This window comes from Capsicum annuum, chromosome 5 (genome assembly GCF_002878395.1).
Source record: "Capsicum annuum cultivar UCD-10X-F1 chromosome 5, UCD10Xv1.1, whole genome shotgun sequence".
Classification (NCBI taxonomy): domain Eukaryota; kingdom Viridiplantae; phylum Streptophyta; class Magnoliopsida; order Solanales; family Solanaceae; genus Capsicum; species Capsicum annuum.
Window position 1 is genome coordinate 42,548,259 of NC_061115.1, and position 144,179 is coordinate 42,692,437.

The 144,179-nt window shown below is 34.6% G+C and overlaps 1 pseudogene; it reads left to right on the plus strand.

Moving 5' to 3' along the window:
* Nucleotides 1-22,201: 22,201 nt before the first annotated feature.
* LOC124898478 lies at nt 22,202-77,669 on the plus strand (annotated as a pseudogene).
* Nucleotides 77,670-144,179: the final 66,510 nt, after the last annotated feature.

Below are 144,179 nucleotides of genomic sequence, written 5' to 3' on the forward strand. Positions count from 1 at the left end.
TGCATTGAACAATGTTTTCCCATGGTTTACCTATGATTGTTCATGCTTTCACTATGGTTTTGAACTTATGGGTGCATGGGTATTATGAATGAACTTGGGAATTGTGATTTTCCCAAATCTTTTGACTTTTGAAGTGGTTATCACCCCAACACCATATTGTGAAATTGGTTTTTAGTTATGAGAAATAAGGGAATTTGACTTAGCCTTAAACTATTGCATTATGATTTTTAATTGAACCTTTTGGGGTTATGTAATTCCCCAATGTATAATTGAACCAAGAAGGTTGTGAATTCTTTCAAGTACTCTAATTGTTTGGAATGTTGTTGTTACAATACAAATATAGTTTGTATGATAATACAAATAATATATACCTTGATATGTAATGTGGTTCAATGAATTAGAATGTGTGATACTTGTTTAATTGGGATTTAATGAGGATTGTGTAGCTAAGTCGTGAAAGTGAGTTCTTGAAGGACCAATGTTGGAAACCGCAGTTGTCGATGTGGGGTCTATATGATCGGGTGGTTTGAGTTTCTCTTATTATTATAAATTTACTGGGAGGTTTGATTCTCCCACATCTTATTACATGATTTGGTTATCGTGTCACCTTAATATGATGGGAGGTTCGAGTACCCCATAGTGCATATGTATATACTCTGGTTCATGCGGCCACATTCGCTTGGGCCCTACCAGCTAGGGAAGAGACGGGCCCATATAGACCTTGGGTGCCTTCATATATTATGATGGTTAAGCTACACAATCCAAGCTAAAGTTATAAAGAGCATGTTAAACCTTGTTCACTCTCCAGGCATGTGATATATATATATATGTATGGATATTCATTTGATTATGTGCATTGGTTTTGAATGATTTTGAACCATTGATCATGGCATTATATTATCCTTGTTTTTGAGTTAAATGCTAGTGTTCACTCCTCTAACCATCTCCAAACATTTTATCCCTATGCAATGCAGGCATTGGAGCTACTTCTACTTTTCCTATGCAGAGATAGGTTGGTGACTAGGTTTGTTGTGTTGTGGTGAAGTGGTGAGATTGCATCACCTGGAAGGATTAGGCATTTCACCATCTTTCATTCTTATATTTAAGTTTATAGATACTTTCATTATCATTAACACTATCATTTTCATTCTCATTATCATCAGTCAGAGTCGGTGATATATCTTGACCAAGATTGGTTTTGGTTCTTTGTTTAGAAGGCTTTGTTCGGATTACTATGGATATTGGGTGATGTTGGTCAGTTATTTTGGTAGTCATCGATCATTTGTTTTAGATATGTTTTGACTTTCCTTAAGTTTGTTGCATGCTTTCTTGTTATATGTTCAAAATTCATCCAACATTGAGGGATGTTATGTTTTGTTAATTAAGGTGCAAATGTTGATCTCTTGTCTAAGTGGGACTTGAGATACCCATTATGGCCAGGGGTGGTTTGGGTCAAGAAAGAATGTTAGTAAAGGATCGTAGGACTTTTTTGAAATAAGTCCACTAAAAGCCTAACAAGCTTACTAGGACATTTTTGAAATAAGTCCACTAAAAAACTAATAATCTTACAAAATGAACAAAATAACCGTTGAAACTAATTTTGAGCCAAGTTACACCTTTTCATTGAAATACCCTATTTACCTTCTTGATTTTCACAATGAACCTATTTTGTCCCTCGTCCTTCATACAGTATGTACCTCAACTCAAGAAAATTTCCTAATTTGAGGGTGGCTACTGTAGAGGTGCGTAAAAAGTTGGGTATGAAGAATATGTAGTAAGAATAAAAGGGGATGAAAGTGAGGTGTTAAAAGAAAATAAAAATATAGAAAAAAATATTAATAAAAGAAAAAAAAGAGACAGGAGTTGAGAAGGAGAATAAAAAGAAAATATGAATAAAATTAAATAGCACTCATGGTCTTAAAGTGAAGAATTGGAAACTGGAATGAAATTAATAAAGGCAGATAAAGTGGAAGCCAGAAATTATATGATGTCAAGGAAGTTAGTAACTATACCCATAGACAATACCTTTCCCCGAACCTACATTACAATCCAATAAATCTTAATTTGACTATCCAAAAGCTATGGTTTGGGAAATAGGGTCATGTCTATCGTATGAAATACACCCAACCATACTTTCTTATAAGAGTGAGAGATATGATTCCGTTCAATTTATACTTTACGTTTCATATACTAAGTGTTAGGACATCCTTTATATAAGAATATGTGGTCTATATTTTAGTTGCTTCTTGTTTAAATAATCTCATATATCTAATGTGTTGGGTTGCCTATTTATTATGTAATTCCATGTCTTGATCACGTTGTATTACGATGTTGTAACACCCCCAAAATTCAAATAAGATTAGAATCATGATACAAATATATATATATAACCAAAAGTATTTTCTAATATTATGAGAAGCGATTTAGACAATTATTAAGTACACAAGCAACTCCAAGCTAATAGCCAAATTAAAACCTTCCTTGTTGATTGATTTCTTGAGAATAATCTTGTTATAGTCAACTTCAATAGAGGATAAATCCTATACTTTGATGTATTTTTATCATAAACCCCACTAAATGAAAGGCCAATGATTTTTCTCTCTAACACATCAAGTTGCACCTTAATTTGATATTCGAGTAAAAAGTTATACACAGTTTACCAGAGGGTGTCTGTCTGCAAGAGTATCACCGCTGTGGTGCTGGAATAGACTAGACCATCCTACAAAAAAAAATGGTCCCTCCATACTCAGTCATCCATAACATCAAAAAAATCACTTACCTATTATGACCCGTCTGGACCAACAATCAGACTTAAGAATTAAGACCAAACTTTTTTGCCATTTTGTGATGGTTCGAGTGATGGTTAGTAAAGGGATTGACATTTTTTCACCTGAATTATCTGTCGTAACTGTTCTGCACTATTATAACATTTTCAAAGGGGTTTCTTGGTTATTTTGCATTTTTTAACACAAACAATATGTTATTTAAACTATCCTGAGGTTAAAATAAAAGTCCAAAATTCCCTAAATTCCCCTCATCAAATAAAATTTAGACAACATATAGAGAAAAAAAAAAGAAAAAGGTAATTTGGTTCTCCCAAGGCAAAATAGGTTTCTTCAACTTTAAACTCCAAATTCAGAGATTTCACAAATATTTCCATCTCTAGGTATATGAGATTTCATTAGTGGGTCTCACTTCACCCATTGAGTTGCAAAGATAAACTCAATTCTTAATTTAATTCCTTTCTCAAAGCTTAGAGTTCAAGAATGTTGTGAATTTCTTGATATTCAAATTCCATAATCTCATTTAGTTTTAAACTTATGTTGACATAAATTTCAGTACCATAATGTATTAAAAATTATAAACCCTAATTATTTTGTGTATCCATGATCGTTTAACTTGAGTTATTAAAATTCGAAATTCAAAACATTCTTTAGAGATGGTAGATTATGAACGCCTGATGACTTTGGATTTATGCATATATTCATGAGTAAATATATCATCTAGTTTACATATCCTTAAAACTTTAATGGGAAGTTTGAGTCCCTATAGTGCATATGTATACCCTTTGGTTCATGCAGCCACATGCACTGAGCCCTACCAGCTCAGGGAGATTTAGGCTTATATAGCCTTTGGGTGTCATCATATGTTATGACAGTTGAGTTACACAATCCATGATAATGAATTAAAGAGCATTTTAAGCCTTGTTCCCTATCGCGGAATGTGATATATATATATATATATGTATAGATATGTATTTAATTATGTGCATTGATTTTGAATGATTTTGAATTATTGATCATGGCATTATGTTATCCTTATCCCTGATTTACATTCTGGTATTCACCCTACTAACTATCTATAAATGTTGTATCCCTACGTATTGCAGGCATATAAGGTACTTCTACTTTTCCTACGTAGAGTTAGGTCGGTCGACTTAGTTCATTGCATTTTGGTAAAGTGGTGATCTTCTATCCCTCAAAGGCTTAGGAATTTCACCGACTTTAATTCTTAGATTTGAGTTGATAGATACTTTCATTATCATTTTTATTCTCATTGTCATCTATTAGAGTTAGGATTATATCCCGACCAAGACTCATTTTGGTTCTTTGTTTAGAAGGCTTTGCTTGGATTAGTATGGATATTGGGAGATGTTGGTCAGTTGTTTGGCTTATCATAGACCATCTATTATATACATGTTTTGACTTTTTGTAAGTTTGTTTCATATTGCCTTGTTATATATTAATAATTCATCTAATATTAGGATTTTAGATGGGTATCATTGGGTATCCAACAAATCCGTCTAAAGTAGATTCTCATTTATGGGTGTGTAGCGTACCATACTTATAGGGGAAAGGCTATGAGGCATTTAGAAATTTTTCCCATTCCTATTGTTCTAAGGTTTTGAAGCTCCTCTAGTTCTCATATGTTTGTGTTTTAGATTATGCCTCCCAGAAGATCTGATGCTCGTGGAAACCCATCTTTCCCGTCTAATGATGTTATGGATGGAGCTCATCCAACTCTAAAAGTTCAGACATGTTCTAGGGTCACTGCTTTTAATTTCCCTAAGGGAGCTCCACTATTTCCCCTATCCGTCCTTAGGCACCCCAAGCTGGCGTATCTAATGTTATATTTGGCTAGTCATTCATTTGCTTGCCTAGTTGGTGGCCTCTCAGACTGACCATGTTCCTTCTGTTGTTCCATCATTTAAGACTATTAGAGTTGTCTAATTAATTAATTTGAGTCCTTCTATTTTTATTGGTTCTAAGTTTGAGAAAGATTTTTAAAATTTCATTAATGAAATAGAAAAGATATTCCATGTGATACATACTACTGATGTGGAAGAGGTAGAGTTTGCAGCCTACTAGATAAAGGATGTGGTATACCAATAGTATGAAGAGTGGGAACAGTCGAGGGGTGACAATGCTGAGTCCACCTTATGGGATTATTTCTCTAGTGTTTTTCTTAGTTTCTTCTTTCCTTGGGAGTTAATGAAGGCAAAGGGAAAGGAGTTCATAAATTTAAAATAAGGCAGGATATTAGTAAAAGAGTATGCCTTGAAGTTTCATTAGTTGTTCCGTTATGCTCCTGAGTTGGTGTCTATTATGAGGGATAGAATAAGGAAATTTTCTCTAGTGTTGTCCAGTGAGTTGATCTTAGAGAGTAAGGCAGTGTAGTTGAATAAGCATATGGACATCTCTAGACTTATGGTGTATATGCAACTAGTGAAAGAGGAAAAGAAGAAACAAGCATAGCTGAGTAAAAGGTAGAGTAAGAAGTTTTGCTATTCAGATTAGAGTAGAGGTTAGTAGCAAAGAGGTAGAGATAGTGGAAAGTTTTCTAAGAAGAAGTGGGGAAATTTTGGTTCCTAATCTACGGCTAGTGCTCTTTATTTAAAGCCTTTGTGTGATTGTCGCTCTCAGCATAGTAGTGGATTTAGAGCTCTAGGAGCCCAGTTATAGGCTAGTAGGTCTAAGTTCGCTATATCGTATCCTCCTTGATGATTATATGGTTATGTTCACCTTGGTGTTTGTTAAGAGGGGAGGAACATGTGCTTTAATTGTGGTCAGATAGGTCATCTGCAAAGGGATTGTCTTTCTAAGGTTTCTTTTGGGGAAAATAAGATTATTGTTGCTACTTTAAAAGCTCCTGCACAAAAGGATGATGCTTCTAGCTTCGACATTGGTTGGAATGGTCTGTATGCTTTTGCTACTCGCTAGGATTCTGAAGCATCCCCTAATATTGTTATAGTATGCTCAAACACTTTTCTCATTATGTATATTGTTTACTTAATATGAGGTCCGCTCTCTTTTATATTACCCCTTATTTGATGTTATTTTGATTTAGATCCTGAATGTATTTCAGACTCTTTCTCTATGTCCACCCCATTGGGTAACTCCATTGTGGCTAGAAGAGTCTATAGGTGTTTTATGATGTCTGTACAGGGTAGGAAGACCTTGGTGGATCCAATAGAGTTGGACATGTTAAAATTTGACATTATTTTAGCGATGGATTAGTTGTATTCGTACTATGTATCTCTCAATTGTCATACCCAAAGGGTAAGTTTCTACTTCCCTAATGAGCCAGTGATCGAGTGGGATGGTAGTTCCCTATTTCCTAAGGTAAGGTTCATCTCATATCTTAGAGCCTAAAAATTTATTTCTAAAGGGTGCCTTATTCACTTAGTACATGTTAAGGATTCTATATCAGAAAGTCCTTCTTTGAAGACTATCCCTGTAGTCTATGAATTTCCTGAGATGTTTCCTAATAATCTTCCTGGTATTTCTCCTAATAGGGAAATCAAATTTGGGATTAATCTTTTTCCGTACACTCATCCTATCTCTATTCCTCCTTATTGGATGGCTCTATTTAAATTTAAAGAACTCAAGAAGCAGTTGAAAGATCTTCTTGATAAGGGTTTTATCTACCCTAGTATGTCTTCATGGGGTGCTCCTATTTTTTCATGCGTAGGAAGGATGGTTCCCTTTGAATATGTATTGATTAACGCTAATTTAATAACGTGGTTGTGACGAATAAGTACCCATTTTTGAGGATTGATGATCTGTTTGATCGGCTTCATATTACTAAGTTCTAATCTAATATTGATCTTCGGTAGGGTTACCATCAGTTGAAGATTAGGGAGATGGATATCCCTAAGACTGCCTTCCAAACTCGATATGGTCATTTTGATTTTTTGGTGATGTCCTTTAGTTTTACCAATGCCCCGGTAGCATTTATGGACCTTATGAATTGGGTTCCATTAGTTCTTGGACTTGTTTGTCATTGTCTTTATTGATAATATTTTGGTGTACTCCAAGAGCAAGGAAGATCATACTGATCACCTCCACTTTGTGTTGCTACCCTTGAAAAAGCAGTGGTTGTATGTGAAATTTTCTAAGTGTGAGTTTTGGCTAACTGTTGTGACTTATCTGGGTAATATTATTTCTAGTAAATGGGTCATGGTGGATCCACAAAATGTTGTGGTGGTTAATAAGTGGCCTAGGCGCCCAACTCCAATCGACATTAGGAGCTTCTTGGGCTTAGCTGGTTATTACAGAAGGTTTATGGAGAGTTTCTTTTCTATTGTGCCCCATTGACTAAGTTAACTCAAAAGAAGGTAATGTTATTGTGATCTTTTGAAAAGCTGAAGGATAAGTTGACTTCGGCTCTAGTTCTTCCTCTGCCTGAGTGCACTGATAGTTTTGTTATCTATTGTGATACATCTGGAGTAGGGCTAGCTTGTGTGTTGATGCAGCATGGTAAGGTGGCTGCATATTCTTCTAGACAGTTGAAAGTTCATAAGAAGAATCATCCATCTTACAATCTGGAATTATTAGCTATGGTGTTTACACTAAAGATCTGGCATTTTTTTGTATGGGGTCCATGTTTATTTTATTCTAATTATAAGAGCGTGCAAAACGTGCTCACTCACAAAGAGTTGAATCTCAAGCAAAGAAAGTGGCTTGAGTTTCTAAAGGACTATGACATGAGTCTTCACTATCATCCAAGCAAAGCTAACATGGTTGTTGATTCTCTTTGCCGGTTGTCCATAGAAATCTTATCTCACATGGACAAACAAAAACTGGAATTGGTGAAGGACACTCACCGTTTGACTAGTCTTGGAGTCTGTCTCTTGGATTTCGAGGATGGTGGTGTGATTTTTCAAGATGTGGTGAATAATCTCTTGGTGCTGGGTAATGGTGAAGAAGATGTTAGATCCTATTTTGATACAAATCAAGAAGGATGTAGGTGGGCAGAAAGTGATGATTCTTTAGATTGGTGGTGAAGGTATCTTGAGGTACCAAGGAAGATGATGTGTTCCTGATGTTAATGGGTTGGGAAGAATAATTTTGGATGAATCTCATGACTCATTATAGTATTTATCCTAGTTTAACGAAAACATATCATTATCTTAAGGAAATTTATTAGTGGAATAATATGAAGAAGGATGTGGCCAATTTTATAGATAAGTGGATGGTATGTCAGCAAGTGAAGGTGGGGAACTTAAGGCCTAGAGGGTTAACTTTAGAGATTTTACTCTGATATGGAATAGGAGAAAATTAATATAGATTTTGTTATCAGCCTTCCATGGTATCGCCAACAATTTGATTCAATTAGGGTAATCGTGGATAGGATGACTAAGTCTTCTTACTTCTTGTTAGTGAGGACTAATTTCTCTTCTAGGAATTATGCCAAGTTGTTCATTAAGGAGATCATGAAGTTTCATAGTACTACAGTCTCCATCATACCTGATTGGATTACCCAGTTCTTATCTCACTTTAGGAGGTCGTTTCGGTGAGGCTTGGAGACTAAGGTGACCCTTAGTACAGCTTTCAACCTACAGATGTATGAGCAAGTGGAAAGGATAATACAGGCCTTGGAAAATATGCTTTGGTCTTGTGTTTTTTTATTTTGGTGGTAGTTGGGTTGACACTTGCTTCTCATAGAATTAGCCTACAACAACAGTTACCAATCTAGCATTAGTATGGGTCTATTTGAGGCCTTATATGGTATTAGGTGTAGATCTTCTATTGGGTGGTTTGAGGTTGGTGATAATAATTTTTTGGCCCTGATTTTGTTTACCAAGCCATGGATAAGTTCAAGGTAATTCAAGATAGACTTAAGGCCACCCAATATCGCCAAAAGTCCTATATTGATGTGAGTCAAAGAGAGTTGGAGTTCAGTGTTGGTGATTGGGTATTCTTAAAGGTGTTTCGTATGAAGGGAGTGATGTAGTTTAGCAAGAAGGGGAAGCTCAGTCCCTTTTATTTCAGTTCATAGTTTTGAAAATGGCTATTAATATTGCATATGAATTATAGTTTCCTTTCATCTTGAGCACCATTCACCTGATGTTTCATGTTTTGATGTTGAGGAAGTCTGTGGGTGATCCTTCGATAGGTGTTCCCTTAGAGAAGGTTGGTATTTCGGATTCCTTGTCCTACGAGGAGGTCCTATTGAGATTTCTAATTGGTAAGTCCTTCGATTTCAAAATAAGGATGTGGCTTCCTTAAAGGTTATTTAGAGGAACCAAATGGTTGAGGAAGATACTTGGGAAGCCAAAAAGGACATAAAGTCTGAGTATTTGTTCTTGTATTTCGGATAATTGTGCTTGAGGTATGTGTATTCCTTAGTATCATTGTTTTCTATCTTTTTTAATGGTAAGAGTAGTGGTATGTGGAGTCAAATCATGTTAAAAAATGCCTTGTCCTACCATTAAAGGACGAATGATCCTAAAAGAGGGAGTAAGTAATTCCTCAGGTTTTTGGCCCTTGAAAATTTTCTAAAATTTTGTCCACACTGTCCTGACTACAACTCCCCTGGTATGTGGTAGGGAGTCATGATGGGTCATAGGGACTCGATCTTGACTTAGACATAACAAGTAGCTTATTATTCTGTTCTGAATATGAGTGGCTCTCAACTAGCCATCAAGACTTCTAACAGGTAGTAAGGACCATATCGTAAGGTGTCCAGAAAGTTTGGCCCAACGCACATCCTTCATTATGACTTGAGGCCACGATTTGTATAGACTCATGATGAGTAGTCATGTCCCAATCATAGGTTCTCCAGTGTGTCATCTAAAATTTTTGTTGTCTTGAGTATGAGAAGTGGGTACGATTCGTTAAGAGGGGTAAAAATTCGGTGGTATGAAATATAGCCAGACTAGTATGAGGCCTTGGTGGTTTTGTCTAAACTACGACTTCTTGTGATGAGTTGTAATGTATCCTTACAAGTCGTATAGTAACTTGTAGTCACTGACGACTAAAATTTAGCTTTTATTTTAAGGGTACTTTAGACAATTCATCATTACTGAATTAAAACTCACATCCATAAAGCACTTCAGGGGGTTAAATTTCATCCTTAACATACTCAAACACTTCAGAAGCCTCTCTCAAATTCGCTTAAGTATCCATATTTAGGGTTTATAAGAAGTAGGTCATCCAAGAAATCAATGGTTTAATTCCTTTCGTGAAACTTAGTATCTCGGGCATGCTACTCTTGCCTCATTGTTAATTTTTAAAAAGCATATATTTTATAGTATTGTTTAGGAGATATTTATGATTTTTGAAATCAAGGGTTGAGGTTTTAAATGTTTTATATTGAACAATGTTTTCCCATGGTTTACATAGGATTATTCATGCTTTAATTATGGTATTTTGTGGGTGCATGGGTATGGTGAATGAACTAGGGAATTATCATTTTCCTAAAACTTATGTCTTTTGAAGTGGTTATGACCCCACCCCCATATTTTCAAATTGGTTTTTAGTTATGAGAAATGTGGGATTTTAAATTATCCTCGACCTATTGCACTATGATTTTGAATAGAACTTTATGGGGTTGTGTAATTCTCCAATCTGATGATTGAACTAAGGAGGTTGTAAATTCCCCCAAGTAATGTAATTGTTTTGCATTTTGTTGTTACCTTGCAAGTATAGTTTGTAGGAAGATATCAACAATGTATGCCTTGATGTATAATGTGGTTTAATGAATGGGAATGTGTGTTACTTGTTTTAAGGCATTAATAAGGATTGTATTGCTGAATTATGAAAGTAGAGGTTTTGAAGGACCAATACTGGAAACTGGGGTTGCCCACGCATAGGTCTATATAACCGGGTTGTTCGAGTCCCCCTTATTATTATCCATTGATTAGGAGGTTCAAGTTCCCTATATCTTATTACATGATTTGGTGCTCTTGTCACCTTAATATGTCGGGAGGTTCGAGTCCCCTATGATGCATATGGATACACTCTGGTTTGTACGGCCATATGCATTGGTCCATACGAGCTGGGCCAAGTCCTATATAGCCCTAGGCTGTCTTCGTATGTTATGACGATTGAGCTACAAAATCTAAACTAAAGTTTTAAATAGCATGTTAATCCTTGTTACCTATCCCGGCATAAGATATATATATATATATGGATGGATATACATTTGATTATGAGCATTGGTTTTGAATGATTTTGAACTGTTATTATGGCATTATGTTATCCTTATCCCTGAGTTACATGCTAGTGCTCACCTCACTAAGTGTCTCTGGATGTTGTATCCCCACGCAATGCACGCACCAGAGCTACTTCTACTTTTCCTGCATAGAGTTAGGTTGGTCTTCTAGGTTTATTGCATTGTGGTAAAGTGGTGAGCTTTTATCGCCCAAAAAGCTTAGGCATTTCACCAGCTTTCATTCTTAGATTTGAGCTGATAGATACTTTTATTATCATTAAAATTATCATTTTCATGCTCATTATCATCTGTTAGAGTCGGGGACATGTCCTGACTAAAACTAGCTTTGGTTCTTTGTTTAGATGGCTTTCTTTGGATTACTATGGTTATTGTGTGATGTTGTAATTGTTTGGACGGTCATCGAACGTTGGATATAAACATGTTTTGACTTTCCTTAAGCTTGTTGTAGTACATCTTGTTATATGTTTGGCATTCATCCGACATTAGGGGATGTTGTGTTTGGTTCTCTTAGGTGCAGGGGGTGATCTCTGGTCCACGTGGGACTTGAGATATATGTCACGGCCAAGACCTTGTTCGGGTTATGATAGAAGGTTAGGAAAGGATCATACGACATTTTTGAAATAAGTCAACTAAAATCATAATAAGCTTACTAGGACATTTTTAAAATAAGTCCACTAAAATCCTAATAAGCTTATGCAATGAACAAAATATCCCTTGAACCTAATTTGGAGCCTAGTTAGAATTTTTCATTGAAATACCCTATTTACCTTCCTGATTTTCACAATGAACCTTTTTTGGCTCTAGTCCCTCCATATACGTTGTGTACCTCAACTCAAGCAAATTGCCTAATTTGGGGGGGGGGGGGGGGCTACTGCAGAGGAGAGTAGAAAGTTGGGTATGAAGAATACGTAGTAAAAATAAACAAGGATGCAAGTGTATAATAAGGAAAGAAAAATAGAGAAAAAATATTAGTAAAAAGAGAGAGAAGTTAAGAAGAAGAATAAAAAGAAAATTTGAATAAAATAAAATAGCACTCGAGGTCCAAAAGTTGAACAATTGAAAAGTGGAAAGAAATTAAAGAAGGAAGTTAAGTGGAAGCCATTAATAGTGTGGTGTCAAGGAAGTTAGTCACTATACCCATCCCCGATCCTACATTACAATCCAATAAATCTTAATTCGACTGTCCAAAAGCTAAGGTGTAGGTAATAAGGTCATGCCTATGTTACTAAATACATCCAACCAGACTTTCTTATGAGAGTAAGATATTTGATTCCATTCAATTTTTACTTTACCTTGCATATACTGAGTGTTAGTACATCCTTGTTCTAAGCACATATGGTCTATATTCTTGTTCCTTCTTGTCTAAATAGTTCTATTTATCTAACAAGTTGGGTTGTCTATTGATAATTTTATGCCATGTCAACACCCCACAAAATCTAGATAAGATTAGAATCATAATTCAAATATAGGTAAAACCAACCATCATTTTTTGATATTATGACAAGTGATTTAGAAAATTATTAAGTCCCACAAGAAACTTCAAACTAACAGCTAAGTTGAAACCTTCCTTACCAATTGATTTCTTGAGAATAATCTTGCTATAGTCAACTTCAACCGAGAATAATTCCTATGCACTGAAGAATTTTTTATCGTAAAACCCACTAAATGAATGTTCATTGAGTCATCTCTCCAACACATCAAGTTTTACCTTAATTTGATATTAGAGTAAAAAGTAATCCACAGTTTACTAAAGGATCGTAGCTCGGTGATGCAATAGACTGGACTAGCCTACAAAAATAAAATGGTCCCTCCATACCTAGTCATCTATAATATCAAATAAATCACTTACTTTTTATGACCCATCTGGACCAGCAGTTAGACATAAGAACTAAGACAACAACTTGGTCATTTTGTGATGGTTCAAGTGATGGTGAGTCAAGGGATTGACAGTCCACCACCTGAATCGTTAGTCGTAATTGTTTTGCACTTTTATAATATTTTCAAGGGGGTTGTTAGGTTATTTCCCATTTTTAACACAAAAACTATGTTATTTTAGCTATCCTAAGGCTAAAATATAAGACTAAAACACCCCAATTCCCCATTAAATCAAATTTAGTCAATTTATAAAGAGAAAACAAAGAAAGAGGTAATTTGGTTCTCCCATGGAAAAAAAAGTTTCCTCAAATTCAAACTCCAAATTGAAATATTTCACCAATATATTCATCTCTAGGTATGTTGGATTTTGTCAATGGATATCGTTCCACCCATTGAGTCGCAAAGTTAATTTCTCAGTTTAATTCCTTCCTTAGAGCTTAGGTTTTATGATTGTTGTTAATTTCTTGATATTCCAATTCCCTAATCTCTTTGAGTTATAAACTCATGTTGACATAAATTTCAGTACCATAACATATTCATAATTATAAACTGTAATTATTTTCTGTATCCATGATTGTTGGACTTGAGTAATTAAGTTCCTAAATCCACAACATTTTTTAGAGATGGTGGATTATTAACACCTGATGGCCTAGAATTTTATGCATATAGTTATGAGTATTACATCCTCTAGTTTACATATTTTGAATGCTCTTAGATAATGTATTTACTTTTACTCTTCAAAATAATAATATTATTGAACATTTTAGTTATCAGTGTCATTCGGTAGGGAGTAGTACTTAGCACCTAGTGGGCATAGGGATGAAGGCTCACCTGTAGTTAGGCTGAGACCTTTAGGAGAATTTCTTAAGTCTCAAAACTATGGTGCCACTAAAGGTTTTAAAGGGTCACCCATTAGACTAGTCTTAACACTCTAGTCCTTTTGAACATCAGTTTAGTAGATCCACGCCAATCAGTATTCATACCCATACAAAGGTACAAAACACCCTTCCAGTAATATATTGAACCTCGGACAGGTCATATTCAGGTACGTAACTGCCATATTTCAAACTTAGACCTTGCATGACCTTGTGTTCAATTTATTTAGTATATTATATAGTTATATTGTAATACCCCGTATTTTCATCCTAGAATTCTAACCGTCAATTCTGCGCATCTAAGCTCTAATCCAAGTGATTCTCACATGAATACAAGTTGCATGATCATTATCCTAGTCTATGGAGTAGTTTATATGTGGAAAATGTTTATAGCAATGACATAGAACAAGGCTGAGCTAAGACCAATTGATTCATCCAAAGTTTGACATTTGATTCTACACAGGTCAATTTCAAACGTGAATATCTCTTAATATACATGGAATTTTTCATCCCAATACCTATCAAATTGTAGATAATTGAATTATCTATCCAACGATACCAATTTTACAAAAATCCAATACCCGAGCGAAGAGTTATGCCCATTTTTGTGAGAGGCAATAAGGGTGTGCGATGGACAATGCGCCGCCCAATCAAATGTGTGTGATTGGGGGTGCGATGCACACTTAAATGTCTGCCATAAGGTGTGCGACGCACACCTTAAGGTCTTCCATGGGTTGTGATCCGTATACCTCACTTCCAAATGCCAAAAACACCCTTATATATGTCTATAACATGGGATTAAACTCCTACAACATCAAAATAAGTTTACTTTCTCTCAAAATCACCAAGAACAACCTTTAGTGTTTCAACATAAAAACCCCAATAGCTAGAGATTCAACCATGAGAATTCTATAATTTTTACATATTCGGAACCCCCGTTACGAAGGCTACGAGGGACATCCAAAAGTTCGTGAATAGCATTACGCCATTTGGAAAGTCATTCAAAGCTTCAAGTTTAAGGTATGTGGGGTTTTTCAACAAGAACACCCTTTTGTTCTTGTTGCCAAAAATACATTCTTTTATGAAGTTATGGATTTTATATGTTTTACTAAGATTTTGAAGCATGAATTTATATCCTATATTGATTATCATTAGATTATGATGTTTTTGATATTTTAGAAGTGAAATTATATGAGAATGATGATATTTTGTGCCTTATGGCTAAATTTCCAGATTTTGAAAGAATTTATATATGTTTATGATGTAATGCTTGAACTTTGATAAATTTTCATATGATGTTGAGACATGAGTTTTGAACTCTAATTGAGATTATATTTTTTTTTAGAAATCATATGTTACAAACACTTTGTGTTTGAATGAATTGAGATGATAATGAAGTTTTGCCCTTTTGGTCGTAAAAAGGGGTTGATTTGAACCCGAGATGAGAAAAGAAATCCACTTTTATTGATTATTATAAAAAGGGTATCATGATGGCTCCCGTAGTATGTTGTTGAATTGTTTATTTATGGATTTTCTTTTAAAAAAATCTGAGCTAAGTCTGGGAGTAGTCATTAGCACCAACCATATCTAAGGGTACGACTAGCACCCTGAACCTATGCCTATAACAGAGCCAAGAGGAGTTGACACTTTGTGACATACGAATGGAATGATATAACTTGTACCTTATCTCACAACCCATTGTAAGACACTCATCCTCTTATCCAAGTTACTTTACTATATCTCAGGTTAAGTGAAAGAAAACCCAACCATATGACTTATCAACCACCATAAAACTCATACCAACCCAATCTGTAACTATTTCAGAAACAAATCCAACCCACCAACCATCACTGGTTAGTGTACGACCCAACCTTACCAATCGTACCAAACATATAATCTATACCCCCTAGTCGTATTTTTTCAAAAACCAGAAATCTAAGAAATTTTCTAAGGTTCTCAAACCTAGGGTATTTCATTTAAGGTTCAAAAGTAAGATCAAATGCAAAAGTCCAACACCTTACACATTTTTTTTATCCTTAAAATTTCAACTTTTAAGCTTATTACTCAACTTACCGTGTTAGAATTGTGACCTTGATGGGTTGATCACATAGCCACCTCTTCTAGAAATTTATGAATGTAGATTCTTTTTACCATATTGTCGGTAAGTCTAAGAGGTAAACACCTACAAAAAGAAAAATAACAAAAATGTGAACACTAACTCAGGGCTTGATTTAACATTGTGACCCGACGTGGCTATGTTAGTTACTCAGACTTCACCAACAAGACCATATGTTCCTTCCCATACATCACATGACTTAATATTGTGGCATGATACGGGTATCATGACTACTCAAAATTCATTAAGATACCCATAGGAATATCCTCCAGGCTCATCAATACAATTAATTATCAAAACTAATATCATGTTGGTTGTCTTCTTTATTAACTTTTGAATGTTAAATGTTGCATCTTTACCGCTATCTTGGAATTTCAGTTAGCCTTTCTCCATATCATCTATAGCTTTGCCTGTGGCCATAAATGGTCTTTCTAGTATAATGGGCATATATGTATCAACTTCAAGTCCAGGATGACATAGACAACAGAAAAGATAAAGTTATCCACCTTCACAATAACATCAAAAGAGATTCCCACGGGCTTCTTCATTGCGGTCATCCATCAATAGCTGTATCAAAATCAATCCCGTAGGATTTAAGCCTAACTATTTGATACAACCAGTGACATCAAATTAATGTTGGCCCTTAAATCCCATAAGGATTTGGCAAATCAAGATGATCTTTTAGTTTATGGTATAGTGAATGCACCTAGATCACACTTTTTCTATGCCAAAGACCTAGTCTTGTTCATACTATTAACATTATCAAATGTCGCTGCTTTCTTCCTTGTAACCAACTATTTTTGGAACCTAGAGTAACTAGGAATACTTTATAATACCTCTAGGAGGGGTATGATCAGGCTCAATTCTTTTAGCATATTAATGAATTGCTTAAAATTACCTTCCTTTTTCTTTTGTTTTAATCTCTACGAAAAAAGTGGGGGTGGTCTTAGAATTTTTCTAATTTCTAGATTAATGACTAGACCCTTATCTTTTTCTTCAATAGCTTTAACTTTATCACTTGTTACCTTTTTAGACTCAGCAACATATATCTCATCATCATTAGCTCCTACAGTAGGTCATAGGGGATCCATAGTAGTGATATTCCATGTGATAATAGCAAGTACATGACTATCATTTTTTTTATTTTGCATCTTGTTTCTTAGAAGGGTACTTGGTTACCTCTTATTCAGTGTTGCTAATATCTGCCCGAACTAGTGCTCCAACTACTTGATAGTAGTGGCATGTGACTCTAACTTTTAGGTCAATCCTCAGTGGTTGACGTTAATTTCCTTAAGGTTAATCACTTGATTTTTCTTACCGTTCAACAACTACATCAATATATCTTCCATACTAAATTTTGTATATCATTTGCTAGGTGGAATCTATCTATCTCCCTTCTCTCTATAATAATTTATCTTTCTCCAATCACTATCTCACTCTCTGCTACAATCTATGTATATGTATAAAAGCTTTGACCTTGAATCCTTTGTTCTTGGATTGAAAACCCATCAACTGATAATCTATATAATTCACTTCCTCCTCCAATTCTGACTCGTAAGCTTTAGAAGCTGATCCTTGTATTACTACTATATTTACCTACTCTAAAGTCGCTCCTGCTAACTGCTTTGTAAGTCTCATAAAATCACTTCTTAGCAATGTAATCTCTTGTGCTACCGTGTCACCAACTACTTTATAGATTGAGGAGGCACTAATAGCATAAGTTCCATATCCCCTCTAAGCCTCTCGAGTTTGCCAACCTTAATTCTTAAGCAAGATCTGATCTAATAGCTCTAAATCTACCTCCAATATAGTCTTATAAAAGCTCTTCTAGTTATGTCTCTTCCATGGCTCTGGAGCTGATGGTCAAGGCCCGGTAACATTATCTAATAAGCTCATCCCTGACAACCGATGATTGGGAACCATAATCATCTCTTTCATAAATGTGAACCATGCCTCGTACATAGATTCTGACTAAAGCTGCCTGAAATTATATATCTCATCCTTAAGCTCTAACATCCAAGATAGAGGAAAGAACCTACTCAAAAATTTCTTGTGCAACTCTTTCCATATAGTAATAGACCCTTTTATCTATTTCTTTAACCATAAAGACGCTTCTCTCTTAAAGGAGAAGAGGAATATCCTCAATCTGACTTCTTTCTAATGCACCCATAGATTTGTATATGAACTGTAGATCCTGAGGAAATTGGCAAGGTGCAAGTTTGAATCATCTATAGGTAGACCTGCAAATACACCCTTTAGATTTAAGATTTGGATCATTACGCTCGTGATGTAAAATTTGATGTTTGGGGGTATAACAGGAGGGACTATAGTTCCAATCTGCCAAATCAACATATCAAAATTCTTATTTGTCATATATATATGGATACACATGCTGATATGCTGGGATTGATTTAACATTGATACATTAAACTCTATTCTAGTTTCCATTGAGTGCTATTCATTTGGTTACTGCTTGTCTTTGCTCAATAAGCTCTTCTTCCCTAGATACCCGCTAAGCTTCTTTTGTTGCCCTTCTCTCAGCCTTAGCTTAAGAAATTTTCTCACTAGTCTATCAATCAATAATATACTATACTCCTTTGGGAGAAGATGGAGGTATGACATCATGAATCCTTTTAGGAGGTTCATCTTTTTTTGCTCTAAAATGCTATTAGGTGTTTGTAGGATACTCTCTAGATTCAGATTTATTGGGAGTAAGGGATTGCCTCTACTCTGTGTGTTAGTCTTACACCAGTATATTCCCAACTAATTACAAAATTTAAAAAACCCAAAAAACTGCAACAACTTTAAATTATAAATCAACATCATGTTTCACGGCAACGATGCCAAAATTTTGATAATGTCCAAAACATACCTCATATCAGATGATGATATAGTTTGTTGTTAAAATATAGCAACCTAATATAGGTTGGGTTTGAATCCCAAGGGAACACGTGGAAGTGTGGATCTTAGTAGTTGTAGTCTACAGAAAGAACAAGAAAAGTAAATGGTGGGGTTTTGTAGTAACGTCAAGCAATTAATAATACTAACATTGATTGTAATCAGTTCTAGGTGAACACTAGGATTGTGTTCCCCTTGTCTTCGAAAATCCATAGTCTTATCAAGCTTTGTTGAACCAACTCTATACTTTGATTGATAAGTTATATATCTTCTGTAGTCTTTTGGATGATTAGAAGGATTTAACCTTATACCTTTTGAGCCTCAGGATGTTGCCTTACTAACCTTTATCTTGATCCCAATTGACTATTAAATTTTGAGTCTCCAGTTATTAGATAAAACCTAAACATCTTACAAAGATAGAACCTAGAAGCATGGATCAATAGTTAAATTCCAAATTACTAGTGTCTTAATTATTTCCTAGTTACTGCTCTTTTTTAGAGTAAGCAGCAAATCTAGATGGTTTCCTAATGTGTGCACCCATTATGAAAACTATTATAATGAAGATAAATCAATGCATGCATAGGTATCTATTTAGAACAACGAAAGCACTTCCCCTACTTCATCAATATGCTAGATTTTCCGCAATCCTAGCTATGGGTTCAGATACTCATGCTTGTGAAGAAATCAATAACATTCATATTTGAAAGCATAGATGCAATCATAGTTATATAAAATGTAAAAATCTTCAACCGTAACTGAATCAATGAACCAAAGTAAACACAAGAAAATCCCAAGATCAAAATTGGATCTTGGAATCAAAATATATTTGTAAATATCAAAAGTGAGTAACTCCTAATAAAAAACACATTAAAGGTATTTATAGTACATGAGAAAACCCTAAAACCAAATCCCAAAAGAAATAGGAGATAACAAGGTCTATGGCCATATATGGTCCATTCCCGTAGTCTAGCACTAGGAGAAAGTAGTACCTACGGTCCTGTCCCTGGGCGTAGGTACAGGGTGTAGGTAGGGGCTGAAAAATTCATGCAAGTTCAGCTCTTGGGATTTTGTACTTCTAGTACTTTCTTTTCCTACCTGTGGTCCGTAGGTCCTACGTGTGGTGCGAAGGTTGACTTAGTAGGTGTAGGGATTCATCTTTTTAGCTATTTTTTTATTCTCAAACATTCTTTGATCTCGACAAGTCAAAAAATATCCCAAACATACATAATTGCTCAAAAATAGCCAAAACACATTTTTGACCTTTTTCATGAACTTATCATCCAACACATGATTTCTTGCAAACATACACAAAACACGTCATAACTAAAGAAATAGCCTTAGAAACCTACATACTTTCCATGTTTTAAGCATCGAAAGGGCTATATTTCTATAGAACATCAATATACTCGGTGAACCAATAACCAAGATAAAAAATCTAACTAATGAAATTCAATAACGAAGTATGATTATTCACAGTGCCTTGACCCTGGGACCTTCCCATTGATTGTTCAAACCATTATTTAATCACATTGTTTAGTTTACAATTACTTATAAATTAAAAACAATTTTGATTATGTGGCACTTCATTAATCTTATTAGTTAAAAAAGTTGGGATAGTTTGTAACACAAGTCTCTAAAGGATCGATATTAGACTGTTTGTACGGCTAATGAATTACTTGGTGAGACCACTATAATACCCCACAAAGTCCTCTTCCAGTCTGAGACTTAGACCGTATTTAGTAAAGCGAAAATCTGAGTCTAAAAGTTTTAGAAACATCTTCCCAAGTGTAAAATACTTTTAATAAGCTTTCCATCGATACCAAATTCACTCAAATTGGATACTCAGGTGAAGAGTTAGAGCCATTTTAGTGAGACAGTGTGCCACCTGGCACCTTAGTGCATCGCGGATCTAGCCAAAATAGTAATTGTCAAAATCCAGTGAGCCTCCACAATTCCACCACATCGCGGTATAGTTCCAGTTCCCAACCAAGATAGTAATGCGATTTCCACCGCGTCGCGTCGTCGTGCAATTTCCCAATTGTCCATTTTCCAATGAATTGGTACGATTATGGCGCGTCATGCAAGCATGAAAAATTGAGATTTTTAATTTAATTCCAAGGACGAAAAGGGGTTTTTCCCAACCCCTATATATATACCCCTTTTACATTAGAATTGACCTCATTTTCTCTCTTTCCACTCTAAAAATTAGGGTTTCCAAAAAATTAAAAATCTCCTCTCTTCTTCAAGAAAAAATAAAAAAACATCTAGAGAAATCAAGAATCTCTCCAAAGGCCTTCAAGAAAAGAGTTTCTCCAAGGTATCTAGATGTTGATTCTTGGGTCCCTTTCATTCAAGAAGCTTAAGAACCCTTTTTAAAACTTCAAGATTTTTATGTTTATGAGATTCCATGATTTGTATGAGTTGAAATTGATGTTCCTTGTGATGTTGAGTTTTGATTCATGTTTGTGTACAAGATGTATGAGCTTTGACCCTAGTATGTGGAATTTATGTGACGTGTTCGTGGCATTTGGTTGTAGAAATGGTTGAATAAGTGAAGCATGTCCCCCATGGTTAACATATATGACGGTAGTAAATTCTCCATTTATGTGCTCTTTGATATATGCTAAGCTTTTAATACATGCCAAGTGGTTAGCAAGTAAGTTGAGACGTGATAGTATAAAGTTTTTCCCAAATCATATGATGTCCAAATATATGTCAAGACTGATTTAGGTATGAAGTACTTGATGAAAGACCTTGTTGAATGGAGTATGATCTAGTAGCATGTTTCCCCTACGCTATTATATGTTTATGATTCCTAAATGTTCAAAGTGGCATTTTAGTGATTGTGAGGATGAATATATGATAGGATTCCTAAATACTTAAAAAGATACTTTAATGATAATTATGATGAATGTATGACTGTGATGATGAATGGATGATTGTGATGATGATAATGAATGAATGGTTGTAATGATGGAGGAATAATTATGTTTTATTTTATGTTATCGAGTCCTGGGGGTATTTATACCTGACAATTTAGTTGTTGTCTAGAGCCCGTGTCAGTTTCACGATAATTCGAGTCGAACCATGATTCTCAGAACTCGGTGAGCTATAAAAATCTGTATCTTCAGACAATTACAGAATGTAAGAAAGCTCAGAAATCTCAGTAATCTCTGTAATCTCCGTATCGCTAGTAATCTAGCCTTATTCCTATAATTAGCTCAGATCCTATAGTATGCAAGTGTTCAATTCTAATCTCAAAAGTAACCGAATAATCTATTCAAGCTCTGTATCGTCAGTCAGATACCATGATTCAATACTATTTTTGTCAGATACAAAACAAAGTGATCTCAATATAGCTCAGTTAGATCTTTTGATAAACATGATTAGTATCAAATTTAGTTTAGTTGTGTTCAGTTAAGAATTCAGTCAGAGTCTTTCAGTTATGAGTAGAAACTAGCATCGAGCGAGGAAAGGGATGGCAGCTCCTTCTGTCAGCGAGAGAGAGAGGCTGGAGTTGTTAGTAGCAATCCCTGACCTCCAGAACTGCATAGACAGCACAGGATACAGGAGTCACTATCAGAAAATGGTTGTCACCTCCAGAAGGAGAGTATTTAACTATTATATTGCCTTAGGTCTACTGCCTGGTAAGGGTCATCCGTCAGAGAGGATTGACCAGAGAGAGGTATTTACCCGTGGCACGGTATTGACATCCTTCCAGCTGGGGTTACAGGTTGGACCCCACCTGTGGTAGATTGGGGCATGTCGGCTAAGTAACTACTTCTCACAGTTTCAGTTATAGTCTCAGTTTCAGTATCAATCTTCAAAAATTAGGACTGTCAGATACAGTCATCTATCATTATGAGGAACTCAGATAGTTCCATTGATTCATGGACCATCCTATCAGATAGGCCTGATCTCATATATAGTTATTTGATATCATATTCAGAGATATGCCACCAGATAGGCTTGATTCACAGTATCAGATTTTATTGAGTATCCTTGTTGTCAGATTCAGATATATTCATATTTTTTATTATTGATAATAGTTTCTAAAATCATCTGTTAGAGAGGTTGATCTCAAATTCTGTTAGTCAAAAGAAGTAAAGCTTAGAATCTAATCCTTTATATAAGTACATCTAGATCCTCAGTTATCAATATCAGATGAATCAGTGATTCAGTATCTCAGTGTCACTAGTGAGTTCAATCTGCGATAAAGTGGTATCTGAGTTTCAGTATCTCGAGTTGTGATGATTGTGCTTATGGTCTGTGCATTCGTGTATGTGTTCTCGTGCGACATTTTCATGATTATTCAGTTTAGATATTATGCATGCATGAGCCTTTGTATTTAGCCTTACCTCGTCTACATACTCAGTATATCCCTGTACTGACGTATTTGGGCTATGGTGTTTTATTTGGCACCATAGGTTCAGAGGCACAGGACCCAGAGTTTCCCTAGTAGTTCCGTCCTAGTCAGCAGTAGTAGTCGTAGCAGTGAGTCCTCTTCTTTTGAGGTCGAGTTTCAGTTTACTATTATTTACATAAGATTTTATTTATATTTTTAGTTGACAGAGTTAATTGGGGACATGTACCATCAACTCCATAGCTCAGATATTATAAAGGCTTTTCAGACAGATGTCGGATGTATTAGTATTTAGTTTTCTATGTTTTGAGTATTTATACACGTATTAAACCTTATTGCCAGTTTTCCCATTTATTTCATATATTATGCAGTGTACAGGTATAGATATCAGTAAAGGGTTAACTTGTGGTCCTTCAAGATCATAAGCACCGTGTGATGTCTCGAGATGGGATCTCGAGGCATTACAACCACATAGACTTGCGTATGCTAAAACACCTTGGATTTTGACCCTTAGAAAATTTCATAAGTTTGAGCTTCTAGACATTTTATGGCTTAAGGGTACTTTTTGTATGATATAGGTACAACTTAGGGGCCTTGGTCATATTTTACTTAGTGTGGTTTTAGTTTTTTGTTGTCAAATATACGAATGGACACCATAAGAGTCTTATGGAGATAGTAAGAGTAAGGAAAGCCACTCGTATATTGATCAGTGTGTCAGGCTCTTGGTAGGCTGCCTAGGGTATGGTTGTAAGGCACTTTTTAAATGATTGGATATGAGTTTGGCTATAAAATTATATATTGGACAGTGTTGGGCTGCAAGTTGCTAGATAGGGTATGAGTGGTGGGTACCACTCGTATGTTGTAGGTACGATTTGGGTGGTGTGGTCGTACCCTCCTATACATTTTTTTTTAGCTTTTGAGCTAAGGATATTTTAGACATTGTCCACCCCAAAACCTTTAAGACCTACTTCCTATAATATTAATTTGTCCCTCATTTTTTACTTGAAAGGATCAAAACACTTCTAAAACACTCTTAAATCTCTCTTAAGGTTCTTGGGTTAAGAAAAGACTAGGGTTTCTTTCAAGGTGGTAAGTTAAGGCTCTCAATAATGGTTTCTCTCCATACTCTTTTTTATCTAAGGCAAGTTACTCCTCCCTAATTGTTAGTTCAACTAAATTCTTGTCTTAATGAATGGTTTTCATGATTTAATTATGGGTATTGTTTAATTTTGAATTATTTGTTGGGGTTTTTGGTTGTTAATGCATGAATGTCATTTCCCCATGTTTTTCTTATGGTTTTAATGTTAAAATTGTTGAATTGAGCATGTGTTTTCATGGGAATGGTCAATTGGATGCCTTCAACATGTTTGTCAAAATGCTTATGAGAATGGTTTTCTCACATATTTTGACTTTTATTGAAACTATTGCATTGTAGAATATGGTAATATAACCTTAATTTGTTTAAATGGTTTTAAATAGTTTGGTAAGGCCTTGGTGTCCATGGTATTGGTTTAATTGGAAAATGATGTTGGCTACATGGGAATCCCCTAAGTGTTGGCTAATGACATTTCTTTCAAGCTATAGTTGGTATGACGATACCACTTTAAAAGTCTTGGTTAATTGCTTATGGAATTGGTTTTTGGTTATGCGCTAATGGTTTTAATTAGGCAATAATAGCAGGTTGTGATAGCTTAACATGAAGGTGTGAATTCGATGGACGGACACTGAAAACTCATGTTTGCCGATATAAGGGTTAGTTATGGTGACCTTATACTTGTGTGGTACACTGGAATCACCTATGTTTGTACTTGTATATATGTATCATGGAGGGAGACGGAACACGGTAATTCCCTACCCTTATGATATCTCTGATTCGTGCGGCTATACTCATTGGGGCTCCTTCATGGGGTAACACTTGACCCATATATCCCATGGGTGGATTATGATGGTAAAGCTACACAAAACCAGGTTAAAAGTTATAAATGCATGCTAAAACCTATCCGTTTCTTGGCATAGATTATATATATACACATGTGGATGTGATTGCATAAGCTTATTTACATGGCTTTAAATGTTTGAATTATTTTATCCTTACTCCTGAGTACATGCTAGCGTTCACCCGGTAATCCGTCTTTGAGCGATGTATCCCCACGTGATCTGAGGTGATTTTATGCACTTCGATATCATTATTCTAGCTTATTTAGCCTTATTTTGAGAGAAATTCACGTGCTTAACGTGTTCATATTGGTATAAATAATCATTTAAGTGTCCAAGTGTGTATTACAAGGTTCAAAGTATTTTTCAAACATGTTTGTACTTAATTGTCACTTAGAGTTCAACCCAGAAAACTAGTTTTACTAGCTTGAGTTAGGTGCGTGTCTAGCTGGTTCCGTTGGATTTTAATGTGTTTAATTTGTTCCAAATGGTTTAAATGTGTAATTATGACTTTAATAACTTGTTTGTAATGGGCAAAGCTTAATTTGATTAAGTCAAGAGTTGGAATAATAAGTGGAAGATCATTGGGAATTTCTCTTATCTTAGCTCTTGTTTTGATTTAGCATTAAGGTTATTCGGATATTTTGATCTTTAATATGTGGTGTATGATATTGTAGGAGGTTTTGTGAATTAAATACGGTAAAATATTGATGATTTAACAGCTGAAAATTCATTGGAAATACACTACAAAAGGCATGGACAAAGGAGAGGACGTTCTACACTAAACCAAAATTTTAGAAGCAAATTTTAGTTAGTCGACATGAAGTCGACGTGTCGCGTCGAAATTTTCAGTCCTATCAGTCCAGCGACGCTAACTCGACGCATCGCATAAATGAGTTTAAGCACGGAAAATTAAATTAGCATCGACACAGCTTGGATTTCCCACTTTTAATATAAAAGTTTGGCACACATTTTCTAATTTACATCGACACAGCTTGGATTTCCCACTTTTAATATAAAAGTTGGCACACATTTTCTAATTTAAATCAATTTGCATGGTAAATTGATTAAAGGCTAAGGTGAAATGTGGAATCCTTTTATGGGTATCTGTGCAGCTCATTAAATTTGATCCTAATAAAATTAGGATTAATTTATTACATAAATATGGCTGTACACGTTATTGAGAAGGAACTGGATACTTTGGAGAAAAAACAGAGGAGGCTGATACACGGTTTATCAGGCTTTATTTTTTTATTTAGCTTTTAATTTTTCATATCATGTATTCAATTAATTGGATTGTGATTATGAATATTAGTGGCTAAAAACATTCTTTTTGGGGTTAAAGCCAAGAATATGATTATTATTATTTTGGATTACTTTCGATTAATTTTTGCTTATCATATTTGGTTGTTTGTTTATTTTTAATTTAATTATTTTATGGATTGATCACCCATAAAATACATATATTGTCGACCTTTTGATCTCGGGAGAGGGAATAGTGGATAGATCATGGGAATAAACTAAGTTTGATTTTTTATTCTTTTATAAAATAAAGAATTGAACTTAGCGTCTAGTACATGGATGTACTTAGATGCCTCACTTGATTCAAACGGGGGATGATAGCTTTAATTAACTTAATTGGATTATTACATCCCCACTCAATGATGTAGTTGTAATGTCCATATTAGGTAAAATATTAGAGGTTGGGAAACTATGATTTTGCCATTAACCCTAGGAATCAACAACCAAGATAAGCAAATTAACGAAGGAAATTCAATAACCTAGTATGATTGTTCGAAGTGATTTAACCATGGGCTTTAATCCATTGATTGTCCCAAGACTTATATTTTTACGCATTATTTTATTTTATTTTATTTTTAATTTATAAAAATTACAAACTCTCTTTTTGTTTACGTTTTCTCAATTGGTTAAACTAGAATTGGATAGGCGGCGAACGCAAGTCTCTGAGAGATCGATACTTGTGCTTCCTTGAAGCCACTTTACTACTTGATAAGACTGCGTACACTTGCGTGTATGCTTGGGCGCTGTCACTACGCGATGCAGTAACCAGCCATATTACTCCTCCTACTCAGTGATTGGATTCGGGGACAACATTTGTGTGAGATTGAAGTGGTGTGCGTTCATAAACTAGAATACTCCATTTCAGGCTATGGATAACTTTTCATACTTTAAGTTATTTCATGGACTCTGATTTTATCTATGGTTGAGGCATGTCCCAACCGAATGTTCTTTGCTTTTGGTTAGAGGTTTTGTGAGACTACTTTAGGTTGGCATGGGAAGTGTTGGTATTGGTGTCAGCCTTGGCATTGATGTTGGTATTGAAACTGACACTGTTTGAATATATTTGATTTATGATTTTTTAATTTTGTTATGTTATTTAATAAGAATTTATCCGACATCAGGTGTAGGGTAGTTATGATTGGGTACTGGGGGGTGCTCTCCGGTCTCGGTTAGGCTTGAGGCACACTACAGGACAAGGCCTTGGTTTGGGTCGTGTCAGATTGGTATCTGTCACGATCTAAGGCTTTCTCCTAGTTGTAACACGGTGCTTAGAATTACAAGTGATCCCAAGCTAACCCATGTACTTACATACTGCTTGAGCAACTAATTTATAATGTTTGTACAAGCTAAATTTGCTGAGTGGTAACATAATCATGAGAAAATCTAAATAATTATAATATTGATAATGTTTACAACATGGTAAAACTGAAGAAAGAACTGGAATTACATATTATGAATCTGACTAACTGTCCATAAAGCCTCTACTATACTCATTAAAGATAACTGGGACATGCCTCATACAACCACTAACCAATACATATAGATAATTAAAATACAATACATGAATTACAATGGACTGGATTCCCCATAATAGGAGGACCTATCAACTGTTGGCTGAAAGCTGAGAATTGTCTGATCTACATAATGTATTGATAGTTACAAAATCTAAGCTATAGATTTAAAAACTGTAGCTATTACCAAGTTAGCCACAGAAATTTAAATTCTGTAGTTATTTATATATTCGTACAAATTCTTAGCCACAAAAATTAAACTGATATAGCTAATTTCTCAGTTTTACTACAATTACTAACAATTGTGACAATTGTTGCCTAAATAGCTACAACTTTTTTTTGCCACAGTAAAATTTTGCAGCTGGTTATAAGTTTTTGTGACACAAAAAAGTTATTGTAGTAACAGTAACTTTTTATCCCGAGTAAACTATTTGAAACAAAATATTGTTGCTAAATAAAATGTTTTGCTTCAAAATATAAAAAATCATAGCAATAGTTAAATGATATAGCCATGTTTTTTTTGCTATGATAAAATTTAGTAGCTAACTATTATTTTTTTCTACAAATTAAAATTTATTGTTGTAATTAATAACCTTTTTAGCCACAAATATAATTTGAAATAAAATATTGAAGCTAAATAAATCTTTTTGCTTGAAGTTATAAAAGAAACTATTGCAATAGCTAAATGATATAGTCATAGATTTTTTGATATGATAAAATTTTGTGGCTAAAATTATTAACTTATATCTTGTGTTGGAAATTGTTATAGCAACAATGACCTTTGAATCATGAAAATGTTATTTAAAACAAAAAATAACAGTGCAATAAATATTTATGTTTTGAATATTACAAAATCGTGGTAATAATTGGATTAATATAATTGATAACATTTTATCCAAGAAATATTTGAAATAAAATATTGTAGATAAATAAATTTTTTGCTTCAATTTATAAAAGGAATTTTTACAATTACTAAGGGTCTATTTGAAAAGCTACCTGATAATTGAAATTGTTGTAATTACCAGCCTAGTAATTATGCCGACATGTTTCTCATTACAAGTGTACTATTAGATTGCATAAGTCAATCACTTGTTTATACTAAACTTTTCAAATAAAGTTAATCGTTGAAAGTTAAGAATCACAAATATTTTCAAATAAGTAAAATTTTAAAGGATATTAACTTAGTTATTTATATCATATATTGTCTTTAGAAAATATATTAATTAACAAACACATGTTTTTATCTAATAATATAGAAAAAAAATTAGTATATTATTCCATATTTTAATAGATTAATCATAAAAATTAAAATTACATATTTTTTTAAGAACATCATGAAATGCATGTTTTACAAAAATATTAATATTATAAATATAATGTAATAAATTACTAGACAACTGAAAAAAAAATAATCTATAAATTTTTAATTGCTAAAACAATGTGAAATATCAAATTAATAATACTAACCAAATAAATTGGAATAAAAAATATAACTTAAGGTCAACATTCAAAATGAAAAAAAAAAACATAAAACACTTAAATAAAATTTCTATATAATGTACATAAATATTTTTTAAAAAAATGAAAATCGTAAGTGTATAACCTTATTCGACAACGAATTCTAAGGAAAAATTACATAAAATCACAAGAAGTAAATATTTAAAAATGGAAGATAAGGAAATGAAGTATAAGTACTGTAAATTAAAACATATATTTTTTTAAAATATTATAATAAGAAAAATAAAAAAATTAAAATAATAGAAATAGAAAGTATATCAAAATGAAAATAAAAATAAAAGGATAAAACTAAAATTAAATCAAAATTAAAATAAATAAAAATAAAAATAAAAGGACAAAATTAAGAAGTAACCTTGAAATTACACTATGAAATTATCAGCGATTAACTACTCCTCTGTGAGAATTTAGAGAGTGTAATTATCCTTTGTTAAATACACCCAATTACCTGCTAATGGAACACTACTTGCAAGTTTCCAATTAACATGTGCTCAATATTATTTAATAAATTTATTTATTTTGGATAGTGTTGGTTAAATATTTTAAAATTTTTATTTAAAGTAAATTATATTTATTTCTGGGGTGGTAAATTATTTGATATTAAGTGTCCCATTAAGTGTTAATCAAATACTTGATGCTAACGTTGGTTAAGTAATTTTTATTTTTATATTTAAAATGATTTATTTAAATATTCATAATTGAAATTTTTTCTTTCATCAAATGTCAAGTTTTTAAGGGCATGGGTTTAAAACTTAAGTGTGTAGTTTACGTAGGTCTCACAATCTCGGAAAAATTATACGTATCATTTTTTTACTCCATATCTCAAGTTATGTGACATCATTTGGATTGAATTTAATTTTTTCGTACGTCTTTTAAACAAAAATAGTAACTCAAATTCATATTCTTAATAAAATCAAATTGAAATAATTGAATGTAGTGGAAGTATGACTACGCCATAATAGAGCACTTTAATACGAATTTGAATTCTGGTTATTAATATAAGAAAAATTGAATTGATACTTTTTATATGAAATTTCTATCTTAAAATAATTTTCAAACTTGAATTGTATAGTAACTAACAATATCAATATTATTTTTCTTCTCTGATTCTGTATAGATGGATTTTGTGATATTGATAATTTTATTTTCTTTTGTAATTTTCCATTTTAAACTTACATTTTGTTTCATACAAATCATTCTATTTCATATACAACAACATGCCTAGTGTTGTCTTAGAAGAATAGAGATTTTATTCCTACTTTAGAAATTGAGAAAATCATGTAAGTTATCCAAATAATTATTTTTTTGAATTACTATGTTTTAGTGTGTTTTGAAAGTATAAAATTAAATTAAGAATAATCATAAAATTAACATAACACTATAAGTTAAAAACTTATTAAAATAGGAGAAAAGATAACAAAATTAACGATATCATGAAGGGCCAATAGTTGAAAAGAAATATATTTATTTCAAATAGATTAGTTAACTTTTTTCATTAATTTAAAATAAAGTATATATTTATTATTATTTCTTTAGAGTAAATTTATTAGTTATTAATAATATAATCTTTCAAAAGAAAGTAAAAATCATATATGTTGTAGTACTATATGTAAGGAAACGTGAGTTAGAAAAAAAAAGATAAAGGAAGTGAAATAAGCCAAACAAAAAAAATCTTAAATTCTACCAAATCAAATAAAATATTTAAAAAACATCAAACCTAAATCTCTCTCCAACTGTGGCCTTCCTTTCCATTTTAGAACCAAACCCCAAAAATTCCCTCCCCCTCCCAAAAAAAAAATCAAAAATTAAAAATCCCAAGACTTCCCTCTAAAACTATCAAACCTAATAAAATAATCTATATGTTAGAATTGTTAGAATTAAAATAGATTTAGAGTTAAAATAATTTACTTATAATTAAATTAATTATGCGAAGACCATTTAAAAATAGAGAAGCTTTTAGAAAAATTAAAGAATCGTTAATTAGTAATTATTCAGAATATATAAGTCTAAATAAAACAAAAGAAAATCCACAAAAACTAGCCTATTTAATTACATTAATATCTAGTATTGAATCAAAATTAATAACACATTTAAAATCTAGAAGAATGAAACATATACCACTTAATTATAATAAAATTAGATTTAGATATCCACCGAGATATTATAAATATAATTTAAAATGAATAAAGTACAACAATATAAAGAATTAAAACAAATTATCTCTGAAAAACGTAAAGAATTAAAAATAAGAATAGAAAGACTAAATTATAATATATTTGCCGGAGTTAGTAAAAATTCAATAAATACACAAAGAGATGAAATATCAAAATTAGAATCACAAATAGATAGTTTAGAATATGTATACCAACATGACCTATTCACAATAAAATGAATAAAGAAGAATTTATAATAGATGAAAAAATATATGAAAACTACGAAGGATCAAAAATAAAAATAGTATTTTCTAATCTAGGACGAAGATATAAGAAAATAGGTGAACATTTATATTTAATGTTAGAAAAAGAAGAGTTAAAATTAGAAGATAAATTAACAGCAATGGTAAGAATAGAAAAAGAAAATGAAGAGATAGATAGGAAAAAAGAAATAGAAAAAATAAAACAACAAACTACGGAAGAAATACGAAAAATAGAAGAAACCAAAAATAGTAGAATTGCTGAATTAGAAAAAGAATTACAAATGTGAAAAGAATTGTATGAACAAAGACAAAAAGAAAAAGAAGAAAAAGATAGAGAACAGAAATTACTAAATGAGATAAATCAATTTAAGGAAAAATTAGAAATAAAAAACGAAGAATTAGAAATAAATAATATAGATATTGAAGAAACAGATAATTATGAGTCTGAAGATAGTGAAACATACACAGAAATATTAACAAATACAAAAAATTTAGAAATCAATGAAGAACAAAAAATTTATGAGGAAAACTTAGAAAATACCCACACAGAAATAAATACTCTTGATAAAAAAGAAAATAAGAATACAATACCTAAAACAACAGAAATAAGAAAACCCATATATTATAAAAATAAGTTTAAAAAATATAATGAATATGATAAATGGACACCAAAACAAATAGTAAATAAAAATTATAACTTTTTAGATCTAGACTGTGTAATAGATACAGAAAAAACAATACAATTATGGACGGGATATATGACAAAACAATTATTAGATAATAATATAAATATAACAGATGCACCGGAATATATAGAAAAAACACTAATAGGATCAGTAAAACTATGGTTTGCAAATCTAACCGAAAATAGCAAAAAAGTATTAAGAACTAATAAACCTATAGAAGGAACATCATCGACAACAACTAAACTAACACCTGTAGAATTATTAAAAAAATATGAAACAGCTATAAAAGATGAATTTGGTAGTACGACAACAATCGAAGAAGAACAAAATGAAGAAAAAGATACAAATAGAAATTTAATGATAAAATTAGCAATATGTAATATGTGTCATATAGATGAATATACTTGCGCATTTAAAGAATATTATTACAAAGGAGCATATAGTATAGAAGAAAGTAAAGAAATAAGAAAATTATATTTTAATAAATTACCCGAGCCATTTAGTTCGAAAATAATAAAAAGTTGGGAAGAAGCAAAAATAGTAGATACGTTAGGAGCAAGAATAAAATATTTACAACAATGGTATAGAAACTTATGTGAAAAATATAGAGAAGAATTAAAAATGGAAAAAACATTAATAAGAAATTTAGCTTGTTGCAAAAATAAAATAGCACCCCAATTTGGATGCGAAGAAAAATATTATAAGAAAAGAAAAAGACATAAGAAATATAAGAAATATAAAAAATCAAAATATAAATATAAAAAACCAAGAAAAAGATATTATGTAAAAAATTATAAACATAAAAGACCATATAGAAAGAAGAAATCTATAAAAGAATGTACTTGTTATAATTGTGGAAAATTAGGACATTTAGCTAGAGATTGTAAATTACCTAAAAACCCAAAAAATAAACAAAAATCAGAAATAAAAATAGAAAATACCGAATACATGCAGATAGATTATATAGATTATGAATTAGAAAGTGAAGATAGTATATATGAAATTTCAGAAAACGAAACAAATAATGAAACAGATAGCGAAATAGATGAATCAAATGACTGAAGAAGATATAAAAATAATAACAAAGGAAGAATATTTAAATGATGAAGGAACGGAACAAAAAATAATATTTGACAGTAATATATTTGATGAAATAAAAGGAAAAGAATTAGATTTAAGTGTAGAAAAAATATTTAAAATACCAACAATAAAAAATATTTTTACTAGGAAAAAAGATGAATATTATGTAGTATGTCAAAAAGAACATGTAATAGACTGCAGATATGCAAAAGGAAAAGCTAGTATACCACTGGTAACAAAAAGAATAATTAATAAAGAAATAAATGATATAAAAAGTAAAGGAGATCCAATAAAATATGTACACCTTGGAGGTACAGAGATATTAATAAAAGCATGTTTTAGAGAAGGAATAGATACACCAATAGAATTATATTTAGCAGACGATAGGATTATAAAACCTATAGAAAAAAGCATAATAACTGCCGTAAAAGGAAATCTAATATACCAAAAATTTAAATTTATAATAAGAGCAAATTATTCAGTAGCAGTAACAGATAGGAATATAGATAAATCATTAGTATTATATTGGAAAATATCAGGAATAGAGTTAACCCCAGGAAGTAAAATATTTACAGCAAGATGTAAAAACCTATATGTATTAACAACAAAACATAAAATAACAGGAAAAAATAAGATTAACAAAATACAAATAGAAAGCCCATTCGAACAAATAGTAAAAACAATAGATTATAATGATTATACCTATAGAGACATAGATACAGAAGAAAATTTAGAAATAGTAAATGATAGAATAAGTACAACGAAAAGAATAGCTAATGAAAAGCCAGAATCATCAAGCTCATCAAAAAGAACAAGTTATGAAACAAACTCAATAAGTAATTTAAACCAATATTACATAACGGGAAAAATAAATGAAAAAGAATATTTAATACTTTTAAATACAGGACAAGAAGAAAATTATATAGCAAAATATCTAGTAAAAAATGAAGAAATAAAAACCGACAATAATATATGCCCAGACTTACCAAGAAGTTTAATAAATAATAAAAATCTAGCAGAAAAAGAAATAATATTAGGAGTTAGAAAAATAAAAATAGAATTCGAAGTAAAAGAAGAAATACAAAAAGCAGATATAATATTAGGAATAAAATGGTTAGAACAAGTAAAACCATATAATATAGAACATACACAATTAACCTTAACATATAACCAAGAAAAGTTATTCTTAAAAAGAGCCTTAACATGAAATGAAGATACATGTATTAATGAAGATAGTAGTAGAAGGATATTACAGTAGATATTATACGCCTATGATAGATACAGGAGCAGAAGCTAATTTATGTAGATATAATTGCTTACCAGAAAGCAAATGGGATAAACTAAAAACACCAATAATAGTTAAAGGATTTAATAATGAAGGAAGCCTAATTACTTATAAAGCTAGGAATGTAAAAATACAAGTATGGGATAAGATATTAACAATAGAAGAAATTTATAACTATGAATTAACATCAAAAGATATACTTTTAGGAATGCCATTTTTAGATAAATTATACCCACATATAATAACCAAAACAGACTGGTGGTTTACAACACCATGCAAACAAAAAGTAAGAGCAAAAAGAGTTAATAATAAAATAAGAAAGAAAACTGATTGGATAGAAGGAAGTGAAAAAATTACACAAAAGTTAGAAAATATAAAAAATACTGAAGATACAGTAGAACTAGTAGTATTTTCGATAAATAAAACAGAAATAACTATATTTTCAATAAATAAAATAGAAATAATTCAGAAAAAATTAGAACAATTATATAGTGAAGATCCATTAAAAGGATGGGAAAAACACAAAACTACTATAAAAATTGAATTAATAGATAAAAATAACATAATCACACAAAAACCATTAACATATAATTTTGATGATTTAAAAGAATTTAAAATGCACATAGATGAATTATTAGAAAAAAAATATATACAAAAAAGTAATAGTAAACATAACAGTCCAGCATTTATAGTAAATAAACATAGTGAACAAAAAAGAGGAAAAAGTAGGATGGTTATAGACTATAAAAATTTAAATGCAAAAACTATAACATATAATTACCCGATACCAAATAAGATATTAAAGATAAGACAAATTCAAGGATATAATTATTTTAGCAAATTTGATTGTAAATCAGGATTTTACCACCTAAAGCTAGAAGAAGAATCTAAAGAATTAACCGCATTTACGGTACCACAAGGATTTTATGAATGGAACGTGTTACCATTTGGATATAAAAATGCACCAGGTAGATATCAACATTTTATGGATAATTATTTTAAACAATTATCTAATTGTATAGTATACATAGATGATATATTATTATACACCAAAACCAAAGAAGAACATTTAAAATTATTAGAACAATTCACAGATATAATAGAAAAATCAGGAATAAGCCTAAGCAAAAAGAAAGCTGAAATTATGAAAAACCAGATAGAATTTTTAGGAATACAAATAGATAAAAGTGGAGTAAAAATGCAACAACATATAGTACAAAAAATAATAAATTCGAAAGAAGAATTAGATACAAAAAAGAAATTACAATCATTTTTAGGATTAGTAAACCAAGTAAGAGAATATATTCCAAAATTAGCAGAAACCCTAAAACCACTACAGAAAAAATTAAAAAAGGATATAGAATATAACTATGATGAAAAAGATAAAAAACAAGTTCAAAAAATAAAATTACTTTGTAGAGAATTACCTAAATTACAATTTCCAGATGAAAATAGAAAATTTATATATATAGTAGAAGCAGATGCAAGTGAATATAGTTACGGAGGAGTACTTAAATATCGATATGAAGCAGAAAAAATAGAACATCATTGTAGATACTACTCAGGTACGTTCAACGAGACAGAAATAAAATGGGAAATAAATAGGAAAGAATTATGTTCATTATATAAGTGTTTATTAGCATTTGAGCCATATATTGTATATAACAAATTTATTGTACGAACAGATAATACACAGGTACGTTGGTGGCTAACAAAGAAAATACAAAATTTAGTTACAACAAAAGAGATTCGAAGACTAGTTTTAAATATATTAAATTTCACATTTACAATTGAAGTGATCAGTACTAACAAAAATGTTATTGCAGATTACATATCAAGACAAAGCTACACAGACTAATATAGTAGAGGAAGATACTCTAGAAAAGATACTTAACACCCTAACTACGCTTTCTATGAAAGTGGACAGTATGGGAAATGAGATAGAAAAGCTAAAGACTAATGAAGATAAACTGAAGTCTATAGCTACAAATCAGCTAACTCAGCAGTGTGCAGAGCTATGTCGATCAGAAGACATTAAAAATCCAGAGCTAGAAGGAGACGTTGGGACACTCCATAAAACCCATAACGTTTATCAATCTACTTCTGCAGGTACAAGCAAAGGAGTTAATAGACCAAGATACCAGAATGTAAATATGAACAAAATATTTGAAAAACCATTTACCCCAAAAGCACAAAAAGATCATTTATTCATACCCCCACAAGTTAACACATACCGAGACAGCCTAAACCAAGACAAGAAAATATACAACTACACAGCCCAAAAATACATAAAAAATATATATAGAGTCCAAACCTTTCTAAACCATAACCCCAGAGCTACAGATATCAAAGAACCAAATACCAATTATATAACCCAAAAATTACAAGGATACAATAAACTGATAGCACTACCCAAAACTAACCCAAGCCTAGTTAAAACCTGTTTTGACTATGGACTACTAAATACCATATACACCCAAGACGGAGAAGAGTTAACAGCTATGGAGGAATTATATAAGATATTCACTACCTATAAAAGAATAACAAAAGGAAATTTATTTTATATAAAGTGTTATACTGCACCAGCAGAGATATTATATGATGAGATAAAACCAGTGATACAAGTTGTAAAGATAGGACTGACAAGAGATATGATTATACCAGAAGATATATCGCGACAACCGGAGATACCTAGAATCGAGATACCAGATTTTTATGCAAATAAAAGACTTATTGGACTAGCTACTATCATACAAGAACTAGCAAATAACTACGCTAACGGAAATCCAATATGGAGCTACTATTCAAGAGATCACCAGATGATATATTCAAATTCGAAAGAACTAAGACAAGCAGATATGGAAGACGTAAGACAATGGATACTGACGCTACTTAACCCAGAAAAACAATCTACCGCAAGAGCAATAAAAAAGGGATTTATTTCAGACGGATTGCTAACAAGATACTGTAAAATAATTGGACATAAATATCCAGACCACCAATGTTCGAGGTGCAATGGAGAAGATAATATTATTCCAGAGGTACATCTAGAATAAAGAAGACAAAATGCCAGCTGGAAAGATAAGATAAAGAGCAATAATGGAGCAGATAAAGAGGAATAATGGAGCAGATACAGAGCAATAATGGAACAAATACGACAAAATCAACGGAGACAAGACACTGTACAAAAACAGAATTATTGTACAATATGTAATAAAAGTCTTTTGTACATTTATTAGGTTATTGACAACCTTTACGTAAGTTAGAAAAAGCTAAAGTTAGGATTAGGAAAGTTAGGCCATTATGGCCACCATTTTTGACTTTTTTGGTTTGAATTTCAGAAAGTAGGAAACATGTAAATTGTAAACTTTTCTCGTTCTATAAATACAGAGGCAGAAGGCTTTGCAAAGGCAAGCCTTCATGCGTTGAAGCAAATCTCTCTCTCCATTCCACAAAAAAAAAAATATTACTCAGTTAATTAGATAAACATACTCCAATGGAAAAAGCTATGGAACAACAAAACTCAGAAACATCAAAGCTACCGGAACAGGTATATCTATTTATAATTATGAATAGCTAATTTCATAATTCCCAACAATCATGATATGATAAAATAAATTCATATTAGTTACTTTATATTAGAATTATTCGAAGAATAATATGTTAAGAAGTTTATTAACAAAGAGGAAACGGAGAAATATCCCTAAGGACTATGCCATCCTAAAGGTGAAACCAATGAGGCAAGAAGCCGTGGCGGGGAGTAACCAGAGTAGAGGCGCTGTTTAAGGGAAAAAGTATCCGGATTACCATGTTAATAGTGACGGAAGAACATAGTATTTAAGAATAATCTAGTATATAGTAAGCCAATATGACCATATTTTGTTGTGTACATGATTAAAGGGAATATTTTGAAAAAAGCAAATTTATGAAAAATGAATGATAATATATCTGATGTGATGGTAGATAAATTCAAGATACTTATTTTGTATGCACTTAGAAATATAAAAGTAGCAGATATAAGAAAAATAATATTAGAAAAAGCTTTTGGTAAATATTACATGACTAGAATAAATTATATACCACAACTACCTAACTACTCTTATAAATACTTACTATGATAAGTTATATAAAATTTTTAGAAAAAAATATAAAAAATATGCAGTTACTAGAAAAACAGATAAAAATAAATATAGATAAATACATGGAAAATAAAGATATAAAATTTCTTAATAAAAATATGCAAAAACTACTAAGACTAAAACAAACAGCTACAAAACAATTTTAAAAATAGATCATTTAGATTATCTTAAAGTTTTAATATTATATATACTTAAAAACATAGAAATTATAGATATTAAGAAACTAATATTAGAAAAAATAATAGACTATGAAATTGAAACTATAAATTGCCTAGAACAGTTATACGAAGAAATTTACCCAGAAGGATATTATTCAAATTAAGATATGTTAGAATATATTAGACAAACTAGAGAAAATCAAGAAAATCTAAATAATGAAATTAATTATAGAAACCGAATTAAGAAAATAATGGAAGACCTAAAAGAAAAATTAGCATGGATAGAAAAAACCTTAGAAAATTTAGATAAAAGTACATGTGATAGTTTATATAATTTAAAAAACTCACTACGAGAAGAACAACACAAGATAATAAATAACATTGAAAATTTAGAATTAGATATACATTATAGCACAGATAGGATAAATTATTATACAAGAATTTGTAACTCTGCAATTACTACAGGATAAAATAATTAATGAATATATCTTACGAAAAAAGAAAATTATTAAAAGATATTGAAACAAAAAATCCACGCACTAATAAAAATAGATTCACTAGAAACCTATTAAATCTATTATACCTATTAAATCCGCGCACCCCCCTACAAATGGTAATCTCCTCTTCCCATTTCTTTTTTTTCTTTGCCTCCACTCATCCCTTTTCACCCTCACCCTTGCTTATCTTAGTTTATGATTCCATTTGAATTTTTATGTATAGTGTTTTGCTTATCGACTTTTGATTTTTATATGTTCTTGCAACATGAAATTCTTCAAGTAGATGAGATAAATTTTTATAGTATAATTATTGCATTAGATTTTATATATTTTTTCTAGTAAAGATAACTTTTTTATATGCATGTACTCTGAACGTTGATATTGAAATTTGATATTTTTTATTCGTGAGATTATGCTGATTATGTTATTATTGTTGTATTGACATTTGAGAACTACATCTACATATTCTAAGTTGCTTTGCACTTGTTCTTGTTTTTATTTGTTAAAACCTAAGTAAAAGAATTATATATACATATATATTTTTCCTCCTTGAAATTCTATGTATACACGCATTTACATATATAACAAGTTAGTCTTGATTTTCTTGGCGTTAATATATTTTATCATTATCGATAGGCATATTAATGGAAAAGGAGAAGGAAAATGACAAATTAAGACGAATGTTGATCAAGTTAAGTTGCACTTGAAGACCTTGAAAGGAGAGATAGAAGAAGATTATGCTGATTTAAGCTCAAACAAGATTATATCTGAAAAGAATTGTATATTGTGACTATTCTTCAAATTGTAAAAAATAATTATATGTAACTTGACAATCGTATTGGAATCTCAAAAATGAATTAATAACGACTTTATGCAGCTTCTATGACGAACAAAGCTAGTAAAAATTCTTTAATTTTTAATATGTAATTTTTAATTTCATTTGTCATATTAAGAAATTCTTTGATTAATAATGTTTATGGTTGCATTCTTCAATTTATAGCAATAAATATTGTAGTTTAGCCACAACCTATATATTATAAAAATAATGGCTATGCATTTTCACTTTTAATACAAAAAAATTAGCTACAGTTTCTGTATTTCGTAGCAAAAAGAATAAATTGTTAGCCAGGTATAAAAATATTTGTGGAAAATATTTTAGTTTATAGCTATAGATTTTCTAATTCATAACTAAATACAAATATTGTTATTGGGAAAATAAAATGTAAAATAGCTACAATTATTTAATTTTCATCGCAAACAAATCAAGTCTTTTGCCAAAATAGAACATAGTGTGGCTATATATAAGAATTACTATAGATTTTATTTATTGTGGCAACAAGGTAAAACTTTTTACTACAAGTATATACTTTCTAACAAGAACATTTTATCATCGCAGCTACAACACAATATCTTTTGTAGCTGTAAGTATTACTCCTTAGCCACTGACCATATAACCTCAGTAGCTAACTTTTAGTTATTCCACTTCTAACTACGGATGCTACGGAAGAAAAAATTGTGGCTATAATATTTATCTATGAAAATTTTCATATTTAGCTATGAGGTATTTTGTAGCTATACACAAAAAATTGTGGCTATAGTATAACCCTGGTGTCTAGACTATATCTAGTACCTACATTATGAAGGAATATAGCCACAAATACATATATGTGGTCAGTACTTTGGAATGTACTGAGTATATGGGGACATGCACTAATTTATGGAGATATTTAAAACAATCGTTAAAACAAAGAACATAAGTTTTTTGCTGAAAAATATATTTAAAACATGGTTATACGTAAAAAAATTGTAAGCCGTAATGATATTTATAAATCATGAGTTAAAAACAATTTTATAAGTTGGGAAATGGTAAAACATGAATACTATATGTGAATCTCATATAAGTCTGAACATGTTGTACAACTGAACTAAGGATCATGTATGGATACTGAGCATGAAAACATGAACATATAAAATGGTTAATGCAAGACCAATAAAGCATGTACTGAAATGAACTGAATAACTAAAAATCTAATTACTTGTTCAAGCAAACATGAACTTGTATTTACTGAGTACTGACTAAAACTGTGGGAACTATCATATAAATGACGTTCCCTAATCTGAGATAATTAGGGTACAACATGTAAAGACAGTTAGAAGGGTGTCAATACCTTGCCAGAAATATTAACACATGATTGTGTGAATCCACTAATCTATTCTCCCAAAGGACTAGGGTGTCAAGCCTAAACTGATAGATAATCCCCGAGAGGATGTCAAGACTAAACTGATGGATAACCCCTTATATCCTACGCTGGCTACATATTTCTAGAACTTAAGGACTGCTACTAACTATTCTGCCTAAACTAAAGGGAGAGTTGTCATTACTACATTCACTCGGTGATAAATCCTACTCCCGAATGACATTGGTGTTATTAATGGTTTAACATGACATTATACTATAATAATAAGTCCTCAACATGAACATAGTAGTCTGAATATAGTAATAAAAATCATGACTTGTCTGACTTGTAACTTGAAAATGGACACATATAAAAACACATATGTATCGGGTGTTCATAACCCGCCAACATTGAATTATTGCTAATATAAGATAAAAACTCTTAAAACGGTAATATGAAGTCATAATTCAGAGACCCAAAACATTGGACAGTTCATTACACAAGTTTAATACCTGAATTTGGGATTGGGGACAAATTAAACATAGGAAAATAACAATTTCTCATCAAAATAATGAAATTCAAGACAAAATATCAAACTTCTAGTTTAAAACATGAATATGTACAACTCTTATTCTTTTCAGTCCTTTAAATCACAAAGTAATGGTACGTTTCAATGGATTAGAATTTGGGGATGGAACCTAATTTAAAACATGTAAATTCAACTTAAAAATCATGTTTCTAGGCACAAAGATGAAAGATTAACCTTGTTAAAAATTCCACATACATTAATTTGATGAATTCTTGAAGGAATCTTGAAATCAAAGTTAAAATTCATGAGTTTTTAAGAGAAGAAGCTTGGATTTTGTAATTGGGAATGGGGAGGGTTTTTACATGAGTGATTTTAATTGTAATGGGTAATTAATTCTCTTTTGAGTGTTATAAGTTATGTTTTGGATGATTAGGGTTGAGAGAAAAGGACCAAATTACCCCTTAGACCCTTTAATCAAGAATAGTGGAGGAAAAGCCTCTCCGGTGTAGACCTTATTCTAGGGAATGGACTCCTTGATATGGACCTTATTCCTGGGGAATAGACCACATGGCGCGGCCTATCACGAAACCTTACCGTTATCACATAAATGATAATAATTTTTTCTCGGGTATCATATTAAGGATAAATTGGTATTGTAGGAAAGATAAATAAATTATCTATAATTTAGTGGGTATTGAGATATATAATTCCATATATGTCAAAAGTTATACATGTTCAAAGTTGGTTCTTATAGGATCGAATAAAAAAATTTAGCCATATCAAAGGATCTTAGCTCATCTTTGCTCTAATTGTTTCCTATGAAAATTTACACCTCATAAGAATTCTTAAAACTAGGATAATGATCATGACACTTATATTTACCTTGAAATCATTGGTTTTGATCTTATACACGTAGGAATGATGGTTCAAATTCTAGCCTGAAAATGCAAGGTGTTACAGTATTTGATCCCTTGGTTCATGGTCACTTAGGAGTCCACAAAGATGTGTCGATTAGAGTCTCTTTAAAGGGTGTGTAAGGAGCCACACTTATAAAGGAGAGGCTATAAGGCATTTAGGATTGTTTCCCTTTCTTGTGTTCTATTTTTAAGCTATGTAGTCTAAGTCATGGATTATTATCTAATTCATATTTGTTCTCTTTTCAGATCATGCGTCAATGATATAAAGCTCTGTAAAATTCCTCGGTCCTAACTCTGGAAAATGTTGATGGTACACATTCTAGTGATGGGATCCATATTCGATCTAGGGGTCTAGTCATGGATTGTTTGTGATTTTCGATGGTTCCATTTGGTCCATCATAAAATCCTCAGCCTGAAGTGATGAAAGTTGTGTTTCGTTAGTCCTTCCATATGTTGTCACAGTTGGTATCTACTCAATTTGAACGTGGTATTCCTGTTACTCCATCTTGTAAGGCAACAAGGTTTGACCAGTTCATGAGGTTGAACCTTTCAACCTTTATGGGTGTTAAGGTGGAGAAGTATCCTTAAGGTTTTTTGGATAAAATGGAAAATATTTTTTGAGTTATGCATACCACAAATATAGAGGGCATGGAGTTTGTCGCCTACCAGTTGAAGAATATGGCATACCAATAGTATGAGGAATGGGAATAATGAAGGGATGATAGAGATGGTTCATGCTTATAGGAGGATTATTATAATGATTTCTTGGACCACTTCTTTTCTCTGGAGTTGAGGAAAGAGAATACGGAAGAGTTTGTTAAATTGAAGTAGGGTAAAATATCAGTCAAGAAGTATACCTTGAAATTTCACCAGCTATCACGGTGTAGTACAGAGTTGGTTTCTGGTATGTAGGTAAGGATAAGGAGGTTCTCTTTAGGATTTTATCGTGAGTTGATTATGGAGAGTAAGGATGCCTTAATAATCAAGGACATACATATCTCGAGGCTGGTGGTATACATGCAATAGGTAGAGAAGGAGAAAAAAAAGAAGGCTGAGTTAGGGGAGAGGTTGAGGAAGACGTTTAGGTTTTTTGAGTATGATGGTGGCTAGGAGCAGAGTGGCAGGGATGGTGGTAAGTGGCCCAATAACTAATAGGGCAATTTTGGGTCTTACTTTATGTTTAGTGCACCCTACCCAAATTCATTGGGTGATAGAAGTTTCCATAGTAGTGATATTTTTAGGGCACAGGGTGCTCAATCTCAAGTTAGTAGGGCTCAGTCAGCTCTGTCATATTCTCCATGTAGGTTCTGTGGTCATTTTCATTAGGCTTCCTTTGATGAGGCAAGGCAAAGGTACTTTAACTATGGTCAGCCAAGGCATATTCTTAGAAACTGTCTTATTGGTATGGTTGCCTCTGGGGTAAACAAAGTTATTTTTGCATCCTCTTCAGCTAAGACACTAAAGGGTCCACAATCTAGCTCCAGCACTTGTGTAAACCATGTTTATGATCTTACCACCCGATAGGAGTGTATGACATCTCTCGATATCCTGTAATGCCTCAAATATGGTACCTGGAATGCTACATGGTGCTCATGATCTTGAAGGATCATAAGCTAATCCATGACTGATATGTATATCTGAACACTACATAATATACTATATAATGTGGAAATAAGTCTTGAAAGGCCATAAGGTTCAAAACTGATAAACATCTGATAAAACCATATCTGAATAATGTGGTACGGCAATACCAAAATAGAAATAATGTCTGAAAACATCTAGTCTGAAAATACAGTAGTCTGAAAGCCTCTAAACTGTCTGAATAAGGAGTAACATGTCCTCAACTAACTCTAACTACTAAAATAAACTAAGAAATAAATAAATAAAGTAAATGATCCTGTCCTCGAAAGATGAGGACTCACTGCTAACCCTAACTGCTAAAACTGGAACGCTACTGGTACTCTAGAGCTGGATCTTCTGAACCTATAGTATAAGACACCATAGCACAAATGCGTCAACACTTTTAATGTACTAGAATACATGGAAGGCAGGATGAGCACATGGGGTTCATTTGCATGAACAATACTGGCTAACTGACTAATATAAATGTGAGAATTCATGCATGAATACGTCGTAATTATATCTGAGACCGTGATAACGTGAATTTACTAATAACTGAATTCTGATGACTGATAAAACTGATGACATGAGTGACTATATTTGATAGTCCTGAATCAGATGAAACTAGCTGAGTTCCATACTGTTCTGAGTTAACTGTATCTGACAGTCCTAAATTCTATAGAATTATCTGAGTTCTATTATTAAGACTGAATGACTATATCTGATATTCTTGATTCTGTAACTGAAACTATGTGAAGTATTTATCTAACCGACATGCCCTTAATATGCCATTATAGTTGAATTGGGGTCCAAGCGGTAATCTCAATTGGAAGGGTGTCAATACTGCACCACTAGTAAGGACAAGCTGTGAGTAACCCTCATCTGACAGTGTCCTTAAAAGAGAATGGTTGGGCCCTCATCTGACAGTGCTTATCCATTTCATTAACCCTCATCTGACAGTGTTGATATTTCAACCTATGCTAGCTACATAGTTCTGAAATGCAAGGATGACTTTTAAGAATCACACCCTCAGCTGACCATATGTGTTCCCATCCTTGGTTCACTTGGTGCTAATTCCTACTCCTATCTGAATAGACACTGATCATAGATTACTAAACTGAACTGGACAGTATTAACTAAGTTCTGTTGACTGACAAAATAGTACTGAGATTACTGTATTACTAAGCTTTCCTGAGTCACATGACTGACTGAGTTCTATGGATCATGGCTTGACTGAGGATATCGTGAAAACATGACACGGACTCTAGGCACATATCTATATATTTTGGGTACAAGTACCCCCAGGGCTAGATATAAGGAAACTGACAAAGCATGAGTTTCTTGAGTACAAGACTAACATCAACAATACATAATTCATTGGCTAAGATATTTCATGAAACACTTGACATACATAACTTGTACTTGAATGGAGATTTCATATTATCATACTAGTGTTGCACTTTTCCTTCACATAGGCATTTAATCAAACATGGGGGGAGCATGCTATGGTTATACAATCATCAACACATCTAATAACCAAGGATATATCAATCAACTTTTGAATTGAAGGGTTTATCATGAACACCGTATAATTTCTCACATACTAAAATCAATTCTTGTAATTAATAGTCTATAACATGGAATGAAACCACACAACAACATGAACATCACTTTTCAATTTAATCGAATCATCTACATTCGTAAATATACAAATCTCTAATTTTGAAAAGAGATTCTTGAGCTTCATGGGTTAAAGAGACCCATGAATCAACACATGACATACCTTAGTTCTTGATTTAGCGAATATTGATGAAGAGACTTTATTGAAATTGAATCCACAATTGAAACCCTAGCTTGTTCTTGATAAAAAAATTGAGGGAAACTAGTATATTTTGGATTCCAAATAGTTGAATCTCGTGTTAAAGGGCTTAAATTGGGATGAGAAATTGACCCTTTTAACCTTGGATACGTTTTTTAAATTGGTAAAAATTTCCCGACCAGGACCTTTGGTGTGATGTGGTGCTATCACGTTCTGTCACTAGAATTTGACAATTGGGAAATAGAAAATAGCGTAACGCAGAGCCATCGCGTTGCCACTTCACTTGTGACCTGGAAGTTTGGCGCGAGGCAGAAAAATCGTGCTGGGACACTGGAAATAGGAAAATTACCATTTTGTCTTGTGGTGCGATGCATCACTGACCAATATGGCGCTGTTTTACGATGGGGACTTGAAATAGTAATAACTTACCAATATGGCGCTGTTTTAGGATAAGGACTTGAAATAGTAATAACTTATAATCCGGTTGTCAGATTTAGGCAAATTTTATATCGATGGAAAACTTATTGAATTTCCCATATGACAAAAAGGGAAAATCCTGAAATTTCCCATGGAATAAAAATCATTCAATTTAGAATATAATACTTGACATTCTTGATTCAGAATTAGTTAGGAAACTTTGGGGTATTATAATATCTCCCCCTTGGGAACATTCATCCTCGAATGAGACTGACTGAGAGGGGAGAAATGATAAGCCGAAGTACATATTGAACATGAACACTAAAACATGACTACATAACTGATATTTCTAAGATTCATATAGAGCATTTATATTTGATGCATGATTTCATGATTAAACTGATACATGAATGCATGACTTAGAGTACTGATAAGTTGATCACGCAAAGCTGATGCGCGAATACATTACTTAACTAACTCATGAATACATGACTGAGATTTTACTAACTGAGTCTTTTCATAAGGAGAATGCATGTCTGATGCATGAACACATGACTGATCTGATATATGAACATATGATTGAATATGTAATGGTAAATGGATACCAAGTTTTAAAATAGGAATATGAGCATGAAACTGGGTTGTAACTAAAATCTAAACGTGAAATTGAAAAGGTTATGGAGAACTATTACCCGAAGCTAGATCTGAGTTAGCGAAGAAGAGGTGGGGATACTTGGTACACATGTTTGCTTTTTCTTCCTAAGCAGCTCCCTTAACGGACTGATTCTGTCGAAAAACTTTGACTAGAGGGACTTCTTTGTTCCTTAGTCTACGAGTTTAGTAGTCTAGAATTTTGATTGGAATCTCCTCATAAGAGAGGCTGTTCTGATCATCTATGCTCCATAGAGAGTCTAGAATGCGCTTCTGCAAGAATTCACTGCCTTAAGTCATCTACACCTGGAATACAGAGATGACCATGACAACTTAATACACCATCTCCCCCTTGGGAGAAAACCTCTACTTTCTGGTCCTTAACAGAATCTTTCAACTTGACAAAACTAGGGTCTCTATCTTGGTTTTCTTTCACCTCGGAAACTAGAGATAATTTTGAACTACTTTGAACCCATATGTCACCCTCCTCTAAATCGACTAAGCAAACACCTAGTGTGGCAAGCTAATGGAATTCCTGAGCTAACTTCTTCTTACTTTCATTGACATGAGTAAAACTACCCATAGACAGTCTACTAAGAGCATCGGCCACTACATTGGCCTTTCCTGGATGATAAATGACATTCATGTCATAATCTTTCAAGAACTCTAATCACCTTCTTTAACAAAGATTGGGATATTTCTGAGAAAAGACATACTTAAGGCTCTTATAATTGGTGAACACATCTATATGAACTCTATACAAGTAATGCCTCCAAATATTTAAGGCTAAAACCATGACTGCTAACTCAATATCATGAGTAGGATAACTCTACTCATAGGGTTTAAGCTATCTGGAGGTGTAGGCTATGACCTTATCATACTGCATGAGGACACAACCCAAACTTACTTTGGATGCATCACAGTACACTACAAACCCATTTGGACCATCTGGAAGAGCTAAGACTGGGGATGAGGTAAGTCGAGTTTTTGAACTCCTGAAAATTCTTCTAACAAGGATATAGCCACTAAAGCTTGACTTTATTTTGAGTCAATCTAGATATAGGTAATGCAATAGATGAAAATCCTTCAACAAACTATCTATAATAGCCATCCAAACCCAAGAAACTCCTAATGTCTAATAGAGAGACAGGTCTGGGCCAGTTTCTTACCACTTCGGTCTTTTGAGGATCTACTCTAATGCCATCACCGAAAATGATATGGCCAAGGAATGCTACTGACCTTAGCCAACATTCACACTTACTAAATTTGATGAACAACTGATAATTTCTAAGAGTCTGAAGTATAATTATAAGATGGTATACATGAACACGCTGACTGTAGGAATAGACCAGAATATTATCTATAAAGACTATGACAAATATGTCCAAGTACTACTTGAACACACGGTTTATCAAGTCCATGAAAGCTATTGGGGCATTGGTAAGACCAAGCGACATGACTAGGAAATTAAACTGACCATACCGGGTATGGAAGGCTATTTTTGGAATGTCATATTCTCTGGGTCTGAGCTGATGATAGCTGGCTTTGAGGTCCATCTTAGATAAATAACTGGCACCTGGAAGTTGGTTAAACAAGTCATCAATTCAGGAGAGAGGATACTTGTTCTTGACCGTGACTTTATTGAGCTGATGGTAATCAATGCACATTCTGAGAGAACTATCTTTCTTACGTATGAATAAAACTGGCGTACCCCACGGGGACACACTGGGTCTAATGAATCCCTTATCAAAGAGATCCTTCAACTGCTCTTTCAATTTTTTGAGTTTTGCTGATACTATTTTGTATGGAGGAATACATATTGACTGAGTATCTGGAAGAAGGTCAATGCCTAAGTCTCTTTCCCTTTCGAGAGAAATTCCTCAAAGATCTTCGGGAAAGACATCTGAATATTCACTCACTACAGGGATTGATTCAAGATTGGGAGTTTCTGAACTAGTGTCCTTAACTCAAATAAGATGATAGATACATCCTTTAGATATTATTTTCTATGCCTAAAGGTAGGAAATAAGCTAACCTTCGAAAGCTGAAGTACTACCCCTCCATTCAAGGATGGGTTCATTTAGAAACTAAAACTGGACTATTCTATTTCTGTAGTTGACTTGGTATAGCAGGAATAAAGCCAATCTATCCTGAGAATAACATCAAAATTAGTCATCTCTAATTCAACTAAATCTGCTGAAATGACTTTTTAAAATATCATAACTGGGTAGTTCCTATATACCCACTAGGCTGTGATGGTTTTACCCATAGGGGTAGAGACTGAAAAGGGTTCTGTTGGAATTTTAGGACTGATTCTGAAATCAACTACTATATAAGGAGTGACAAAAGGCAAAGAATCTCCTGGATCTAGAAAAGCATAAACATGCACATGGAAGATCTGTGATGTACCAGTAACCATATTAGGAGAATTTTCCTGATCTTGCTGTGACTGGAGAGCATAGAGTCTGTTTGGGCGTTGCCCACTAGTAGCACTGGAAGTGGCACGCTGTTAATTTGGGCGACTACATTGAGCTGAGAAACAGTTCTGCTGACCCTCATAACCTGACTAGGGACAATCTCTGACTTTGTGGCCTGGCTTGCCACATCTAAAACAACATCTCTACCTATTCTATAAGTACCTTTGTGGTTCTTACCATAAGTTTGACGAAGGGGATTAGTTCAGGCATTGCTGACACTGCCCTGGGACTTAGAGCCTGGCGCCCTATCTCTATTTCCATCCCTAAACTTAGGAGTTGGAGCACTGGCTGAAGAAGGAGCTGGAACTAATGACTTAGGATGGAATATAGAGCGGTTTGCTTCTTCTGATTTGGGCTGAGCAAAGTTAAAATTACCCTTTTTTGCTCTCTTATTCTGTTTCTCCCTCATCTTAACCATATGATCTTCTATCTGTTGAGCATGAGTCATAAACTTGGCTAAAGTCATGTCATAATTCAACATCACATACCTACACTCGTTGATCAAACTATTATTAACCCCAGAAACAAACTTACTCATCTTAGCCTTGCTATCTGGAACCACATGAGAAGTATATCAGGATAATTGAGTAAAATTAAGAGAATACTCATTCACCATCATGTTGCCCTACCTGAGGTTGATGAATTCTAATACCTTAGAATCTCTCACCTGATGGAGAAAGAATCTATCAAAGAATGTAGTGACAAACTTCTCTCACTCAATAGGCCATGCATTATCTGGCCTTTCTAACTTCCACTATTTAAACCAAGTGTGGGCAACATCCTACAAATGGTATACAACTATCTTAGTAGTCTCGACAATAGTAACCCCCATGATGTCTGTAACCTGCTGAACCTGATCGATAAATTCCTAAGGGTCCTCATCTGACTTAGACCCGAGAAAAGATGGAGGATTTATTTGGGTGAAGTTCCAAATCATGGCTGCTGCTGAATTGGCAACTGGATTGGCCAAAATGATGGCTGGTCATTCATTATGTGCAGCAACTGACTGAGCAAGAGTAGTGAATGCAGTTTTAAACTCTGAATGACAAATATGTTTTCCCAAAAGTTGTTCGTGCTGAGGGGTTGACTGATTCCTTTTTCTTCTTTTAGGAGGCATGTTCTATAAAAATAGGGAGAAATGGATTAGACTAAGAGATTGACTCAAGATTATGATTACTGGCATGACATAAATACAGAAAAAAGGGAAACTATTCCTAAAACATCTCATAGCTTCCTGTACATAAATCTGCGTACAACACACCCATGTACGAGACTCTACTAGATGCGACTTTCATACTTCCTGGGACACTATTGAATGTTAGGATCTGATACCAAGTTTGTAAAGCCCCAAATCTGGTACCTGGAATGCTCTACATTGCTCATGACCTCGAAAGATCACAAGCTAATCCATGACTGATATCTGTACCTAGATACTACAAAATATACTGTTAATACAGAAATAAGGGCTGAAAGGCTATAAGGTTCAAAAATGATACATATATGATTAAAATATATCAGAATAATGTGGTACGATAATACTAAAACTGAAACAATATTTGAAAACATCTACTCTAAAAACACTGGTTTGAAAGCCTCTAAACTGTCTGAATAAGGAGTTGATGGGATATGTCTCCAACTAACTCCACCTACTAAAATAAACTAAGAAATAAAGAAATAAAGTAAATGATCATCTCCTCAAAAGATGAGGACTCACTGCTAACCCTGACTACTGAGACTAGAATGCTAATAAAGCTCTGGAGTTTGTGCTTTTGAACCTATGGTATAAAACACCATATCACAAATGCATCAGTACTTTGAATGTACTGGTATACATGAAAGGTATCCTGAATGCATGGGGTTTATGTGCATGAAAAATATTGGCTAACTGACTAATATGAATGTGAGAATACATGTATGAATATGTTATAACTATATATCTGAGATTGTGATAACCTAAATTTACTGATAACTAACATGACTGGTAACTGAATTCTGATGACTGATATAACTGATGACATGAGTGACTGTATCTAACAGTCCTGAATCTAATGAAACTAGCTGAGTTCCATACTATTCTAAGTTGACTGTATCTGGCAGTCTTGAATTCTGTAGAACTATCTGAGTTCTATTACTGAGACTGAATGATTGTATTTGAGAGTCCTGATTCTGTAACTAAAATTATGCAAAGTAGTCATCTAACTAACATGCCCCTAATACTCTATTATGGCTGAGTTAGGGTCTAATCTGTAACCCTAATTGGAAGGGTGACAATACCATGCCACTAGTAAGGACAAGCAGTGAGTGACCCTCATCTGACAATGTCCTTAAAAGAGAATGGTGGGCCCCTCATCTGACAGTGCTTATCCACCTTATCAACCCTCATTTAACAGTGTTAATGTCTCAATCTATTCTGGCTACATAGTTTTAGAACACAAGGATGACTTCTAAGAATCACACCCTCATTTGAAAGTGTGTTTTCCCATCCTTAGGTTCACTCGGTGCTAATTCCTACTCCTATCTGAATAGACATTGATCAGGGATTACTGCACTGAATTAGACTGTATTAACCAAGTTCCATTGACTGACGTAATAACACTGAGATTACTGTATTACTGAGCTTTTCTGAGTCACATGACTGACTGAGTTCTATGGACCATGGCTTGACTGAGGATATCGTGAAAATATGACACAAACTCTAGGCATACAACTATATTTTTTGGGTAAAAGTACCCCCAAGATTAGATGAAAGAAAACTGACAAATCATGACTTTCTTGAGTACAGGACCAATATCAACAATACATAATTCATTGGCTAAGACATTTCATCAAACACTTGACATACATAACTTGTACATGAATGGAGATTTCATATTATCATACTAGTATGGTACTTTTCCTTCATATATGCATTTAATCAAACATCCGGGGGAGCATGCTATGGTTATACAATCATCAACACATCTAATAATAAAGGATACATCAATTAACTTGTGAATTGAAGGGTTTATCATGAATGTTGCTTAATTTATCACATACTATAATCAATTCTTGTAATTAATAGTCAACCAACCAACAATATGAACATCACTTTTTAATTCAATCAAATCATGAACATTCATAAATATACAAATCTTTAATTTTGAAAATAGATTCTTGAGCTTCATGGGTGAAAGATACACTTGAATCAACATATGACATACCTTAGTTCTTGATTTAGCAAAGCGCGACAGAGAGACTTTCTTGAAATTGAATCCCTAAGTTAAACCCTAGCTTGTTCTTGAAGGAAAATTGAGAGAAACTAGTATATTTTGTGTTCCAAATAGCTGAATCTCGTATTAAAGGGCTTAAATAGAGTGTGGGTAATTGACCCTTTTAACCCTGGATGCTTTTTTTAAATTGTTGAAAATTTCTCGACCTGGACCCCTAGTGCGATGCGGTGCTATTGCGCTGCATCACTAGAATTTGATAATTGGGAAATAGAGAAATAGCGCGATATGGAGCCATTGCATTTCCACTTCGTTTGTGACCTAGAGCTTTAGAGTGATGCATAGAAATCTTTTTGGGATATTGGAAAAAGGCAAATTGCCATTTTATCTTGTGGTGCAGCGTGCCACTGACTAATATGGCACTGTTTTATGATGGGGACTTGAAATGGTCATTAATTCTTACCCGGTTATTGGATTTAGGTGAATTTTATATTTATTGAGAGCTTATTGAATTCCCCACATAAAGTGAAAATCTTTAAAATTTCCCTTGGAATAAACATTATTTAATTTAGAAGCTAATACTTGACATTCTCTAGACAAAATTAGTTAGGAAACTTTGATGTATTACATGTCCTGACTAGTACATTGAAACTCTTCTCTCGTGATATGTATTACTTAATTGACTTAAGGTCCACACTATCTTATGTGACCCCATTTGTGGATGTGCATTTTTTTAGGTATAAAGTGTATTTTAGATCCTTTATCTATTTCTACCTCGGTAGGTGACTCTGTGATTGCTAAAAAAGTCTATAAGGGTTATGTGGTATCTTTTGATAGCAAAGAAACTTTATTGTATTCATTTGAATTATATATGGTGTATTTTGATTTCATATTAGGGATGCATTGGTTGCATTCATGCTATGCTTCTATAGGCTATCAGACACGTAAGGTTGTCTTTAAATTTCTAATAAGCCAGTTATTAAAGGAGATAGTGGTTACCTAGCTCCTATGGGGAGGTTTATATCATATCTTAGAGCTCGGATATTTATCTCTAAGAGGTGTCACCATTATCTAGTCTGAGTTAATGATTTTAACTCGAAGGGTCCATTTTTGCATTCTGTTCCAGTGCTGAATGAATTTCATGAGGTCTTCCCTATTGACCTTCTTGGTGTTCCTTTGGAGAGAGAGAGATTGAGTTTGGGATTGATCTTTCTCCGAACACCCATTCGATTTCTATTCCTCCATATAGAATGGCCCTACCAGAGTTGAAGAAGCTTAAAGAAAAATTAAAACATCTTCTAGATAAGGAGTTCATCCATCCTAGTGTGTCCCCATAGGGTGCACCAGTATTATTCGTGCATAATAAGGATAGTTCCCTTTGAATGTGTATTGATTACCGGTAGTTGAATAAGGTAACAGTGAAGAAAAAGTATCCTCTGTAGGGGCTAGATGACTTATTTGATTATTTATAGCATGATAAGTTTTTGTCCAAGAAAGATATTTGATTTGGGTATCATCAGCTTAAGATTAGGGAGGTGGACATCGCTAAGACTACTTTTCATACCCGGTATGGGCCTATTGAGTTTTTGGTTAGGTTTCTTGGGTTGACCTATGCCTAGAAGGCATTCATGGATTTAATGAATTGGGTCTTGCATTAGTTTTAGGATCTATTTGTCATTGTATTCACATATGACATTCTAGTGTACTCTAAGAGAGAGGTAGCTCATGTTGATCACCTCTGTGTTGTGTTTTAGTCCTTGAAGGAGAAATAGTTATATGCCAAGTTTTTAAATATGAATTCTGGTTGAACGTTATCACTTTTCTGGATCATATAATTTTTAGTTAGAGGATCATGGTAGATATGAAGAAGGTTGTAGTGGTTAAGAAGTGGCCTACACCCACTACTCTAATCAATAATTGGATCTTCTTGGGTTTAGATGGTTATTATAAGAGGTTCATAGAAAGTTTTTCTTCTATAACTACCCCATTTACTAAGTTGACTTAGAAGAATGTAAAGTTCTTATGGTTTGATTCTTGTTAGGGTAGTTTCAAGAAGCTAAAGGAGAAGCTAACTTTGGCTCTGATTCTGACTTTGCCTAAAGGCACTGATAGGTTTGTGGACAGTTGTGATCCGACCTGTGTGGGGCTTGGGTACATTTTTATGGAACATGGTAAGGTATAAAAATATGCCTCTAGGAAGTTAAAGGTGCATGAAAGGAATTATCCAACACATGATTTGGAATTGATAGTTGTGGGGTTCGTGTTGAAAATCTAGTGTCACTATTTGTATAGAGTGGATGTGGATATCTTCTCTGATCATAAAATCATGCAATATGTGTTTACTCGAAAATAGCTTAACCTTACACAAAAGAGATAGCTTGAGCTACTCAAGATTATGACATGAGTCTTCACTACCATCTAGGTAAAGATAATGTTGTTAATTATGCTCTTAGATGGTATCCATGGTAAGTCTAGCTCATGTGGATAAGGAGAAGCAGGAGTTAGTTAAGGACATTCACCATTTGGCTAACCTTGGTTTTCATCTCTTAGACTCTTTTAATACTAGAGTGTTCATGTAAAAAGTAGCTAAATCATCTCTTGGTGCCGAGATTAAGGAGAAACAATTGTTAGATCCTGTCATGATAAGAATTAAGGGTAACGTTGGTGGACAGAGGGTGATAGCCTTTAATATTAGTGGTGATAGTACTTTATGGTACCAAGGAGGATTACATGGGAATCTCTTAAGTGTTGGCTAATGACATTGCTTGTAAGCTATAATCGGTATGACGATACGACTTTATAAAGCCTTGGTTAATATCATCTGGAATTAGTGGTTGGTTATGTACTAATAGTTTTAATTGGCCAATAATAGTGGGTTATGATAGATTACCATGAAGGTGTGACTCTAATGGACAGATACTAGAAACTCATGTTTGCCAACATGAGGGTTGGTCGTTGCGACCTCATACTTATGGGGTACATGAGAATCCCCAAAGTTTATACTTATATAGATATCATAGAGGCTGAAGGATACACGGGAATAACCTACCCCTATGGTATCTCTGGTTCATGTGGCTACATGCACTGAGGCGTGTTCAGGGGATAATACTGGAACCATATAGCCTGTGGGTGGATTATGACACCAAAGCTACACAAACCTAGGTTAAATATTTTAAATACATGCTAAAACTGAGTCCCTTTTTGGCATGGATTATATATATATGTATATATATATATATACGTATGAATATGATTACATATGGTTATTTACTTTGTTTTAAATGTTGGCATTATTTTATCCTTACTCCTATGTATTGGCTAGCATTCACCCATTAAATTGTCTTCAGGCATTATATCCCCACGTGATGCAGGAACTGGCCATACCACTCCTCCTGCACAGTGGTTTGATTTGGGAATAATATTTCTGTCAGACTGAAGTGGTGAGCTTTAATACTCCGAAAAACTCCATATCATCCTATGGATATATTTTCATGCTTTTGGTTATTTCTCTAACTCTGGTTTTGGCTATGTTCAGAGGCATATCCTGACTGGATCTTCTTTGCTTTTGATTGGAGGCTTTGTGACATTACTTTAGGTTGGCATGGGCAGTGTTGGTATTAGTGTCAGCCTTAGCATTGGTATTGGTGTTGGGGCTAACAACATCTGACTATATTTGGCTTATTATTTTTTCTTTTTATTATGATATATAATTAAAAATCATCCGACATCGGGTGTAGGGTCATTATGGTTGGGTATTGAGGGTGGTCTCTAGTTCAGGTTGGGCTTGAGGCACCTGACATGACTAGGACATGCTTTGGGTAGTGTAATGTGCAGCTGGGCACAATGCTTCCCCCTCCTTAGGAATAGAGGAAAATTATGGGGGGAGGTAGTTTCCAGAAGTAATTGGTCGAAGCCTCATTGTAGAGCCATCAACTAGGTGTTACCCTCCCCAGAGTTTTTACCCTCCACGGAGTAGTTGGGGTCATTTTTTCAGTGTTAGTGCATGTTAGAAAACCTTGGTACAGTGTGTCAGAGTTAAATTTGACCTTTTTTTCCAGCTAGAGTGGACTTTATTGATTGTCTGTGTATTTAATTGATCAATTTTAGATGGATTTTATGGTGTATAATACATGAGTTTTTGATCTATCAATTTAGAGTTTGGACTTTGCAATTTAATGTATGTCCCTTTAAGCCGTATAGGTGAAGGAAAAAACTTATCCATTGAATTTATGTAATTGCAAACCATTTAATTTATTCACATTCTTTTTCTAAGGAAAAATTGTGCAATCATTATTTAATCTGAAATTCATCACATCATGCCACTAATTGATGAAGACTCTCATATGATACAATAAAAAATTATTATCATTTTCAAATAGTGTTAACTCTTTTATTTTATTTTGCCAAATTAATTTCTTATATAGCCATATAGCAGTCTAGTTTATATAACATATACCACGTGACTGATCTATTACTAACAAATGGTGTAGATAAGCGATACATGATACACTTTAAGTAGTAGTCAATAATATATATATGCGTATGTGTTTGTGTGTATTATGTCGCCGACTATTGATAAATGATGTAGTTCAGTATAAATCATATTTATTGATTATTGACACAAGTTAATTCATGATATTCTTATTCATAATCCATTAAACATGTGCAAGTTTGGGTTTTGATTTGAGATTGAACGAGTAAAACATCTTCCAAATGTTTATTATTTTAGAAAAACAGCAAGCATCGACAAATAAAAAAGGGGAAACACTTAAATAGGAAAAAATCTAGTTTTGTTGTTAGGTAAAGATTATTAAGATGTGGATTTATAGTTAGTTAATGCTTAATTATAAGTGTGGTCTAAACAATGCTTGTGATCTAGCCTAGACAATGCTTGTGATCTAACTTAGACAATGCTTAAGATTAATAGTTGGTTAATGCCTAAATCGTATGGTGGTCCATAACTGGTCATCTGGTCAATGACTGTAAATTTTAATATAATGAATAAAAACAACGTACTAAATCTATTATAAATAACTTCATGGACTACTGGAATGGAGCTAAAATTGAGGCTGATAAAAATAAACTTGTGCATGGTCAAGGTTATGGATTATAGAAATATAAAAATTTTATCTAATAATGGTAGAATATATGGCAAAAAATAGGAGTTTTATCAATAATGAAAGAAAAATTGAAAGATTATGGATAAAAAATTCTAATATGGTGATGATTATACCAGTTATGGCATAATTTTTCAATAAGTATCAAAAAATTTGACCCAAAAACAATTGAAAATTCAGCCGAAAAGGAAAAAATTTAAGCTTTTTAAGGGAAAAAAATTATTGATTTTTATCTTGACTCAAAAAATTTAAAAATATCAATATGGAGCTCAAAATGCTTGAAATTAGAAGATAATCTATTAGATAACAATGAATTGAGAGTTTTGAGATTTGAGGAGAAGATAAATCTAACAGAAAAATTTAAAGTTTGATCGAAAAAAGGAAGAAAGTGAAGAAGGAGAATGACAATGGAGGAATTTTAGGGAAATGGGCCATATGAAGTGTCTTAAAAACAAACTTAAATGGTCTTACAAGTTTCTAAAATATCAATTTATTGCTTGACTAAACCCTTTAATTCAGAAGTCTAAAACATAAATAGAATTTACTTAGGGTGTCCCTTTTTGAAGTAATTTTTTAGGGTATCTTCTATTCTAAATCTTTTCAACAAAGTCAAGGAGAAATATGAGAAGTTTCTACATATATCTAGTTTGAACGATCAGGTTCCTGACCGCGTTTGCCAGATTAAGCCAGCATTAGCAGATCCAGTAGTGAGTCCTTATCTATCGAGGATGTGCTTTATTTTAATATTTCAGTAGATGTAGTAGTTCAATAGATGGAGTTAGTTGGGGGATTGTCCCATAAACTCCACTTTCAGAAAAATTTAGTTAGAGGCTTTTCAGACTAGATTTTTAGATAGTATCCAGTTTTATAGATGTTATATTTTTTCAGTATTCCAGATGTTTTGAACCTTATGGTATTTCATCCTATTTTCCCACAATAATTTTAGTATTATTATTCAGTTCTCACAACAGATATCAGTCATGGGTTAGCTTGTAGTCCTTCAGCATCATAAGCACCGTGTGACGACTAGAGAGTAGTCTTGGGTCATTACATAGTCATCCCAAGGATATTGCCTGGTCGTGCGGCTATATGCACTGGGACCCTTTTATCAGGGAGAGATGAACCCATATGGCTCGTGGTTGGTAGGACGACAAAGCTATACAACCCAGGGAAAGGTTTTAACTACATGCTAAACTCAGTTCCCTTTCTCGGTACTTATATATATGTATGGTTGCATACATATGGATGGTTTTATTTGGTTTTGTAAATGACATTATTTTATCCCTATCCTGAGAGCATACTAGTGTTCACCTACTAACTCATCTACTGGCGGCTATATACCCACTGTATACAGGAATCGATCACTCCATTCCTCTTACTTAGTGATCAGATTTGGGGAATGTTGATATTTGATTGTAGTGGTGATCTTTCATAGTTTAGAGGGAATCTATTTTATGTCATGGTTTACTTTACATAATTCTTTTCTTTAATAACTTTAGTGTTTTGCTATGGTCAGGGGCATGTCCAGACTTAATACTCTTTGTTGGTCTAGGGGCTTTATATGGAAAATTGTGGACTTGGGCATGGTATGGACTATTTTTGTTATATATATCCATTGTCTTATTATCATGGTATTATTTTATAGCTCCCGTATTGGTTTGGTTGGCTATTGGGTGGTTAACTTTATCTTGTTGTTCGTAGTTACAGATTTATCCAAGACTCTCCACATAGTTATACACGTTATCTTGTTATATGTTTGGACTTCATCAGGCATAATATATGCTAATGGTGGTTGGGTTAGGTAATGGGGGCTGTCCTCAACCCTAGTTAGGCTTGGGACTGCCTATTATGATAAGGCCCCAGTTTGGGATGCATCAGTTTAGTATTATAGCTTTAGATTTCGGTGTCATGAGGTGTCCACAAATCTATGTCTAGTAGATTCTTGCTTATGGGTGTGTCGTGCACCACGCTTATAATCATGAGGCTACGAGGAATTTAGGAATGTTTCACTTTCTTAGTTATTCTACGTTTGGGCTATGGAGTTTAAGTCTTTTAACTATTCTCTAAATCTTCTTCGATTCATCTTTCTGATCATGTCCTCCTAATGATCTAAAGTCTATGGACACTCACTTGTCCGACTTGAAAAGGTCTTGGATGAATCTAGTTAAATTCATAAGGCACAGATCTCGTCAGGGGTCATAGCTTGTAGTTCTCCTTATGGAGTCTCCATCGATCTCCACTAATCTAATTTCAAAAGTTGGGACTTATTATTTGTTACCTTAGGAAGGGTTACTAATGCTAAGTCCCAGAATTTGGTTAACCTGTTTATCCTAGTAGTGAAAACTCTATCATACCAATCCTGTCCTATTAGTACGGGGAGGAATAAGGTAAGGATTGGAACTGGGTAAGGCAAGGGTTCTCGATTCTTGGAACTAAGAGGTGGCACTAAGGGTTGCTACTTCTTGCTCTGACACTTGTATATTGAAAACTCCTTTCTTTGTGGTGTGTATAGTTTACTTGGTTCAGGTTCCCCTCTCTTTTTCGACCCTATTGGTGGTTGTGCATTTATGTTATGGTCCCAATTTTATTGTGGACTCTTTCTCTCTTCTGTTTCTACCCCGTTAGGTGACTTTACAATTATCAAAAGAGTCTATGAGGTTGTGTGGTATTTGTTGGTAATAAAGGGGTCATGGTCGATTTGGTTTACTTGAAAATGGAAGATTTTGCTATCATTTGGGGAATTGATTAGTTTCACTCGTGCTAATCATCCTTAGGTTGTCCGTTCCATAAAGGTTTTCTTTAGATTCCTTGGTTAGTCAGATATGGAATAGGAGGATGGTTTCATTCCCTAGTTATTAAGGGAAAGGTTATATCGTGTCGTAGAACTCGGGGAGTGGCCTCCAAGGTATGTCTTTGTCGCTTAGTCTGGTTTAAAGATTCTTACTCTAAAATTCTTTATTTGTATTCAGTTGTAGTGGTTCATGAATCTCTAAATATTTTCTAGACGACCCTCGTGGTGTCTTTCTAATGGAGAGGTTGGTTCGGGATTGGTTTTATTTTGGACACTTGTCTAAATTGTATCTCTTATTTATAGAATGGTTTTGGTGGAGTTAAAGGATCTTAAGAATAAATTAAGGGGTCCCTTAGATGAAGGTTCCATCTGTCTTAATATTTCTCTGTATAGTGTTTTCTTTCTTGCATGCATAAAGGGAATAGGCTCCCTAGGAATGAATAGATTGTCGGTGGGTGACTAAGGAAATTGGAAGTGTCCTCCTTGTGGGGTGGACCTTATATGTATATCCTATTTTATATGGAATTTTTTGATAGTATTGCATGGTGGTTGGTAGATCGTAGGCATGAATCTTAGATGCTTTATTTTGGATAATGGAAACATGTTAATAGCAACGCAAAATTATAGAGGTGAATTGGTAGGGTGGATGAGGCTGAGGACTTGAGGAACATAACAGTGGTGAAGTTATGACTTATACCAGGAATTCATATTGAATGGATGGATATGTATTAGGGATCTAGTCATTGGATAGGTTAGATCATGGATCTTGTATGTATCTTTTCCCATATACTTGTACTTTATTATTGGCTTGAAGATTGATTATTAAATTCATGATTTTGAAATGGGTTTTGGCAAAATTTAGAATTTTAACATGATTACTTATTAAATTGATTTTCCATGAATTATGATGCATTATTCATGTTTTATTAATGCTTACGAATATTTTGGGATGCACGGAGATGATAAATGAATTTCAGGGAACTATGGATTCTCAAATTACTTGGTTTTTGTATTGAAAATTTTATGTCCTCAAATTGTTTGTGAAATTTCTAATGAATATGATTTTGTCATATGGTTTGACTACTCTTAAATCTTTTCATGGCTTGAAGGGTTAAGGGAAAATGAAATTGATTTAATCGGATTCAAATGATTTTGGAAATTCCTTGGTTGCCATGGTTTGATTTTCTTAAAAGGTTTCTAATTTAGTTGGAAACCTTGAAGTCAATTTGGTCAAATGGTCTTGCCATGTCTTTTCTAGTCTTTAGGTAGCCTTGGGTTGATGAGATTTTGGTATAGTAAAACTAAGTGTCACTAGTGTATATCCGGAGTGATACCCATTAGGGTTGATTGTTGAGCTTATAGGTGCAATGGGATGAAGGTTGTTAGTTAGTCTTAAATTTTCTTTTAGTGGTGGACTTCTAGGGAATTTCGAGTTGCATTTTTTAGTGATTCTCTTCTATCTTGGTTAAAAAAGTACTCTACTAGTATTGCATGCATCTATCTAGCGGTTATGCCAAAGGTTCACATATTGTTTTTGCCTTGTTCCCAAAATATGCATTTTCATTTTACATTACATTACTCATGGTATGTGTGGTTTTGTTTCTTCAATGTCCAATCTAAGGACTACTATCATGGTATGGTTATGTTGGGATGATTCTTTATTATGGTTTAGGTATTTGTTATGAAATACTTCGTGCCTATAGTACCATGTATTGTTTTGGGAAGTCTTTATCTCGCCTTAGGTGGCATGGATAATTCTTATACTTTGGTTCTTTATTCTTCTGTTCTAGGATGGTAGTGGCTTTAGAAGTATGGTGATGCTTGAAATAAGGAATGTAGAAATCTCTAAGTGGAAGAGAGTCTAGGATGACGACTAGTGTTAAGGTTCCAAAAGGAAAGGCAAGGTTGTTGTAATGAGAAATGGTTTGGAAAAGAGTAGAAGGTAGAAATACTTGTGGAAATTATAGAGAGTGCTAGGTCTTTTGATGGATAGATTATTCCATGGGTGTATAGGAGCGGTAGGCTTGAATATTGTGATTGATAGATATACCCAAAGTTGTGTTGGCTACTTAAGAGGTTTGGTGAGGCATGGTTTTATAAGTTGTTTTCATGGCATGACTATTGTATTGATTTGGTTTTGAATTATAGGTTGGGATCTTTGATTATAATGGTTGGATATAGTTTGTTCATCTCATTTACTCATGGTTTCCATAATATAATGGTGATGGAAGAGGCATAGTGTTTCGGGATAGATGTAAGGAGTAGAGCCTAGTGGTTTAAGTTAACTCCTCTTTTCTTTAAGTAGGCTTGAATATGGAAGTGGTGGTGTGTAGTTAGACTCAATCTTTCATAGTGATGTGTCTCGGTAAATTCTAAGATCTATTAGATTTGCTCTTTAGCATAAGTTCCATTCATTGGGCATCCTATGTGTTCATGTTGGGATAAGGTGTGGTTGGTTCCTTGATGAGGTATATCTCGAATTGCTTGTTTTTTAAGTGGGTAATCTTAGATAGTTAAGTTCGTCGATTATGAATGAAAGGTGTGGCTTCAGTGAAGGTTCCTTGGTGGAACTAAACATCCAAGAAAACTATTTGGGATGCGAAAGTGGACATGTAGTCCAATGATCCATGTTGGTTCTTCGTTCTGGAGAAATTTGTGCATAGGGTATGTGTTGTACAACACCTCTTTGTTTTCTTACATAGTTAGAGGTCGGAATGAAAGTGTTTGGGTGTAAATGATGCTGGGGTATGTGATGATCTTCTCTTCTTGGTTTGTGTTCTTGTTCTCTATTTTGGCCAGAGGAAAGTTTGATCTGTGTTAAGGTGTTTTCCTCGTGTTTGTTCATACCCTTGAACATCATTCAAGTACGAATGAATCCTAGAGGGGAAGACTAAAATATCCCCGAAATAGGACCCTTGAAAATTTCCAAAGTTTAGACCCTTTTTGGCTTAATACAACTCAAGAGAGTCCCTCGTACCCTTGGTTATGAGTCGTAGGGTGCCTAGGTGGCCCAATCATACCCTAGACAGTAAGGTAGGCTTAGCTATTTCCCAAGGTATGACTCATATGGGTAAGAGTTGTATGGGAGGTTACGAGTGATGTAGGATAAGTCGTATAGTGCATATTTGAAGTGTCTAGTTTAATCTTTCTACTATAAGGTTTGTAGATATGATTGACGTTACCACTCGTACCCTTAGGTATGACTTAGAGGTGTGTAAGTTGTATAGAAACCAGTAGGTAAGGTCAAGGTAATAATTGGGTATGAATTGGGTACCACTCGTACCCTTGGTTAATGTTTGGGTGATTATGGTTGGTCTATTTTGAAAACCTTGCGGGATACATGGAAATTCCCAAGTTAATGCATTAATGGAATTTGTTTAAATTGTTTCCAAAGGCTGAAGGCTAATTGGTAATTCTTGTGGAGAACATGGTAGTCTCCCAAGATGTTAATATGGTAAACGAAAAGGGCACCGAGAGACTCCTTAATCTCAATGGTTTGGCTATGTATAATCTTTTCAAGTATGGTGGTATGACGATACCACAAGTTTATTAAATATCCTTGGTTAATAAATGGATAATTGGATTGTTTGGTAATGGTTTTAACTTGGAATTAATGGTGGAAAGTTAAATCTAATTTATAGAAGGTGGCAATCTCAGGAGGACCAAAATTTGAAACTCATATTTGCCAATATGAGGGGTCTTCAATGGCCATGTGGTAGTGTCACATTTATATTTGATGGATGTACTAGTCGTCCCAGTGATATTGACTGGTTATGCGGCTACACGCACTGGGACCCATTCACCAGGGGGAGATAAATTCATATGGGCCGTGGGTGGTAGGACGACTAAGCTAAACAAACTAGGTAAAGGTTTTAACTATATGCTAAACTCGGTTCCCTTTATCGGCACATATATATATATGCATGGTTGTATGCATATGGATGGTTTTACTTGGTTTTATAAATGTCATTGTTTTATCCCTATCCTTAGAGCATGCTAGTGTTCACCTACTAACCAGTCTACTGGCGGCTATATTTCCACGCAATGCATGAATCAAAAGTTCCATTCCTGTTGTTCTGTGATTGGATTTGGGGACAGCGATATTGGATTGAAGTGGTGATCTTCCATAGTTCGGAAGGCATCTATTTCATGTTATGGTTTACTTTACATAATTCTTGTCTTTCATAAACTTTTGTTTTTGGCTATGGTCGGGGGCATGTCTTGACTGAATATTCTTTCATTTGTCTAGAGGGTTTGTATGGAAAACTGTGGACTTGGGTGTGGTATGGACTATTTTCGCTATATATACATTGGATAATTATCATGGTATTGCTTTATGTCTCTCGCATTGGTTTTGTTGGCCATTGGGTGGTTGACTTTATTGGGCTGGTCTCAGTTATAGACTTATCCCGGAGTCTCCACATGGTTGTACATGCTATATTGTTATATTTTTGGACTTTAGCCGGCTCAAGATATGCTAATGGTGGTTGGGTTGGGTAACGGGGCGGTCCTCAACCTTGGTTGGGCTTGGGATTGCCCATTACGACAAGGCCCTGGTTCGGGATACGTCACTATGCCTTATTCTTCTATTCCTTAGTCCTTGTTTTTAACTTTTTCTATTTGTTGGATGACAGACATCCACTTACATTACCATGACCCAAGGTCATCTCTTACAAACATACCACCCCCAACTTAGGATTTGGCCTCAATTTTCATTTTTAATATTTAAGGAGGGTAGAGTTCAAGAGAGGGAAAAATATTAAATGGTCCGAGGCTTGTAATGTGGTTTCCAAAGAAAGGCTTCAATGCTCGAAGTGGGTAACTAAGGGTACTATCCTATGCATAGGTAGGCTATTTAGGCTAAAGTGGGTCCCTATGTTCACAAAGATGTCCTAATATTATTTCAACAACCAAGTATAATCACAATTATCCTTGAGAGACTAATAGGGCAAGTTCTATTTGGTACAAGTATGAATGAGATTTAGACAACTATGCTCACCGCACATGGCATGCAAACTCTTCAAGGGGTCTTAATTTCACTTCTAACTAGATTAAATTTGGAGTACTTATCAACTTCTAAAAGGTGAAAGCTTTGGAGTCACAAAAAGAGGTAAAGTATTGTTACAAGGTTTCCCACATTCGTGCCCTCGATTTTCAAAAGAAAATAATTTGACAAGGCCGGGGGTGGGGGTAGGGCTGTTTGCTTTGCATTTTCGCCACACACAATTTACTATTTAGGGCATTAAACCAAGTCGTGGTATCATATTTTGGTTTTTATACAAGCAAAACATATGGCTACTCAGACTTCACCATTGGTATAAGTGCAATCCCAAATTCAAAAGGCTACACATACTTAGATTTCAGTTAGATTTTTAGCTTCGATGCTACAGGTACACAGATTTACCCTGTATTCATTACTCAAAACCAAATCATGATGATTTTTACTTAAAAATGTCATCACTCAATCTATCATAGGGAAAGGCTCATCCAATGTCACCATAAACAAAATGAAAATAAAATAAAAATCTAAAAAGAAACAAAACTACTAATCCATGAAATGGGGGTACCATCAGAATGCCCAAATATTAAAACCCCAAACAATAAAAATCATCAAAAATAACATAAAAACATCTATAAATATCACAATAATACAGACCCAAATAAATAAATAAGGAGATAGGCACCCCCAATAAAGAAGCTTGCAGTGACCTCAATGCATAAACAATAAAGTATAAAGAGAGGAAAGGGTGCTTCCTGAAGCCACATCAAGAGTTGCTCTCACCCTCAGACTCTACTCTATTTGAAAAATCATCAGACACAGACCAATTATATAGGGTCTCATCATCACTCTCAACTCAGGAAGAAGGACGTCTATCTTTGGGTTTTAAGACCTTCAAAAGGCCTTTTACCCCCTTCCACAACTTACTGAAGAATGTATCACTTCTTCTCCCTTTTTTTATCATCTCATATGAGCCCCAGGGATCTCTGGAAGACTCTTCCCAAGATGAGTAGGCCATCTCAGGCCTAGCAATGGTTTCTCCTTGCGTCCGCTGATCCTTCAAGCACCTCACATAATTAGATTGAGCCACATATGAATGGCGAGTGGTGGAAGGCTTTCCTGGACCTAAGAAAGCCCTGATACAATCTCTTTCATCATACTCATATCCACTAAGATCTCATAAACATGGTCACCTATGGATGGCCTACAATACTCTATCTCCTCAAATGTCCACTTTCCCAGTCAATCTTTATCTTATTGCCTTTTCTAGGTGATTCTTCACACCAAATCTTGAGAGGATAAATAGGGGTATTTGGGATCACCCAAGCATCTTCGGGGGTATATCTCAACCCTAGATCTCTTGTATAGCTTAGTATGTAAATAAGTGAATAAAAGATGTATACCATCATTGGTCTTGAAGAACTTTATTTATGAGATCACAAGCAGACCAACATTTAAAAGAATGCCATATAGTATACAGGCAATCATCCGGGATATCATGTATAGAACAACAGTCATGTGTCTATATAGAGAAACCCAGATACAGATGATGTACAACTATATCCTCATCTCTGTTATAAAGTCATTCATAGATATCCCCTTCTTGGTGGCCGCCCATGAAATGTCCTTACCAGGTGCAACTTTTCAGCCATCTAACTTCCTGATTAACACCCTTTGCTTCAAATTGAGCCATATCTACATTCCAGATCCCATATATGTCACTTGGTATAATAAAGACACTATGCTAAGATTATCATAGAACTCCTTTACCCATTTCTCATTTGACTTGCAAGGATCCAGGCCAAAATATCTCCACCCAGTGTCAATCACTCTATTATGCAATGTCGCAAGATTTTCCAGAACCTTGTCATAACAAATGCCCCTCTCTGGAAGTAGCTTAGTCTATGAAAGATCACTATAGTACAGGTTTCGGCACTCAGGGGCCATAAAATAGACTTGATCATAATTTCCAATGATATAAACCTGAAAACATGAGATCAACATAACAACACTCATCATTATAATTTTTATGAATAAACTTTGCTATGTCGTCCGATTAAACTCATGGGGTGGTTGCCTGGTTGGTTTTGGGCTAGAATTGGAAATCCAGGTGTTTTGGCCCAAGCTAGAAATCATCCTCAGATATGGCGATCACGAGACACTGAGCCGCAATCATGGTACCGCAATTTCGAACTAGTGACCACAACCGTGGTGTTTGTGACCAAACCTGGCCAAATTTTAAAAAATTCAAAACTCTTATTTCAAGGCGAATCATGTTTCAAAACAGAAATTTATCACTATGAACATTGAATTAGGTTCCTAAGCAATCTATCCTACCCCGAGAAAGTGAAAACAACTTGTTATGAGCTCGTTTGGGCATTTGATCAAGCACTTAGTGTGCACACTATATTTTTCTCAATTTTAAATACAATTTGGGTACTCAATACTTCCCTACGTGCGTGCACAACATTCAAAATAATGAACCAACACACAAGTACAATTTAACAAGGATTTAGCAATGAAAATCATAATTTTAGTCCCTCCCCATTACATGTATTCTATTGCCTACCTACAAGAAATTAAAGCATGAATTCAAGGCATATACTAGAGTAATGATGTAAAGATGATGTCAAAATGCCTTTGGATGTCCAAAATATGACAAGAATGAGTGCACTTTGAGAGAGAATTTGGAGGAGAGAGTGTGATAAAATGAGTAGTCATATGGCTTTATACCCAGATTTGATTGCGATCGCGGTCCAAGGTCGGAGATTGTGATCACAGAGGCACGGGGCCTGCGATCGCAATAACAGAAGGCATTTTTGCACCTTTGTTTTCTCCTGTTCAGCTCATTACTCAACTTTGACATACTTTTCCTTTTTTCAATCTTACTCCAAAGCACTTTCTCACTACTAAATAAAAAACAAAGCATACGAGCCACTTCTGTGGTATTTGTGGATTGCCTCTTACATATCTCCTTAGATATCGTTATCGCATGACGTCCTTTATCATTTCAAGTTGGATCCTCAAGGGACCCATCATTAACCTCCTAATTTTAACATCTATAACTAGCACTACATGAATTTCAGTGGGTTCTTTCTTTCTTTTACAACTTGAAAGGACACTTTACAATCATGTACCCTAATCTTCATTTCACCCAACTCAAAATCAATAATATCTCTTCTTGTAGTAAGAAAAGGTCATACAAAGATAATGGGAACTTCTAGGTCGATTTCGCAATCAAGCACCACAAAATCCGCCTGAAGGATGAATCTCTCCACCTTTACTACCGTAAAAAAAGAACCGAACTGGTTTTTTGATAGCCTCATCAAAAGCCTCATCATTGTTGGAGTATGGGTGGCTAAGATAAGACTCCGATATATTGCACAGGTTATGAGATTTATAATTTCACCACGGTCATATAAAGATTTTTCAACATTGTAAAGGCCTCGAGATCCTTTCTTTTGCTATTGCACTAGCCATGATAGTGCTACACCCATGAGTAACTTCAATGGTGTCACCCTCAACAAGCTTCTTTTTTCACAGTAATTTCTTCATAAAATTAATATACCCTAGAATCTCTTGGATGGCCTAAAATAATGGGATATTAACATAGAGGTTGCTAAGCTTTTCAAAAAATGTTTTGAATTTAGCATTGTCCTCCTTCTTTTAGAGCCTTTGAGGTAATAGAGGGGGAACCTTCCTGGTAGAAATTAGATCACCTTGCACTTCATCATTATCAACTACCTTTGGTTCTCCCTATTCATCATCCACTTCTTCATTTGACACCGTTTCTTTTTTGTTCCCTACTTGAGACTTCGGGGCTTTATTATTTGAATCATTCACATGATTTTTTTTAAATTAGTATTTTCAACATTGGTCACTTTTTCAACATCCACCATAAGTTCATTGAGTGTTTCACCACTCGTAGTGACAATAGCAAAAACTTGGGCATCATTTTTTATATTCACAATGGTGTCACTAGGAAAACCTCTCTTTTGTCTAGCATTGAGTTGGATGGAAATCTGGCCTATTTTCATTTCCAATTATTTAATCGAAGCATAGCGGGACAAAATTGTTCAATTATTTGCAAAAAATCTCCTTTCAATTCTTGGACCATCTTGTTCATCCCCTTTATTTTATCAAGATTCATGCCAAAACATCTTCTATTTTTGATTTGTCGGGGTCAATGAGATTTGCTTCTTTTCTCTTTGCATGTTCTTGATGGGGCACACAAATATCATACTCTCGGTCTTTATACATACTATTACAGTCACAATCTCTTTCCCATTTGGTCCAACTTTTGTTCCCACCTTGCTTTGGATAGGAGGGGCAGGAACCCCCTAAATAGTTAGCCAAATACCAAATTTCTTCATCAAGCCTCTTTGATTCTTCATCATCATATCCCTTGGATGCCATAACATTCATTGATTTTGTGGGATAACCTATCACATGCTTAGTTAAAAGCTCCAATTGTGTAATCATTTTTGAAATTTTCCCCCCTCTCTTTATCTTACTTTGTTCTTTATCAACAAAGGAGGTAGTAGAAGATCCTTTTGGAACCTCAGTATCGCAGGTGTGCCACCCCCAGTAGAAGATTTGGAGAAGAATCTTCTCTGGGACCTCGTGGTTAGGACATTGTTTGATCTTCCCATTAAATATTTCCCACACATCATATATAGGTTCTCGATTCAATTAATGGAAGTTGGTGATTTTGTCACATAATTGTAGCATCTTGGATAATGGGAAATGCCAGTTAAGAAAAGCAATGCTGATTTTATCCTATATATTAATTGACCTATCCAAAAGAGATAAAATCCACAATACTACCTCACCGGTTAGAGAGAACTGAAAGAGGCGCAATCAGATGGAATCTTACAGGATGTGGTGCAATATCAAAGAGGTCACAAACTTCTATAAAGTTTGTCAAATGAAAATTAGGGTCCTCATAGGTTTGCTCCCTAAAGAGTGTCTCAATTTTAGCATATGCAACTTGACAATAGTAATATGGAATACCCCATTTCCTTGACTAGGTGGGATACAAATTGCACTTGCACAACCAATGTTATGAAGTTCCTTTTTGTCATTAAAGGGATCGTCAAAAGTCCCGACATTACTTGTGTGGTCCCTCATAGTGTCTTCACCAACAAAATCATAAAAAAACAACCAAAGTAAATACACAACTTACTGGTATACAAAAAGCAACACTCAACACTGCACACGTGAAAACTAAATTTCACTCCCCGACAATGATGCCTTCTTAATCACGCTCATATTTACTATTGCATTTGGTAGAGGAATATTGTTATCAATAAAGCTTAACTTATGTTGATGTTGAATTCATAAGGAGTGGAATTAGTGTTCTAATATTATGGGTGTAAATAGTTACTATGACGATACCTGTAGTGTAAAAAATTAAATTTCATAAATTAAAATGGGGGATTGGTTTTGGAAAGTGATTTCACAAGAGTCTATTCAAGTTAACAACTATAGGCAAAAATTATGAGTGAAAATCAAATATGAGAAGGATCTTAGGATTATGTCTACCTAAGGGAAAGTTATGTATGGGTGCAAATTTTAGTCATCAACGATATGGTATGTAGGTTGAAGATTCTCGAGGCTGGTTTTTCAACAAAACCTCAAGATTATCACCTATGGACCTTTCGGGTACCTCACAGTGTAGCAACTAAAAGAACCTAATACTCAATTAGACATTCCTATTTCTAGGAATATTCCCAAGACATAGCTACCTCTCTATTCACCTTTATTTCTATGATAGTGAAAAGAGAACAAACTATATCCATCATTACCTAATATTGCATTGTCAGCAATATCCCTCTCTCAAGGATTATATTGTATCCAAAAGTTCACCCAGATCCTACTTTCAAGGACGAGGTAAGATTTTTAGAACTTGGGGTTGTCACCTTCAAATTCATATTGGCCTCTTGGGGTTTTCACCCTCAAACCTAACTAATTCAATCAAGAAATAGAGAGATCCATCATCAACAAACTAGAATCCATACAAATATATCACAATCCACACATAATTGCAACTTAGTTCAGCATAATCCCAATACAAGAAAATTTAGCTACTCATGAATTTAAGGAGAAGTGATATATGAAAAGGTTCATTCAAAGAATCAATGGTAATTGAAAGCAAGAAGATTCTTCAATTAAGCTTTAATTTCACTAAATTCAAATTGGAAAATTCAAACACAATAGTTTCACCAATTATAAGGGTTACAAAATCTCAAAAATTCAATTGTTCAATGTGTGGAATACCAAATAGGAAAGGTTTTCAGATGTTTAAGGGCTTGGGGGTTGGTTTTGTATAATGACAGATTTGCCCCTAGGCATAAAGCTGCCAAGCCGCGATCGCTACAGCTTGTCTGCCATCATGTCTACATAAATACCTTTAGATCCTCGCGATTGCAGTAGGCTGGCCAAAGTTAACTGGATGCGGCCCTCAGTAACTGAGCCTTGTTACTACGCAGGGTCTTCCAGCTTGTTCACTTTTCTTCTCTTCTGGGTTTCTTTTATATATAATTCCACACCGTTCTTTATCATCAACTGTATACCTACAAAATGGTGAAATTAGTGCATTCAACTAACAAGCTTATCACATTAATACCTTCAAATCATAGTAGTGTGCACGAATTTTGGATATAAATGAGTAGTAAATTCACCATTCATCAATAGGCAGTATTAGGTTTTTTAGTATTTGTTAGTTTTTATTTTATTAAATTAACTAAAATAATTATATTAATAAAGAGGTTATTTTAGTAGTTTCACTTTAAAATTTAGGGAGTTGATCATACATATATATCTTGTAAATGACCGCACGTATTGATATATACACACATATATGTGTATAAGTTTTCATACCCAAATCTGAAGTTTAGTCAAATAGGAGAAATTATTAATCGACTCAAAAGTATAATAAATCTTGCAGATTTGGATAAAGTTTACACCTAAATGTATATCCCACAAGCAATTGAGGGTAAAAGGTATCCCTTTAGAACAACACCTGCTCTCAAAAGCTTTGGAGAAGATACATAAATAGGGAAAAAACCTAGATAAATAGGGAAGTAAAACAATTCATGAATATATGATTACTACCCTAAGTTCAAGTGAAGAAAAAGTAAGTGTCTCAAGTGCAGTCAAGCTAAGATGAAGTTTTTCCAAAATAGAATTTTCAGTAGGTGTCGGATATTCCTCAACCTTGAGATGTAAAATAAATTTTTTTGAAGTCCATTAAGAAAATTCGGTCAAGAGTATATTGACTCTCATGAAAAGACAAGGACTTCAACTAGGATGAAACAATGTTGAGGTATTGAGTACCATTATAGTTCATCAAGATCAAATTGACAAGTATGGGGGTATTGATAATGACAGTCTTTTTTGTTTATTCAAAGATTACTTTTTCCAGAGCCATTGTAATATTCTAAAACCTAAGAGAAGATCTTGGTAGTTTGGTGGCATAGATAAAGAGTTCTAGTTTTGTCAAGGTTGGACTATTAAATATTTAAGAAGGAACTTTGTAGGAACAATCTTTTGACATTTTTAGCCTTAGATTCTTGACACCATTTTTTGGTAGCATGCAATACCACCAATATATGAACACAAAGATAATTCTGCTCCAAACATCACTACTATAAATTACCCCTATTAGAATGAATCTTTTGGCAACGGTTCTAGAAGCGTTGCGATATATGGTCTATTGCAACGGTTCCAACCGTTGCACAAGAATTTGTTCTAGTAATTCTATAACCGTTGCTATTGATGGATAACTATTGCAATAGGGTGTCTTATAGAAATGGTTACATGAACCGTTTCCATAAAGTCACATATGGCTACACAGTTTTAGAAAGAAAAACCTATTGCATCGGTTTTCATTTTCCCTCCTTATTTTTTAACAAAGTCTACCAAAAAATTTATAAATATAGTAAAAAAATAAAAAAAATTATATACAAAATATTTCACCCTCAACTTTACTCACCACTCTCAGATCATCAGTTGTCAACACCCATTGTGAGTGTCCTTTGCACCAATTGCCCACTGATTCTCCAATCAACACTCTGACCTATGCTCCAATTGATGCTTCAAATAGTGTTATGACTGCTTCTTTGACCGCTGCTCCACCACTATTTCGATTTAAAATAGCGGACAGATAAAAATTAGAAGAGCAGCTAGTTCTATTAGCTAAATCGTAGTAGTAAGTGGTACTTTTCTGCATTATCTATTGCATAGTATTAAATCGCAAGAATTTATGGCTAATAGCTTGCGATTGTTTGGGTTCTATTTTTGGCAGAAATGCTCATTGAAGATGTTCTACGTGCTCTTTTTCCTCTTTCCAGTTTAATTTTTTACTTATGGTCAATTAAAGTAAGCATTGTCTTGGAATGTATATCAATCTAACACTTCACATGTAGAAATATTCAAAAGAAAGTACAAGTAATTTCATTTAGTAATATTACACAGAAAGGATATTTCAATTGAGATTTGGTAGTGAGATTTTTAAAGTCTTAATAACATTAGTCAATCCTCTATTTGATGTAAAATGACATCGAATCTGATATGATTTGTAGTTTTGGTGCTAATATCTGTATGATCGGTAAAAGTTTGGTGAGCTAGTAGAGTTAGCTTTTAACACATAACTGGAAGTCATATTTTTACCTAAATCTGTAGATTAAATCTCTAGTATTAGGGTAAAATTAAAGAGGAGTGGTACTTCATTCTTGTAAGCAAGGAGGACTAACTAAGTAGAAGGATTCATTCAATTATTAGATTCATTCATTCTAGTTTTTAGTTTTAGAAAAGAAAACAAAAATGGTATGTATTTGTAGTTACAATTTTGATGCCAAGAATCACAGAGGTATGTGTTGAAATGCCATAAGGGTATTTTTTTTCTTTAGTTTTGTATTTAAGTCTGATGTTAATAATTGGCCAGATTGAGAGGAACAAGAAGCCTATGGGTTCCATTTATATTTTCCTTTCTTCCTGCAACATGTATTAATGTTTCAGTTACATATAAGGGTGATTCGATCACATAGAATTTATGTCAAAAATTCTGGAACTAACATGCTGGAACTATATCATCCAGGTGATTCGTATATCATGTGGAACAAAGATCATGTTGAACTTTTCATTTATTTGTAATGTAGGAGAATGGATAGTATTACTTGGTCAAGTGTGACACATTATGTTAGACTTTAAGCACATACTCCATTATGCTCTACCCAAAGTCAATGCACCTTGGGTATGGGGAGTCTTGTAGTTGAGTGTACGCAGATCTTACCTCTTTCTTTATGGGTACAGAGGTTGTTTTCGATGGACCCTCAGTATATTTAGCTACCGCTCAACCTCGAAACATTGAAAGTGATGAAACAAATTATGTATTATTTCAAACTTGTTGCAGTTTCTGAAGTATCCTAAAATTGAAGATTTTGCTGAGAAAAATGTCCATATTTATTCTCAGTCAAATGAGTTCCAAGACAAAATCTATTTCCTTATTTTTTTGTTGTTCTAGTTTTCAGATAAATATAGAATGCTAGATGTTTATTTATTAGCTATATCTCCATTTAGAAAGCTTGATTCTGTTGTTGAAATAAAAAGGACTTTAATCTCTAAATTGTTTGCAACTGTTCTTTATGAATAGTAAGACTAAAATTTGGCAAATTTGATACAGTACAATCTCCTACCAACTGGGAAAGGGTCATTGAAGGGGCACACAGAATGAGATCGGCAGAACATGCACCTATGGACTCCATTGATGCGGATGAAGGGATGAATTCTCTTCTACCTAAGGTGTATACATCTTTGCGGACTTGATTCCTGGTTTGTAGAAATGTTCTGTCATCGAACTCCTCAACACTCCTTTTAGAAACAAACTTAACTTGTTGCTCTTTAGGATTTTGCTTGACAAGATGGCCTTGTGGGAATGACATTTTTAACAGATAAATAATGGAAAGACTAGATGTAGCATCCAACAAGTGAAATCAAAAATTAAATGAAGAAATTTAATCTATTTTATGAGTATGCTTGTATAATGTTTTAACACTTCCTTCTAGGATGTTATTCATTGTTAATCGTATCAACTTAGTTATTTTGTATTTACTGGAAGGGCGTGATGATGATGCTGATTACTACTTTCGTTTCACTTTTTTCTGTTCTCAATATCATCAGGTAAGAAGATTTGCTGAACTGGTTGGTTCACTGTTATCAAGCCAGACCAAGGGTAATGTTACACATGGCAAGTGTTGGCAGTTTCAGCTATATGATGCTTATTAATAACGTGATTATCTCTTTATAATAGGTATATATTCATGTGATCTTTGCGATAGGCTCTATCTCTTCTGAATGAGTTAGTAAACTATACAGAAACTTTTTCTCTTCCTATCTTAGAGGTTAATCTGATATCTCTATCATGTTACTGAAAAAAGGGTAGTGTGGTGCACTAAAACTACCGTTATGTCATGTTACAAACTAATTTCTATTTATTGTCATTATAATCATCTCTCTCATCATCGTAGACTAACTTGTCATAAAAAAATAAAGTCAAAATGGTATAGCTAGGAAAATACCAATATTTGATTTGCAAAATTGCTCCCCTCAACCCCCATATCCACCTTCTGGGGAGATGATAACTTGAAGTCAGATATTATTTTTTTCATTGAACGTGCTCTATAATTTTATGAGGCGGTGATATTCTTGTCTGAATTCTTGTTGGTATTTAATAAAGTCCTCTGAATATGCTGAAACGACATAACGGCTCCTCAAAAATTGTCTGGTGAGTGCTGAGACAATGGATAAAGTTGATGAAGCCACCACAAAGATCTTGATTTACCCGGTATGTGTTCAATAAAGTCGATTTATGATAATATTGTATTCATGCTTGTCCCATATAAAATTGTCATTTTCCCTCACTCTGAACTACTTAAACAACCTTTTATTGTCAGGTTGGATATTACACAAGAAAGGCTCGACAGCTTAAAAAAGTCGCATAGATTTGTCTCTATAGATATGATGGAGAAATTCTTAGTACATTGGATAATTTTCTTCTACTTCGAAATATTGGTTCGAATATAGCTCACCTGGTAGGAAATTATGCTTCTCTTGTTTTCTTTCCTTGCACGTTCTAAGTTATTTTTTAATTTTGTGCTTAGGTTATGATTATGGCCTAGAACAAATTTGAAGAGATTTGTATAGATACCCATGTGCATCGTGATAGTAATTGGCTTGGTTGGGTCTCGCAGCCTGGAACAAAACAGGTATGCTTAATTCTATTCAAAGATGAAGCTTCATTGCTAATGAGCAACTTGAAACAGGGGAATACGCTGTGATATACTTGCAAAAATTTTCTAAAACAATTTTTTTTGGACTACTTTAATTATAAGCTTTGAAAATATTAGTACATTTTTAGAAAATAATTGCTTGGGTTTGCCTTTGAAAATCGGTATCACATTTTGCAAACCGGTGGAGGGTCAAAGTTCTAATTACCTTTTGAGCAAGAATTACAAACATATTGTATGATTTAACAATAAATACTAATAACATAGTAGATCTAGCTCTTGTTCAGAATTGGAAGATAGTAGATCTATATCTTCTTCCGTGTTGATGAGGTTTATGAAAGGGTATTATTAAGGGATGGGATGATTTTAGTAAAGCCAAACAGATTTAGAGGCATATGTGATATGGAAAGAGTGAGTTGATTCTTTTATTCTTTCTCATTTGTATGTTCATTCTTTCTCATTTTTGTGAATTATATTTCTTTTACTAATTTGTATAAATAATTTATTCATTTTCTATTAAGATTGTTTATGCTCTATTTATACGTGTTTTTCTATGTTCTAATTGAAAATGAAATATGTTTTCATTTAAGTACTAATTGAGATTATTTTTTCTCTTTTTATAAATGTTCAAAATAAAGGAGGAGATGAAGAAAGTGACGAAGAAATTGACCTTACTTGAGAAAAATTTTGAATTATTGATAGATATTTTAGTATCAATCTTTTAGATATTGAATTTTGTTAAACTTACCGCTACACGAACTTGATACTTTATGGGAAAACTAATGACCGTTTGACTTTAAGATTTTGCTTTTGGATTTAGAATACTAGTTTGTTGGATATTTTAGTTTGAATTATTAATGAAAGATTTTGTTCTGATGTGTGTATATATAATTGTTTATTAATATAATTCTCTCTCTCTCTCTATATATATATCAATTGATAGTTAAACTAGCTGCAATAATAGGTGGCAAAAAAATAATGCAAAACATTCAAAAATTATTACAATAGGTGTAAAAAATCGTTGCCATAGGTAGTGAAAAATCATTGCAAAAGATCAATAATTATTGTAATAGGGTTATTGCAATGCTTTTTTGTCGTTGCAATAGAATCTATTGCGATGGTTCTTCACCGTTGCAAAAAAGTCTATTGCGATATCTCTCAACCGTTGCAATAGATAATTTGAACCATCTAAATAGGTGTTGCAAGAACCGTTGCAATAGGTAGACCTATTGCAACAGTTGTTGTAACCGTTGTAAATGTCATTGCGATAGTCCTATCCCAACGCCCACATAGGCAACACATATAAAATGATTGCGGTAGCTCTATGGCAACGGTTTTTTTACCTATCGCAACAATTTTTGAACTATTGCCATAGGGGTAATTTCTGATAGTGACACATCAAGATCAAATTTCTCAATGTCTCTGATATGTTGTAAGAGAATCTTATATAATTTTTGTCATAAGACATCAAGATTTTGATGCTAATTTATTGCAAAATTGTTTCTCTAGCACCAGTTTTTGAAGCGTGGCCCAAATATATCACCAATTTGTGGAAACAATTCTAGTTCTTGCTACATCTTTGACAGACAGGAGCTTAGCGATACTATCTTATCATTTCTTAGAAAATGCAGAATATGACATGAACATCAACTAGCATATGCAGAGGACATGAGTAAACATGATAGGTATTCCCCTGGGGTCAACTTTGAAACCTAATCATTCTCCCTTCTTATGCCATGCAATGTTCATTTTATCCTTGACATTTGAAATCCACCATCTATGCAAAATATTTTTATATTATATATAAAATTTTATCTTTTAATCTAGGGATTAATAAATTTTTATATAAGTTCATTAATTTTATAGGGAGAATAATCTATTAATAAATTTATAAATTTTACTGGTATTTTGCCTTTTTCATTTCTAGACAAAAATAGTATTTTTATATACAATTTGATACATAGATTAAAAAAAATATAAAATTTAAAGGAAGCATACAAAGGAAATGATTGATAACATAAGGGTAGAATAGATAGCTAGAAAAATAATTACAAAAATGGGAGAACTTGACTATTTTCGAAACATGAAAAGTGAGTTTGATTTTCAAAGAAAAGATAAGGAGTGAAATATTTTTTCACCCAAACCAAAATACATAAATTTGATAACTATTTATGTGTCAAACCTTGAGGCTAGATTCTAGGTGTGGCAGACACCCGATGCTAATGATAGTCCAAAAAAACACTTGGCCTATCATGCTACAAGAACTAAATAATGAAATACAAACAGGATCTGAAATTATGTAATGAGATTTAAGCTTGAAATCACTATAAATGCTTTTAATAAAAAATAATGACATTTATAGTCAACTGAATTCTAAATGATAAGACTCAACTGATTAATGAGCTGACTATTTATAAAGTCTCTACTAACATAACTAAATACTATTTATTGAGAAAAGTCCCTGAGTCTACCATTATGTAAAGAAACAAAATGTAGAACTAGACTGCATACTAAGACCTTTGAAGTAATAAAGGCTCACGAAAAGTTTAGGAGATGGAGCTTATTGAAGTATTTGATCATGAACCTGAGTGCCTGAATCTGCATAGTAAAAGGATACAGTGCCTAATGGCGTAAGTACATGTAGTACTATGAAGTAACCAAACTATATGTAAGCTAAATACAAAATGATATGAAACATAATTAGGAACTGGTGATCTTGCATTAAAAAACGCATTTGTAAAAATACTTTCTTTTACCTGATGTACATCGCATGAGCTCATAGTGTCAAATCTTTAACTTTGTTACGAGAGTTGTCCTATACATTATGGGATATAAATAAAACATAACATAAAGACCATTATAAGCCTATTTTGGGACATATAAAATGAGTCGTTTGAATTGTAGATGATCCACAACCTGCACTGGCATACATAGTTTCAAAGCATATGCCTTTTAAAACCATATCATTCTCAGTGTTAAATAATCCTCAAATACACGCACACACACAAATATATATGCTCATACTATAATCCAAAACTACTATTAAATCTTATTACCTTATTCAACTAACTTCATGTTCTAATAAAAAAGTCACTAGAGCATAATGACTTCATCCATATGTTATCATCACAATATTCAATCCGATCTCCATAACCAATTAAAGGATTTCTAGATAATCAACTTAACTAATAATCAAACTTCCAAGAAGCACACTTTAACTTCTCATTTAACCATAGCATATATTCAATCATTGACGCAATTTTCCTCTGCACTTAGAACCTTATGTGGAATATGAATACTATTGTACTTACAATTGAGGACATCTATCCACTCACTTAAACCATCACTCAATTACTATCAAAACAATAATTAAAACATAAAAAGAATCACTTAAGGACTATAGTATGAGGATCTATATAAAGAGGGATAATATTGAATCGTGTTTTATGCTTATCATGACCTTAACACCCATAAATGGCGTGTCACAACTTAATTTATGAAACATGAAAGCACCTACACTATCCCACTGGCAGGTAAGCCAAATCGTAGCTCAAAGGTAAACACAATAGGTTAACTTGGTGGAAAATATCCAGCATAGGCAAAAATCAACAACATAACTTATAATAAGCATAGTATGTGAAATAGAAAAATGATCCCATGACCTAGTAGATCTTGTACAAGAAAATCTTTTAATAATAATAAAACCCAAGTCTTAAATTAGCCAACATAGTTCTATCTTGAAACTAAAGAATAAACATAAAAAATATAGGGAAATAGGTGACTCCGACTTTGAGAGATCATTCTATCTTTGAATATTAACACAACTCGAAAGTCGATAAACAAAGACAACTAGTACTTGATTGTGCACCAAAAAAGTATAGAAGTGTAGTTTTAGTACCTAAAAAATAGGTAATTAGTAGGCATCATCGGTCAATTGAGATAAATCATTATATAAGTATGATACAATGCAAGTTAACCTAACTCACACTAGGTAAGAAAATGAACCTGTATCAACTCCAACCTTACTATGCATACATAGGAAGTAAATTGAAATTATAGCACAACACAATATAAAGAATCAACACACGAAAACATATCTACAAATTTTCCCCCATACACAATTAGTACGAAAAAGTAAAAAACAATCAAAATCCCCCATAAACCAGGAAGGTAAAAATAAGATAAAATCACCCATCACCGTAAATTATCAAATCTAATGAAATAATTAGTATTTATCAAATTTATGTTACACTATAGCCATCGCTCATCTATATTCATTGTTTTTCAATTAATCAACACTTATCAGGCAATCTTTATTTAAGTAGACTCTATTTATGTAAGACCATATTAAAAACTTTTCCTCATTTTTGACTTAGCTAGATTATCAATGTTACAACCTAAAGACATAATTGCATAATATGGATATTCGGACTTGAACCAATACAAATACAATAAATAGATAAACTTGAAATACTAAGTATAATCAATAGCTAGACTTGAACCAGTAAATATATAATGAAAACATGGACTTGACCTGGTAAATATATAATCAATTGTCGGGCTTGAAAAAGTAATTATAACCAATATACAAACTTAAATAGATAAATATATAATCAATAGTCTTACTTGAATCGATAAATATATCATCAAGGTCATAATCATCCTTTGGAATTCAACCGATAATTTTAAATAGATCAACATAGTTGTTAGTATCATCAATATTATAAGTAATAGCATAATTAATAGGAATCAACCCTTGCATCAACCAACATATCTATCAAGTGCCTAAGTTTCTCAATATTATCATAATAAGCATTTACAAAAGCCTAACAAGTGTACAAAGGTCGAATCAAGCTAACATGTGTCATAGCCTAAGGGGAGTTAAGGGCCCACTTCTAATAACCGAAGTTACAATTTGAACAAAGTCTACCCAAACTAGGCTTAAGGTATCTAAATCCGCTTTTAGATGTTAAACAATCATCAATTATCACTAATAAAGGAAATTCACCTAAAATATAAGCAACTACGTCAATTATGCCTAAGCTACAATTTCTAAATACCATAATCTGTCCAACTAGCCAAGTATTTTAATTCAGCATACCAAAACCTAAAACCCTACCCAAATCTAACATAATATCATAAGCATACTATGAATTAGCTCAATCTAAAAAGGTGTAAAAACAATCCTATCTCAACATCATAAAAAGCTAAAAGATTTGCTAAATCACTATTTTCATTTTTGAGAAGCTTCTGCGAGATGTCATGCTATAAAAATTGCATCCTACTTATCAATACAAGAATAATGATACCCATATTACACCATTGTTCTTTGGGTTCAAAAACCACCCAAAAATTTCATGTGGGTCCTATTTATGAAAATATATTTTCGAAACCAACCTAAAATTCCCTCAATCTCAAGGAGTCATTACCCTCTAAAATGGGTAAAATTTGACCTAATTTCATCAAAAAATAAATCCCTTAAGGTTTCGGCATTTTTGAATAAGAACTGAAAATTTGAACCCTGAAAAAGGTAAAATATTACCTCAAAGTAGTAGATAATCACGTAAATATATGTTAGACCAACTCCCAAATGACTTAAAAGCTCTAATTTTATGATATCTCGTGATTTAGGGTTTTAGCTCTTAAGAAAATTGATGAAATATTAGCAAAATAGGGATAAAATAGGGTATTTATACCCTTAACAGGTACTTAGGTATAGCTATTGCAACCCAATATTTGCAATCATCACATCTTATGGTAGCATCATTGAATTGTGATAGTAACAAGCCACTACAATCGTAAAACTTGGGTAATGCCATTGGTATTGAGATTGCAACTGTTGGCTTGTGAATGTGATACACCAGATACAAAAATTGAATTATTATTTACCAAGTCTCCATTAAGCCCTCGAGATTCATCATATATTCTGTATACGCAAATAGACTAGTAACCATAATGAATTCAATGTTTCAAACATAATAGCCTAGTCAAAATTTCAATTTCAATTTGTTTTGACAAAATGTGGGTGAAACATCTTAGTTTTTTACACTTAGAAAATTTCCTAGAATTCTATTCTCTGAACATAGTATGACTCATGGGTATGGTCCATCTGTTGGGTTATGAATGGTATGGTCCTACTATATGGAGACCAGTGGTAGTTGGTGGGATATTTTTGGTTACTAAAATAGGTATTACTTAGGGGTATGACTCATAAGGGCTTAGTATAAGTCGTATCAGGGAATCATATTATGGGCTGTGTTTGATCCTTCTACTATTTCATTCTGCCAAGTATAAAGGTCATGGGTACAAATCGTATACTGTGGTTATGACTTGGTTGGATGAGTCTTATACTAAACAATGTTTTATCCAAGGTTGAGGCTTAGATATGAGTTTTGTGTATCGATTATATTAGGAGGGTACGACTCGTATAGGTCTTTTGTATCCGTTTGATTGGATTTTAAGGGACTTAAGTGGGGTATTATGGGCAATTTCCTACTTACCCTAGTTAGGACCCACAACTTTTAATACACTTAGGAGGTTATTTACCTATTATTCTATTCATTGATACTTAAAAACTATTCCAAAAATACTCAAGAGATTTTGGGTAAAAAGGCTAGGGTTTTATCTTGAGGATTGGTTTGAGGATTGGTTTGGTGATTTATTTCTGTTAATTATTTGGTATAAGGCATGATTCTCTTCCCTCTTTGTAATTTCAACTAAATGAATGGTATATATGATTGATTTCATGGTATTACTATTTCATGATCATGGCTTTCAACTATTATTTGGGGGTTTTGACATTAAATACTTGGTTATGGTTCCCTATGGATTTAATTATACAATTATATGGATTAATGGTGGTTTCGGATAATTGGATTATATGGTAATGGATTAATGGTCTTTGTAATAGGTTGTGGTTATATTATAGACCCAAGGTGTTTAATACAATGCTTGCAAAGATATGTATAGCATTGACTTCTTTTAATGACACTCTTGTATGTTTTAAACTCGATAAAAGAACTTTGCATGGTTTAAATAGTTTGAAAAGGCTAAAGGATAAATGGTTGCTCCTGTGGAGAACATGGAAGTCTCCCAAGTGCTTTAATGTGGTATATCAAAGGGAACTTGAAAGTTCCCTTAACCTAAATGGTTTGGCTATGGATAACCTAAATGATGATACCACTAATATTAGCATTGGTTAATAAAATAGAAAATAGAAAATAGAAATTGGTCATTAATGTTGGGGTGTATTGGAAAGCAGTAGAAGGTGGTGGTCTTGGGGGGTTAAAAAGTGGAAACTCATATTTTCTTAGATGAGGGTTGGTCTTAGTCAACTATGTGCATGGTGCCTCATATTTGGGGGATATACTAGTCATCCTATGGGATACTTCTTTAGTCATGCATCTATACGTACTGAGGTCTTTTTAGTAGGGAAGATGAACCCATATCGCCAGTGGGTGGTTTAGGACGGCCAAGCTACACAACCCTGGTAAAGATTTTCAATGCATACTAAACTCGGTTCCCTTTCCTAGCACTTATATATGTATGGTTGTATGCATTATGGATGGTTTTACTTAGTTTTACAACTGGCATTATTTTATCCTTATCCTAAGTTTTATGCTAGCAGTCACTTGTTAACCCCATTTACTGGCGGTTGTATACCCATGCTATGCTGGAACCAAACTTTCTACTCTTTTTGCTTAGCATGAGGATTCAGTATTAGTATTTGGACTGAAGTGGTGAGATTTAATCCTTTTGAAAGACAATATTTTATGTTATAGATTTCATTAGACACTTTTCTTTTATTTTTGATATTGGTTTTGAAATGGTAAGGGCTATGTCCCAACTGAATTTGTGTACTCTTTAGGATAGAGACTTTGTAGTACTTGTGGGGGCTGGTATGAGCGGGATCAATATTGGTGTAGGCCTTGGCATTTGAATAGGCTGGTGGGCTAACACCACATCACAAGATTTTTGACTGTTCTATCATACTATATTTTGGGATTAATTATATTAAATTTTGTCTAACTTATTTGGTTAAGGCCTAGTTTATTGAATATGGTTTTGTTTGGTGTAGTTGGGCGGTTGGTGAGATACGATTGGGTTGGTTACAATTGTGACCCTATCCCAGAGTCTTGATGATAACATTTATGTTGTCTTATTATATTTTTGAAGATCATACCATCAAAGGCTGGATAAACATGGATGGGTTAGGTAACATGGGGAGGTCCCCGGTCCTAGTTGACTTGGGATGCCCTTTATAACAAGGCCCGGACTCTGGTTGTTTCAAGTTGGTATCAAAGCCTAGGTTCATGGTCACTTGGGAGTCCACACACCCATGTTGAGTAGAGTCTCTTTTAGGGGTATGAAACACACAACACTCATAAGAGAGAGGCTACAAAGCATTTAGGAATGTTTTACTTTCTTGGTATTTTATCTTCAAGCTTCAGTTCATAATCCTAAAATCTTATCTAATCCTTGTTTTGTATACTTTTAAATCATGCCTCCTCGATCTAGAATTCAAGGAAATTAATCCATTTTATTTGGGGATAATACTGAAGGGGTACGTCTTACGTCTGGAGTATATCTTTGATCTCATGGTCCTATTCCTGATGGTGTTAGAGTTCCTCCTATTTTGCTTAGATCTCCTCAAGGCAATGTGATGAATGCAGAATTTTATCAGTTTATTCATAATGTTGCCCAACTGGTTGCTGCTCTAGCTTAGCTGGGTATGATTGGTAGTTTGTCTATTGTGGCCACTAGGGTTGGTCAATTTATTAAGATGGATCCTCCTACAATTGTTGGAGTAAAGGTGGAGAAGGATCCATAAGGCTTCTTAGATGAGATAGAAAATATATTTTGGGTGATGCAGGCTACCAATATAGAGGGGGTTAACTTTGCAGCTTATCAACTTAAAGATATTGCTTATCAGTGGTATATGGAATGGGATATGGATAGGGAGATATGGAAAAGGAAAGGTAGGGGGAGAATTTTTCTAATTCCTTCTTGGATTAGTTCTTTCCTCAAGAGTTGATAGAAGCTAAGATAGAGGAGTTTGTAAACCTCAAGAAAGGGAGGATGTTAGTAAAGGAATAACCTTTGAAGTTACATTAGCTATCAAGGTATTCTCCTGACTTAGTGGCTGATATAAGGTCGAGAATGAGGATGTTTGCTTGTGGGTTGAATAAAGATTTAATTCTAGAGAGAAAAACTGCTTTTCTGATTAAGTATATAGATATTTATCAGTTGACTATTCTTATACAGCAAGTTGAGGATGAAAGGAGAAGGCAGGTGGAATTTGGGGATAGGTAGGGAAAGAGGAGTACGTTTTCTAATCAGGGAGATGCTCTATCTTAGGGTGGTAGAGATGGTGGCAAATGTCAAAAAATGAAGTAGGGGAGTTATAGCTCATTTTTTGCTAGTGCTCCTTATTAGTCGGGAGAAAGGCGCCATCAAGATAGTGATAATTCTCTAGCACAAGTTGCCTAATCTCAGGTGAGCAGAGGTTAATTAGTTTTTTGGTGTCCTCTCCATCAATTTTTTTGTTTTCCTCATCTAGTTTACTGTAAGAAACGAAGGACAAATGCTGTAAGTATGGACAGATAGTCCATCGACTCAAGGATTATCCAATTAATAAAGTTGCTATGGGGGCGAATTAGACTCCCATGGCTTTATCTTCTGCTCATGTTCCTAGTGGTGGGGGCATCTTCTTCTATTACTGCTCCTAATTCTAGTGTTGGTCGAAATAGGTTATATGCTTGGGTATTCTTATAGGAATTTGAGGCATCACCTAATATCATTACTGGTATGTCACACTTTTTCTCACTTCACGTATATTGTTTTCTTGATCTAGGTTCCACTCATTCTTATGTGGCTCCATATGTTGTGGTGTCTTTTAGTTTTTATCCAAAAGTTGTTTTCGATCTTTTTTATGTTTCTACCTAAGTAGGTAACTTAGTTATTTCTAAGAGAGTCTATAGGGGGTTTGTGATATTATACGGTAGCAAGCAGACCTTGGAGGATCTATTTAAGTAGGATATGGTAGATTTTGATGGAATTTTGGATATGGATTTGTTGAATTCTTGTTATGCATCTTTGGATTGTCAGAGCAGTAATGTTATTTTTAAGTTCCCTGGTGAATTGGTTATTCAATAGGAAGGTAGTTCCTAAGCTCGTAGGGGGTGGTTGGTTTCTTATCTTAGAGATCAGAGGTTAATCTCCAAGGGTTGTCTTTATCACTTTGTCCGAGTTAAAGATTGTAACTCGGAAGGTCCTTCTTTGTCTTTGCTCCCTCTGGGTAATGAGTTTCCAAAGGTCTTTCCAAATGATCTTCCTAGTGTTCCTCCAAAAAAGAAATAGAGTTTGGTATTGATTTGCTTTCGTACACTCATCTAATTTCTATTTCTCCATAAAGAACGGCTACAACTGAGTTAAGGGAACTCAAGGATCAACTTAAGGATCTTCTAGACAAGGGAATTATTCATTTATTATTTCTTCATGGGTTGCACTAGTGTTGTTTATGTGCAGGAAGGATGGTTCCCTTTGGATGTGCCTTGACTATAGGTAGTTGAACAAGGTGATGGTCAAGATTAAGTATTCTCTTCCCCAAATAGATGACTTGTTTGACTAGTTACAAGGTTCCATGTTATTCTCTAAGATAGATCTTTGTTCTGGGTACTATCATCTTAAGATTAGAGAGATGGATATCCCTAAGATGACTTTTCATACTCAATATAGGCATTTTGAGTTCTTGGTGACGTCATTTAGGTTGACTGATGCTTCAACAACATTTATCGACTTGATGAACAAAGTGTTATCCCTTCGTTATTGTGTTCATTGTTGACATTATGGTTTATTTGAAGAGTGAGGTAAATCATGCTAATCACCTCCGTGTAGTATTGTAGATCTTAAAGGAACAACAATTGAATGCCAAGTTTTCTAAGTGTGAGTTATGGTTGAACACTATGACTTTATTGGTTTATATAATTTCTAGTGAAGGGATCATGGTGGATCCGTAAAATGTTATTTCGGTGAAGGGGAGGCCTAGTTCCCTAACTCTATCCGATATTCAAAGTTTCTTGGGTTTAGCCGAGTATTATATGTGGTTTGTGGAAATTTTTTCTTTGATAGCTGATCCTTTTACAAAGTTAACTCAAAAGAACGTTATGTTTTCCTGGTTGGATGCTTGTGAAGGGAGTTTTGAGAAGTTGAAGGATAAGTTGACTTTGGCTCCAATCCTGACTCTGCCGAAATGTAATAATGGGTTTGTGGTTTATTGTTATGTACCTCTGGTAGGGCTTGGTTGTGTTTTGATACAGCATGTGAAGGTGATTGCCTCTGCTTCCAGACAGTTAAAGGTACATAAGAGAAATTATCCTACTTATAGTTTGGAGTTGTTAGTGGTTGTATTTTCTTTAAAAATATGGCAGCATTACTCGTATGGCATTCATGTGGATATTTTTTTATCACTAGAGTCTTCAGTACGTGTTCACTTAGAAAGAACTAAATCTCTAGTAAAGGAAATAGCTTGAGCTTCTCAAGGATTATGATATGAGTCTTCACTGCTACCTAGGTAAGTCTAATGTGGTTGCTGATGCTCATAAAAGGTTATTAATGGGTTTTTTGACTCATATGAAAGAAGGAATGTGGGAATTGGTTAAGGATATTCATCACTTAGATAATCTCGAAGTTCGTCTCTTGGACTCTAAGGATGGTAGTGTGATGCTGTAAGAAGTGGTTCTATTGTCTCATGGTGCAGAGATTAAGGAGAAGCAAGTACTGGATCTTATATTTATAAAACTCAAAAGTGATGTTTTTAGGAATAAGGTTGCGGTGTTTGAAATTAGTGGTGATGGTACTTTATGGTACCAAGGGAGGTTAGGTGTTCTTGATGTCGACGGGTTGCGATAATGGGTTTTGGTAGAGGCACACAAATCGTGCTAAGTTGTTTATCCCAGCTTAATAAAGATGTATCATGATCTCAAGGAGGTCTATTGGTAGAATTGTATGAAGAGGGATGTGGTTCATTTTGTAGTCAAATTCATGGTGTGTCAACAAGTTAAGGTTGAGCACATGAGGCCTGGTAGTTGTATCAAGAAGTAGAGTTGCTCGAATGGAAGTGGGAGATGATCAATATGGATTTCTTTAGCGGTCATCCTCACTTTCGGGACTAATTAGATTCAATTTAGGTTATCATGGATAGGATGAGTAAGTCTGTGCACTTCTTTCCAGTGCTAACTACTTTCTCGGAGAAGGATTATATAAAGCTATGTCTTCGGGAGATTGTGAAGTTGCATGGGTTACTTGTCTAAATTCTTTCTGATCATAGTACGTAATTTATATCTCATTTTTGGTAGTCTTTCCTGAAAGGGTTGGGTACTAAGGTTAGTCGGAGTACTGCTTTTCATCTACAGTTGGATGGGCAAACAGAGAGAACTATTTAGACATTGAAGTATATGCTTTGGGCCTGTGTAATTGATTATGGTGGAAAAAAGGTTGAGCATCTACCTTTGGTGGAGCTTTCTTACAACAATAGCTATAATTCTAGTATTGGTATGACTCATTTTGAGGCGTTGTCTGGTAGGAGGTGTAGATCTCCTATTTGTTTGTTTGAGCTTGGGAAGGCAGCCATATTTGGTTCGAATTTAGTTTATCAAGCGATGGAGAAGATGAAGGTGATTTAGGATATGCTTAAAGATGCCCAAAGTCACCAAAAGTCCTATATGGATTTTAGGCGTAGAGACTTTGAGTTTGAGGTCGAGGATAGCGTGTTCCTCAATATGTCTCCCGTGAAGGGAGTGGTGTGGTTAGAAAGAAGGGGAAGCTCAGTCCTCAGTTTGTTGGTTATTATGTGATTTTGCGGAGAGTTGGCAATATTGCTTATGAGTTGGAGTTTCCATCTAACTTGAGTTCGGTACATTCTGTCTTTCATGTTTCTATGTTGAAGAAGTGCATTGGTGATCCTACTTCGGTTATTCCTTTGGATGGATTGGGTATTTCAAATTCTCTGTCTTATGAAGAGGCATTAGATAGGAAAGTTAGGAATGTTGGTCGGTTGTGGACTAGGAATGTGGCTTTGATTAAGGTTCTATGGAGGAACAATAAGTTGGAAGAAGCTACTTGGGAAGCAGAAAAGGAAATGAAGTCCAAATATCCGCATTTGTTTTCTGCTCTTGGGATTCATGCAGAGGGTGTGTGTCTTCAATATATCTTTTTTTTTTGTGAGTTTGCTAAAGGAAATATTAACATCCTTGCCTCTTTGTTTTCAAACTTTGTTAAAACGATGTTTGATAATGTAAATAACAATGTGTGTGTTTACCCCTACCTTGTCGATCATTCGGGGACGAATGTTCCTAGAGGGGGAGACTGAAATATCTTGGGTTTTTACCTTTAGAAAATTTCCTAGAGTTTCATTCTCTGGACCCAATATGACTCATGGGTAGGAGTGTATGTTTGGGATACTAGTGGTATGGTCTTGTTGTATGTTGACCGGTGTTAGGTGGTGGGATTATTTTGGTCACCGGAATGGGTACGACTTAGAAGTATGAGTCGTAAGAGCTTGGTACAAGTCGTATCAGGGACTCGTATGGTGGCGATTGTTTGATACTCCTGGTATTTCATTCATCTAGGGATTCGGGTCATCGATACGGATCGCATACTGTGGTTAAGACTTGGTTAGATGAGTTGCATACTAAATAATGTCTGATCTATGGTTGGGGCTTTGGTACAAGTGGTGGGTACCGATTGTATTGGGAGGGTACAACTTGTATAGGTCTCTCGTATCCCTATGACGGGATTTGTTATGGACTTAAGTGGGGGTATTCTAGGCATTTTCCTACTTACCATAATTATGACCCATGACTTCTAATACACTTAGGAAGTTATTTACCCTATTATTCTATTCATTAACACTTAGAAACTACTCCAAAAATACTCTATAATCCACTCAAGAGCTTTTGGAGAAAGAGGGATTGGGTTTTATCTTGAGGATTACTTTGGGGCTTGCTTTGTGATTTCTTTCTGTCAATTCTTCGGTATAAGGTATGATTCTCTTCCCTCATTGTAATTTCAACTAAAGGCATGATTTATATGATTGATTTCATGATTTTACTATTTCATGATAATGACTTTTAACTATTATTTGGATGTTTCGATATTAAATGCTTTGTTATGGTTCCCTATAGTTTTAATTGTGCTTTTATATGCATTAATGGTTGTTTTCGAAAATTGGATAGCATTATAATTATTTAATGGTCTTTAGAATTTGTTTTGGTTATATTATGCCCCCAAGATGTTTGATAAAATGCTTATTAAGATATGTCCATTGCATTGACTCCTTTTAATGGAACTCTTGCAAGTTTTAAACTTGGTAAAGGAACTTTGCATGGTTTAAATGGTTTGAAAGGCCAAAGGCTAAATTGTTATGGTTATGGAGAACATGGAAGTCTCCCAAGCGCTTTAATGTGTTATATGATAAGGCACTCAAAAGTCCCCTTAACCTAAATGTTTTTTCTATAGATATTACTTGCATGTGAGGGGTGGTATGACGATACCACTAATATTGGCCTTGGATAATAAAATGGTAAACAGATTTGGTTGGTTATTTGAAAACGGTTTTAATTGGGCATTAATGGTTGGGTGTTTAGCAAAGTCGTTGAAGGTGGCGGTCTCGGGGCGACCAAAATTGGAAACTCGTATTTGTCGATATGAGGATTAGTCTTAGTGGACCATGTGCATGATGTCACACTATTGGGGGATGTACTAGTCATCCCATTGGATACTTCTCTAGTTGTTTGACTGCACGCACTGGGGCCCTTACAATAGGGGGAGTTGAACCCATAATACTCATGGGTGGTTTAGGATGGCCAAGATACACAGCCCAGGTATAGGTTTTCAATGCATGCGAAACCCGGTTCACTTTCCTCCCACTTATATATGTGGGGTTGTATGCATTATGGATGGTGTTACTTGGTTTTATAATTGGAATTATTTTATCCTTATCATGATATTCATGCTAATGGTCACTCACTAACCCTGTCAACTAGAGGTTGTTTACCCACACTATGGAGGAACCAATCATTCTACTTCTCCTATTTAGCATGCAGATTTAGTATCAGCATTTGGACTGAAGTGGTGATCTTCCATCCCTTCGGAAAACATCATTTCATATTATGGATTTCTTTAAAAACTTTTCTTATATTTGGATATTGGTGGCATGGTTAGGGGCATGTCCCAACTAAATTTGTGTACTCTTTTGTATAGAGGCTTTGTGGTACATTTGGGGGTTAGTATGGGCAGAATCGGTATTGGTGTCGGCCTTGGCATTACAATAGGCTAGTGGGCTGACACCACATCATAGGATTTCTCATTGTTCCATCATATTACATTTTGGATTTAAATATATTAAATTTTGTCTAAGTTATTTGGTTATGGCTTGGTTTATGGCCTATGGTTTAGTTTGGTGTGGTTGGGTAGTTGGTGTGATATGTTAGGACTCGGTTGGGTCGGTCACGGTTGTGACCCTATCCTAGAGTCTTGATGAGAACATTTGCGCTATATTTTTATATGTTCGAAATTCAGCCTATCAAAGGATGGATAAAGGTTGATGGGTTGTGTAATAGGGGGTGGTCCCCGATCCTGGTTGGACTTGGGATGCCCATTACGAAAAGGCCCGGGGTTGGTTCATGTAAGTGGGTCCCACGCCTAATTTCCAATTTCTTAACTTTTCAACCAATAGGTTGAAATGAGCACAAGTTCGTTAGGACTCGAACCAAGAGTCCTCCTAACATAAAATCGACATTTCGGAGGTGCTGGAACAGTTAGAATTTCCATTTGAGGTAGTTTGGATGAATTTTTTGCTTGGTACCCATTTGGAACCAGCGTAGACTTTAAATTAGAAAATTTTCTCTAAAAACCAAACAAACTTCCAGATAATCGAACGGTCAGTTCCACCAAGTCGTAAATGACTTGGAGAAGATATAGAGAATCTTTACAACAACAACATTCCTAGGGTATTCCCACATAGTGGGGTTTGGGGAGGGTAGAGTGTAAGCAGACCATACCACTATCTCAGGTAAAGTAGAGAGGCTATTTCCGATAGACTCCCGGCTTAGGACCGATAACAGTATACCAAACATGTAAAATAAGTTCATATAAAGTAGTATAGTATGCAAAATAAACTAACGGTGGAACAAACACCAAAGATAAGTTGATATAAGCTAGTACGGTATGAAAAATAGGCACACGATAATATTATAGCCACAACACCTTAAACAAGAAACTCTAGAAAAAAGCTCCCCTACTATTAACTACGCACTCCTACCCCTAGCCCTCTGCTATAATCTGCATCCTCAACACCTTCTTATCATGGGTCATGTCCTCCGTATGCTGTCATTGCTCCATATCATGCCTAATAACCTCCCTCTAATATTTATTCAGTCTACCTATACCCCACCTAAAACCATCCATAGTCAATGTCTCTCACCTCTGCATTGTAGCATCAGAGCCACTCCTCATTACGTGCCTGAACTAATGTAACCTCACTTCTCGTATCTTGTCCTCCACTGAGGCAACTCCCAACTTCACTTGAATAATCTCATTCCTCACCCTATCTTTCCTGGTATGTCCACACATCCATCGCAGTATTCTATTCTCTGCCACCTTCAAATTTTGGATATGGGAGTTCTTAACTAGTCAACACTTCGCTCAATACAACATAGCCAGCCAGACTACCACTCTGTAGAACTTACCTTTAAGCTTAAGGGGCACCTTCTTATCATATAAAACTCCTAAAGAAAGCCTCCATTTCAACCACCCTGCCCCAATACGATGCATGAAATACTTCTCAATCTCACTATTGCCCTGAATCATAAACCCTAGATACTTGAAACTCTCCCTCTTCTGAATGGCCTGAGAATCTAGCTTCACAACAACTCCAGCCTCCTACGACACATCACTGAACTTACACTTCAAGTACTCCATATTGGTTCTATTTAACAAAAATCCTTTAGACTCAAGCGTCTGTCTCTAAATCTCCAATTTATCATTAACTCTACCCCGAGTCTCGTCAATCAGTACCACATCATTTGCAAATAACATACACTAAGGCATGTCCACTTAAATATGTCACGTCAAAATATCCATCGCCAAAGAAAATAAAAATGGGATAGTAGTCAATCCCTGGTGCAACCCTAGCAAAATTAGAAAGTGCTCTGAATCTCTACCTACCATCCTCACACGAGTCTTCGCACCCTCATACTAATCCCGAGTGGACCTACTGAACACCATAGGCACCCCTCTAGCCTTTAAGCGCCATCATACATATCCTGAAGTTCTAATAGCAATAATAAGTGGAAATATAGAAAATGACCTAAAGGGTCATTAAAATATCTATTACTATAGGAACTTTCATCCACGAAAGTTAAGGATTATGATATACCTAAAATCTCAAACAGGTGATAATACTAGGTCCATATCTCCATCTCGATATCCCAAGTAGCCTTCTCTACTGGCTGTTTCTTCTACTCAACTACAACTACAGGAATTTCCCTAGTACAACTGCCTAATATCTCTAGCCAAAATGAGTACTGGATCATCCACGATGGTCAAATACTGATCCAATTGGACTTAGTCCCATCGAATCTCATGAGAAGGATTAGGAATGTATCACTGCAATATAGAAATATGGAAAATAGGATGGATAATAGCAAAATCTAGAGGTAAAGTTATATCATAAGCCACCTCGCTAACTGTGCGAAGAATCTTGACAGGATCAATATATATGGGACTGAACTTGCCCTTCCTTACGAGCCTCATCACACCCTTCAGGGCGATACTAGAAGTAATACTTGATCACCAACTCTAATTCTCAAGGCACAGAGTCTACGGCCTGCATAGGCCTTTTTTCTACTTTGAGATGCTCTCAACCTATCCTGAAACACCCAGACACTATCAGATGACTCTTGAAGAAAATCAATACCAGGGGTTTGAATCTCAAAATTCTCAAACCATCCAATCGGGGAACGACATATCCTACCATACAAAGCCTATATGGTGCAATCTCAATACTATAATGATAACATTTGTTATGTGCTCTTCAAACTAGACTCCAAAATCCATAATATAGGCTTAGAGCATATCCTCAAGCACTAGAGTAATCTGCTTGGACTGGCAATCTGCCTGTGAATACAAAGCTGTACAAAGATCCACCTGATTATGTAACTCCTCCTAAAAATTCCTCCTAAATCTAAAAGTGAAAATATAAACCCTGGTTTGAAATAATAGATATGGGCACACCATGCAAATGGACTATCGAACGTACATAGATATGATCTAACCTCATGGCAATAAAAGATATCTGAATAGGAATAAAGTGCTCTGACTTGGTCATTTGATCCACAATGACCAAAATATAATCAAAACAATGAGCATACAAGGAAAACCTTTAAATATATTCGGTAATTCACACCCACTTCGCCTAGGGAAAGGGAAACCTCTTAATCAAACTACCTGGGCATTGATGCTTGGCCTTTACTTACTGACAACAAAGGCAACGAGCTACCAAATTCACCACATCACTCTTCATACCACTCCACCAATAATGTTTTCTCAAATCTCTATACATCTTGGATGTGCTCGGATAAATAAAATATCTTGAGCTGTGAACCTCATGAAAAATCAGTTAAATCAAGTCATCAATACTTGGAACACAAATACATCTATAAAACTAAAAAACAACCTTAGAATCTATGGTTTTCCTCTCGGACTCACCAAGCAGCACCTGCTCACTAAGGAAATGAAGATTACTTTCTTGAATCTGCTCAAATGTAAAAAACCTTACCTCAACATTAGCAACAATCCTCATAGTGTATGAAATATCAAGATGAAGCATCAAGTTTTATAAGGATTGAATGTCCTATCATGGACCGATTCACGAATTGTGATGGCACCTACTAAGACCCACTAGTAGGTAAGCCAACACTATAACATGGGATTAAGGCAATGGGTTACTTTGTTATAATCACCCCTCAAGGGCCATAATTGATAAACACAATCATAATCAACAATAGTCCGCAATAAAAATTAAACTAATGATACCAATTCCTATAACCTGGTAATATCAGTATAGGAGCATCTACGTTTGACCATAGGAACTACAATTTATGGTCTATATGGTCTTATACATTTGTCTTAAATACAAAAGACTGAATACTGATTGGAAGGAAATGGGCAACTTGAAACTCAAAGAGCTCACCGTGTCTTCAGAAGATCAACACAACACGAGATAAATACAGTGGCAGTAACTAGTACTCGAGTCTGAACCAAAAAGGTACAGAAGTGCAGTTTGAGTACCAAAACAATGGGTACTCAGTAGGCATCATCTGTTGACTAAGCTAAATTATGATATAATAGCGATATAATTCAAGACGATATATATATAAGTCAAGGTACAAAATTGAACCTCAATCATCTTCACCATTACCATATAAGTATTAATTAACTAGAATAATAATACGACATCTCATATCAGTACATACCGCATTCGTTATATAAAATAAATAGTCAATCTGGAAGCGTAGAGAAACATATATACGATTATAATCGCATAAATTCAAAGTTAGACATGCATACAACCATTAGAGCATAAAGTAAAAGAACTTACCACGACGTCCCATACCACCAGGAATTACACACAAAAGAACATAAAGTAAAGAAGTCATCACAGCGTCCCATACCACCGTATAGTGCATCAATAGATCAATTATCATCGAATATAGATAAATATATAACCAACTCACATTAATTCACGATTTCTATATTTCCCATAAATGGCCAATTGCAAAGATCAATAATCATCACCCATTTACCGTAATTGCACTTACATGTACCAAAGTAATCATTAACATGGTCATATAGCCATTTCGATATTAAAGATGTCAATACACTTTACCTAGTCATTATTAACTAGCCATCACTTATTATTAAACGACTAGTTTGCTAGTTATCATATGGCCTCAATCATTAGCCTAAACAACACAATTATATACTCCTTATTCATAAAGTAGCCACTAATTATTTATTCACTAAGTAACCAAAATTTAAATCTATTGAAGAAGAACAACTAAACCATAGTAATCATTTAGCCAAGGTTTGTCCCTAGTTATCTTAGGTGCACTAGTCATCACATAGGAAGGAGATTACATATTATAAAGCTCACTTAACTATCTAATAACCAACACCTCTTAATAGTTAGCACCATAAATATCTAAGTCAACAATTGAGCCACCAGTAATATTACATTCTAGACATCAATATCACTAATCATCAACAATGGTAAGTCTATTATCATTATTAACCATTTACAACAATAATTACTAGCTACCAAAACTTAACTACACAATGTCCACCAGCTAGTATTATAGGCTTCTAGCCGTTAATTAATTTAACCATTTCATATGTACAACTAGTTATAACATAACCCATTTGCAAAATCCCATAATTTATCCATTTATTTGACCAAAGTATATCCACTAAGCGATTCCTTAGTTGTACACATGGTTAATCTTACCAACTAGTCTTAACTCAATATTTGGCATAATCTATTTTTATTCACAAACTTGAATTAATAATAGCCATGCCACTTAAAAAGAGATTAACAGTATAGAATTATAGACAACTTGTCAAGGAAAATATCATATCCTCAATGCACATATGGACGTAATCGTACAGGGGAATAACCACACATATGGCTATATATTTATATATATACTTACCATTCATAGCATCATCATTACATTAATATTCCCTATGGATTCACTGGGCATCATCATAACTGTAATACCTCTTTCGGGCTCACCGAGAATCATCATAACATGAACATCTCTTTTGGGTTCATCAGGCATCATCATATCATTAGTATATCCTCCAGGCTTGTCGGAAAGAAACATAATATCAATATATCTTTCGGACATACCGAGCATCATAATATCATCAATGTATCCTTCAAATGTACTGGGCATCATTATATCATCAATATATATTCAAGATGTGTCGGGCATCATAATATCATCAATATATCCTCCAAATGTACCGGTCATCATAATATCTTCAATATATCCTCTGTTGTACTTGGCATCATTATATAATCAATATATCCTCCGAATGAACCGTAATCATAATATCATCAATATATCCTTTGGATGTACCGGGAAACATAATATCATCAATATTCACTATAGAATCAATATTCATTCAAGAAATAGTATATACATGTATATAGCTAAATTAATATCACATACGAGCCCCACAAACAATAAAGTGCAAGAAAAGTAAGGGAAGGCATAACATGGTACCTCACCAATTATCATCAATACCTTATAATAGCAAGTTCATGATCACACATATTCATATGGTATGAACACTCAATACTTTACCGGCTTAACATGATTATTAGCATGGTCAATCATAATCCATGGTCATACTTTCTACAATCTCTCCTATTAGGCATGATTCACAATACAATCAAAAAGTGGTTCTTTGTCACAAACATAAGTTTAGACACTAGGCTTGAGCATAATATGAGTAATGGCATAATTCAAGGCTCATATATTAAACTAGCCAAAGTAAAGTGATAGAATAGCCATAGGCTTAACTTACAAGATTTTCCAATGATCCAAGTAATGAAAATAAGATATTCAATCATATATGCATATTATTTCCAAAATCAACATCATAAATAACCCACTAACAGGATTTAGCCATCATATTACCATAGCATATTCTAGATGTTTATCATGTATATTGGTCACTAATGAAGTTACATAGTTTAAGCTTAAGGCGGGTCAATTTCTTTTTCTAATATCCCAAATTATCCTATTTAAGTATAACTTCTACCCGAAATTAGACGAAGTTATCTAAGTGGTATCTCAAATGTTTATCCGTCCACACTAGTTATATAAGACAATTCTCCCTCAAGTATTACTCTAAAATCAACCAAACATCTAAGGCCAATTATATGACTAGGCATGTCTAAAGATAACTTACCCTTAAGATTAGTGAACAAGGTCACTCCGTTTAAACTAGAAAACTAGAGAATTATCATGCTATTTATAAGATAACAAGTCAAACTAACCAAGGTTCTAGACTAGGGGTCAATTATCATATTTTATGTATGCAATAGCTTAAGAGATTCAATTAGTTCAAAACAATACCATATACCATTTTATCCCCAAAGACCCCACCCAATCTTATTAAGATATCACAATTATACTACGATAAAGCACAATCTAACTACAGGTAAACCTAACCTACCGTGTATCCAAATAGCTTGTGAACCAACAATCTTCACTTTCCCTTTCCTCAAAGCTTCTTAAATGAGCCACACTATCAAAATCATAATCTATACATTATTATTAGAATAACAACACCCATATTGTACCATTGTTCTTCGGGTCCAAAACCATACCAAAATCCCCCAAATTCGCCCAACATACAGAAAATGAGTTTTTGAGACCCACCCAATGTTCAAATAACATTAGGGAGTTATCTCTTAATAAATAGGTATAAACACCCATGTTTGAGGATAAACTCGTGCCTTAAGCCATTTATGATTTTGCATCTAATAATTAAGAAATCATCGCCAAAATTAGAGGAATCTTACCTTATATATGATGTTAAACTTGATAACACAAGCTCCCCAAGCTTCGAATCATCACCCAACACACACTTTAAAGACTCCTCTCTTAATTATGGTTTTTGAGGAAAGAGGGGAAATGGCCTAATCTAGTCCAAGAAGAGCTTTTAAATGACCCTTCCTAGCCCTTCAACTATGGAAATCACGCACATACGTGTGCCACTATTGCGGTAGTCACGATCACACCAATGACCCATACGATCATTGTACCTTGACTTTATCATATCACAGCTAGAAGTTGGAATAAATTCAAAATTTTAACTAATTCCTTGGGATAGATCTGGAGTCCAATATAAGTAAAATACGATATAGATCCTTACTGATTTTGATGTTTTTGATGCATTGGCGAAGTCAGATTTTCCATCTAATATTGTTTTACTGAAGTTTTTGCTCAGTAGATATTTGGAACTAAAAAAGATTCTAAACATGGAAATGGTTATATAAACCAAACGAATTGCCAAGTAACTAAACTATAAGTTGCAACAAGTCATAAATGACTTGGGCTTGCTATGGGAAAGATCTATCGAAAAAAAAGTAGGATAATAGGAAATGACCTTAAGGGTCATTACATGTCCTATGCCAACGACCTCTAAGAAACTAGAATACAAGTCAAACTACCCATACTTATTATCTTTTGACTCAAGGTATCTGCTACTACATTAGCCTTCCTCAGATGATACCAGATGGAAATATCATAATCTATAAGTGATCGCATCCATCTATGTTTCCTAGAATTAAGCTCTTTGTGGGTCATAAGATATTGAAGTCTGCGATAATTTGAGAAAATCTCACAATGCATACCATAAAGATAATGCCTCCAAATCATGAGTAGGGTAGTTTCACTTGTGTACCTTAAGTTGTCCCAAAGAATAAGTTAAAAATGACACTACTACATTAATACACAACCTAGGAAAAAACCAGAAGCATCATAAAACAAGGAGAACACCTCACCCTTAATAGGAAAAGCTAATACAAGAGCTGAAGTAAAAAAATCCTTGAGCTTTATAGAGATCAACTCACACTTCTCAAACCATTAGAAAAGAACATCCTTCTCAGTCAATCTGGTCATAGGCTCTGAAATAGTAGAATACCCTTGTTGAATTATTAATAATATTTAGCCAACCTAATGAAGATATACATCTTAGTTAGAGATATAGGTCTAGCATAATGATGAATCACCTTAATATTTGCTGGGTCTACCACAATACCATTCTTAGATACCACATATCCAAGGAATGTCACTGACTCATGCCAAAATCACACTTAGAAAACCTTGTAAAAACCATATGATTTCTTAAGGTTTAGAGCACAATCCTCAAATGTTGTGCATGCTCTTCTCAACTCCTTGAATACACAAGGATTTCGTCAATGAACACACTCATGAAGGAGTCTAAGTAAGTTCTAAACACTAGATTCATCAAGTCCATATATGAAGCTGGGGCATTAGTCAACCCAAAAGAAATCATAAGGAACTCACAATGACCATCATGGGTTCTAAGAGCTATCTTCGATATTTCCTCAGCCCAAATCCGCGACAGATGGAAACCAGATCTCAAATTAATATTAGGAAACATCGCTGTATGCTAAAGCTGGTCAAATAAATCATCGATGTAAGGCATAAGATAACAGTTATTTATTGTCACATTATTAAGATGCCTATAATCAATACACATACACATAGAGCCATCTTTCCTCTTCACAAACAACACAGGAGCTCCCTAAGGAGACACACTCATCCTAATAAAACCCATACCAAATAGATCCTCAAGATGAGAATTCTACTACTTAAACTCAAAGAAACCATATAGTATGGTGCCATAGGTTGAGTGCCAAGCTCAAGGTCAATAGAAAACTCAATCTCATGGATAGGGGGAATACTAGGCAGGTCGATAGCAAACACCATAGTAATCTGATAACATATAGGAATATAGTCAAGAATTAGAAACTCCATAATACTATCACAAATATAAGTAAGATAAGACTCACAACCCCTCAAAATAAGCCCACATACACAAACATAAGAATAATACCCATCGATTCATTGCTAACCACCCCTCCCACATAAGTGGGAGTTTATTGCACATAGCTAATATAACTGTCTTAGAAAATTAATCTATGACTGTATGATAGTCGGATAACCAGTCCATACCTAGAATCACATCAAAATCCACCATCTCCAAAACTATAGGATCAACATAAGTTGCAACATCTCTAATAGTCATAATAAAGGATCTGAACAGTTAGTTCACTACTAAAGAATCACCTATAGGAGTAGATACACATAAAATAATAGGTAATAAATCCAAAGATAACTTTAATCGTAGAGCATAATAAGCTGATACATAAGAATAAGTGGACCCTAGATTAAATAAAGTAAGGGCTAACTAACAGAACATAAAATCGTACCTGTAATAATAATATCTGAAAACTCTGAATCAGGTCTAGCAAGTACCGCATACAACTAACCACGCCCACAACCTGATTGGGCTCTTGACCGACCTTCTTTTCTTCCTACTTGAGAACCATCTTGAGTACCCTAGAAACTACCTCAAGACCCTGAGAACTATGTCTAGATAAGGGATGAATTGCTCTAATAGGGGAAACACTCAAAGATGAAGCAATAATCACCTACTTCTAGGGCATTTATGAGAATAATGAAAAAAAATCCAGAATGGTAACATGGTTCTCGAGTTAAAAAAGAACAACGAACCCAACCTACCCGGAGTAACTGCTATTACTAGAATATCTAAAGATTAACTACTTAAAGACTGATTGCTAACTCGACTATCACGACCCAAACTAGGGCCTACTCATGATAGGTATATTAACACAATCATGAGTCGACGACCATCCCCTTAGCCTAAAATGGAGAACATAATAAGGATAAATATCAAATAAAAATAATAGATAGAAAGAAACGAAAATAAAAAGACAGTCAAATAATCAAAATGAACATCTAACCCACACTTGTCTACAAAAACCTCTAAATACCAAAGTACAACAATAGTTTGGTATATGTCCCCAACCATAATAAAGAGAGTTCATATTTTCCAAAATGTGAAAATAAACCTAATGAAATAGTAAAGCTTTTTGGTTGATAAAGGCTCAACACTTTAAGCTACTCGACCAATATCTATACCACCTAACTCTAGACAAGAGTAACAAATAAACCCCAGGACCCTACATCATGAAAAAATATAGCATCCAGGGATGGTCAGTGGGATAAGCAATATTATGTAACTCATGGAAAGTTATAAAATAATGCCATATCCAGATGCAGTCAAACCACATACATACATTCATACATACATATATAGGATGTTGGGATAGGGTAACAGATCAAGAATATAAGAGTTTAAAGTTAGTAACCTAGACTGTGTAGCTCTATCAATCCTAAGGGCACTTGAGAGGGATGCAACGTGTGTTAGCCATATGAACTAAGGAAATTTGGGGGATGGCTAGAGACACCAAGGCTCTAACCATCTCAAAAAATATATAATATGTGAATTATTCACAAAGTCATAACAACCCACATCTTTAGAATTATAGTTTCTAGTATTGGTTACCCCGGCACCTCCACTTTCATAGCAAGCTACACAACAATCTTTAAGAACAAATTAAAATATTTGCACATAATCCCATCCATTAACCTAGGAGTAATTTATTAAGAAATTTACCATTTGGTATCATCATATCAATTTATGCTTGCAAGTTAATAAAATTGTTACATTCCAATCTAATTAACCATATTTATTCTTAAGTTCCTTTAAAAATCCAAAACCATGGCCACCAAGGACTTTTAAAACCATTTTTATCCATTTAGACTTTATATGTAATAAAATGTTCCTCAAACAAGTTAAATCATGCATATATCAATGTTCCAAAACCTAATTGCAATGTATGTTTAGTTAATGCCAATTCTAAACAAAAACATCTATTGATTTGGGGAAACCCATGCCTCCATTCCAACAGTATTAACCAAGAACCCATTCATCCATAAAATAATATATTAAAGCATAACTAAAGCATTAAACCATGGGAAACAAAATTCAAGTAATAATCTTCAATAAACCTCAACCCAATTTGAAACCTAATCTTTAAAACCATATGAACAAGTATCAACATATGCCATTATATAAAATTTAAGTTTAGGTAGGAGAAACATACCTTATATATAAAAGAATTTGGAGAGAAATCATGAATTAGATCCTAGATATTTAATCCCCTGAAAATCCTAGCTTCTCTTTCTTTTAGAGTTTAAGAGAAGAAGAGCGTATTAGATTTTGTTAAATAATGGAAAAGGACTATTTGAGGTGTTTTAAGTCATGTAATAATGTTTGGATATGAAGAAAAGTAAAAAATAACCGCACTTAAAACATGAAGGAAAACTAGTCTTAGTCACTACGACTCGTGATATTTGTCTATGAGTTGTTACCTAAGGGCCCAAATCTTGATCCTTTACTCGTATGGTCACAAGTCACACATTATGACTCTAACCTGACAAAATGAATTATTAAATTGACTCTTGGTCAAGGAAGAAACCTCAGGCAATCATACTAGTGAAAGCACGAGTCATAGGTAAGGACTCATGATGAGTGCTGAAAACTGATCACCTGAGTTGTAATCCTGGCAGTGTTGTTAACACTTAAAAATTTTAAGAGACCAAAATCTTGGGGCATTACATTACCCTTCTACCTTTCTTTAGGATATTTCATCCCCAACTGAGACGCTAGGGCTACCCTTAGCATGCTAATAAAGAGAATGCAGTCCGCATTCAAAAACAAATTCAAAAATTGATAAGGAAGAAAAAACTCATACCTTAAACATTTTCATCAAACCCACAATATAAGAACGGGTACTTGTCCTTTATGTCTTCTTCAACTTCCCATATAGCTTCTTCCACCTTTTGGCTTCTCCAAAATACTTTTACTAAAGCTACATCCTTAGTCCTCATCCTATGAACTTTCCCATCCAATATGTTCATGGGACTTACTCATAAGATAAGGAATCTGAAATGCCAACATTTTCAACAAAAATAACCAACGAAGTATCACACAGACACTTTTCAACATGGACACATTGAAAATAAGGTTGAAAGAGCCCAAGCTAGTAGGCAATTCATACTCATAAGAAACATTCTCAATTACCCTCAAAATTTAGAATGGGAAAATATTTGGGGAACTAAGCTTCCCCTTCATCCCAAACATCATTACTCCTTTCGTAGGAGAAATTTTCAAGAAAACCTATTTACTAACCTCGGACTCTAATTCCCTCCACCTCATATCTTCATATGAGTTTTGGCAACTTTAGGCACTCTAAAGTCTTTCTCTAATCACCTTCACCTTCTCTATGGCCTGATGAACCAGATCAGGATCAAATAATCTAGTCTTATTAATCCCAAATCATCCAAATACTTGAATGATAACTATTATTGTATGCAAACTTAATAAGAGGAAAATGATAAACCAAACTACCTTCAAAATCAATCACACATGCTCTTAGAATATCCTCCAAAATATAAATAGTCTATTCTGCTTGTCCATATGTCTGGAGGTGGAAAATGGTCTTAAGGTTAACCTAATAACTAGACCTTTCTTAAATGAATGCCAAAGTTACAAAAAAATTGCATACCTTGGTCTGAAATGATGGACACAGGAGCTCCATTCAACTTGAAAATATCTTGAATAAATAGCTAAGCATAATTTTCATAAGATTAGTTAGTTCTCATAAGCAAAAAGTGAACAGACTGAGTCATTCTATCCATAATGATGCTAATTAAATCATACTGGTTCTGAGACTGCAATAGACCTATAGTAAAATCCATATTGATTATCTCCCACTTCTATATGATCGAATATATCTCTTGAGACATATAACTAGGTCTCAAGTATTCAATCTTGACTTGTTGACAAATAATACACTTAGCCACAATCAACACATCCCTCTTCATGTGGTTCCCCTAATAGATCTTTTTCAAGTCAAGGTACATCTTAGTCGACCCCGAATGAACTATATATCTGGACTCATGAACCTCAGTCAAAATCCTTTCAAAAATCCCATAAACATCAGGAACACAAATCTCCCTTGATACCTTAGAATACCATCTCTCTTAATTTTGAATCCCCATAACCTTTTGCTATCCCACATCATTTATCTATTGCATAGGTATAGTGTAATGATCCTTCAAGTGATTTTATATATTTCCTACTTATTTTCACCGTTATTTATTTTACATAGATTCCCTACGTAATTTATGACTTACTGGGACTCATAGTTCAATTATTGGGTAATTCATTTATTTTTAAGAGCTAATTTCCTATTTTTGATTCTCCGTTGGTTCTAAATGGCCACTGGGCAAAAACTTTAGCAAAATGATCTTAGATATTAATTCCAATAATTCCTATAGCTTTAGATTATCGCTTTACGCTAGGTGGAACTTTTTTTTAGACCTCGGTGCAACTAAGCTCATTTCGACCGATTGGTAGGAAAGTTGAAAAATATGAAATTTAGGTGTAGTATCCACATTTGGTCTAAATGAGCTCGGATACAAAATATGACTTTACCATTCTAACTGAAACGTCAAATTTAGAGTGGGTACATAATTCATTTATGTATATCAGTTTTCTAATAAATCTCGAGGCCTTGGTAGAAACTTGGAAAGATATCCAAGTTTTAGCAGATAACTGGTGCCTCTACAATCACACAACTTGAGTGGTTATCACACTAGTGTATGCAGAGAAAGTAATGTGATTGAACTAATCCGGTGATCACTGCATTTTCTCCTGAAGCAAGGGTGTATGATTGCACACTTGTATGTGTGATTGTAGCTCCTAATTACCTTAAAAGGTTAACAATAGTCTCCTTAAGTCTTGAATTATCTCAGTTTCACCTATCTCTTAAGAGGAAAAACCCTAAAGAGTGTGATAACTCTAAATTGAGACTTTTGGGAAATGTGGGAGCTTGATTAACATCTATTTTCATGATTATTATCCCAATTAAGGTAATATTCTACCCTTTTCTTGGTGATTTTATTTGTTCTTAACCAAAACCCCAAATAGCTTGATGATTAGATTTTAGCCCCAAATTATCTTGGTTTGCACCCATTCTTAAGGTATTTGATTCAATTATCATGTATGAACATTGGTTCGGCCTTAGAAACATGATTTCCATAAGTGGGACTCACAAGGGGTTTAAATGTGTTTTTGGACCCGAAGCACAATGGTGCCATATGGGTATTGTTTCCATATTGGCTTTAGTTGTTTACACCAATGGAAGGTTTCCTTAGTTTCTATATTATCCTAGTTTTTTTGTTTGAGAAGAACATTTTCCTTAGGACTAATCGTGACTTACTATACATCTAAGATTTTATTTTGATACGTTAGCCAAGTCTAGTGTAGAATTTGACATAGTAAGTATTTTTGGGATTTAGAAGCCACCTCTTTGACCCACCTTGGGTGAAGATTTATGTTAGTTATCTTTAAACCTCTTTACACTAATTATATTCCAAGAGAATGACCTTTTGAGGCAATATGGAAGGGCCTTGGTACTTATTTTATAATGAATGATGTTATAAGTAATGCCTAACATCTATTCCATATGTATGATTTATTGGTTAAGATTATGATGAGCTATTGATTTTGCTATTTTTGTGGCTATTTATTGGGCTACCAAATATATTATTTAATGAGCCTTTGATATGATGTTGTTGAAGCCATAAATTATGTTATGGACCATACTATGAATAAACTGTTAATTATGCCATGAATTAGCTATTGATGAGCTATTGATAAGCTATTATGATACTAATTGTAGGCCATCTGATAGGAAATTAATGAGTCATTGTTCATGATATATCCTGATGATTATGAGCAAGCTAAGAAATTATGCGGAAAAATATTCTAGAAAACACTCCCAATGATGATATTAAAATTTTTTCCATAAAGTATGGTAGAAGTAATGCTTATTTATAATTTGGGAAGTTACGCCATTCATTATGTGTAAAACAATGATACTTAATTATATGATTGCTTTTCCTATTGATTGTGCCACCAGTTATGATTATGATGATATATTGGTACCCGACAAGGCCGGAGGAAATTATAATGACATGATGTTTCCCAGGAAGGCTAGAGGATATTATGATGATATGATGATGTCCCGCAATGTCAGAGGACTTTGTGATTATATTGATACCCGACAAAGATGGAAGATGATTATATTGATTTTCCCACATATACATCTATAGGTTTGAGTCCGGCTAGCCCTACATATGGCAATTTTCTTTTTTGTATGAATTTATATGAAATTCGGGTCTGTTATTGATGTTAGTAATACCGGTTATAGCCCATTAACGTTAAATATTTATAAAGATACATAATTGTTGATTAGTGAAAATTGATGTTTTATGATAATGGATGATTAGTGACAATCGGTTATTAGTGATGGATATTATTTAAGTGGCTAATAATAACTAGTTGAAAATCGAGATTTATTGATAAATGTGGGTTAGATAATAAATATTTCTATCATAGTAATGATGATTTAATAATCAATAGTGGATAGTGGGTATGTCGTAAATAGTTGTTTAATGAATATTAGAGGTTATATGATGACAAGTAGTCAAATGGATTAGTTAATAAAAGTTGGTCAACTAGTGAATGGTTAATATTGTCTATTGACTCTAATATTGTGAAATGACGATAATATTATAGTATGTGAGTACTTTGCCTAATATTGAGAGTTGGGATAATGTTGCTAAATGGCTTATTAATGATTATTTTTTGATAATGATTAAATGAATTGACTATTGTGTTTGTTTGTTATTTTATTCTTCTCTTGAGTGTACTCTCCGATCGTATGGGAGGCTAACATAAGATCCTTACTTTTCTACACCAATTGGTGTATGGAAGCAAATTTTGTAGTAATGTTTGCTTGTGATGATTCTTCATGATGTGCTATTATTGCAAAATTCTTATGTATGTTTGTATGATGACATTTGTATATTTTTATGTATCATGATTATTTTGTTATTTGTATCATGATTATTTTGTTATTCTAATTTAATTACTTATTATGTACATCAATGATGTAGATGATTTAGGTTCATCTCTGTACATTGACATAGTTTAAGTTATCTTGCACTTTATCAGATGTATAACATGATTTATCTTAGTCGACTAATGATGCATACTGAGTACCTATTATTTTGGTAATCATACTCCACTTCAGTGTTTTTTTGGTGTAGATTTGAGTACTAACTATCGTCGTTGATTGTTTTTCTTATGGTGACCGATTTTCAGAGATAGGGTGAGATCTTGGAGTTTAAGTCGCCCATTTCCTTCTATCTTTATTTCCAGTCTTTTGTTTCAAGACATTATATGGACTTTTCTAGACTTTTAGTTGTATTGATACTATTAGATGCTCTTATACTAGCTCTTCCAGGTCGTGGGATTGGTATCTTATTTACTTATTTTTACTTGTTTAGAACACTTGGTTTGTTTTTAACTTGTGCTTAAGGTTGGGAATTTTCTACTAAGTTAACCTATTTTGTTAGCTGCAGATTATGGTTGGGATTACCTGCTAGCGAGAGTTAGTAGATGCCATCAAGACTTGTAAATTGAGTTGTGCCAAATTGGTGTTAGACCCTAGGTTTCACTAGTATGGTAGGTATAATATAAAGTGTGTATTTGAGTCTTGTCGGTGAAAAAAAAGATGTCTATTTCCTATCTTTGGGAGGACACATGAAATTCTTTGGAGTTCATCACATCTTTCATTCATACCATGTTAATAGTCTGAGTTGGATTGTAGAAGTATTCCCTTGACTTTACTATTTTGTAAATTGCAAGGACATATTCTACCGCTACAAAAGATGAGGGTTGAGACAACCAAAAGGTCATGGATAGACTCATGATGTGTCCAAAAATAGGGAAAATGATAAGCTTCCTTCCCTAGGTCCTATTTTCACTCCTGAGCTAGAGGATATTCTGCCGTGGCCAATGGTGGGCTAGGTACCAGCCCAAGCTCCACCCAAGTTTATTTAATCTTTATTTCTTATAGATTCATTTTTTTAGATTTTGGGATTAGTTAGTGGTGCGTCTTCCGATGGTACATGGTCTACTGATCAAAGTAGTACTAAAGCAGGAGTGCAACCTTTATTTATAGCTTGCAGTGTAAGGTTCCTCCTGCCCTAGCAGTTTCTCAACCAATAGTTGTTCAACTAATGGTTGCTTAATCTAATATGTCTTTTAAGGAGCAAAAAGTGTTGGATAGACTTTTGAGATTGGCTCTTCCTAGATTTTCTAGTGATCCAGGCAAGGATGCAAATGATTTTTTGATTGCTTGTGAGGGTAGGCTTCATGGTTTTGGCCTTGTTGAGACTCGTCGTGTAGACTACACCATATTTTAGTTGGATTTGTCTGCTTATCATTGTTGGAGAATTTATATGGATTCTATGCCAACTAGATCTTATCCCTTGTCATGCACTCACTTCCCTGAGATATTTTTATGGAAGTATATTCCTCGGAGACTTAGATATCATTTGAGGGATCATTTCTCTAGTTTTGAGTAGGGCTACCTGATAGTTGCAAAGTATGAGGCTCATTTTCATGAGTTGGCTAGGCATGTGAATTCTATTTGGGATACAGAGTATAAAAGAGTTTAATGCTTTGATCAAGGTTTGAGGATCCCTATTCATATGTCTACCTATAGTTTAGTTGTAGGCAGTTCTTCTGCTAAGTTCTTGAATCATTTTAGGGTGACGGGGGAGATGCACCATAAGGGTCGTGATGAGAGGCCTAGCTTTCAAGAAAGATTCACTGAAAGTATTCAAAGTTTTCTACTCAGAGATGGAAGTTCATCAAGTAGGTATCCTCTGCATCCATCCTATAAGACTTAGAGTTAGCCTAGTCATCCAGTTCAGGAAGCTTTTCATATTACTAATGGAGGTCAGTCGAGTTCTATTAATATCCCTAGTAAGGAAAGTATTCATTATCTGAGGTGTTCTTTATCCGGTTATTCTAGTCATGATGGCTACTCCAGGCCAGCCGAACCTATTAGTTATGGTTCAACTAATGTTTCTTTTTTTACTTGTGGACTTTCTGATCACTATTTATGAGATTTCCTTTATCGTGGAGCGGTTGTTTCTTCAGCTCAGAGTGTTTCCTACTAGGGAATATCATTCGTCAGCTAGAGGCTATCATATTAGCAGTGGTGGTTCACAGGGTAATCAAGGAGGATCTTAGGTAGGCGGAAAAGGAGGTCGTTCAAGTTCCCAGCAAGGTGGCGTTGTGGTTAGTTTTGTGCAGTACCTACTAGGCTCAATTCTTAGAATTCATATGTTGTAGTTATATGTACGATTTTGGTGTGCCACCAGTCTTCCCTTGTTTTATTTGATCCAAGATCGACTTATTCTTATATTTCTGCTTAATATACGTCACAGTTGGAATTGAATAGTGATTTATTATTATTGCCATTCCATATATCTCCTACCATGGGTTATTCTTTAGTAGTGGATCGAGTTTTTAGATCATGTGTTGTGATAGTTAGTGATGTTGATACATCTTATTATTCTAGATATGGTGGATTTTGATTTGAATCTAGGCATAGACTGGTTATCTCACTATCATGTGGTCATGATTATTTTACCAGTACTGTTACTTTAGCCATGCCTAGTTTGCCCCTAGACGTGTGGCAGGGAGTTGTTAGCAGCATGCCAATGGGGATTAACTTATATTTGAGTGCTGGTAGACTTATATATCTTGGGGTTGCTGGTCTTATATCGATTATATTTGTGATACCAGTGTGGAGAGTCTGTCGCTTGACTCTGACCTAGTTATTTATGACTTTTCTGATGTGTTCCCTACCGACCTATTATATATTCCCCCTACCCGTAAGATTGAGTTTGCTATTTATCTCAAGCCTGAAACCTGATGTATTTCTATGGAAAATCACTGTATGGATCCTTCAAAGTTTAAGGACCTGAATTCCAAGCTTTAGAATCTTCTTGGTAAAGTTTTCATTAGACCAAATATGTCTTCTTGGGGAGCTCCTATATTTTTTTGGAAGAACAAAGATGGTTCCATGTGTATATGTGTCACGAATCAAATCAGGTCCTGGCCGAGACAAGTATCTCATGTCCACTACAGACTAGAGACCACCACCTTTTTCTTGTAAAATAGAATACAATACACCAACAGTGGCTGAATTCCAAACATATAACAAGATAGATAAAGATAAGCTCAATACGTCTAATATACATTAAAAAAAACCATATCCAATCTATAGTAATTAACAAAGCCTCTAGTAAAACCAAATAAATGTAAGTCAGTACAAGACCACGATGATATCCAAAATTATGTCTGAAGAAAGTCGATGATAATAGATAAACCAAGAAGCAATAACCTTCCGGAAGAAGGAGGCTCTCCACTTTAAGATAACTGTTGACACCCTAAAATCCTATTACTGGGAAGGAAAAGTAAAAAAGTTTTTGGTGCCTACATTGCATGGGGATACAATGTTTGAAACGATTAGCGAGTAAAACTCTAGCATATAACTTATGGATAAGGGGATAAAATAATGTCATAATCAACCATTCAAAATCAGTCAAAATCTAATATATAATACACACAATTATATTCTTTCACATATAAATATCTATCACATGCTAGGGTAGGGAACAAGGCTTTGCATGAACTTTAAATCATTAATTTAGATAGTGTATCTTGACCATCCTAATAGCAACCCATAGGCTATATCGGTCCAGTTGTCACCCCCGGGTCGGTCCTTAGTGTGTGTTAGCCATATGAACTGGAGATATCCTAGAGGGACAAAGATTTCTTGTACCCTATGCCATCCATAGTACATCTATATATATAGTATGACATAAGCACATGGTCATCTCGACTAACCCTCATATCGGCAAATATGAGTTTTCAGTATTAGTCCCTTGGGACCTCCACCTTTATGAATAGGTATACAACCCTGTTTAGGCCCAATTAACATATTTAGCACATAATCTATCCATGATTCCAAGGTATCAATTATTAAGGTACATTAAGTGGTGTCGTCATACCGACTATAACTTGTAAGCGAAAGTCATTAAGCCAACACTTGGGGAATCCTTGTACTGCAGACTCCATTATTAAAATCAACTTGGGGGAATCCTTGTATGCCGCAAGGTTTTCAAGATCACTCTTATTTTGAAGCCTTTTATGTAATGCATTAATTTTACAAAATTTTACCAAGCCAAATGATTAATCACATTCGGAAACCAATTATGCAAGTGGCTTGAGATTTTCATTACTTTCACTACCAAAATCTGGTTATTTAGGGAAATCCTTGTACCCCTAGTTCCATTGATTACAAAATTTTGGGAATCCTTGTATCCCTATTTCATTCACCAATTCCATGCACCCTAATGAGTTCACAAATCATCAATTACATGCATAAAAAATGCATAATAATCATAGTAAAAGTATTTAAAAAATTACATCAAAAACCCTCAACCCATCATTAAAAACCTAATATCAAAACCATGTGAATATCAAATCAATTCATACAATAATGAAAACAAAAGTTTAGGGAGAGAGATATATGCCTTAATCCCTAAAAATTTTAAGAAGCATTCACCCTTGGAACCCTAGGAGACCAACTTATTGAAACCCTAGCCTTGTCATTGAATGAGAAATTTGAGAGATTTTGTGAGTGTTCACAATTGATAAGTATTGAAAATAAGGCCCCCAAGGTGTTTTAAGTACATGGGGTCTATATGGGGAAAAAAGAAATTGACCATCATACTGGAATTTACTGCCCAGACGCTATGGATCACCCTATGACTCATAATGCCAAGCTATGAGTCATCCTTTTCCTCAGAATCAAGGAAGAGTCCTTCGGCACACATACATTGTTGACCTTACAACTCACATCATATGACTCATGACCTCTAGTCATAATGAGTCAAGTAGCATAGGCACCACTTAAAGGCCAAATGGTAATTTGGTTCCTATAGATCTTAAGGACACCTTAGAACTCGTAAGATGAGTCATGGGATGGACACTGATTTTAAAAACTCACAAATTTTTGGGGACCAATATTTGGGGTGTTACAATGTGTATTGACTATAGGCAGTTTAATATGGTAATAGTAAAGAATTGGTATCCTATGTCTCACATTGATGATTTATGTGAACATCATTAAGTTGCTGCTATGTTAATTAGGATTGACTTGAGATTTTATTACCATCAATTGAGGAATTAGGCTGAGGTTATCCTGAAGACAACTTTTATGACTCGTTATGGTGGTTATGAGTTCTTTGTGATGTCTTTTGGGTTGACTAATGCCCCAGCTACAGTCATGGACTTTATGAACAGATTATTTAAGAATTAATTTTTGTGATCATGTTTATTGACGACATCCTTGTGTATGCGAGAAGTGGTGAAGCCCATACACAATATTTGATGATTATGCTCCAGACTTTAATAGATTATATTTTTTTTCAACATTCTAAAAGTGAGAGTTTTGTCTAGAGTTAGTGATATTTCTTTGACATATGGTGTCTAAGGGTTATATTATAGTGGACCCAACTAGTATAGAGGTGATGCGTGATTGGGATAGACCTACATCTCTGACTAAGGTTCATAGACTCATTGGCTTGGATGGTTTTTATAGATTTTTCATTGAGGGTTGTTCTACTATTTCAATTCCCATGACCAAATTAACTTAGACGAATGTTCCTTTTTGATGGTTCAAGGAGTATAAGTTTAGCTTTGGAAAGCTCAAAGGACTTCCTTACTTTATCTCCTGTGTCAGCTTTTCCCATTGAGTGTAAGGGATTCATCGTATTTTGTGATACTTCTAGTATTGGCCTAGGTTGTGTATTGAGGATGAAGGGTCATGTTATTTATTATGATTCTAGAAACTTTAATTGCATGAGCGTAACTTCCCGACTCAAGATTTGGAGTTGGCGGTGGGATTATTTGTCCATAAGAGTTAGAGGCATTACCTTTATGGTGTACATTTTGTGATTTTTACTGATCATCATATCCTTCTGTATCTTATCACCTAGAGAGAGCTTAATGCTCAAGAGGGTAGATGGATAAAGTTGCTTAAGGAGTATAATATTTCCATTTTATGTCATCTAATCAATGTAAATATGGAAGTAGATAACTTGAGTCGAAAGGTAGTGAGTGTGGGTAGCTTGGCTTGTATTTTAGTTTCTTTAAGGCCGTTAGCAAGGGACATTCAGTCCTTCTCTAACTTGATGGTTTGCCTTGAAATCTCAAACCTTAGGAGGATTTTGGCTAGTGTGGAGGCAAGGTCTTTATTATTTAAGTAGATTCATGATTATTTGTTTGAGGATAGCAAACTTTGCTTTCTTTGTGATCACATGTTGAGTGGTGAGTCTGAAAGGCACATCATTGATTCTGAGGGCATTTTCAAATTTGATGGTCATAATTGTGTTCCTTGGATTGATGACTTGATTTAGCTAATTTTACTTAAGGCTCACAACTGTAAATATTCTATTCACCCTGGTACAATAAAGATGTATAAAAATTTAATACAATATTATTGGTGGAATGGTATATAGATAGATGCGGCAGACTTTGTAGCTCATTTCTTATGTTACTGGTAGGTTATGGTCGAGCATCAGTAGCTAGGTGGTTTGACTTATATGTTGCATATTCTCGTGTGTAAATGGGAACAAATTACTAAGGATTTCATTAGTAGGTTACCTCACACTTCTTATAGTTTTTATGGTATTTTTATTATTATGGATACTTTGACCAAGTAAGAATATTTCATTACTATTTAGATGTAATTTAGTGCTAAGATATTAGTTCATATCCATGTTCAGGAGATAGTCCATTTGCATGGGGTGCCTATTTCTAACATTTAAGATTGTGGTCCAATGTTCATGTTGAAGTTTAAGAGACCATTTTAGGAGGAGTTGGGCACTTCGGTGGATCTGAGTATATCCTTTTATTCGCAACCGATGGCCAGTCCAAACAGACAATTCAGGTTATTGAGGACATGCTCCAAGCCAACACTATGAATTTTGGTGGCTAATGGGAGAAACACTTAGCCTTGGAAGAGTTCACATTTAACAACAATTATCATTCTAGTATTCATATGGAGACATTTAAGACTTTGTATAATATGAGATGTCATTCCCCATTCTGATGGTTTAAGACTTCCGAGGTTAGGCCACGTGGTAGTGATTTGCTTCTGGAGTCCTTAGATAGAATCAATGTGATTCAAGACAAGTTGTGAAAGAATCAAAAAAGGTAAAAGGCCTATGAAGATCATGGGATTCTCACCTTGCTATTTTGATTTGGTGATCGTGTAGTCCTCTATGTATTGCCCTTGAAGGATGTAAAATGGTTTGGGAGGAAGGGAATGATTAATTCAAGGTATATTAGACCTTTTGAAATTCTCTGCGTTGTTGGTGAGGAGGTTTATGAGTTGGCTTTATGTCTAAATTTTGTTGTTTTTTCATCTAATTTTCCATGTCTCTATGTTTTTATGGTATATTCTCAATCCATGTGTCATGTATATTGATGAGACTCAGTCCTGTTTAATGAGCATTTGACCTTTCTATAGGAGCCGGTGCTTATTTTGGCTTTTGATGTAAGGCAATTACGCTCTAAAGAGATACCTGTAATTAAAGTTCAGTGGAGACACCATCCAATATAGGAGGCCACATGTGAGATTGAGAGCGACATACGGTCCTAGTATCCTTACCAATTCAAGACTTTAGGTATTTCCTAATCAACTTTTTGGAACAAAAATTCCTCTAGTAATAGATATTGTAATGACCCTTTAGGTCACTTTGAGTATTTCTGCTGATATTCACTATTAGAGTTTTTACATAGCTTCCAAAGATATTTGTGGCTTAATGAGATTGACTGTTCGATTATCGGGCAGATCATTTAGTTTATAGAGTTGATTCCCTATTTTAAAGAATTCATTGGTTCCAAATAGCCACTGGGAGAAAAATTCAGCAAAACAATCTCAGATATAAATTCTGAATGCGCCAACACCTCCAAGAAATTGATTTTAGGCAAGATTGAAAATTGGTTTATGTCCCAATGCACTCGAGATCACTTTGACCTAATGGTCGAATAGTTGGAAAATTGGAAATTTACGTGTGGGACCCACATTTGGTCGAAACAACCTAGAATGAAAAATTTAACTTCTCTATTGCATCTGGACCATCTAATTTAGAGTGGTTACATAGTTTATTTGCGTATATCGGATTCTTAATAAATCTCAAGGCTTTCGAAGAAACTTGGAAAAATTCATAATTTTCAGCTGATAATTGGTGGCTCTACGATCGCACATCATCAGTAGTAATCGCACAAGAATCTACTGAAAAAGTAGTATAGTTGCACTATAGTGTCTGGTGATCATTTCATCTTCTCCTTAGGCCAGGGTGTGTGATTGCACACCTGGATGTGCGATTGGACACCTGGATGTCCAATTGCAACACCTAATTACCTGGAAGGGGTATAAATAGACCCTTTAGGTCGCGAATTAGCTTTTTTTAACCCATACCTTGAGAGAAAAATCATAGAGATTGTGATAACTTAACATTGAGACTTGTGGGTGACTTACGATCATGATTAACATTTATTTTAGTTATTATCATCCGAATTGAGGTAAGATTTCACCTATTTCTTGGTGAATTTTCTTGATTCTTGACCAAAACCTCAAATAGCTTTAAGGCTTGACATTAGCCCTAAATTTTCTTTTTTTCATCCCATTCTTTAGGGTTTTAATTCCTTGATAATGAATGAATATTGGGTTGGCCTCAGAAATATGATTTCTGCAAATGGGACCCATATTGGGTTTTTGATGTCATTTTTGGATCCAAAGCAGAATGGTAAAATGTGGATATCATTGCTCATGTATTGACATGTAAAATGTGATTTAGATAGCTTAGCATCTTGAGGAGGCTTCTCAGAATGGAAAAGCGAAGGTTTAGCGGTTTATTAAGCTTTCTTCGGCATTGGGGTAGGCTAGGTTTATCCCTTGCATGATTGAGTTTTTTCAAAGTATTCTTATGATATTTTGTTGGATTTGTGATGGGTTTAGTCATTGGATTCATAAAATACAATACTTGGGTATCGTTGGATCACTTAGGACAAATTAAAATTGTAGAATTTAAATGCTTAGCTTTTTTCCTTGAACCACAGTGATTTAGACTTCATTACTCATGTTTATCATGAGAATGCCTTAGGTTTCCCTAAATTAAGTAAATATTGTAGTTACTCATGCTTAGGGTGAGTTCTCTTTAGTGTCTTACACCAAAATGATATTTCCTTAGTTGTTATATTAGCCTAGTTATTGTGTTTGAGAAGAACATTTACCTAAGGAATAATCGTGGCTTACTATAAATCTAAAAGTGTATTTAGATACCTTTGCCTAGTCAAGTGTAAAAACTACCTTAGTATGTATTTTGGGGATTTAGAAATGGGCTCCTTGACCCACCTTAAGTAAATATTGATAATAGTTATCTTGAAACCTTTGTAATCTTATTATATGCTTAGGGAATGCCCTTGTGAGGTCATATTGAGGGGCCCTGGTACTTACTGATTATGACGAATGGCGTTAAAAGTAATGCCTATTGATTATGTCATATGTATGATTATTGGTTAAACTTATGAACGAGCTATTGATTATGCTATTGTTGTGGCTATTTATTAGGCTATTAAATGTATTACTAAATGACTCCTTTACATGATATTGTAGAAGACATAAACTATATTATGGACATGCTACAAATATGTTATATATAATTCCATGATTTAGCCATTGCTCATGCTTTTGATAAGATAACCTGATGCTAATGATAGGCCATTAAATACGATATTAATGAGTCATTGTTCATGATATTGCCTAGTTATATGATTATACTAAGACATTATGCTATGAAACTTACTAGAAAACATTCCCAATGATGATATTAGCAATTGTTCCATTAATTATGTTACAAGTCATGCTTATTGATTGTTTTGGGAAGTTATGCCATTCATTATGTGTAAAACCATGATACTTTATTATATGATTGCTTATTCAATTGATTCTGCCACCAATTATGATTATGATGATATATTGGTACCCGAAAAGGCCTGAGGATATTATTATGATATGATGATTCTCGACAAGAATGGAGGGTACAATGATGACATAATGATACCCTGCAAGGTCGGAGGACACTGTGATGATATTGATACTCAACAAGGCTAGAGGATGATTTTATTGATGTACCTACTTTTACATTTACCGGTTTGAGTCCATCTAGACCTATGTATGACAATTTTATGCGTATATTCACATATATGAAATTCGGGTATGTTGTTGATATTAGTGATGCTGGTTTAGAACGTAAGTGTTAAATACTTATAAAAAGATATAAATTTTTATTAGTGTAAATTGATGATTTATGATAATAGAGGATTAGTGAAAATCAATGATTAGTGTTGGATATTGTTTAAGTGGCTATTAATTACTTGTTGGCAATGGAGATTTGTTAGTAAATATGGGCTAGTTAATAAATGGTGTTATCTTAGTAATGTTGAATTCCTAATGAATAGTGGATAGTGGCTATGTGGTAAATAGTTGTTGAATGATGATTAGAGTTACATGATGACATAGTCAAATGTATTAGTTAATAAGAGTTGGTCAACAAGTAAATGGTGATTAGTTTATATTGACACTAAGATTGTTAAATAATGATACTATTATTGAATGTGAGTACCTTTCCTAATTGTTGGGAGTTGGGATAATGTTGCTAAATGACCTATTAATTAAAATTATGGAATGATAATCAAATGACGATGAACATTGACGATTGAGTTGGTTGGTTGTTTAATTCTTCTTTGGAGTGTACTGTCTAGTTGTATGGGAGGTTGTGATGAGTTCTTTACTTTTCTGCACTAGTTGGCGTATGGGAGGTAATTTTGTAGTTATATTTGCTTGTGATGGTGCTTTAGGATGTTTTATTATTCTGAAATGCTTATGTATATTTTCACAACAATATTGTGATATGTTGATCTCTTATTATTATACTTCTATTCTAATTTAATTACTTATTTTGTACAACAATGCAGGAGATGATTTAGTTTTGTCTCTATACCTTGACTATGTTCATGTTATCTTGCATTTTATCAATGTATATCATGATTTAGCTCAGTCGACCAATGATTCCTACTGACTACCCATTGTTTTTGTACTCAGGCTATACTTTTGTACATTTTTAGTGCAGATGTGAGTACTAGTTGTTGCCATTGGTCATTATTTGTTCGATGACCAATTTTCGCTGATAGGATGAGCTTATAGAATTCGAGTCACACTTTTACCTCTATATTTATTTTAAGTCTTTTGTTTTGAGATAGATGTATTGACCATTCTATACGTTGAGTTGTATTGATACTATTAGATGTTTTGTATTGGCTCTACCAGGTCATAGGATTGGTATCGTATTTTTCCTATTTTACCTATTTAGAAAACTTGGTTTGTTTATAACTTCTATTTCTTGAATTTGGCTTATTTGGGCATTTCCTACTAAATAACTCGTTGAGTTTGCTCCAAGTTATGGTTGGGCTTACCAACTCGCGAGACTTAGTAGCTGCCATCATGACTCATAAATTGGGTCGTGACATATAGGATCTAAGTTCTGCTTATCCTTCAACTTAGAACTAAGAGATAATCTAGCCACTTCTTGAACGATCATTCCCCCTGCCTCATAGTGCAATAGATGAACTCCCAAATTACCCAACCTGTGAATGTCCTTCACCAATACTCTTTTATTCTCCTCAATATGGGATAAACTCCACATAGACAACCTACTAAGAGCATCAACGACACCATTAGTTTTACCTGGATGGTAGTGCACACTTATTTCATAATCCTTGAGTAACTTGAGGCACAGTCTCTACCTTAAGATTCAACTTTATCTAAGTAAACATTTACTGCAAGCTCTTATGATCTGAATAGATATCCACATGCACCCCATACAAATAATGGCGCCAAGTCTTCAAAGCAAAAAACAATTCCTCTAACTCCAATTCGTGAGATGGATAGCTCCTATCATGAACTCTAATATGCCTGGAAGCATAAGCCACAACCTTACCATGTTACATACAAACACGACCGAGTCCCACACAACACGCATCACAAAATACAATGAAACCATTATTACCCTCGGGTAGGGTCAAAATAGGAGCAGAAGTCAACTTATCTTTCAACTTCTTAAAACTACCCTCATAAGCATGAGACGACAAAGACATAACCTTTTTTTGAGGCAACCTTGTGAATAGAGCAACAATAGAAGAAAAACTCTTCATAAACCTCCTATAATATGCCACCAAGCCAAGAAAATCCTAATATCAATTGGAATCGTGGGTTGAGTCAACTTCTTAACCGCTGATCAATGGTGAATTTACAACTTATGGATGCCTAAATTTGTTCACACTACTATGATTAAATGGTGTTAATGAGATAAATTTGTCGTTTGAATTCACCAATTCTCAAGATTTTTAGGTATATAGGTAATGGAAAGAAAATAAGTTAAGTGAGCTATAAAGAGATCAAAAAGTTAAGAAATAGTGTAGAAGATAGAAATAAGGAGAAAGAACTGACCCTCAGTTACCACGATTGCAATTTGTGTATCGCAATCAAGATTACATAGAATCAGTCAAAGATAGTGATTGCGATGGGTTTACCATGATTGCAAGAGCCGAGATCACGATCATTCTTATGCTATTACAATGAAGTCGAAAATAGCCTAGGCGCAGTTTTGTAATTTCATGTATCTGGTTCCAGTTCTCTATAGGGTAAAGACCCTTTCATTTTCGGGATATCATTAACTAGTATTCAAGTTTTTGTTTTGTAAAAAAACCATACTAAATTGGGAAAGATTGTTGTAGTTAATTTTCCAAGGATTTTAGTTGAAATTGTAGTTGGATTTGAGAATATCCTCACTTTGCATCTTCAATGGAAGTATTGAATAACACATTTTGCATATTTCTTTTCTCAAATTTTATGAGTGGCTTAATATCTATCTTGGGGTTATATTGGAATAGGGTTAAAGTTTGTGTGGGTTTTGATTATTAGTGTAGATTCATGGTTAATGATGTTGGGTTTCATGAATACTTTTTTGTTGAATTTGAATTTGTAGGTGAAAACCCTAAATTCCCTAAATCTTTTCATCGTTGAAAGAGAGATGCGTGTATGCTTTTGGATCCTATATCATACTTGAAAGAGAGATATGATTGACAAAGTATTGGTTATAAATAACTAGATTTTAGCTTATTCTTTTACATTGTCTTAGAAATAAGGATGGATTATGAATTTTCTATGTCTTGGAAATATCATAGAAATAGGGATGCCCAACTGAGGATTTCAGTGGATTTGTTTTGCCACACCCATGAGGTATTCGAATGGGTCCATGGGTGATATTTTTAGTATTTGGTTGAAACACTAGCATCAAAATCCCTAACCTATCCTATCCATATAGTCATTAACTAGAATTTATAATTGATTATCATGAACCCATTCACTGTTTTCCCCTAAGAGATATACTCCCAAGAATCTTATCCTATTTATAGTTTATCTACAATTGCTGCTCTAATTTGGTAGTCCAAGTAGTTTCGTTTAAACATTTTTCCAAACTATAACCTCCCATTTTTTATTCATGTTTTACTTTATTTTTACAATACGGTTAAGAACTTAGTCTCCTCCAACAATCATAGGATTAGAATACTAGTTACACTTCTCATGGATTTGACCCCAAGTCAAGTTGGGTAAATATATTTTACAATGATCTCTATGCTAGTAAGTTGAGTTTTATCAAAATGGTGCAATTGTTGGGGAGTGAAACTTAGTTTTCACTTGTACGATGTTGATATTACCTTTGGATTAACCAGTAGGGGTTGTTATTTATTTTTTTTGTTGTTTTTGTTTCTTTTTAGGTGATTTCAATAGTGTCCATGAAACAATGAGTAATCATGAAAGTAATGTCGAGACATTTGATGGGCCCCTTTATGATAAAGAGCAACTCCATGATATTGGACGCACAAGTGCTATACATATCCCACCTAACCAAGGGAATGGCATATTCTACGTCACAAGTGTTATATTGTACATGCTTCAAATGAACGGTCTCTTTGGGGGTCAAGCTCATGAAGACCCAAACTAACACTTGACAAATTTTGTGGAAGTGTGTACCCCTTTTGACATTACTCACATTTCATCAGAATCGATACGATTGTACCTCTTTCCATTTTCTATAATGGGTGATGTGGTGTTATGGATAAGATCTCTTCCCACTGGGTCCATCACAACATGGGTCAAACTTATCGATCATTTCTTAGATCGATACTTCCCACCATTAAAAATGTTGCAATTACGTGAAAAATATAAAAAAATTGTTGATTAAATAGAGAGCCTCTATATGAGATGTGGGAAAAATTTAATGTAAAGGTTTTGCAATGCCCCAACTATGAGGTGTTGGAGAAGATGATTTTCAAAAAATTCTATTGGGATTTGGATCAACTAAATAAAACTGTGTTGGATAATATGACTGGTGGGTCACTTGTATAGTTATCAAATAGCGTGGCTTCAAACTTGCTTGAGGAGATCACAAAGCACAATAGGTGGTGCTATACCAAAGACACTAAGGTAGCTACATAGTCCCCTACCACCTATTATTATGATAAAGAGAAAAGGTAGAAAGATAAAGAGAGGAATGAAAACAGGGAAAAAACTATGACACAAGTAGCAATCCTTACAAAGCATGAAATGGGTGCACCCAAAGAAATGGTAAATGTCATGGCATACAACACTTTCAACAATCATAGGATTAGAATACTAGTTACAATTCTCATGGATTTGACCCCAACTCAAGTTGGGTTAATAGATTTTACAATGATCTCCTTGCCCATACATTATGGAGTAAGTTGAGTTTGATCAAATGGCGCTATTGCTGGGGAGTGAAACTTAGTTTTCACTTGTGCGGTGTTGATATTAGCTTTGGGTTTACCCGTAGTGGTTGTTATTTATTTTTTTGTTGTTTTTTGTTTTCTAGGTGATTTCAATAGTGTCCATCACACAATGAGCAATCATGTAAGTAATGCGGAGATATTTGATTGGCCCCTTTATGATGAAGAGCAACTCCATGATATTAGACGCACAAGTGATATCCATATCCCACCTAACAAAGGTAACGATATATTCTATGTCACAAGTATTATATTGCACAGACTTCAAATGAAAGGTCTCTTTAGGGGTCAAGCTCATGAAGACCCAAACTAACACTTGACAAATTTTGTGGAAGTGTGTGCCCCTTTTGACATTGCTCCAATTTCATATGAATCAATACCATTATACCTCTTTCCATTTTCTCTAATGGATGATGCAGTGTTATGGATAAGATCTCTTCCCGCTGGGTCCATCACAACATGGGTCAAACTTATCGATCATTTCTTAGATCGATACTTCCCACCATCAAAGATGTTACAATTACGTGAAAATTAAAACAATTTTGTTAATTAAATAGAGAGCCACTATATGAGGTGTGGGAGATATTTAATGTAAAGTTTTGCAATGCCCCAACTATGAGGTGTTGGAGAAGGTTCTCTTCCAAAAATTTTATTGGGATTTGGATTAACAAAATAAAACTGTGTTGGATTATACGACTGGTGAGTCACTTGTATACTTGTCAAATATCGTGGCTTCAAACTAGCTTGAGGAGATCACAAAGAAAAATAGGAGGTGCTATACCCAGGACACTAAGGTAGATAAATGGTCCCCTAACACCTATTGTGATGATAAAGAGAAAAGGATGAAAGATGAAGAGAAGAATGAAATTATGGCAAAAATTATGACATAATTAGAAATTCTTACAAAGCATGAGATGGGTGAACCCACAAAAATGGTAAATGTAAATGCATACAAGGGATATGATGAAGAAGAAGCCAAGTGGATTGATAATGAAATTAGATAATTTGATAATTATCCGAGGGGTTCCCACTCGACCTTCCCAAGACATGATGGGAGCAGAGGTTGGAATGATTATGAAAGAAAATGGAAATTCTATGATAGGGATAATGATTATGATTGGAGGGATAAGGAAAGAGAGTATGATAGATATATGACCCCATGACTGAGTAAAGAGAAAAGAGGCAAACCCCATTGATCCCGAAAAATTCAAGACCGTGGATGTGTTAATAAAATAATGATGAGAGTGGAGGGGACGGCCAAGATTGTTCGAGAATTAAAAGTCACATTTTCGCAAATCAACTTGATAGTTGTATTACAGTCCACCACAATTAAACAATTGGAGACTCAAATTGGCCAAATCTCTACTCAACTTAATACTAGATAAAAAGGGGTCCTTCTTAATGATACTATTGTAAATAAAAAAAATGATGCCCATGTATTGACAATCGTCAATAGGAGTGGCAAAGCCCTTGGTGATCATGTGGTTGAAGTTAAAATATAGACCAACGTTGAACAAAAAAATATGATGAAGAAGTTTGTGGTTGATTTAAATGAGGAGGCTCTAGAGTATCAAGAAGGGGATAAAAAAACAATGATAATTGATGAAAAGGTTGATGAAGAGGGAGATCCTAAGGTAGTTGAGAATGATGAACCGTAAAGTGATCCATTGCCTACCTTAAAGGTTTTTCCTCAATTTCCTTAATAACTCAAGAAGAAGAAGCATAATGTCAAATCTAAGATATTCCTTGATATGCTTAGGAATTTTTCAATTAATTTTGAATTTCTAGAGGATATTCAAGATATTATGGTATATGCTAAACTAATGAAGAAGTAGATATCAAAGAAAAGTCTTGTTGATGGTGAAACCATTGAAGTTACCCTTGGGTGTATCCCTATCATGACTAGTGCTATAGAGGAAAATAAGGAGGATACCGGAGCCTTTATAATCCCTTGCACCATAGGGACACACAAATTCTAGAAAGCATTGTGTGACCTTGGTGCAAGCATCCATCTTATCCCAAATGCAATATATCAAAGAATTAGTTTAGGCACTACTACTCCAACAACATTGAGGCTATTAATGGTAGAATGGTCTATCCAGAGATCAGTTGGAGTTTCATTTGATGTTTTGGTGAAGGTGGATTACTTCGTTTTTCCAACGGACTTCATTTTTCTTGATTGTGAAGTCGACCAAGAGATACCTATTATCCTTGGGAGACCTTACCTTGCAACCAGAAGAGTAATTGTTAATATGGAGCTACGAGAAATGAAATTTTTGGTCCAAAATGATGATGTGTCATTTAAAATATGTAAGACAATGAAATAACTCATGGAACTACAAGTGATGTTCTTAATTGTTGTGGTGGACTGTAACGACCCAAAATCACCTCCTGGGACGTCACACGGTGCTTAGGGCTATAAGTATCCCCAAGCTAACTCTTTGAGCCTATCACTTCTCATAATAACTCATTCAAGAAGGAATATACAAAACACTGGCACTATCATATCAATTGAAATGAAATACAAAGATAATACTCGATCTAAACGACCACAATACTGGAAATCTCAACACAACCATAATTAGATATCTAGTCTGACAAAGCCTCTACTACTCCATGAACTAGAGAGCCGTTGGGACAGATCCCCAACTGACACAAACTGAATTAAAAGTAATAACATAAAACTCGAATTCTGAAATATCTGAAGATAGGTCCTCGAACCATGAGGACTCACCACTAGAGAAATTTAGGAAAAGGTACTAGGGAATCATAGACGAGGCTGGGAATAAGCACCTGAACCTACTTTATAAGACAATGTATCACATAGATGTATATATGGATTAACACTTGGGAATGTACTAAGTATATGGGGGTGTACTCATTTACATAAAACAATATCAATACTCTTTAATAAAATCATGCATGCTATAGGAATGACTCGCATGGCTTGAATAAGTCAAAATGTAAAGCTCATAAATCATGTAGAATGAAGCATGTAACACAAATCTAGTGATTCATTATACTTTAGCTTTAAAATCTGTACTCTTCTTTTATTCTCAATACTCATAGGGTGAAGGAAACTTTAAACAATCTTTTAACTCATGCAGATATCCCATGGGGAGTAAAATTTCTTTAATACTCAAGAACTTATAACTCTTTTGAACTCAAACACTTGGAACTCAGAATCATAAAACTTTTTTTTTTGAAAACCGGTGATCAACTCGTAATAGTAGGGAAAACTACTTCCTTCTTTGGAAAATACTCAAAAGAAATTCATTCATTTTAGAAATTATCTCATCTCAAAATTATAGGGAAAAATATTCTATCTCAATGGAAAAATACTTTAGTTTAGGGAGGTTCCCTTAACCGACATAAACCACGTGAGCTACATGGAGTCCAATGTCTTTTTCTCCAAAGGAAGAAACCTCACGTTGGGGAGAGGCATCATAATCTTGGCAAGGAGTATAACCTCAACTCAGTGATCACTTATCTCAGCCTCGGGCCTAATCATCTAATCCTCAGGCCTAAAATCTCAAACCTATGGTGGCACGTAGTTCTGGGGTAAGAAATTGTGGTAACTTACCCAACTCGGTGCTAAATACTACTCCCTTTAGTTTTTCTCTCTCATCTCATGGAAATCCACTTTAAAAAATCATCTCATGGTTCATAAGAACGCAATAATCAAATCTGTAATCTCATGTGGTAGAGTGGATTTCAAAAATCTATGATCAACTGGTAAAAACATTTCTTAATAATCTCAACATACTCAAATCATGGGTGCTTATAGCATAATAGTTCATAAAATTGCAAGACTCAAGTAGGGCTTAATGACCCATACTTCAATCTCAAGTTAGAAACTTATCATAATGCATAATAGATAGCATATATATTCATAATTCATGTAGAAATGTGGAAGTTACAGTAATTTGTCTCAAAATATCAACATACTCATAAACTTCAATTTCTAGAACATTGAAACTCTTAAATTCTCAACGAGTAACAACATAGGGTATAAACCCATCTTCAATTTCTTAAGAAAACATGCAAAATCATGCTATTTAACATTCAATTCATGGGAAACATCAAGATATTGAAATCAATAACAACGGGTGAAAAATCCTAATTCAATATCATGTAAAATCTCATAGATTGTAGAAAATTATAGTTTAAATAAGCCTTTGGGCACAAGGGTGAAAGGATTACCCTTGTTCAAAACCTTAGATTATGAAATTGGATGAACAAGCTCGCTTAAAAATCTTGTTTTTACTCTTGAGAGACCGTTCTTGCAACCCTTGAACTTGGGGAACTTAAATCTCAACTCAATTTATAGAATCTATGGTGAATTCTTGGATTTTTTCGAGAAGGGTTTTAGATTTAATCTTGAGGGAGAAACCCTAACTATCTTATAATTTGGATGATGAATGAAGCTATTTCCTTCGGTTGGAATATATCTGGTTGATGAAAGAGTGGAAAATACCAAAAAGTCCTTTTTAAAATTAGTTAAAAGTACTAGACGGGGGCTGCGACGGTCGAAGTGACGGTCCGTCGCTAGTCTAATGGTCTGTCAGATTGTCCGTCGTACACCAGTTGGAAAAAGCACACACTACCTCGATGTGATGGTCGAAGTGATGATCCGTCGCAATCTTGACAGTCTGTCAGATCGTTTGTCGCACATTGGATAGGATGAGCTACACTGCCTCAGTAGCGACGGTCCATTGCAGCCTTGACAGTCTATTGTCCTAGCTATCACACTTGGGCCAAAAAAAGGAGTTACTGGCTTGGTTGCGACGAGCGCAGCGATGGTCTGTTGTAGACTCGACGGTGCATCAGATCATCCGTCGCACCTGGGCGGTTCTTACAACTCTCAGTGAAACCGCCGTAACTTCTCACCCTGATACTGGATTTGGATGAAATTGGTATCGTTGGAAAGCTAATTTAATTATCTACATGACACTATCTAAAATTTAAGAAAATTCTATATGGTTTAAATACCAATCACTAGGGAATTCTCTTCTCAATCTTTTAGGGTCGGAATTACACTTCACTTGACACACTCAAAGCTCAAACTACAAGTGAACTTTGTGGGGTCTTAAAATATCTCCCCCTTAGAAACATTCGTCCTCGAATGTCGCTAGTTAGACTGGGAACACAGGAAAACAAAGTACACATTGCTGAAGAAATTTGATAAATGGGCTCAAAATCTTTCTAAACTCTTGAATACCTCAAAAATTGCAAGAACTCATCCAAGAATAGATATATAGCTGAACTTTAGATTAGAAGGGTTGAATTAAGGAATAATAATACCTTCGGATGGATCTGAATTCATGGAAATAAGGCACGGGTACTTAGCTCGCATGTCTTCTTCTGCCTCCCAAGTAGTGCCCTCAACTGACTGGTTCCGCCACAACACTTTGACCAAAGAAACCTCTTGTTCCTTAGTCTACAGATCTGAAAATCTAGGATCTCAATGGGAATCTCATCGAATGAAAGACTATTATGAATATCATCACTCTCTGAAGGGTCTACCACGATTGAATCACCAATATTCTTCTTAAGCATGGAGACATAAAAAATAGAATGAACGGCTAACAACTCAGCAGGCAACTCAACCTCATAGGTTACTTTCCCAACAAGGCTCAAAACTCTATACGAGCCAACATAACGGGGACTTAGCTTTCCTTATTTACCAAACCTCTTCACCCCTTTCATGGGTGAAATCTTTCAGTACACCAAATCACCTACTTCAAACTCAAGATCTCTTCTCCTCACATCGGCATATGACTTTTGACGACTCTGAGTTGTCTTTAACCTCTCTCTAATCAACTTAACTTTTTCCATAGCTTCAAATACTGCATCAGGCCCAATCATGGCAGCTTCACCCACTTCAAACCAACCTATAGGTGATCTACATCTTCTACCATACAAGGCCTTAAATGGTACCATCCTGATGCTAGCATGGTTACTATTGTTATAGGCGAACTCTATCAATGGGAAATGCTCATCCCAACTTCTATTGAAATCAAGAGCACACACCTTCAATATATCTTCTATGGTCTGAATGTTCCTCTCAGCCTGACCATCTGTCTGCGGATGAAAAGCAGAACTCAAAAGAACTTGGGTACTAAGACCCTGCTAAAACGCTCTCCAAAACTTAGAAGTAAATTGAGTATCCCTATCCAAAATGATAGACAAGGGAACTCCTTATAGCCTGACTAAATCCCGGATATACAATCTTGCATAATCCCCAACTGTATAAGATGTATACACGGGCAAGAAATGCGCAGACTTAGTCAGCCTGTCAACAACAACCTAAATGGAATCATGATGATGATGCTAAAGAGGTAACCCAGTAACAAAGTCCATATTCACCACCTTCCACTTCCAAGTGGGTTTATTAAACTCTTGCATCACACCGCCAGGTCTTTGGTGCTCTACCTTAACCTATTGGAACATTGCACACTTTGCTATAAACTTGCTATATCCTTCTTCATACCATTCCAACTATAGATTTTGTGCAAGTTGTGGTACATCTTGGTATTGCCGGGATGAATAGAATAATGCGCGCCATATTCTTTAGCCATATCCTTTGCCTCAGATCATCAACACACGGAACACACAACCTACCCTGAAATCTTAACACACCATCTATCCCTTGGGAAAAAAACCTCTACCTTTTGGGTCTTAACTAACTCCATCAGTTTAACCAAACTAGGATCTCTATCTTGCTTCTCCTTCACTTCCTAAACTAAAGATGATTCAGAACTACTTTGCACCAAAGTACTTCCCTTAGCTAAATCAAGCAACCTAACATCCAATCTATCCAGACAATGTACTTCATGAGCTAACTCCTTCTTACCTTCCTCTATAAAAGCAACACTACCCATAGACAATCTACAGAGGGCAACCACCACCATATTGGCCTTGCTCGAATGATGCAACACACTTATATCATAGTATTTTAACAACTCTAATCACCTCTTCTTCCTAAGATTCAACTCCCTCTAAGTAAACATATACTGTAGGCTCTTATGATCAGTAAACATATCAACATGAACACCATAAAGATAGTGTCTCCATATTTTTAAAGCAAAGACCACAACAGCTAACTCAAGATCATGGGTTGGGTAATTTTTCTCATACATCTTTAACTGTATAGAGGGATAGGCTATAACCTTTCCTCTTTGCATCAACACACAACCCAAACCAATTCTAGAGGCATCACAATACACCACAAAACCATTTGTACCATCAGGCAAAGTCAACACAGGGGCTAGAGTAAGTCGAGTCTTCAACTACTAAAAACTCTTCTCACAAGAATATGACCACTAGAACTTAACTTTCTTTTGGGTCAACCGGGTCATGGGAGATGCAATAGAGGAGAGACCTTCAACAAAATGGCGGTAGTAGCCCGCTAGACCCAAGAAACTTCTAATATCAGACGGAGAAATAGGTTTGGGAAAATTTCTTACAGCTTCTGTCTTTTGGATTTCACCTCTAATACCTTTAACTAAACAATATGACCCGGAAAGGCTACAGACCTTAGTCAAAATTCATACTTACTGATTTTGGTGAACAACTGGTGACCTCTGAGATTTTCTAAGACAATTATTAGGTGATCTACATGATCATTCTCACTGCGGGAGTAGACAAGGATGTTATCTATGAACACTATGAAAAACATATCAAGATATTGTTTGAACACTCAATTCATGAGGTCTAAAAAAGATATTGGGGCATTGGTTAGCCCAAAAGACATGACTTGAACCTCAAAGTGACCATAACGGGTTTTGAAGGCTGCTTTTAAAATATCACATTCACTCACTTTTATCTGGTGATAGCCGGATCTAAGGTCTATCTTGGAGAAATAACTTGCACCTTGCAAGTGATAAAATAGGTCATCAATTCTCGGAAGAGATACTTATTTTTAACTGTGACCTTGTTATGCTGACGATAGTCAAAGCACATACGCAAAGAACCATCTTTCTTCTACATAAATAGAATAGGTGCGCCCCAAGAAGTAAAATTGGGCCTTATGAAACCTGTGTCTAAAAGATCTTTGAGTTACTATTTCAACTCCTTAAAATCGGCAGGTGCCATACGGTCTACCGAAATAAAAATAGGCTGAGTATCGTGAAGAAGGTCAATCTCAAATTCTATCTCTCTATCGGGAGGTACCCTTGGGAGATCTTCTGAAAAAAATTAGGAAACTCATTAGCAATATTGACTGACTGAATAGTTAGAGCGTAGGACTTAGTGTCTTTGACTCTAACTAAGTGATAGATACAACCCTTGGATATTAGCCTTTTGGCTTTGAGATAGGCGTTAAAATTACTCTTGGGAGATACTAAACTCCCGGACCACTCAAAAACTGGTTCATTAGGAAATTGAAACTTGACCGCACGGGTACGACAGTCTATAGATGCATAACAAGAATAAAGACAATCCTTACCCAGAATAAGGTCAAAATCCACCATATCTAACTCTATCAAATCAGGAAGTATGACTCTATTAAGAACAGTAACAGGACAATCTCTATACACTTGTTTAGAAACAACTGAATCCCCTAAGAGTGTAGAAACTAAGAAAGGCTCAGGAATCTTTTCGAAACTCATTTTGAATTTCACAGTTACAAGTGGGGTCACATAAGAGAGACTTAACCCAGGGTCTAACAACACATAAACATCAAGACAAAAGACATTGAGCATACCAATAATAACATCGGGAGAGTCCTCCTGCTCTTGAAGGAATGGTAAAACATAGAATCTATTATGGCACTAACCACCCATAGTCCTAGATGAAGTGCCCTGACCAGAGGCGGGATGGGGTACTGGAGCTGGTGCACTGGTAGTCTGTGCCTGAGGTCAGGCATCACTATTCCCATGCCTAGCATGTGGACAATATCTAAGTTTGTGGCCCTGCTTGCCACAACCAAAACAACACTTCAAATCTACGAAACACTAACCGGGACGACACCTACCATACTTAGAACAAAGCGGATAGCTTGGCATTTTACTAATACTGTTCTGCAACCTAGAAATAAAAAACCTATTTCTTTTCTCCTGCCTGCCTCTAGGCGCGGGAGCACTAGCTGATGATGGTGCTGGAATAGAGGGATGTCTCTAAAACTAAGGGCAGTTTCCTCCATGGAACCTAGGCTGACTATACTCATGCTGCTCAGTTCAAGCCCTCTTGTTACCCCTCACTCTGTCTCTCTGTAATCTTATCAGGCTCTATCTACTATGCATGCATTATCAACCTAGATAGATCCATATCCCTATGCAACATGGCAGTCCTACACTATTTCAGTACAAAACCAGAAATAGCTGTCACGAACTTACTCATACTGGGTCGGGTGTCAAAAATCAAATCAGGAGTTTACTTGTCCAACTGGTTGAACTTCAAGCAGTACTCTTTAGCAGTCATGGAGCCCTACCTCAAATTCATAATCTCCTCAATATTTGCTTCCCTCATGTCAAGCGAAAAGAACTTGTCCAAGAATGCATCCTGGAACACCTGCCAAATCATAGGAGCAGCATCCTCACCACAATACATACCAGTCATAAACTAAGTCCTTCAACCTGTAAGATACCAACTCAACACTTTCTTCCTCAGAAATATACCTCACCTGTGTGATCTTTCTCACCTTCTCTAGGTACAACTGTGGGTCCTCCTCTGCCTTGGACCCATAAAACTCTGGCAGATTCATCCATATAAAATTATAGATCCTAGAAGTAGCTATATCACCTCCCTGCTGATTTACAACTGCGGTCTGATTATTGGCCTGAACATTAGTGGTGAACGCTTGGGCTAACGCTTAAAAGGCTGCCCAAAACACAGCATGAGACATAGTCTTATTTAAAGGATCAACAAGTAAGGGATTCTCATCATCTTTTCCGTGTTCATTCACTCTTCAAAAAGGCATTTTATGAAATAGGAGAGCATGAATTATTAGATGAGAGAGACAACTGTAGGCACGATAGAATCTAAATAAAAGAAACAACTTTTTTGTAAAATGTATTGTAGCATCTTGATCATAGATGTGGCGCGATACACATCAATGATCAAGACTCTACTCAACGCGGCTTGTCAGACTCCCTAGGACTCCTTTAAAACCTTAGGCTCTGATACCAACTTTGTAAGGATCCAAAATCACCTCCCAGGATGTCACACCTTTGAACCTCAAGCTAAACCTTTGAGCCTATCACATCTCATAATAACTCATTCAAGAAGGAATATACAAATCACTGACACTATCATATCAAATAAAATAAAATACGAAGATAATACTCGGTCCAAACGACCATTATACTTGAATTCTCAACACAACCATAATGTGATAGCAAGTTTGACAAAGCCTCTACTACTCCATGAACTAGAGAGTCATTGGGATAGATCCCCAACTTACTCAAACTGAATTGAAAGTAATAACTTAAGCACTCGAATACTAAAATATCTTAAGATAGGTTTTCGAACCATGAGTACTCACCACTAGAGAAATATAGGCAATGGTACTCGAGAATCACTCATGGGGCTGGGACTGAGCACCTGAACCTACATTATAAGATAATATAGCACATAGACGTATATGTCGATCACCACTTGGGAATGTACTGAGTATATGGGGGTATATGCATTTACCTAAAATAATATCAATACTCTTTAATCAAAATATGCATGCAATAGGAATAACTTACATGGCTTGAATAAGTCAAAATGTAAAGCTCATAAATCATGTAGAATGAAGCATGTAACACAAATCTCGTGAGTCATTATACTTTAGCTTTACAATCTGTACTCTTCTCTTATTCTCATTACTCATAGGCTGAAGAAAACTATAAACAATACTTTTAACTCATGCATTTATCTCATGGAAAGTAAAACTTCTTTAATGCTCAAGAACTTATAACTCTTTTAAACTCAAACACTTGGAACTCGGAATCAAATAACTTTGGTTTGAAAACCGGTGATCAACTCGTAATAGAAGAGAAAACTACTTCCTTCTTTGGAAAATACTCAAAAGCAATTCGTTCATTTTAGAAAATATCTCATCTCAAAGCTTTAGGGAAAAATATTCTATCTTAATGAAAAAATACTTTAGTTTCGGAAGGTTCTCTTAACCTACATAAACCACGCGAGCTACATGGAGTCCAACGTCTTGTCCTCCTAATAAAGAAACCTCACATTGGTGAGAGGCATCATACTCTTTCCAAGGAGTATAACCTAAACTCAGTGATCACTTATCTCAGCCTCAGGCCCAAAATCTCAAGCCTACGGTGGAAAGTAGTTCTAGGGAAAGAAATTGTGGTAACTTACCCAACTCGGTGCTAAATAATACTCCCTTTAGTTTATCTCCTTTATCTCATCGAAATGCAATTTTAAAAATCATCTCATGGCTCATAAGAACCCAACAATCAAATAGGTAATCTCATATGGTAGAGTGGATTTCAAAACTCTATGACCATTAGGTCAAAACATTTCTTAATAATCTCAAAATACTCAAATCATGGGTGCTTATAGCATAATAGTTCATAAAGTTGCAAGTCTCAAGTAGGTCTTAATTACCCATAATTCAATCTCAAGTTAAAAACTCATCATAATGCATAATAGATAGCATATAGATTCATAATTCATTTAGAAATCTGGAGGTTACAGTAATTTGTCTCAAAATATCAACATATTCATTTACTTCAATTTCTAGAACATTGACACTCTTAAATTCTCAAGGAGTTACAACATAGGGTATAAACCCAGCTTCAATTTCTTAAGAAAACATGCAAAATCATGCTATTTTAATTTCAATTCATGGGAAACATCAAGATATTTCAATCAATAACAATGGGTGAAAAACCCTAATTCAATATCATGTAAAATCTCATAGATTGCAGAAAATTATCGTTTAAATAAGTCTTTGGGCACAAGGATGAAAGGATTACCCTTGTTCAAAACCCCACATACCTTAGATCATAAAATTGTATGAAAAAGCTTGCTTCAAACTCTTTTTCTTACTCTTGAGAGAGGGTTCTTACAACTCTTGAGCTTGGGGAACTTAAATCTCAACTCAATTTATAGAATCTATGGTAAGTTCTTAGATTTCTTCAAGAAGGGTTTTAGATTTGATGTTAAGGGAGAAACCCTCACTCTCTTATGTTTTGGATGGTGAATGAAGTCATTTGCTTCGCTTGGAATATATCTTGTTGATAAAAGAGTGGAAATGATCAAAATGCCTTTTTAAAATAAGTTAAAAATACTTAACGGGGGCTGCGACGGTTGAAGCAATGGTCTGTCGCTAGTCTGACGATCCTTCAAATCGTCTGTCGCACGCCGGTAAGAAACAGAACACAATGCCTTGATATGATGGTCGAAGCGACGGTCTATCGCAATATTGAAAGTCCATCGGATCGTCCATCGCTCGTTAGCCAGGATGAGACCACACTGCCTCAGTGGCAACAGTCTCAGCGATGGTCCATTGCAGCCTTGATGGTCTGTCATCCTGGCTGTCGTACTTGGATAAAAAGAGGAGTTACTGCCTTTATTGATATGGTTTGTCCCAATATTGATGTCCTGTTGGATCGTCCGTCGCACCTGGGCCATTCCGACAACTCTTACTGAAACGGTCATAACTTCTCATCCCGATGCCGGATTTGGACGAAATTGGTATAGTTGGAAAGCTAACTCAATTCTCTACATGAAAAAAGTCAAATTTAAGAAAATTATTTATGGTTTAAACACCAATCACTTGGAAAGTCTCTTCTCAATCTTTTAGGGCCAGAATTACACTTGACATGCTCAAGGCTCAAACTATAAGGGAACTTTGCGGGGTCTTACAATATCTCCCCCTTGTAAACATTCGTACTCGAATGGCCCTAGTTAGACTGGGAAAACAGAAAAACAGAGTACATATAGCTGAAGCAATTTGATAAGCGGGCTCAAAATCTTTCTAAACTCTTGAATACCTCAGAAATTGCAAGAACTCATACAAGAATAGATATATAGTTGAACTTTAGATTAGAAGGGCTGAATTAATGAAGAATAATACCTTTGGATGGATCTGAACTCACGGATATGATAAGCAGGTACTTGGCTCACATGTCTACTTCTGCCTCACAAGTAGTTCCCTCAACTGACTGGTTCTGCCACAACACTTTGACCAAGGGAACCTCTTTATTCCTTAGTCTACGGATCTGAAAATATAGGATCTCAATGGGAATCTCATCAAATAAAAGACTGTTCTGAATATCAACACTCTCTGAAGGGTCTACCACAACGGAATCACTAATATCCTTCTAATGTATGGAGACATGAAAAATAGGATGAACGACTGACAACTACGCAAGCAACTCAAACCCATAGGCTACTTTCCCAATACGACTCAAAACTCTATACGGGCCAACATAATGGGGACTAAGCTTTCCCTTTTTACCAAACCTCTTCATACCTTTCATGGGTGAAATCTTCAAGTACACCAAATCAACCACTTAAAACTCAAGATCTCTTCTCCTCACATTGGTATATGACTTTTGATGACTCTGAACTATCTTTAACCTTTCTTTAATTAGCTTAACTTTCTCCATAGCTTCAAATACCGTATCAGGCCCAATCACGGCATCTTCACCCACTTTAAACCAACCTATGGGTGATCTACATATTCTACCATATAAGGCCTCAAATGATGCCATCCCAATGATAGCATGATAACTATTGTTATAGGGGAACTCTATCAATGGTAAATGGTTATCCCAACTTCCTTTGAAATCAAGAGCACATGCCCTCAACAAGTTTTCTGGGGTCTGAATGGCACTCTCAGCCTGACCATCTGTCTGTAGATGAAAAGCAAAACTCAAAAAAACATTGGTACTAAGACCCTGCTGAAAAACCCTTCAAAACAGAGAAGTAAATTGAGTACCCCTATCCAAAATGATAGATAATGGAACTCCGTGTAGCCTGACTAACTCCCGGATATACAATCTAGCCTAATCATCAACTATATAATATGTATGCATGGGAAAGAATTACACGGTCTTAGACAGCCTGTCTATAACAACCCAAATGGAATCATAATGACAGTGCGAAAGTGGCAACCCAGTCATGAAGTCTATATTCACCACCTCCTACTTCTAAGTGTGTATACCAAACTCTTGCATCACACCGCCAGGTCCTCGGTGGACTACCTTAACCTATTGGCACATTGTACACTTTGCTATGAACTCAGCTATATGTTTCTTCATACCAATCCACCAATAGATTTCCCACAAGTCACAGTACATCTTGGTAGTGCCAAGATGAATATAATACCACGTGCCATGCATTTTATCCGTAATTCTCTGCCTCAGATCATCAACACACGGTACACAAAACCTACCCTACAATCTCAACACATCATCTCCCCCTTAGGAGAAAACCTCTACCTTTTACTCCTTAACTGACTCCTTCAATCTGACCAAACTAGGATCTTTATCTTGTTTCTCCTTCACTTTCGAAACTAAATATGATTCGGAGCTACTTTGCTCCAAAGTACTTCCCTCAGTTGAATCAAACAACCTAACACCCAATGTAGCCAGAAAATACACATCATAAGCTAACTCTTTCTTACCTTCCTCTACATAAGCAACACTACCCATAGACAATCTACTAAGGGTATCCGGCACTATATTGGCCTTACCTGGTTGATACAACACACTCATATCATAGTCTTTTAACAACTCTAACCACCTCCTCTGCCTAAGATTCAACTCCCTCTGAGTAAATCCATACTACAGGATCTTATGATCAGCAAACACATCAACATGAACACCATAAAAATAGTGTCTCCAGATTCTCAAAGCAAAGACCACAGTAGCTAACTCAAGATCATAGGTTGGGTAATTCTTATCATACGGCTTTAACTGCCTAGAGGCATAGGCTACAACCTTACGTCTTTGCATCAACACACAACCTAAACCAATTCTAGAGGCATCACAATACACCATAAAACCATCTATACCATCAGGCAAAGTCAACACAGGGGCTGAAGTAAGTTGAGTCTTCAACTTCTGAAAACTCTTCTCACAGGAATCTGACCACTGGAACCTAACTTTCTGTTAGGTCAACCAGGTCATGGAAGATGTATTAGAGAAGAAACCTTCAACAAAACAGTGGTAGTAGCCTGCTATACCTAAGAAACTTCTAATATCAGATGGAGAGATAGGTCTAGGCCAATTTCTTACAGCTTCTATCATGTAGGGATAAACACCAATACCTTCGACTGAAACAATATGACTCAAAAAGGCTACAGACCTTAGCAAAAATTCACACTTAATAAATTTGGCGAACAACTAGTGACCTCTAAAAATTTGTAAGATAATTCTAAGGTGATCTACATGATTATGCTCACTACAGGAGTAGACAAGGATGCCATCTATGAACGCTATGACAAACATATCAAGATATTGCTTGAACACTCGATTTATGAAGTCCATAAAAGCTGTTGGGGTATTGGTTAGCCCGAAAAATATGACTAGAAACTCAAAGTGACCATAGCAGCTTCAGAAGGCTATTTTTGGAATATCACACTCCCTCACTTTAAGCTGGTGATAGCCGGAGCTAAGGTCTATCTTGGAGAAATAACTTGTACTTTACAACTGATCAAACATGTCATTAATTCGTAGAAGAGGATATTTATTTTTCACTGTGACCTTGTTTAGCTGATAATAGTCAATGCACAAATGCAAAGAACCATATTTATTCTGCATAAATAGAATAATTGTGCCCTAAGGAGAAATACTGAGCCTTATGAAATCTTTGTCTAAAAGATATTTGAGTTGCTCTTTCAACTCCTTAAGCTCGGTAGGTTCCATATGGCATGGCAGAATAGAAATAGGTTATGTGCCAAGAACAAGGTCAATCCCGAATTCTATCTCTCTATTGGGAGGTACCCCTGGGAGATCTTGCAGAAAAACATCAAGAAACTCATTAACAATATCAACTAAGTTAATAGTTAAAGCCTCAGACTTATTGTCATTAACTCGAACTAGGTGATAGAAGTAAACCTTAGATATTAGCCTTTTTTCTTTGAGATAGGAGATAAAATAACTCTAGGGAGATACCGAACTCCCGGACCACTCAAAAATTGGTTCATTAGGAAACTGAAACTTGACCACACAGGTATGATAGTCTATAGATGCATAACAAGAATGAAGTCAATCCATACCAACAATAAGGTCAAAATCCACTATGTCTAACTTTATGAAATCAGGAAGTATGACTTATTGAAGAACAGTAATAGGACAATCTCTATACACTTGTTTAGCAACAACTGACTCCCCTAAAGGTGTATAACTTAGAAAAGGATCTAGAATTTTTCGGGACTCATTTTAAATTACACAGCTACAAGTGGGGTTCATAGAAGAGAGACTTCACCCGGGGTCGAACATAACAAAATCATCAAGATAAAAGACACAGAGCATACCAGTAACAACATCGGGAGAGTCCTCCTACTCCTGATAGGCTTACAAGGCATAGATTCTGTTCTGGCATTGACCTCCAGCAGTGCTAGATAAAGCACCCTGAGCAGGTATGGGATGGGGTACAGGAGCTGGTGCACTCATAGTCTATGCTTGAGGTTAGGCATCTTTGTTCCCCTGCCTAGAATACAAACAATCTCTAAGTCTGTGGCCCTACTTTCCATAACCAAAACAACATCTAAAATCTATGAAACACTCATAGGTATGATCCATACCACACTTAGCATAAGGAGGATAGCGGAGCCTATTACTAATACTGTTCTATGACCTAGACATAACAGACCTTCTCACTTACTCCTACCTGTCTCTAGGCATGGGAGCACTACCTGATGAAGGCGCTGGAATAGACGGACGACTTTAAAACTAAGGGAGGTTTGCTCCGTGGAAGCTACACCGACTATATTCATGCTGCTCATATCTAGCCCTCTTATTACCCCTAACTTATCTCTCTCTCTAATCTTATCCACCTCTATCTGATACGCATGTATCATCAACCTAGATAGATCTATATCTCTATGTAGCATCGCATTCCTACACTCTTTCAGCACCAAAGCAGAAAAATCTGTAACAAACTTACTCATACTAGCTCAGGTTGAACTTCAAGCAGTACTCCTTAATAGTTATGGAGCCCTGCCTCAAGTTAATAAACTTCTTAATCTTTGCTTCCCAAATCTCAAGAAGAAAGAACTTGTCCAAAAATGCATTTCGGAACACCTCCCAGGTCATAAGAGCAAGATCCTTATCTCTACCCTTCCTTCATGATACAACCCAGTCATAAGCTATGTCCTTCAACCTGTATGATGCCAACTCAACACTTTCTTCCTCAGAAACGTGCATCACCTGCATGATCTTTCTCACCTCCTAAAGGTAAAACTATGGGTCCTCACTTGCCTTGGACCCATAAAACTCTGATAGATTCATATGCATGAAATTATGAATCCTAGAAACAACTACATCACCTCTCTACTGATTTGTAACTATGACCTGATTGTATGCCCAAACATTAGCGGTGAATACTCTGGCTAACGCTTGAAAGGAGGCCCAAAACTCAGTATAATATACAGTCTCATTCAAAGAATCAATAGGCAGGGGTTGCTCATCATCATTTCCATGGGCATTCGCTCTTTGGAGAGGCATTTTTTGAAAAAGAAGAGCATGAATTATTAGATGAGAGAGACAATTGTAGGCATGATAGAATCTTAAGAAAAGAAACAACTTTTTCCTAAAATGTCTTGTAGCCTCTTGATTGTAGATATGGCATGCTACACACTAATGATCAAGACTCTACTCAATGTGGATTGTCAAACTCCCTAGGACTCCTTTAAAACCTTAGGATCTGATACCAAGTTTGTAACAACCCAAAATCACCTCCCAAGAAGTCACATGGTGCTTAGGGATACAAGTATCCCCAAGGTAACCCTTTGAGCCTATCACTTTTCATAATAACTTATTCAAGAAAGAATATACAAAACAATGGCACTTTCATATCAAATGAATGGAAATACGAAGATAATACTAGGTCCAAGACCATAATACTGGAAATCTCAACACAACCATAATCTGATAGCTAGTCTGACAAAGCCTCTACTACTCCATGAACTAGGGAGACATTGGAACAGATCCCCAACTGACTCAAACTGAAATTAAAAGTAATAACCTAAACACTCTAATACTAAAATATCTGAAGATAGGTCCTCAAACCATTAGGACTCACCACTAGAGATATATAGGCAAAGGTACTCGAGAATCGCTAACGAGGTTGGGACTGAGTACCTGAACCAACATTATCAGATAATGTAGCACATAAACGTATTTGTGGATCAGCACTTGGGAATGTACTAAGTATATGAGGGTGTATACATTTACATAAAAATATATCAATACTCTTTAATCAAATAATGCATGCAATAGGAATGACTTACATGGCCTGAATAAGTCAAAATATAAAGCTCATAAATCATTTAGAATGAAGCATGTAACACAAATCTTGTGAGTCATTATACTTTATCTTTAAAATCTGTACTCTTCAATTATTCTAACTACTCATAGAATGAAGGAAACTTTAAACATTACTTTCAACTCATGCATATATCTCATGGGGAGTAAAACTTCTTTAACGCTCAAGAACTTACAACTCTTTTGAACTCAAACACTTGAAACTCATAATCATATAACTTCGGTTTGAAAATCGGGGATCAACTCATAATAGTAGAGAAAACTACTTCCTTATTTGGAAAATACTCAAAAGCAATTCATTCATTTTAGAAAATACCTCATCATAAAGATTTAGGGAAAAATATTCTATGTCAATAGAAAAATACTTTAGTTTAGGGAGGTTCTCTTAACCGACATAAACCATGCGAGCTATATGGAGTCCAACGTCTTGTCCTCCTAAGGAACAAACCTCACATTGGGGAGAGGCATCATACTCTTTCTAAGGAGTATAACCTCAACTCAGTGATCACTTATCTCGGCCTCAGGCCCAAAATCTCAAACCTATGGTGGCATGTAGTTCTTGGGTAAGAAACCATGGTAACTTACCCAACTCAGTGCTTAATACTACTCCCTTTTGTTTATCTCACTTATCTCATGGAAATCCCTTTTCAAAAATCATCTCATGGTTCATAAGAACCCAACAATCAAATCTGTAATCTCATGTGGTAGAGTGGATTTTAAAACACTATGACCATTAGGTTAAAACATTTCTTAATAATCTCAAAACACTCAAATCATGAGTTCTTATAGCACAGTAGTTCATAAAATTGCAATTCCTAAGTAGGGCTTACTGACCCATAATTCAATCTCAAGTTAAAAACTCATCATAATGCAAAATAGATAGCATATAGATTCATAATTCATGTAAAAATCTGGAAGTTACAGCAATTAGTCTCAAAATATCAACATACTCATATACTTTAATTTTTAGAACATCAAAACTCTTAAATTCTCAAGGAGTAACAACATAGGGTATAAACCCATCTTCAATTTCATAAGAAAACATGCAAAATCATGCTATTTAACATTCAATTCATGGGAAACATCAAGATATTACAATCAATAACAATTGGTGAAAACCCCTAATTCAATATCATGTAAAATCTCATAGATTGCAGAAAAGTATTGTTTAAATAAGACTTTGGGCACAAGGGTGAAAGTATTACCCTTGTTCAAAACCCCATACACCTTAGATTATGAATTGGATGAATGAGCTTGCTTCAAACTCTTATTCTTACTCTTGAGAGAGGATTTTTGCAACCCTTGAACTTAAGGAACTTAAATCTCATCTCAATTTGTAGAATCTATGGTGTGTTCTTGGATTTCTTGGAGAAAAGTTTAAGATTTGATCTTTAGAGAGAAACCCTATATCTCTTAG